This window comes from Lepidochelys kempii, chromosome 13, assembly GCF_965140285.1.
Source record: "Lepidochelys kempii isolate rLepKem1 chromosome 13, rLepKem1.hap1, whole genome shotgun sequence".
Lineage (NCBI taxonomy): Eukaryota > Metazoa > Chordata > Testudines > Cheloniidae > Lepidochelys > Lepidochelys kempii.
The window spans coordinates 2,555,110-2,658,897 of record NC_136392.1 but is presented as its reverse complement, the minus strand read 5'-3'; the positions used below and the strand labels follow the sequence as shown (position 1 = coordinate 2,658,897).

Here is a 103,788-nt window from a genome sequence, read left to right as displayed (position 1 = left end):
GCTGGGACCACGTGCCCAGCGCTGCCCTGAACCACGGAGCAGGTCGGGGCCCTGCCCCCAGCTGAGTTGGGTGTTGCTCCTGGGGGGAGCTTGCAGCAGTGGAGGGTGGAGCGGGAGACCTGCCGGCTGCCTGCCTAGAGTTAGGCCAGGAGGTGTTGTGGAGGGGAGGAGGGATGTCAGTGCTGGGGCCAGCCCCTCCCAGACGTGGGCCAGGCCTCGGAGCTTAGGCACCGTTAGCTGGAACGGCAAGCACCTGGTGCTGTGAGGGGCAAGTCCAGTTGGCAGGAAACCCAGCCGGGCCCAGCTTGCCCCGGATGTGAACACCCGCCCCCACGCGAAGGCAAAGCCAGGCAGAGCGGGATTTACACTCCCTTCCCGATTCTGGGCTGCTGCAGGGACCATCTGGTAAGTTAGAGCATCCCCAGGGTTGCGAGCTGCTGCTCGGTGTTTGTGTTGGGGGAAGGGGAAAATGAAGGGCAAGCCCCTAATTCCCCTGTGTGAACATGCTTAATTGAAAAACCAGAATGTGCCTCGGAAGGGACAGAAAGCCAGGGGTCAGCCCTTGATCCCATGTCCATGCTGGAGCCCTGGTAGGTGTGTGCACGTCTCTCCAGCCAGGACTGGGATCCCTATGGCAGAGCCCCACAGAACCTCAGCACCCAAACTGCAGGAGGGCACTTCAGTTCCCGACAGTCTGGAGACCCCGAGCCCCAGAATCCCAGTGGTGGGTGAAATTCTGGCCTCACTGAAGTCAATGATTTCAATAGGGCCAGGGTCTCCCTCTCTGCCTCCCTCCCCTGTGCAGCAGAGGGGGAGATCCTGGGCTGCCCCCCTCCCCTCCTCTACCTGAGTTGTTGATGTCTGCAGTGGGGACGTGATTGGAGTTGGGATCACCCAGCTGTGGGCTCTGCAGAAAGCGAGCATGTGTTGGGCTCCAGCCACAGAAAACCCCTTTCACCTGATACCCTAGGAACAAAACAGAAACCGAGCTTGCCAAGTTATCCACTCTCAGAGACGGGCCTGGGGCAGTCAGTCCAATGCCCTCTCTTTGCCTCCAGAGAGCAGGGGAGTTTCTCATGAGCACAGCACTTGTTATTGGGTGCCCCGGCTTTTCCCAAGGGTGGGGGCAGAGAGCCTGAGAACTGGTGAGCTCCTCTCTGGCAGTCTCTATGCCCGGCAGGAAAAGCCATCTGGGGAGCAGCGGAGCAGTGCTCAGAATGGCCCATGTTTCCATAGATTTGTGTCAAATCTCTTCTCTCTCCCACCCGTGCAGCCCCACAGAACAGAGTAAGTGTCTGGCTGGGAGAGGGAGAGCAGGATTTAGATGTTCGGTCTGTTAGGCAACTGGGCAACAAACGCCCACGCCTGTAACTCCCTCCCTGTTCTTCCTCTCCCACCCCTGCTGTACTTTCCTCAGCCATGTATGTTCCCGAGATCTACGGAGCATGGGGCTGCTCTGTCTGCATGCACCCGGCATTTCTGACAGCAGCCAGCAGGTTGATTATATGGCTCCCACAGGCAGCTGAAGGAGACTAACAACAGAAAATATTGTGCCCTTCATCCACGGAGCTCAAAGCACTTGCCAAACAGGGCTGGATCAGGGCCCTGAGCGCCCTGTCACGAAGTCCAGTTGCACTCGTTATATGGAGGAGTGGAATGAGGCACCAAGAGGTGACTAAGTAACTTGGCCAAAGTCAAAGAGTGAGTTAGTGGCCAAGCTGGGAACAGAACCCAGGAGTCCTGCCTGTGTTCTTGAGCTCCACTCATTAGACACACTCCCACAGAGGCTCTGAATCGGGAGCTGGAAACCCAGCCAGGCTGACAGCCCTTTGCTCGCTGCTCAGGAAACTCTTAAAAGCCCCTTGAAGTAAACTGATCAAAAGCAGGTTTCCAGGTTCTGGCCAACAAACTACCCAGTTCCTTGTAACTCCGCTGCTCTTCACTGCAGAGCAGCTGTGTCCGAGGCAGTGCATGTCAGCGAGCGATGCCTGCATATGCTGCCGAAATTGTGCACCACAGCAAGTGTTACCCAGCATGTGCTGTAACGCAGTGGCTCTCAACCAGGGGTCGGAAGTACAGGGCCAGCATTAGGAGGTAGCAAGCAGGGCAATTGCCTGGGGCCTCATAGCACTGGGGGGCCTGTGAAGCTAAGTTACATGCTTCAGCCCCAGGTAGTGGGTCTTGGGCTTCAGACAAGGCTCACAAGTGAAAAACTCAAGGCTCAAGTATCACTGAATAAGTGAAATGTACGTATGGTATTTATATTCCCATTGATTTATTTTATAATTCTATGGCAACAAAGAGAAAGTCAGCACTTTTTCAGTACTAGTGTGACCCTTTTGTATTTTATGTCTGATTTTGTAAGAAAGTAGATTTAAGCGAGGTGAAACTTGGGGCTGTGCAAGACAAATCAGCCTCCTGAAAGGGGTACAGGAGTCTAGAAAGGCTGAGAACCACGGCTATAACTAATAACCCAAGTCAGTGCAGGGACTGGCCGAGGGTATGTTTCTTTCCCAGACTGCTGACAAGAAGCACTGAGTAAAGTGAACCAATTTAGCTCTGAGTTGAGGCATCATCTGTTAGTGTAGCTAGCATCCTGGCTGGAATATAGTTACAGAGATGGGCAGAGCTACCATGGTTTCAGATCCGGACCCAAAGTGCAGGGGTACTTGGATCGCAGGTTCTGGTCTGTGCCCATGTCTCATAGTGACAGAACTCACTCAATTAAAGGGAACTCTGAAAAAGAGTAGGGGATTCCTGTAATCACTGGGGAACTAGAGGGTATCAGAAGCCACCCCAAGCCCTGGAGGAGTTTGGGCCCAGACTTTAAGGCTCAGGACCATCCCTGGTCAGAAGCAGTGAGGGGAGTGAATAAGAAATGAGTGAAACTAATCTTTAAAAAATCAAAAATAACATCTTTAGCAACTGCTCTCATGGGTACTGGTAAAGAGATGAGAGGCTGGGAATGGACAAGTCCCCTTCCTTACCCCAGTCTGCCGGATGGCTTGGTAAGTGGGAGACCAGCGGGACTGGAGAAGTCTGGCAGGTCTCCATCAGATCCTTCTTCCCATCCTCTTCCAAACCCGAGGACATGCTAGTCTGGGAGGAAGAGAACAGAACCCATGAGAACAGGACGAAGGGAGGAGTCAAGCAAAGACCTGGGAACCAGGTGACCTGAGTTCCATTCCAGGTTCTCTGGACAAATCACTTCCCTGCTGTCCATGCCTCAGTTTCCCATGTGTAAAATGATGACAGTCCTTGCCTACCTCAAAGCAGTGCTGCAAGGCTCTCAGCTAGATGTTTGTAAAGCTCTTTGAGATCCTTGGATAAAGGGAACTAGACAGGTACAAAGTATCATGAAATGAAAGTAGCCAGAGACCTGCGTGGGGACACCCATAAAATACCAAGACTTGTTATCAAACCTGGAACCCATGTTCTCTGTGGGGCAGACGAAAGGAGGAAAGAGGACTGGACAAGAGAAAGGTCAGTGCAGATGATAACCTCAACCCACTCGCACCTTGTCTGGCCCGCAGTTAACTCCCATCTCCGGGTCCCCTGGGGCTGGGGGCTGGCTTGCCTGCTGTTCTTCTGGGGGAGGGGACTCCAGGCTGCCTTCCTTCTCTGCAGAGAGAACATGAAATCTGTTACTCGCCTGAGAGCAACAGAGCTGCTGCGAGAATACTTGCCCTCCCTGGGATCACTGCCCAGAAGAACACGACTTTATGCCCTTCCTTTCACTGCAAATTGTGGCTCCAGGAATTGCCTGGAGGAAATCAAACCCAGCACTTCCCCAGCTCCAAGCGACCTCGAATGAGCCCCGAAAAGCTGCGGGACGAAGTTTCCTGCAATGTGAACGTATTCTGTCTGCTAAGTGCTTGGCATTGCTGAGCTACGGGCATGCTCCTCGTAACCTGGACACGCTCCGTCTTCCCACAGCCGGCTCCAGGGGATGCTGAGCGATCGGAAGAGCCGTGCTGTAGAATCAGGACACATTCCCTCTGCCAAAGCCCACCCCAGTGGTAGGGAGGGTTTGCTGCTGGAGGTTATTTCCTTCCGAACACGGCCATGCACCAGCATGGGTACTGCCCTGCCTACCTCCCGTGTGGTGCTGGGGATAAGAATGTCCCATTTGGCGTTTAACAGTTCCCATCCCTCAGGCCCAGACCTGGGTGCTATCTGGAAACAAACTAATTTCCCCAGGGCAGACTGGATCCTGGCAGAGGAGGGTTATTGGGAAGGGACCAGCGTAGGGAAGAGTGACTCTGGGTTTGTGGAACAGGAGGGGTGGGAAATGCTTCCCGAAAAGGAACAAGACTGTGGCTCCATCTCAAGTTGGAAGAGGCAACCTCCCTACCGAGGTCCCAGGGACGCCATACCGGGGTCTCTGGCTCCATCCGATAGGATCTGGTACACTTTGTACGGCTCTGAGATGTCCAGCTGGCTTCTTTCGGGGACCTCCTGAAAATCGGTGCTTTTGTTCAGGGCGCACCGGAGGCGGGTTTTCCAGGTGGAGGGGTCTGCCTTTGTTCCTTCCTGGTACTTCCCCTTGTAGACAGCCCAGGCCTGCAATGCAAGGAAACGGGCAAAAGCTGCCCCGCGCTTCACCCTGCAACCACGGGAGGTGCCCCCCCCCCGCGAGACTCTTCTGGGCAGGCCCATGACCAGGCAGGTCACAGCTTAGCAGGTGCCTAGCACGGCGCAGGTGCATGCTGCCAGGCCTCCAGGAACAGCCTTTGAGAGAGGGGCACCAGCGCCCAGTCCGAGGGGCTGCGGTGGTGCCGGCCAGGGTGTGGATGGCAGGAGGGCTGGGGCGGTGGCAGAGAGCCGGGGCTGGGAGAGGCAGAGAAGGGGGGCGCTGGAGCTGATGGAGGGAAGGGAGGAGGGGAGCAGCCGCGATTCACCCCACGCCCCAGAGCCTGGCTGCAGGCTCCGATCTCTTTCCCCGGGGGACCTGCAGCGCGGCCCCCCGCCGGCCCCGGGGCTCCTGCCCGCCGCCCCAGGTGCCCGCCCGCTACCTTGAAGAGCGCCGCGTCCTGCTGCTGGCGATAGTCCTGCTTGGCGGCGTGTTTCCAGGGGATGCGGAAGATGGTTTTCTCGCGGTTCTCCCAGCGCAGCCCCGGGTACCTGCCGCTGTCGATCTGGGCGATAAGCCATTCCTTGAGCCGCATGTGGCTCCCTGTCTCCGCCATGTGGGCGGCCCTCGCCAGCCGGACCCTGCCTAGCGCCGGGGCCCTGCGCCTCTGCCCGCCAGGGCGCTGCGCCCGGGGCTCTCCGCGGGACCCCAAAGCGCCCGGCCTGGACACCGGCTCCGGGCCCCGCTCTCTGCTCGCGCGGCTCCGCCCGCGACCACCCGGCTTCAGCCGGCGGCCCGAGGGCTGCTCGGCTGCCCCAGGCCCTGCCCTGCGCGCTGGCCGATGCCCGCGGGAGCTGCGGAGCCAGGCGGGCGCGGGGTGAAGCGCCCACGGGGTGCAGACACGAGCTGTGTCCCCGGAGCAGGCAGGACGAAAGCGAAAGAGCTGCGCCGGAGCGATTTCACTTTCTCTTTCCTGCGGGGGCTGCTTTCGGTTTTGTGTAAGGACTAAGGGGCTGGAGCCCCACGGCCCAGGGGATAAGGGGCTGGACCCCCCATCCCCAAGTAACATGGGTCAAGGAGCACCCCGCTTTCCCGGGACCGTGGAACAGGGGCCTCCAACCTCCAGGGGACTGGGATGGGGATTGTTCTCCCTCAGGTGGCATGGGGCTGGCCAGGGCTGGATTACCCAATAGGCAGACTAAGCACCTACTTAGGGCACCAGCAAAGCAGGGGGCAGGAAAAAAAGTGAGACTTTTTTTGAAAAAAATTGATATTTGATATTTCAAAACAAGCATCGAAGTAATCATCATGGAAAAATCAGAACTTTGTTAGACTTCCTTACACTGCACTACACACTCCTCCCCCGTTTTTCTGTTCTCTTTTACCACACAAGTCAAGCTCTCCAAGAAAAAGAATTGGATCTGAAAAGGTGTGCAGACCTCTGTCAATCATTAGGAGACCCCTTACACACTTTGAGGAATTCAGAGGAGCAGCCGTGTCAGTCTGTGTTCGCAAAAAGAACAGGAGGACTTGTGGCATCTCAGAGACTAACCAATTTATTTGAGCATAAGCTACAGCTCACTGCATCAAATGCATTTGAGGAATGATTTTGAAAGATTTGAAGACCTATCAAAAGATGTCTTGCCTGATACTAACTACAAAGAAGCCCAGTCCCGCAAGCGAATCAGGAAAAAAACAAGCAAATGATAGCAGTGCAACAGAAACAGCACTGAATCCTAGAGACAAATTTTGCATATCTACTTAGTACACAACAATTGATACGCTTGAAGCTCATATGAAGAGGAGAGGTGAAGTGTACAAAGAAGTATCAAGTAGATTTTCTTTTCTAAACAATATGGACTTATCTGACGAACAATATTCACAAGGTTCCCAAAAGCTCGTTGACTCAGACTCTGCTGACTTGAACATGAATCTCTGTGGAGAAGTGCGGCAGTTCCACTGTCATGTGCGTGCAAAGTTTAATGAAACAGGAAAAATGAAATTCAGTCACACTGATCTTCATGGCACAATATTGAAAGGCGGAATACAATGTGTATTTCCAAATGTAGAGATTGCATGACGTATTTTTCTAACATTGATGATTACTAAGCTCTCTGCAGAATGCTCTTTTTCTCAGCTGAAAAGAACAAAAAACGCTCAGAGAACAACAATGTGTCAGGGCAGACTTGATTCACTTTCCCTATTGTGTATGGAAGCGGACATGCTTCGTCGAATCAGTTTCGATGAACTTATCCAGAATTTTGCAATCAGAAAATCTAGAAAGAAGCTGTTTAATTTCAGCATACTTGTAAGTTTTGTGCCATTTCGAAAAATAAAATTTTATTTTACGGTATAGCATTGTTTTTATTTTGAATTATATATGAGGGGGGCACCATAATCTTTTCAGTGCTTAGGGCCTCTAAAGGTCTTAATCTGGCCCTGGGGCTGTCACTAGCCAGACAGCGACCCCTGGGTCAGGGCCTAGGTTCTAGCACCCACGATGTTAGCTCGGTCCATTAGCTTGTTAGCTTGTTGCCTGGGTCCAGGTTTCCCTGTATTTCCTGCAGCTCCTTGCTGAGGCTGAAAGCCAGAGGTGCTGGGTTATTATTGGTCTTCTCCTGTGAACAATCAGCTTTTTCATTTTTTTCATTTTCTATGCAGTAAGGAAAATGCAGCTGGTTTGGCCCTGTGTCAGTCACCAGCCGCTCATTGTAAAGCTACCGTTCATCCCTGTCACCTTCGGAGTTGTCTTGCTCCCCCGCCCCCTAGCCTGAGGCTGTAACTGCGGTTTCAAAATGGGAAACAATGGAGCAAAATCTATAAATAAAAAGGTGACCTTGTCACTGTCAAGCAAGTTACCAAGAGATGGGTGCATTTGGGGCTATAGCTGGTAATTCGCTGACGTGAATCATTGAGCCATTTCCAGCTAGTAACTGGATAATAACGGAAGGAGCCTCCCGCTGAGCCATGGGCATGGACAAGCTCTGAAGGTCAGGCCTGTTTGCCCGTTACTAATGTGTTGGTAATGGAAATACGTTCAGGAGCTGGAAGATGACCAGTGCTGGGCCGGGCCAGCGTATGGCATTGGCTGTGTCTTCATGGCCAGAAGCAGAACATTGCACAGTGAGAGAGCCCTGTAGTTTTTAGCTCGATGTAGCTAGTGTGACACAGCCATGCCCAGGTGGGTATATTGCTCCATGTCCAGCCATCTTCTAAATATTCCACCCAAGGGAGGACATGTGGGGTCTCTGCCTAAAGCTAAGTCCTGGGCATTGCAAGAGGTTTGCTAGAGGGAAACAGTTTGAGAGCCACATAACACGTATCAGAGTAGCAGCCGTGTTAGTCTGTATTCGGAAAAAGAACAGGAAAAAGTGGAAAATTTTCCACTGAATGCACCCGATGAAGTGAGCTGTAGCTCACGAAAGCTTATGCTCAAATAAATTGGTTAGTCTCTAAGGTGCCACTAGTCCTCCTTTTCTTTTTACATAACACTAGAATATTATGTTCCAAATCCACTGGGAATGCAACCTGCCACCTGACGAGAGGGAGGCTGAGAGCTGACCCAATCAACATGGGAACAGTGAGCACCCGATGAGACAGCCTGTATTTACTGTCTCAGCAAGATGCAGGCTGGAGGGTTTACAAAGACAAATGAACCCTACGAGAGTTCTAGCTGGAGGGGGCTACCTGGGCTAAGAGACAATAGTTGTGATTGTGTAAGAGCACCGGAAATGGCCCAGGTGGTTTCAGTTACAGAGGAGTGACTTGACCAGCCGGCGCTGTCTCATGAAAGTTGAGTCCTAGCTTCTGGAACTAGAACAGTGCTGCGAGAAATGACCCGTGGGTGAGAAATACCTCGTCAGACAGGAAGGTAATTTGTTATGAAGTACTGGCTACAGCTTGCAGTTTACGTTGTTCTTGCCCCGTACCCTCATGTTTCCAAGTCCTTCTCCTTGCTTTCAGCTGAATCTCTATTTCCAGCTCTGTTAAATGGTCCAAGGATGTCTGTCTGCCCTGGCACTTCACAGCCCTCATCATTTTCGGTAAGACTCGCTGGCCCATTCAGTCCTTGAGCAACACCATCACCACTTAGTGCTGGTTCTGATGCTGGTTTGTGTGAGGTGGACACTTTGGCCCATAGAAATTTGTCAGAGCCCCACCAGACTCATTTGGCACAGCCCCGTGACAGGGTGCGCTGACCCCTGCTGGAGCAGGGAAACAAGGGGTTAATTCCCAGCAGGGCCTGGCCTGGAACCTGTTACTTGCCATTTGGTGTGAGAAAGCTTTCAGCTGGTGGGCATTTAACCAGGAACAGGATGGAAGCGAGGGAAGAGCTTGCTCAGAGGGGAAGGGGACTGGACAGGAACAAAGCCAGAAGACCTGGCATGTCCCAGGACTGGACTCTCCCTGGAGAGGCTGCAGGTGAGAGGCTCAATCGCGGGTTCTGTTTGTTGGAAAGGCTGGAAGGAGCCTGCCAGGGCGGTTGCTGGCCTTTGGGGGCTGGGGCTGTAGTTTTCCTTGGGGTGTTTGTTCTGTCCTTACTGGGGAGCCAGATGCTGCCATTCCAGGGAGCCCTGCTCCAGCCCTCAGAGTGGCACATTTTAGTCATCACCAGCAACCGAGAGGCCAAAGGCTCGTGTCCCGCTGGTGCCTAGCAGGGAAGTGCCATTTCACGTCTCTGCCTGACACGGGCCTGGCTAGATGCTTTTCAGTTCTGAGTAAGAGAAAGTAGCCTGAGGTCTGAGGGGGCAGGTGTGGGGCTCCTGAAACCCAACCAGCTCATTTCAATGGAAATCATTGAAATGAATAAGCCATGGCACGCCCAGGCTGACTGACACCCTTGTGTTCCCCCATCTGTCCCCATGTGCCATAGACTCCAGGGCTCTGTTGATCTGGCTTTGGGGGTGCTATAGAGACCACTGGGCTCTGGAGACACTGAGACCTGCCCAGCCTGCTCTCCGGGGCCCCTGTGCATAGCTATGGGTGCTAATTGTGCTTGGGTTAGCAATGGGCCTCCCCATGCTGTTTAACTGGGCCTGACCCTGTGCAGTGTGGAGAAGGGGCAATGAGCCTCTCTGCAATGGACCGTGCGGATGGACCAACAAGAGACACCCCCACCCCCGGACTTCAGTAGGCTTCAGTGCTTCTTTGAAACATCTTTAAGTGCCAGGGGACCTGTTCAATCAGCCCTGTCTGTGCCATCATTAGCTGCCTCCCCTAAGGGAGTGAGACTCCTCCTGGGTCAGGTGGCAGCAGGATGAACTCCTGGGCCTCACAGAAGGGCCGAGAACTCAGTGTGGGGCAGGAACCCCAGAGAGCAAGTTTAGCCTGGGAGTCAGCGTTCTGTCCCAGAACAGAGAGACTTCACGGGAGCCCAGGAGGCTGGGTAGTAGGGGGAAGAACTTTGTGTTGGTCTGGGCTCTCGTTACGTGAAAGGAGTTAAGTTTTAGTGATTTGGCTGAAGGGCTGAGCCATGGCACCAAATCAAGCCTGCGTGGGGAAGGCTGAAGGGCCCCGCCTGGGAGGAGAAAGCTGAGGCAGGGAGTGCCTGAAGCGGCCCTACAAGGCAGGTGGACCCTAGGACTAGGGTGACCAGATGTCCCAATTTTATAGGAACGGTCCCGATTTTTGGGTCTTTTTCTTATATAGGCTCCTATGACTCCCCGCCCCATCCCTGTCCCAACTTTTCATACTTGCTGTCTGGTCACCCTACCTAGGATGGATGCCCAGGCAGACGGGATATGTTTCTGGAGCCCTTGCCACCTCTCTGGCAAGCTGGAGTGTTTCTGATCTGTTCAGCAGGATGGGTATTGTACATGGGACACTGCTGAGCCAGAGTGATCACTCTCCTTATGGAGTGGGCCTGATCTGGCACCTCCACCCAATCCCACTGAGAGTCAGCTGTACCCCTGCCTGCCCCCCAGGGCCTGCTCCAGCTCCTCTATTTAGCAAAGGCCAGGGGAGCTTTCTATTGATGTCAATGGGACTGGGCTCTACATTGCCAGTGGGTTTGGATGGGTGTACCTGTGGGCAGAGCTAAGACCAAAGGATTTCCTGAAGGATTTGCCTGGCAATGAGGCAACTGCCCTGCAAGTGTCACAGGCCAGAATGCTTCAAATCCCCTATGAGTCACAAAAATGGGGCACTAGGAAAAGCAAATAGTAATAATGTGACAGGTTTCAGAGTAGCAGCCGTGTTAGTCTGTTTTCGCAAAAAGGAAAGGAGTACTTGTGGCACCTTAGAGACTAACCAGTTTATTTGAGCATGAGCTTTTGCACTGAATGCATCCGATGAAGTGGGCTGTAGCGCACGAAAGCTTATGCTCAAATAAATTTGTTAGTCTCTAAGGTGCCACAAGTCCTCCTGTTCTTTTTAGTAATAATGTGGAATCCCTCCCACCTTGGTCTGGCATCTCGGTGCATTGTGTATCTCGATTGCAAGCTGCCTGGGGCAGGGGTCTTGGCTTTATGCTGTGATGTACCTAGCACATCCTAGCCACTGTACAGACACTGAATAAAGGCACCACTTTGGAGCCTGAATGTTTTGCCCTGCAGAATCTGCTGCTGCCATGGTGCTGCCCCCTAGGGACGTGGCAGATGTGCATTTCAGGGGGCTTGAGGGTGAAACTTCAGGTTAGGATCAATCCACTGTCACAGAGGATAAATGTTTGCAGGCAAAGCTTGCGCTAGTGATGGAAGACAGGAGCCTCCTCACTGTTAATTTCTGCGTGCACGCTCACTCTGTGTCACACGGCGCATGGGGAAGCTTTCGCTTGCATGAATTGGTTTTGAGGCTGTTGGGTGGGGGAACTCGAGCAGCACAGGAAATCACTCTTCTTACCGCACTCACTACGGAGGGGAATTCCACCAGGCTGGTCTCTCTGACGCAGAGAAATCTCAGTTTGACTCAGGCTAGGAGCCAGTGTCCCGGCCAATTTCCAAGAAAGGAAGAACAGGCTAAGAGGGAAGTGACAGTGATGTGTATGGGTGGTGGGCAAGCATGGCTTTTGACTCCAGCATGGTAACACTTTACCCAGGTAGCTGGCATGAAACACTGCTCTCTCCTCGACAAGGGCAATTCAGACCACTTCATTCCATCGAAAGGGAGTCAGTGAATTCATCATGTCTATTTCACTGAAGAAGCACTTATGTCTCTCCACCTCTCCTGTGAAATGTACCGTGAAGACCCCAAAGCATTAAACACCCCATTCCAATAGCCTCCATAGATCAAATCCAGAGGCCAGGGGATAATCTGAGCCCATTAACTTGTCCTCCAGCCACATATAAATTGCGGAGCGTTTCATACTGTACATGTTCTTATCAGCCAGGGATTTCATGTGTTCTCCTAATAGCTGAGGCTGTGACATACTGAACAGGAGAGATCTAATTATCCCTGGTCTGGATTCCTAGGCAGCATTGCTCTATTCATTGCAGGAGGAAAGTGGGGCTGCGTAATAACCCTTATACTTTGTATGCTAATGAACTAGTGTTGCAAAAACGGAGTTAAATATTAACCCACAATTAATCCTGCCCTCAGCTGCACTTCAAATACACAAAATCACATCTACAAATATAAACACATTTCTGCTTTACCAGCGAGGGCTGGATTTTAATAGTTTAGGTGAATACTGTGTGCACAAAATATGCCTAATTGGTAACTGTGTTTGACACTTTTGCATGCAAACTAGGAAAGTGCATACGCAAATACATCTGCTTAGTTATATGTGTGCAGCTACCTGATCCAGGTGTGCAGCTGCATTATGCATAAGTTAGGTATGCAATTGCATATATACCTCTGTGTCTTCACTGGCTGAAAATTGGGGCCTGAAACTCTATAACTGGCCAAGTAAAGCAAGTTCTACGCTCATCTCGGTGGCATTTCTGCATCTGTAACATGAGAACTCCTGACAACTGCATCTGATCAATTCCAAAATTCCAGGGAAAGTTCTAGGCATCCATGGACAGAACCCTATTGATTTTAGTCACAGTCGGAAAACCAGGGGAAATGGTGAACACGCTGCACCCTTTGCATCAGGTTAGCACACTCATCAGCTTCAAATAGGTCTGTTAATCGACTATAAAGCAAAGTACTAGGTGATGGTAGCCATTCACACCTTCTAGCATGATGGGCCCCCCCCCTCCCCCCAGTTATACTCTAGTTCAAACCGAAATTAATTCAGGGAAGTCCAGTGTTGCCAGCTCTCATGTTTTAGTCATGAGTCTCATGATAATTATTGTTTTCCTTAAAGCCCCAGCACCTAGAGTCAAGTGGTTCTGGGATGACCTCAGCCTTCATTCTTAAAGAAAAAGTAAGTTTCTAGCCCTTGTGGCTGTGGAGAAAGCTCCAAAATGTGACCCCAGGGCACCCTACAGGCTCAAAAAGCAGAAGGCAAATAATAAGAACCCCACATCTAGTATGTTTACATAATCTCAGGATTTTTGGTGAGCCTGAATCATGATTTTTGAACATGTGGGGCTGGCAATCCTGGAAGTCCTGTATAACACAGGCCATAGAAGGTTAGACTAGATGATCAGAGTGATCCCCTTGGACCTTATAATTTATGCATTTCAGCTCAGCCCATCATCCCAATGGGGTTTAACATGTTGACACCCTGAATGACTCCTCTCCCTACCCGAAAGAAACTAAATAATAATGGGGATCATGCAATGGCTCGCCTGGGAGGAGAGAGTGTGGGACCCTGGCATGAGGAACATACCACCGCAGGCATGGGGGAATCTCTCTATGTACAAGTTATGAATTCTGGTTGATGCTTTGAAATTGCTGTAACATTGGATGCCTCCGTGCAAGTGGAATCCTCCATGTGCTGACAGGGCTGTGCCACAATATCTCCCAGTCCAGGGACAATGGAGGCTCGTTACGCCTGGATCGCTCCCATTCCAGTGGGAGCACCTCAGAACAATGGGATGGCTGAAATCAGAGAAACCAGCCGGCCACATTTGTCTGTGGAGCTGGAGTTTGAGGCCAAGGAATTTTCCCAGAAAGGGAAACCAAGAAACCAGGGAACCAAGAAACCACAACCATTAAAACCTCCAAAGGCTGAGGAATTGAAGAGGGGAACTCAGAGGAACGCGCAGAGACACAGGAAGTTTGGGTCAGTGGCTAGGAAGGAAGCACAGAGGGGCATGTTGAAGCAGAGAGGTCCCACGCAGTTGCATGACCTGCTATGGAAGAAGGAAACTCTCTGCACACGGGGGGACAGCGAGTGACTCGGAGGAGATGCGGTGTGCAGGAGGGACGAGTGAACTGTCTGCTTTGGGAACTGTCTGCTTTCACTAGAGCAAAAAGAAAAGGAGTACGTGTGGCCCCTTAGAGACTAACCAATTTATTTGAGCATAAGCTTTTGTGAGCTACAGCTCACTTCATCGGATCCGATGTAGCTCACGAAAGCTTATGCTCAAATAAATTGGTTAGTCTCTAAGGTGCCACAAGTACTCCTTTTCTTTTTACAAATACAGACTAACACGGCTGTTACTCTGAAACCTTTCACTAGAGCATGTCCCGAAAGAGGTGAACGGTAAACCCCGAGTGCCTACATGGCTGGAGCCTTGGGAGAGGGTGGGCTTAAACTGGGCAGTCAGCACAGGGCCTGGGGCAGCTGGGCTGCGGGTCCCATTTCTGTGAGGGGGGAACAGATGGAGGTTGCAGCCTATTCAGACCAAGGGACACGTAAGAGCAGACGCCAGGCCCAGTGCGGTGGGACCTGAACACTGTAGCCTGGGGACTGTCCAGCAAAGGGAGGGCTGGGTGCCAGGGGTGTGTCTGGTTTTCAGAATGTAACACTGCCTCCGGCGGGCTCTGAGCTGTTATCCAGCCTCTGCCTAGCATAAGAACAGGGCTGCTGAACAAGGGTGCGGTGTGGGCAACACGGAGCCTTTGCCTAGCACGGGCGCTCAGACCATGGCTATGTCTACAGTACGAGCATGGGGCGTGATTTGCCCCGCTCAGATACAGACTCACACCTGGAGCTAGTGTGAGTACCAACAGCAGCGTAGACACAGTCGCATAGGGGCAGCAGCAAGCGCATATCCACTGGTCTCAGGAGGGTTTGCACTTGGCACTGCTCAGCCATGCCTCTGCTGTCACTCCCTGTGCTATCCTGGCTACAATGCCCAGCACTGGCGTGTGTGCACAAGCAGGGGAATCACGCTCGTAACTCACAGTGTGGGCATAGCCAAGGGCAACACCCATAGGAAAATGCTTGGCACTGAAGCATAGAAACCCAGCAGGCTTATGGGGCACGTCAAGATGACTGGTATTCCATTCGTCTGCTGTAACGCCAAGGGAGGGTTAAGGCACCAGAGTCCTCGGTGCTGCACAGACATATAGGAAGAGAGAGCCCATGTCCTGAGGAGCCTGAGGCTACGAATCCCACCAGCTTCATGTGTCCCGCCAAAGAGCTCCTTGCACAGGAATCTCCCGGGTGTCAGGCAGCAGCTGCCGTTCTGATGATGTTCTGTCATCTGATTTTATTGGGTAACGTAGAGGCAGGACTATGGGGCCCAAAGGTGCAGGTTTGTTGGGTATTTAACTTCAGTGTGGCAGGGATAAAGTCAAAGTCCTTTTGCTAGCTGGGCGCCTGGGGCGCTTGCCGGGTATGTCCAATTGCTTTGGCAGTCTGTACTCGGGGACACGGCTGTGTGAGTTCTTTATTCCACTCTTTTTTAGAATTGCACTTTCACACATGGGCCTCCGAGCTCTCGTCACCCAGGACTGAGATGGTGGGACACTGCTGCCATGGGAGGTGCAGTATTAGAGTCAGGACAGAGGGTGAAGGGGGACACCCCTAAATAGAGTTGTTTTTACACTAGTTTATTAACTTTAATGTCCAAAACAGCTGGAATGATGTCTGGCTCTGATCCCGAGCTCTGTGCAGACAGAGCCCCATGCCTGCATAGTCTCCTCTGATGTCCATGGAGCTCTCTGCAGATGCAGAGGTTCTCGTGGGTGAAGCTCCCTGCGGGACTGGGGCCATGGGCTGTGTAAGCTCTTCAAGGCAGAGAGTTTGTCTCTTTATTTGCTCTGCAAAGAACCTGGTGCACATTAGGCACTGTGTAAATACATTAGCAGTAAGCATGAATAATTAATGTCCTAGTCCACTCTGCTGCAGCCGCACGGGAGCGTTGGTGGCAGGGATGTCACATACTCCCAAAGGCTCTTTCTGGCTCCAGAGAGCCTTGCTCACTCCCAGTCTTCCCCAATCATCACACCCCCTTTTTCCGATTGAACTCTGCTCTGTGCTGAAATGTACATAAAACTCTGCACTGAGAAGAAGTTTATTAGGAAATACGTATGTAAAAAGTCTTCAAACAAAATGGCTTCATATTCAGCTCTAGCAATAGCTGGCCCTGTGTTAAATATTATTTGCCCCCTGTGGGAGACCACACCAGGATCAGAGGAAATGGAGTGCAACCCTGTTAACACACAATTCACTCTTGATTTCTACTTAGCCTGTTGCCTACATTTGGACCTTTGCCTGCATGAGAGCTGTCTCCTGGCTGGTGTACTGGGTCTAATGGAAAACACACACACACTTCTTATCAATCCCCCTGGACAGTGGAAACCACTTGCTGATGGAAAAAGTTTCATCTATAAAGAGACACCCCCCCACACTTCATTTTATTTTTATGGGTTCAGTGCAGCATTTATTGAAGTATTAAAATCTGCTGCCAAAGTCCATCCCTGGCTGCTACTTTCCAATACAGTCTCTTAGCGGCAGGAAAATCCCCTCCTGCACAGCTGTTCTGATCTGACTCAGTAAGCTGGGGCTCAATGCTGTGTGCTCAAGGCCGATCTGTTCACTGATGATGATAGTCAGCACATCTAACCCTCCCAGTGCCCTTTGTATATTTACTAACCAACCTTCACAGCAGCCTGGGAAATAGAAACATAAGAATTAACCCCCCACACGTTAGATGGGGAAACTGAGGCAGATGTTTGGTGACTTGCCCAAAGCCACAGAGGAAGACAACAGAGCTTGGATGGGAACCCAGGAGTTCCTGGCTCCCAGGCCTGTGCTTGCTCCACTGGACCGTACCTCTCCCCTGACATACAATAGCAGGGGTGTCCCTTTCCAGGCCTTGGTGTTTGTCAGTCTGATATGTTAGGCTATGCACTTTCCCAGAATGCCTTGCTTCCCTCCTCTCTGTGCCTCAGCTGGACTCACTTCAAACAGGTGGGGATGCAGGAGAATGTCTGCTTCACCCGCAGCAGAAAGGGGACTGTGTTCTTGATGTCTTTGCTCCTTGGCATCAGTCCCTGCAGGGGTCCATCTGTCCTGGATGTGCCTTCTCTGTCTGCTGGAAGCAGGAGCCTTATCTCCTCCTCGTCATTGAAAGTGTTGGCTCCATATCTCTGCTCCAGGTGTCTGTGAATCTGCAGGGTGCAAGGAGAACATCAGAACGGTCAGGTTGGGTCAGACCAAGGATCCATCTAGCCCAGTATCCTGTCTCCTGACAGTGGCCAATGCCAGGTGCTTCAGAGGTTTGTGATGGCCCAGTTCAGCTGGGTCACAAAGTGCGGACTTTCTGAGGCTGAACATGTGCTGTAATATACTGTGGCCTATTCTCCTCTCACAGCGCTCCTAGACCCCTCTCCTGTCTCTCTCTTGCACTGAGCTACGTGTTATGGGCCAGATCCTCATCGGGTATAAATCTGGGTAGCTCAGTGGAAACGAATCGCGATACTGATTTGCACCACTGAGGAACTGGCCCCAGTAAAGGGAAATGTATTGGCTCAGTATTTAGATGGGTGACCTCCAGGATATATTGAGGTGTAACAGGTGTTGATGGCTCTGTAGGTGGTGCTTTTCCTTTGCCATAAGGAGCAAACCAATAACCCAGCTTGGGCTGCTGCAGGTGCCATATTTCAAATGGACAGAAATCCAAGGTCCTGGGAATTGGTGATCCTGCCACGTTTGATACAAGGGAGGCCAGGAGGCGATATGCACGGTACTGGAGGAGCGGGAGAGTGTACCGCTCCACAGAATTGATTAGGATTTGGTCTCTCCTGCTTTGCTTTCTCTTTTCCTACTGACCCTCTCCAAGATGCTGGTGATGTGGGAGCTCCATGTGTTCCTGCTGGCCCCACCTCTGCTTCAGTCAGTCCACGTATTGGGCCTCCTTGGTCTTCCTGCCTCCCTCAGAGAGCAGGGAGCTAAGTGCCACTCGGGGGAGTGCCCAGATGTTGATAGGTTCACAGATTGCAAGGCCAGAAGGGACCACTGTGATCACCTAGTCTGACCTTCTACATGAAACATCCCCCAAATCATTTCCAGAGCAGATCTTTTAGAAAAACAGCCAATCATGCTTTTAAAATGGTCAGAGATGGAAAATCCACCATGAGCCTTGGTAAATTGTTCCAATGGTTAACTACCCTCACTGTCAAAAATCTACACCTTCTTTCCAGTCTGAATCTGTCTAGCTTCCACTTCCAGCCACTGGATCATGTTAGAGCTTTCTCTGCTGGACTGAAGAGAGCATTATTAAACATTTGTTCCCCATGTAGGTACTTGTAGACTGTAGTCAAGCCACCCCTTAACCTTCCCTTTCTTAAGCTAAGTAGACTGAGCTCCTTCAATCTATCACTCTAAGGTGTGTTTTCTAATCCTTGAAACATTTTCATGGCTCTTCTCTGAACCGCCTCTAATTTATCAACAGCCTTCTTGAATCGTGGGCACCAGAACTGGACACAGGATTCCAGCAGCAAACACAGAGAGGTAGAACAACCCCTCTGCTCCTGCTCAAGATTCCCTGGTTTATGCATCCCAGATTCACTCTTTTGGCCACAACGGCACTCTGGGAGCTCATGTTCAGCTGATTATCCACCATCAGAGTCACTACTTCCAAGGATAGAGTCCTTGGCCAGTGTTCTTTGTTCCTAGATGAACACATATCCATTTAGCCATATTAAAATGCGTATTGTTTGCTTGCATCCAGTTTACCAAGTGATCCAGATTGCTCTGAATCAGTGACTTGTTCTTCTCCGTTATTTATCACTCCCCCAATTTTTGTGTCATCTGCAAACTTTATCAGTGATGATTTTATGTTTTCTTCCAGGTCACTGATAAAAATGTTAAATAGCATAGGGCCAAGAACCGATCCCTGTGGGACCCCACTGTAAACATACCAACTGGATGACTATTCATTACATTTTGAGACCGATCACTTAGCCAGTTTTTAATCCACTTAATGTGTGCCATGTTAATTTTATATCGTGATAGGTTTTTTTTTATCAAAACATCATTTGATACCAAGTCAAATGCCTTATAGAAGCATATCTATTAGTTTGACAGAATCTATTTTCTATAAACCCATGCTGCCTGCATTAATTACAATACCCTCCTTTAATTCTTTATTAATCGAGTCCTGTAACAGCCGCTCCATTACCTTGCCTGGGATCGACGTCAGGCTAGCAGGCCTGTAATTACCTAGGTTGCCCAGTTAAATGGGGCAAGGAAGATGCCCTTGGTTTGTGCTTGTGGCCATGTGAGTGACCAATAGGAATGCAGTGGCAGGGCAGTGCAGCACGTCAAGCAGGCGGTGAGTGCTACCGTGACCTGCTGGGGGCCTGGTCCAAGCTGCAGGCTGCACTACTGCAGGCAGGAGTCGGGGTCCTATCGGCCTGGGGGGGTGCTAGCCCTGGTGGCCTGGCCATATGCTGTGTTTGGAAGGAGGGGGGATTGTGTGGCTCTCTCATTGGGAATCTCTCTCAGGACAGCCTATCTCTTTCTGTGGGGGATTATAGATCTCTCTGATGCCTTTCCCCACCGTTGGATCCCACGTCTTGATCCGTCTCTTTCTAATGACCACCTTTTCTCTCTCTTCTTCTGAGCTCTCCCTTGCTCTTTGGGGATTCAGGTCCCGCTCTGGATTCTGAGTCCTTCTCTCCCTGGGCTTGCGCAATGCCTGGGAAGCGCTATATAAGGACTGACCACAGTCACCATGGCTATACGCAGCCTTCTGCTCTCACCTTCCGTGCAGGGCCGTGGCCGAACACCTCCAGCTGCTGCCTGAAGCCAGGGTTGGGATTGGCAATCGGTCGCACTGCTCTTACCGCCTGCAATACCTCTTGCCAGCTTAGCTCTGTCACTGCCATGATATAGGCAACAACAATGGTGGTGCTCCGGGAGATCCCCGCAAGGCTGGAGTCAGAAGGGGGGAAAATCAGGGCCTTGATTTTGCTGTTTCTTCCTCATCCCCACCCCCACTCACAGCCATCCTCCTTCGAGCCCATCCCCACCCCCACCACCATGCCCTCCTTCTTTCTTCATGGCTACTTCAGTTCCTTCTTGGAGGGGGGAGGGATAGCTCAGTGGTTTGAGCATTGGCCTGCTAAACCCAGGGTTGTGAGTTCAATCCTTGAGGGGGCCATTTGGGATCTGGGACAAAAATTGGGGATTGGTCCTGCTTTGAGCAGGGGGTTGGACTAGATGACCTCCTGAGGTCCCTTCCAACCCTGATCTTCTATGATTCTCCTGGAGACGGGACACTTTCACCATGACCTCAATTAGATCTATACACACATTACAGCTCCTAGAAGAAGTGAAAACATGAGCCACTTCCTGGAGTCCTGCCCCCAAATCGGTTCCTCTTCCTCTCCATTACAACTGAAACTAATGCTGCCCTATCTGCTTGGTAAACAGTCCTCTAACCCAACGGCATCCTTAAATCAAGCGGGGCTGGGGAGACACTCGCATGATCTCTGTCTCCAGGCAACACCCCAGTCTCAAGCGAGGTTCACCCACAAGCAGAGCCCGTCAGCACACGCTTGCTGTGTTTAGTAAGCTGAGCCCAGCATGTGCAATCTGTTTCCTACAAAGCCTGGGCCTTCTGGGGACTCTGCTGCCCAGTCCAGCTTCCACTGCACTGTACTTGGGAGAATGCTGCATGAGGGTCATTGGAAGGGAGAATTACCAGTGAACAAGGCAGTTCCCTCCATGCAGGCGACAGTAGTGGATAAAATTGATACATTCTTTAAAGTGCTTCTTGCTAGCAGGAAAAATAAAATAGAATGAAGACTCCAGGCTAGGGTGACCAGATGTCCCAATTTTATAGGGAAAGTTCTGATTTTTGGGTCTTTTTCTTATATAGTCTCCTATTACTCCCCACCCCGTCCCGATTTTTCACATTTGCTGTAAGGTCACCCTACTCCAGGCTCTGAAATAGGATTTTACCAGGAGCCGCAGGTGCCCCATGGCGCGCAGGGCAAGGCGAGCAAACTAAAATAAAAGGAGTACTTGTGGCACCTTAGAGACTAACCAATTTATTTGAGCATGAGCTTTCGTGAGCTACAGCTCACTTCCTCAGATGCATATCGTGGAAACTGCAGCAGGCTTTATATATACACAGAGAATATGAAACAATACCTCCTCCCACCCCACTGTCCTGCTGGTAATAGCTTATCTAAAGTGATCATCAGGTGGGCCATTTCCAGCACAAATCCAGGTTTTCTCACCCTCCACCCCCCCACACAAATTCACTCTCCTGCTGGTGATAGCCCATCCAAAGTGACAACTCTTTACACAATGTGCATGACAATCAAGTTGGGCTATTTCCTGCACAAATCCAGGTTTTCTCACATCCCCCCCACCCCCATACACACACAAACTCACTCTCCTGCTGGTAATAGCTCATCCAAACTGACCACTCTTCAAGTTTAAATCCAAGTTAAACCAGAACATCTGGGGGGGGGGGTAGGAAAAAACAAGAGGAAACAGGCTACCTTGCATAATGACTTAGCCACTCCCAGTCTCTATTTAAGCCTAAATTAATAGTATCCAATTTGCAAATGAATTCCAATTCAGCAGTTTCTCGCTGGAGTCTGGATTTGAAGTTTTTTTGTTTTAAGATAGCGACCTTCATGTCTGTGATTGCGTGACCAGAGAGATTGAAGTGTTCTCCGACTGGTTTATGAATGTTATAATTCTTGACATCTGATTTGTGTCCATTTATTCTTTTACGTAGAGACTGTCCAGTTTGACCAATGTATATGGCAGAGGGGCATTGCTGGCACATGATGGCATATATCACATTGGTGGATGTGCAGGTGAACGAGCCTCTGATAGTGTGGCTGATGTTATTAGGCCCTGTGATGGTGTCCCCTGAATAGATATGTGGGCACAATTGGCAACGGGCTTTGTTGCAAGGATAAGTTCCTGGGTTAGTGGTTCTGTTGTGTGGTATGTGGTTGTTGGTGAGTATTTGCTTCAGGTTGCGGGGCTGTCTGTAGGCAAGGACTGGCCTGTCTTCCAAGATTTGTGAGAGTGTTGGGTCATCCTTTAGGATAGGTTGTAGATCCTTAATAATGCGTTGGAGGGGTTTTAGTTGGGGGCTGAAGGTGACGGCTAGTGGCGTTCTGTTATTTTCTTTGTTAGGCCTGTCCTGTAGTAGGTAACTTCTGGGAACTCTTCTGGCTCTATCAATCTGTTTCTTCACTTCAGCAGGTGGGTATTGTAGTTGTAAGAAAGCTTGACAGAGATCTTGTAGGTGTTTGTCTCTGTCTGAGGGGTTGGAGCAAATGCGGTTGTATCGCAGAGCTTGGCTGTAGACGATGGATCGTGTGGTGTGGTCAGGGTGAAAGCTGGAGGCATGCAGGTAGGAATAGCGGTCAGTAGGTTTCCGGTATAGGGTGGTGTTTATGTGACCATTGTTTATTAGCACTGTAGTGTCCAGGAAGTGGATCTCTTGTGTGGACTGGACCAGGCTGAGGTTGGTGGTGGGATGGAAATTGTTGAAATCATGGTGGAATTCCTCAAGGGCTTCTTTTCCATGGGTCCAGATGATGAAGATGTCATCAATATAGCACAAGTAGAGTAGGGGCTTTAGGGGACGAGAGGTGAGGAAGCGTTGTTCTAAATCAGCCATAAAAATGTTGGCATACTGTGGGGCCATGCGGGTACCCATAGCAGTGCCGCTGATCTGAAGGTATACATTGTCCCCAAATGTGAAATAGTTATGGGTAAGGACAAAGTCACAAAGTTCAGCCACCAGGTTAGCTGTGACATTATCGGGGATAGTGTTCTTGACGGCTTGTAGTCCATCTTTGTGTGGAATGTTGGTGTAGAGGGCTTCTACATCCATAGTGGCCAGGATGGTGTTATCAGGAAGATCACCGATGGATTGAAGTTTCCTCAGGAAGTCAGTGGTGTCTCGAAGGTAGCTGGGAGTGCTGGTAGCGTAGGGCCTGAGGAGGGAGTCTACATAGCCAGACAATCCTGCTGTCAGGGTGCCAATGCCTGAGATGATGGGGCGCCCAGGATTTCCAGGTTTATGGATCTTGGGTAGTAGATAGAATATCCCAGGTCGGGGTTCCAGAGGTGTGTCTGTGCGGATTTGATCTTGTGCTTTTTCAGGAAGTTGCTTGAGCAAATGCTGTAGTTGCTTTTGGTAACTCTCAGTGGGATCAGAGGGTAATGGCTTGTAGAAACTCGTGTTGGAGAGCTGCCGAGCAGCCTCTTGTTCATATTCCGACCTATTCATGATGACAACAGCACCTCCTTTGTCAGCCTTTTTTATTATGATGTCAGAGTTGTTTCTGAGGCTGTGGATGGCATTGCGTTCCGCATGGCTCTACTACCCAAGATCCATAAACCTGGAAATCCTGGGCGCCCCATTATCTCAGGCATTGGCACCCTGACAACAGGATTGTCTGGCTATGTAGACTCCCTCCTCAGGCCCTACGCTACCAGCACTCCCAGCTACCTTCGAGACACCACTGACTTCCTGAGGAAACTTCAATCCATCGGTGATCTTCCTGATAACACCATCCTGGCCACTATGGATGTAGAAGCCCTCTACACCAACATTCCACACAAAGATGGACTACAAGCCGTCAAGAACACTATCCCCGATAATGTCACGGCTAACCTGGTGGCTGAACTTTGTGACTTTGTCCTTACCCATAACTATTTCACATTTGGGGACAATGTATACCTTCAGATCAGCGGCACTGCTATGGGTACCCGCATGGCCCCACAGTATGCCAACATTTTTATGGCTGATTTAGAACAACGCTTCCTCACCTCTCGTCCCCTAAAGCCCCTACTCTACTTGCGCTATATTGATGACATCTTCATCATCTGGACCCATGGAAAAGAAGCCCTTGAGGAATTCCACCATGATTTCAACAATTTCCATCCCACCACCAACCTCAGCCTGGTCCAGTCCACACAAGAGATCCACTTCCTGGACACTACAGTGCTAATAAACAATGGTCACATAAACACCACCCTATACCGGAAACCTACTGACCGCTATTCCTACCTGCATGCCTCCAGCTTTCACCCTGACCACACCACACGATCCATCGTCTACAGCCAAGCTCTGCGATACAACCGCATTTGCTCCAACCCCTCAGACAGAGACAAACACCTACAAGATCTCTGTCAAGCTTTCTTACAACTACAATACCCACCTGCAGAAGTAAAGAAACAGATTGATAGAGCCAGAAGAGTTCCCAGAAGTTACCTACTACAGGACAGGCCTAACAAAGAAAATAACAGAACGCCACTAGCCGTCACCTTCAGCCCCCAACTAAAACCCCTCCAACGCATTATTAAGGATCTACAACCTATCCTAAAGGATGACCCAACACTCTCACAAATCTTGGGAGACAGGCCAGTCCTTGCCTACAGACAGCCCCGCAACCTGAAGCAAATACTCACCAACAACCACATACCACACAACAGAACCACTAACCCAGGAACTTATCCTTGCAACAAAGCCCGTTGCCAATTGTGCCCACATATCTATTCAGGGGACACCATCACAGGGCCTAATAACATCAGCCACACTATCAGAGGCTCGTTCACCTGCACATCCACCAATGTGATATATGCCATCATGTGCCAGCAATGCCCCTCTGCCATATACATTGGTCAAACTGGACAGTCTCTACGTAAAAGAATAAATGGACACAAATCAGATGTCAAGAATTATAACATTCATAAACCAGTCGGAGAACACTTCAATCTCTCTGGTCACGCAATCACAGACATGAAGGTCGCTATCTTAAAACAAAAAAACTTCAAATCCAGACTCCAGCGAGAAACTGCTGAATTGGAATTCATTTGCAAATTGGATACTATTAATTTAGGCTTAAATAGAGACTGGGAGTGGCTAAGTCATTATGCAAGGTAGCCTGTTTCCTCTTGTTTTTTCCTACCCCCCCCCCCAGATGTTCTGGTTTAACTTGGATTTAAACTTGAAGAGTGGTCAGTTTGGATGAGCTATTACCAGCAGGAGAGTGAGTTTGTGTGTGTATGGGGGTGGGGGGGATGTGAGAGAACCTGGATTTGTGCAGGAAATAGCCCAACTTGATTGTCATGCACATTGTGTAAAGAGTTGTCACTTTGGATGGGCTATCACCAGCAGGAGAGTGAATTTGTGTGGGGGGGTGGAGGGTGAGAAAACCTGGATTTGTGCTGGAAATGGCCCACCTGATGATCACTTTAGATAAGCTATTACCAGCAGGACAGTGGGGTGGGAGGAGGTATTGTTTCATATTCTCTGTGTATATATAAAGCCTGCTGCAGTTTCCACGATATGCATCTGAGGAAGTGAGCTGTAGCTCACGAAAGCTTATGCTCTAATAAATTGGTTAGTCTCTAAGGTGCCACAAGTACTCCTTTTTCTTTTTGCAAATACAGACTAACACGGCTGTTACTCTCAAACTAAAATAGTGATCACTGCTTCTTTCCTAGGCACCATTCACAGCTGCTGATTTAACAGTGTGGTGCATCAGTGCTTCCAGAAGAAGTAGCCGTGCCAGGGGGCTGATGCTCCAGGCTATTCAACGCACCCTGCAGCAGAGGGCTCCAAAGCAGCAGCTGCCAGGCTTCCGGAGGGCACCCGTGCTCTACGCACCAGTCCAGGCACAGCCGAAGACTGAGGGGCACTTTCCAGGAGTTAATGAAAATGAGCCAAACTCTAGCCTCAGGCAGCTTGTCTGTTTGAGCCCTCGGTTAGTGCTTGCATACCTCAGTGCTGAGTGCATCGCACACAACCCCAAAGCCCTGCTCTGTTATTCATACCTCCGAAGTAGGACCCTTTTCCCCTCCTCCACCACCCCCGCTCTTATTCAGCTAAGCATGCTACCCCTCCCTCGCAGTGGTCTGTGGCCACTGGATTCTCGAGTGGTGTCTGCCATCCTGAGTTTAGGGAGCCTGTAACTAGCTTGTGACACCTCTCAAACTAAGCTCAGGCAGGGTGTTGCATTGTGACTGTGACACCGTCCCAGCGGTATGGTATGATTGTTTCATCCTACAGGACTCTCTGACAAGGTGCCATCCTGAGTGTCCACTGGAGACAGCTGGTTTGAGGCCTCAGCAGTGCAGTTAGTGCCTATCCCCCAGTTTGTCCTGCAAGCTCCAAGGTTCCCCGTGACTCTGATTCTGGAGCAGCCTTGGCTTGGAACTTACATGTTGGCCTCGGGTGTATCTGGCAGAGGAATGCGAAGATAAGTCATTTCCTGAAATGCACAAAATGCACAGGTCAAGGTTAGGACCCCCGAGAGATCTGAAGGTCTTATTTTCCCAAAGGGCTGCCCCCAGAGCTGCTCACTCTACGAAGACACCTCCCCTTTAGCCCTTTAGTTACTACTTCCCTACCCCAACCCCAGCTTTCCCATGACAGTAAAGCAAGTACCACCTCCCTCTGCTCCTGAAAATACCTCCAGAGTCCAAGGAGCAATGTCCACTATCCATCTGGGAATGCAGACCACGGAATGAGTGATCAGGGAAGGAAATCAGTGACTTTGGATAGCGACGGGATAAACAGAGATGAGGACACAGTGATCTCTAACTAAGGCCAAAGAGCAGACAGTCCCTGATCATTTTGCTTTCTGAGCGTATCTTTGGGACTATTAGATTTGGGGATTATAGTCACAGGAAGGCTGAAGGAGCAACCCAGTTCCTTTGAGACTGTTGAAGGGTGGGTAGCTATCACTGTGGCTTTTCTTCTTGAGGGAGAAGGAGGATGTTAGGGGCAAGTGGATGAGTAGAAGGCAGAGGGGTGATGTTAGGGACTTAGATACCTACCTGCAGTAGTGGCTGGGGAGATTCATGGATTGAAATAATGTGGGTGATCTTATTCCTGCTCAGTTGCTCCAAATCTTTGGCATCTGAAAGAAGGAAAAACACAATGAGATTGCAGTATGTACTTAGTTATTACACGTCCCACGAGCATGCCTGCCGCACCCCTGCAGACAAATAAGCATGCACACACCTTGCTGCATAGAAACACATAGCTGCATTACACACACACACACACACACAGGTGCCAATACACACTGCAGGTGAGCAAATGCTGCCAGAGCGGAAAACAACCTATAAATCGCTATGTGCATGCACACACATTACACCAACAGACACCTCCCTAAATGAACACGCACCCTGCCTGCTCACACCTGAATGAATTCAAACGCACCCCAACATGCCACAGTATAATGAACACATGCTTGGAAAAATGTGTGCAAACACACATGCAAACACATTCGCATACCTGCTTGCAGCATGCACACATCCAAATGCTCCCACGTGAAGGAACACACTCTTACCCAACATGCAAACGTAGCATAAATACTAGCAGCTTGTATTGCTGCATGTACAATTTACCCCATCCATTAACAGCAGCAAAGGAGCTGCACCCACTTACAACATGTCTGAGAGCGGCCCCGTCGGCCTGAACTCTTTAATGTTTGAACTTATCTCAACGGATGATTGTTCCCCAATTCTCCTGACATACGCTCAACTAGCTTTGTTGCATTTGTCATCTTTCGAATTGTACCTACCTGAATGAGGATTCCTAGATGTCCTCCCCGTTCCTACAGAACAGTGACCTAGCTTCTCTAACAGGTCTCAGTATTTTGTGGTTCTGGTCATTCGTTCAGGACCTAGGGTCAATCTTCTGGAAGGTGAGCATGCTGTTCTGGCCAACTAAGCATCTTTGCAGCAGGTTTTTCTCTTATGATTTTAGCAACTGTTAGTTTGCAAGCTGCTAGTTAGGCACTGCTTTTTCCCATCTCAAAGCTTTGGGATTCTAAATGTTCAAGTGGTATCAAGCATTGGCTTGTAGTTCTAAAGCACCGTGTGCTAATGACACTATATAAATATTTAATACAATAGAGAATCTAAGAGAGTCGTTCCATGTCAGAATTCAAGGGGGGTGGAGGGGAGAGCAAGAACTACCCATCCCTTTATCTGTTTGTATTACCTTAGTATGGGGGTCTGACATGATGGTACTTAGACTGACATGATTTTAATGTCCAGTGTTTTGTGACCTACCAGGACAGAGGATGCTTTCCGTTGGAAAACATGTCTCTAGCTCTGGCAGTTCACAAGATATTGAACTTTAAATCTATACCATGACTCCCAATTTCTTGGTTGAGCAGTGCTCTTGTGGCACCAGTCCAAGATTGAATGTAGCAGGCCTTGGACTTGCTTTAACCCTTCTGGTTAAACTGGAGTCTGAGTATTCTGGATGCTGTCTACTGTAGATATTGGGCTCAGTACAGGATAAATGCGTGAAATACTCTAGTCTGTGATATACAGGGGGTCTCACTGCCTTTCGGAGTCTTCGTCCAAACTACTTTCGAATCCGCTGTGCGTTGGACAAAGGCTTCTGAGAAGGCTTTTCAGTCAATGAACTGCCTGTCTTAATGCACAGAAACAAAGTCAATGGCCTTCTTGAGACAACTGAGTGTCCTATCAGATGTATCTTCTTTTGAGGGGACTGTATCATAGAAGATTAGGGTTGGAAGAGACCTCAGGAGGTCATCTAGTCCAACCCCCTGCTCAAAGCAGGACCAACCCCAGCTAAATCATCCCAGCCAGGGCTTTGTCCAGCCAGGGCTTAAAAACCTCTACGGATGGAGATTCCACTGTATCCTCTCCTAGCAAGGGCATGGCCTCACTCATTGACTAGGCCTCTTCCACCTGTAAATCCTGAGATCCTATGAGTTACTGAGGCCCCTAAGGGGGAATAAGAGGAAGAATTGTCTTGTTTTCCCTTCCCAGATCTCCCGCTCTGAGCCTGTGGAAATAAATGGTTACACTCTGCTGCTCATGTGCCATTGTCATCGTAGAGAATCACAACGCCTGCAAACACCACACAGTGAGATTTTGCAGCAGGCGACCAGCTGGGTTTCTGACACCCTTCGCCAGAGGGGAAACAGGTGACCACTGGTACACTGCATGAGCTAACAGGTTTCCCTGTCTACTGCTAGTTGTCTATAGGGCAGAAGAATTGCCACCCCCAGTGCTGTGATATTTATAGCTGGTATCAAGATGTTGTGTCAGAGTGGGAGAGGCAGAGTCATGGTGTTGGAACACAAGACACTCGGAGTCACACATGGGTGGTACTACTTCATGATGCCCGGAGTCAGTATGGCGCTCTTTAACCCTTTGGGTGCTTGTCCTGACTGTCACCTTGCTCCCCAACATCCTCACAGCTGTGGTTCACGTCCCTGAATTGAACAAGAGCCCCTCCTACCTGTCTAGCTTTTTACGCCTCTCTCTGGGCACCACAGTTTCATGTCCCACCCCTGCACCAGGCTGAGAACACTGATCACACTGGGGAATAAAGCAGGTGAGAGGAGAGAGCCTTGAGTGGACAAGGGGGAGAGCGCCTCTCCCAAGCACCAGGGGAAGAGTGACAGATGGAGAAGAGGGGAGAGGAGAGCAGAGGTAGGTAGGAGAGTAGGCAGGGCCTTGCAGGTGAGGATGTGGCACTTGAGTTAAATGCAAGAATCAGGAAGTGAGAGGAAGGGATTCTTGCAGGGGTGCTGACACCTCTCTGCCTGCCATGATGGAGACAATGCCTATGACAGAGTGACCCAAGAGCACAGGAAGCTTAATGAGATATGATGGGTTTCAGAGTAACAGCCGTGTTAGTCTGTATTCACAAAAAGAAAAGGAGTACTTGTGGCACCTTAGAGACTAACCAATTTATTTGAGCATGAGCTTTCGTGAGCTACAGCTCACTTCATCGGATGCATACCGTGGAAACTGCAGCAGACTTTATATATACACAGAGAATATGAACCAATACCTCCTCCCACCCCACTGTCCTGCTGGTAATAGCTTATCTAAAGTGATCATCAGGTGGGCCATTTCCAGCACAAATCCAGGTTTTCTCACCCTCCACCCCCCCACACACAAATTCACTCTCCTGCTGGTGATAGCCCATCCAAAGTGACAACTCTTTACACAATGTGCATGATAATCAAGTCTGGCTATTTCCTGCACAAATCCAGGTTTTCTCACATCCCCCCCACCCCCATACACACACAAACTCACTCTTCTGCTGGTAATAGCTCATCCAAACTGACCACTCTCCAAGTTTAAATCCAAGTTAAACCAGAACATCTGGGGGGGGGGGGGTTGGAAAAAACAAGAGGAAACAGGCTACCTTGCATAATGACTTAGCCACTCCCAGTCTCTATTTAAGCCTAAATTAATAGTATCCAATTTGCAAATGAATTCCAATTCAGCAGTTTCTCGCTGGAGTCTGGATTTGAAGTTTTTTTGTTTTAAGATAGCGACCTTCATGTCTGTGATTGCGTGACCAGAGAGATTGAAGTGTTCTCCGACTGGTTTATGAATGTTATAATTCTTGACATCTGATTTGTGTCCATTTATTCTTTTACGTAGAGACTGTCCAGTTTGACCAATGTACATGGCAGAGGGGCATTGCTGGCACATGATGGCATATATCACATTGGTGGATGTGCAGGTGAACGAGCCTCTGATAGTGTGGCTGATGTTATTAGGCCCTGTGATGGTGTCCCCTGAATAGATATGTGGGCACAATTGGCAACGGGCTTTGTTGCAAGGATAAGTTCCTGGGTTAGTGGTTCTGTTGTGTGGTATGTGGTTGTTGGTGAGTATTTGCTTCAGGTTGCGGGGCTGTCTGTAGGCAAGGACTGGCCTGTCTCCCAAGATTTGTGAGAGTGTTGGGTCATCCTTTAGGATAGGTTGTAGATCCTTAATAATGCGTTGGAGGGGTTTTAGTTGGGGGCTGAAGGTGACGGCTAGTGGCGTTCTGTTATTTTCTTTGTTAGGCCTGTTCTGTAGTAGGTAACTTCTGGGAACTCTTCTGGCTCTATCAATCTGTTTCTTTACTTCTGCAGGTGGGTATTGTAGTTGTAAGAAAGCTTGACAGAGATCTTGTAGGTGTTTGTCTCTGTCTGAGGGGTTGGAGCAAATGCGGTTGTATCGCAGAGCTTGGCTGTAGACGATGGATCGTGTGGTGTGGTCAGGGTGAAAGCTGGAGGCATGCAGGTAGGAATAGCGGTCAGTAGGTTTCCGGTATAAGGTGGTGTTTATGTGACCATTGTTTATTAGCACTGTAGTGTCCAGGAAGTGGATCTCTTGTGTGGACTGGACCAGGCTGAGGTTGGTGGTGGGATGGAAATTGTTGAAATCATGGTGGAATTCCTCAAGGGCTTCTTTTCCATGGGTCCAGATGATGAAGATGTCATCAATATAGCACAAGTAGAGTAGGGGCTTTAGGGGACGAGAGGTGAGGAAGCGTTGTTCTAAATCAGCCATAAAAATGTTGGCATACTGTGGGGCCATGCGGGTACCCATAGCAGTGCCGCTGATCTGAAGGTATACATTGTCCCCAAATGTGAAATAGTTATGGGTAAGGACAAAGTCACAAAGTTCAGCCACCAGGTTAGCCGTGACATTATCGGGGATAGTGTTCTTGACGGCTTGTCGTCCATCTTTGTGTGGAATGTTGGTGTAGAGGGCTTCTACATCCATAGTGGCCAGGATGGTGTTATCAGGAAGATCACCAATGGATTGAAGTTTCCTCAGGAAGTCAGTGGTGTCTCGAAGGTAGCTGGGAGTGCTGGTAGCGTAGGGCCTGAGGAGGGAGTCTACATAGCCAGACAATCCTGCTGTCAGGGTGCCAATGCCTGAGATGATGGGGCGCCCAGGATTTCCAGGTTTATGGATCTTGGGTAGTAGATAGAATACCCCAGGTCGGGGTTCCAGGGGTGTGTCTGTGCGGATTTGATCTTGTGCTTTTTCAGGAAGTTTCTTGAGCAAATGCTGTAGTTGCTTTTGGTAACTCTCAGTGGGATCATAGGGTAATGGCTTGTAGAAACTTGTGTTGGAGAGCTGCCGAGCAGCCTCTTGTTCATATTCCGACCTATTCATGATGACAACAGCACCTCCTTTGTCAGCCTTTTTGATTATGATGTCAGAGTTGTTTCTGAGGCTGTGGATGGCATTGCGTTCCGCATGGCTGAGGTTATGAGGCAAGTGATGCTGCTTTTCCACAATTTCAGCCCGTGCACGTCGGTGGAAGCACTCTATGTAGAAGTCCAGTCTGCTGTTTCGACCTTCAGGAGGAGTCCACCTAGAATCCCTCTTTTTGTAGTGTTGGTAGGGAGACCTCTGTGGATTAGTATGCTGTTCAGAGGTATTTTGGAAATATTCCTTGAGTCGGAGACGTCGAAAATAGGATTCTAGGTCACCACAGAACTGTATCATGTTGGATGCAAATTGGATACTATTAATTTAGGCTTAAATAGAGACTGGGAGTGGCTAAGTCATTATGCAAGGTAGCCTGTTTCCTCTTGTTTTTTCCTACCCCCCCCCCCAGATGTTCTGGTTTAACTTGGATTTAAACTTGGAGAGTGGTCAGTTTGGATGAGCTATTACCAGCAGAAGAGTGAGTTTGTGTGTGTATGGGGGTGGGGGGGATGTGAGAAAACCTGGATTTGTGCAGGAAATAGCCAGACTTGATTATCATGCACATTGTGTAAAGAGTTGTCACTTTGGATGGGCTATCACCAGCAGGAGAGTGAATTTGTGTGTGGGGGGGTGGAGGGTGAGAAAACCTGGATTTGTGCTGGAAATGGCCCACCTGATGATCACTTTAGATAAGCTATTACCAGCAGGACAGTGGGGTGGGAGGAGGTATTGTTTTATGATCTCTGTGTGTATATAAAGTCTGCTGCAGTTTCCACGGTATGCATCCGATGAAGTGAGCTGTAGCTCACGAAAGCTCATGCTCAAATAAATTGGTTAGTCTCTAAGGTGCCACAGGTACTCCTTTTCTTTTTGAGATATGATGGTGCTTCTTAATCACGACCAAGCCAGGTAGAAATCTCTCTCCCACATCCATGCAGTACAGAACAATCCCTGTCTTCTGTAGGACAAGTTGTGTGGTTGAGCATCTCTAGCTCCTCTGGATGTCACCTCTCAGGATATTAATCACTTTGATACCAGTGCTTCTGGTCTAAATAAGCACACACAGTGTTGTCAGGGCCTGGAGAGAACAAGGCTCCCTTGTAATGGGGGACAGTGGGGCAGAGGACTACATACATGTCATGCAACACAGACTATCGGTAACTTTCCAGCTCAGACAGTTCTCTGGGTGCTCTCAGCAGTGCTGCTCACCTATGAAGTTCCCAAGGTAAAGTCCAGGGAGAACCTGCAGGACACAAAAGAGAAGATTCAGCCTGAAAGAGGGTGACTCCTGGTGTGTTGCATCCCTTCCCCACCCTCCCATCCAGCATTCAGACAGAGAGGAAGCATGTAGCATGCTTGCCTCTCAGAACAAGCCAAGAAGAACCAAAACAAACAAAGGAAACCACCACTCTGCACCACCAACCCTCCCGCTTCCTGGACCCCTGCCAGTGAAGTCACTAACAAGCTGCATGGATACTTTTCAAAGACACCATAATAGAAGCTCAACTTAAATGTATACCCCAAATTAAAAAAACACAGTTAAAGAACTAAAAAAGAGCCACTGTGGCTTAACAACCATGTAAAAGAAGCAATGAGAGATAAAAAGCCATCTTTTAAAAAGTGGAAGTCAAATCCTAGTGAGGTAAATAGAAAAGAGCATAAACACTGCCAAATTAAGTGTAAAAATGTAAAAAGAAAAGCCAAAAAGAAGTTTGAAGAACAGCTAGCCAAAAACTCAAAAGGTAATAACAAAATGTTTTTTAAGTACATCAGAAGCAGGAAGCCTGCTAAACAACCAGTGGGGCCCCTGGACGATCGAGATACAAAAGGAGCACTTAAAGATGATAAAGTCATTGTGGAGAAACTAAATGAATTCTTTGCTTCAGTTTTCACAGCTGAGGATGTTAGGGAGATTCCCAAACCTGAGCCGTCTTTTGTAGGTGACAAATCTGAGGAATTGTCACAGATTGAAGTGTCACTAGAGGAGGTTTTGGAATTAATTGAGAAACTTAACAGTAACAAGTCACCGGGACCAGATGGCATTCACTCAAGAGTTCTGAAAGAACTCAAATGTGAAATTGCGGAACTGTTAACTATGGTTTGTAACCTGTCCTTTAAATCAGCTTCTGTACCCAATGACTGGAAGATAGCTAATGTAATGCCAAAATTTAAAAAGGGCTCTAGAGGTGATCCCAGCAATTACAGGCAAGTAAGTCTAACGTCAGTACAGGGCAAATTAGTTGAAACAATAGGAAAGAATAAAATTGTCAGACACATAGAAGAACATAAATTGTTGGGCAAAAGTCAACATGGGTTCTGTAAAGGGAGATTGTGTCTTACTGATCTATTAGAGTTCTTTGAGGGGGTCAACAAACATGTGGACAAGGGGGATCCAGTGGACATAGTGTACTTAGATTTCCAGAAAGCCTTTGAGAAGGTCGCTCACCAAAGGCTCTTACGTAAATTAAGTAGTCATGGGATAAGTGGGAAGATCCTTTCATGGATTGAGAACTGGTTAAAAGACAGGGAACAAAGGATAGGAATAAATGGTAAATTTTCAGAATGGAGAGGGGTAACTAGTGTTGTTCCCCAAGGGTCAGTCCTAGGACCAATCCTATTCAACCTATTCATAAATGATCTGGAGAAAGGGGTAAACAGGGAGGTGGCAGTTTGCAGATGATACTAAACTGCTCAAGATAGTTAAGACCAAATAAGACTGTGAAGAACTTCAAAAAGATCTCACAAAACTAAGTGACAGGGTAACAAAATGGCAAATGAAATTTAATGCGGATAAATGTAAAGTAATGCACATTGGAAAAAATAACCCCAACTATCCATACAATATGATGGGGGCTAATTTAGCTACAACTAATCAGGAGAGAGATCTTGGAGTCATAGTGGATAGTTCTCTGATGACATCCACGCAGTGTGCAGCGGCAGTCAAAAAAGCAAACAGGATGTTAGCAATCACTAAAAAAGGGATAGAGAATAAGAAGGAGAATATCTTATTGCCCTTATATAAATCCATGGTACGCCCACATCTTGAATACTGCATACAGATGTGGTCCTTCATCTCAAAAAAGATATACTGGCATTAGAAAAGGTTCAGAAAATGGCAACTAAAATGATTAGGGGTTTGGAACGGGTCCCATATGAGAAGAGATTAAAGAGGCTAGGACTTTTCAGCTTGGAAAAGAGGAGACTAAGAGGGGATATGATAGAGGTCTATAAAATCATGAGTGGTGTGGAAAAAGTGAATAAGGAAAAGTTATTTACTTGTTCTCATAATATAAGAACTAGGGGCCACCAAATGAAATTAATGGGCAGCAGGTTTAAAACAAATAAAAGGAAATTCTTCTTTACACAGGACACAGTCAATCTGTGGAACTCCTTGCCTGAGGAGGTTGTGAAGGCTAGGACTATAATAGGGTTTAAAAGAGAACTGGATAAATTCATGGAGGTTAAGTCCATTAATGGCTATTAGCCAGGATGGGTAAGGAATGGTGTCCCTAGCCTCTGTTTGTCAGAGGGTGGAGATGGATGGCAGGAAAGAGATCACTTGATGATTACCTGTTCTGTACACTCCCTCTGGGGTACCTGGCATTGAAGTGAGCTGTAGCTCACGAAAGCTCATGCTCAAATAAATTGGTCTCTAAGGTCTCTAAGGTGCCACAAGTACTCCTTTTCTTTTTGTCAGTAGACAGGCTACTGGGCTGGATGGACCTTTGGTCTGACCCAGTATGGCCGTTCTTATGTTCTTAAGGATGTGACTCTGGGAAACTGCTGTTGCTTTTTAAAATAATCATTAATAATTAACAACAATTTGTATGTTGCTAGTGCTTTTCATCCGAGAACCTCAAAAGTCATTTATCAATTAAGTCTCAGACCCTGGGGAATTAGTACATAGTTTCCCCATCTCTAAAACAGGGATATAATAAGGTACAGAAGTTACAGGACTTGCCCGAGGCCAACTATGAAGTCAGTGGCACAATCAGGTACAGAACTCAGCAGTCCCCTGCTCGGACCACTAGATCACACTCCCTCCTCCATTTAGCCAAATAGTGCCAGTCCTATAAGAAGTCCTTCCTTTTCTTTCTTTTTCTTCTGAAAAAAACTTGTTCCCAACACAAGAATAGCAGGCCAGTTTGTCACAGAATTTAGGAACACAACTGCATGTCTGATCTGTGCATGCAATCATGGTAATTGTGCATTCAAATGAGGTGCACATTTTGCACATGTCATTGTGCCCCTAAACTGTCTGAAAATCTAAAGTTTTAAATACTTTAATTCCCACAATTACTCAATTCCAGTAATCTACCTACTGTATTTCCCATAGTGAGAAGACATCTGTTGCAGACTTAATTTTGTTAGGGACAGAATGAACTTCCAAACCGTAGGTTGGAAACAAACATTTCTTTACCTCCCTTACTAATAGCACCTTAGGCTATTAGAAGTGAGACGTTTAAAAATTCAGTGTACTCATAACTTCTTTGTTTACATTTTTACATTTCTCTCAGCCTGGACAATGAAAACTAAAGGAGTCGTTTTCACTTTTCATAGAAATGTAAGGTTGGATAAGACCTTGAAGTCATTGAGTCCAGCCCCCTGTGCTGTGGAAGGACCAAATAAAGCTAGACCATCCCTGACAGGTGTTTGTCCAACTTGTTTTTAAAAGCTTCCAATGATCTTCCATGACATCCCTTAGAAGCCTGTTCCAGAGCTTAACTACCCTTACAGTTAGAAAGTTTTTCCTAATGTCTAACCTAAAATGTCCCTTTCTGCAGATTAAGCCCATTACTTCTTGTCCTACCTTCAGTGGACATGGAGAACAAATCCCCATCCTGATCCCCATCCTCTTTAAAATGCCTCTTAACATATGGAAGACTGTGATCAGATTTCAGAGTAATAGCCGTGTTAGTCTGTATTCGCAAAAAGAAAATGAATGAATGAATTCGGATGAAGTGAGCTGTAGCTCACGAAAGCTTATGCTCAAATAAATTGGTTAGTCTCTAAGGTGCCACAAGTACTCCTTTTCTTTTTGTGATCAGATTGTCCTTCAGTTGTCTTTTCTCAAGACTAAAGATTCCCAGGTTTTTTAACCTTTTCTCATAGGTCAGGTTTTCTAAACCTTTGATCCTTTTTCATGCTCTCCTCTGGACTCTTTCCAATTTGTCCACATCCTTCCTAAATTGTGGTGCCCCAGAATTGGACACAGTACTCCAGCTGGGGCCTCACCAGTGCCGAGTACAGTGAGACCATTACCTCCTATGTCTTGCATACAATGCTCCCGTTAACACACCCCAGAATCATATTAGCCTTTTTTTGCAGCTGCATCACATTGACAACATCCAATGAAGTGAGCTGTAGTTCACGAAAGCTTATGCTCAAAAAAATTGGTGAGTCTCTAAGGTGGTGAGTCCTCCTTTTCATTTTGCGAATACAGACTAACACGGCTGCTACTCTGAAACTCCTATTCAGTTTGTGGTCCGCTGTAACCTCCAGATCCTTTTCAGCAGTATGACCACCTAGCCAGTTATTCCCCATTTCGTAGTTGAGCATTTGACTTTTTTTTATCGTCAGTTTAAAGTTCTTGATGCTTCAGTGGTTGGTTTGCAAACACTGCAGGGGAAAGCTTAAAACTACAGTTTCACTTTTTAAAAAAAAAGTAAATTTGGAAATGTTTCTATTGACCTCATTGTTCAGAAGAGTTTTTTTTTTTAATATTTAAAATTTGGATCAAATTTATATAGACAATATGCCTTTTACAAACTAACTTTCAGCTATCATAGAAATTAGATGCTAAGAGATTGCTGTAGTGAAAGGACACGTCTAAAGGGGAAACTGCAGTAGCTATGTATCCAAGAATGTCCTTATTACACAATAACGTGTCTCATTCAGTCCTACTCCTCCGTGAAATGCAATAGTTTGATATATTGCACCCTTCATCCAAATTATCACAAAACTCTTCGCTGTGCAGTGATAGTGCAGAGAGGGAGACTGCTTTAAAAAAAGGGTTAAGAATGGAGGTTCTTATACAGGCAAATAAAGTCACTTCCTTGCAACTTGGGAAAACTTCACTGAAGGGGAAGCAGTGGCTGCCCTCTCCGATAAGCTATGCCCTGGATATTGTATACAGCAAAGCCCGTGGTGTTAGAGCAGCTGCTACTGGGAATGCTGAGAAGCCGAGTGGTGCAGTACAAAGGTCACACCTTACAGATCTCTTGTCATGTGCTTATCTCATCTAGTTCTCTAAGGTGGTGTAGAACTTTTCTTTCACCTTCACAGGGTAATGTCCTGGGCCATGCACTGACCTCCTGGCCTCTCTGGTGGCACTGCTGTAATCTCCTGGGGAGGAATCCCAGGATCACCATTGATCAGCTCTGATGTCTGTCTACTTATTGCTGTCTTCCTAGGGTAATAGCACAGTTGCTTAGAAACCTTACTGACACGCCAGACCTGTACTAAGGACCTTGCCTACTGACTTACATGACTGCTAAAGAATCCCCATGTGGTTTCTTGTCCACCTTTGCTCAACATGTAGTTAAGACCCACTTCTACTAGAGAAGCTGGATTTTGCTGGTCCCTTAAAGTAGATTTCACTGTAAAATTAAGCATACATGAGGGTGCCCTGAAATCTAACATGAAGTGGCGCCTGGCTCTTGCTTTCCAAGAAACGGAGTCCAATAACGAGACCTCGCACCCTAAAAGCTCTGAAAAGCCTGTCTCAGAGGGAAAAGAGAGCCACAAAACTAGTGTCTCAGAGTGTTTATCTTTACCTTGTTCATGCCATTTCCCATGGTGCAAAGCAATTAATGTGGACGGCAAGGGGGGCGCAGGTGTTGTCTCTTGATGCGGTGGCACCGGCGTTTCCCCAGTTGAAATCTTAGCTGCCTCTGAAATGTTCAATGACAGAAGCGCTTCTCCGTGGATCTGCCTCCCTCCCAGATGGTGAAGCTACTCTTAAAGTGCCTTGTACCAGTTGTTCTCTTGCCCAGGGCAGAGACAATAGAGGAGAAACCCCACCCTTCAGCACTCATGTGGGAGTGCTAAGGCCATGCTGTCTGCTGACTTAGTGCTGCTGCTTTCCAAGCAAATCTGAACAAAGCCTCAGTGTCGGAGAAATAACAAAACCCTTTGTCCCCCTTGCTCTCCAGAAGGAAGGTCTGTTAAGCCATGCAGCTGAATGCTCAAAGGGATGCCCACTCCTGCCTGTACCCCCCGGGGCAATCAGTACTATGAGACCAGAACCGTACCTCTCAAGAGAAACTTGCAGCTTGGCAGCAATTCCAGCTCTTGCTGCTCACTCACACACAGGCAAAACTTCCCTTCCTCTCGGGTAACCTCTTGCTTTGTACTGCCAGGCGTGATAATGCAGCCGGCGTAGAGTGGAATGCAAGGTCAAGGGATCACAGAGAGAAAGTGGCAATCAGGTACTGTCCATCAATGTCAGGGTGTCTGGGAACATACCATATACTGCATTCATGAGTACACTCCTTATTTACAGACATACCTCCATCAACCCACTCCCCAAGGCATGCCAGCTGACAGCAGTAACCACCTGCCCTGTTTGCTACATGCTCATGCCCAGCAGCGAGAGGCATTCAGGCAAAACTCCTGATCCAAACATTTCTGAACTTTGGAGGACTTTGGATCTGGTTGGGTGCTAGCCTGGGACTGAGACAATTGCGGTTTGATTTTCGCCACAGGTACTCCCTGTGTGACCTTGGGCAAAACCCTTAGTCTCCCTGTGCCTCCGTTCCCCATCTGGGGGGGGGCAAATCCCTTAGTCTCCCTGTGCCTCCGTTCCCCATCTGGGGGGGGGGGCAAATCCCTTAGTCTCCCTGTGCCTCCGTTCCCCATCTGGGGCGGGGGGGAATCCCCTAGTCTCCCTGTGCCTCCGTTCCCCATCGGGGGGGGGGGAATCCCTTAGTCTCCCTGTGCCTCCGTTCCCCATCTGGGGGGGGGGGCAAATCCCTTAGTCTCCCTGTGCCTCCGTTCCCCATCTGGGGGGGGGGCAAATCCCTTAGTCTCCCTGTGCCTCCGTTCCCCATGGGGGGGGGGATCCCTTAGTCTCCCTGTGCCTCCGTTCCCCATCTGGGGGGGGGGCAAATCCCTTAGTCTCCCTGTGCCTCCGTTCCCCATCTGGGGCGGGGGGGAATCCCCTAGTCTCCCTGTGCCTCCGTTCCCCATGGGGGGGGGGAATCCCCTAGTCTCCCTGTGCCTCCGTTCCCCATCTGGGGCGGGGGGGAATCCCCTAGTCTCCCTGTGCCTCCGTTCCCCATGGGGGGGGGGATCCCTTAGTCTCCCTGTGCCTCCGTTCCCCATCTGGGCAACAGAGATAATGGCGGTAAGTCACGCTGTGAAGCTGGATCCGTCACATATTGTGAGGTGCTCGGTAGGATGGTAAGGGGGGGGGCAGGCTTCGGTCCTTGTGACTTTATACCCTGCTGTACCCACTGTGCCTTTCGGGCGTTCAGCTCTTTGGGGCAGGGATCCCGTTCGCACGCTGCCTGCTGTACAGCTTCGAGCACCCGGCCCCAGGCCAGGGTGGAAGGGCGTGGACGGGGGTGAGCCTGCGTTTGAAAACAGGCTGCAGGCAGGTTGAAATAACGTCGGGTCTCTCTCGCACCCAGCAGCTGAGGCTTTCAAAGCCAGGTCCTGACACCACTGTGCCGGGGGGCGACGGGGGGGGGGGACGACACACGTGATCTGCCTTTGTGAGGTGGGGAAACTGAGGCCGAAAGAGCCCTTGACTGGACAAAGGTCTGACCCTCCACGGCAGAGGCAGGAACAGAACCCGTGACCCTGCAGTTCTTCCTCAGGCAAGGCGCCCAGAGGAGTCAATGGGGATTTGTCCGGACTCAAGGGCAGACAGAGGTTGTGGCGCCCCCCCCCGCAGCCCCCGGCCGCCCGGGCACGAGCCGCGGCACCTGGCCCCGCCCCCAGCGCGGTGGGCGGGGGAAGAGGTTGGTTGCTATGGGGACGAGACGCGCAAGATGGCGGCGGCTCGGGGGTGACCCCAACCGCGGGGAGGCGGCGCCATGGCGAAGAATAAGGTGAGGGCCGCGCGGCCCCACCTTCCCCTCGGGGTCACGCGGCCTGGGGGGGCCCGGCCCCCCCTTCCCCTCGGGGTCACGCGGACGGAGCGGCCCGGCCCCCCCTCCCCTCGGGGTCACGCGGCCCGGGGGGGCCCGGCCCCCCTGCAGCTGGGCAGGCCGCCCCACGGGCTGGGTACACGCACTGTGCCCCCCCGGAAGCGGCCCCTGGACACCCTAATAGCAGCCAGGCCTGTACAAATCTAGGGTCCCCCCCCGCCCCCCCCCCTTGCGACAGTGTTACTGGCAAAAAGAACAGGAGGACTTGTGGCACCTTAGAGACTAACCCATTTATTTGAGCATGAGCTTTCGTGAGCTCCAGCTCACTTCATTGTCACTGGGGCCCTGCGCGGACGCAGAATGTGTGTCCGCATCCAACCCGCCATCCTCAAACATGGTCCGCGGGTATAAAGCAGATCTCCACCGATTTGCAGGGCTCTGCTTGTAATAGTTGGTGTGTGCCTTAAAGCCCCATCTCCTGGAGGCAAGTGATTACAGGAAAATCACAGCTTTCCTTTTTATTCTAAGGTAAGTCTCTAGCCCTTGTGGTTGCAGGGAAAGCCTGAGAATGGGAACCCTAATAGGCTGACATCCAGAGGGCAAATCAAAAGAACACCAAATGCATTTTTAAAATATCTCATGAAGTGTTGGCATGGTTGTTATTTAAATGCCAACAGTGTGCTTGAAAACAGTCCCTGCTCTAAAAAGTTTGGGTCAGGTTCAGCCCTGATTGGCAAGTGCTGTATATGCCAGCATCCTAGTGAAAACTGTAAAGATACTGGTGAAATTTCACAGGACAAAGTGCCCTCCAAGGGGCTGTCCACAACTTATTCTGCACCAGCCTTATTCTCCCCATTTAATTGTTATAAGTTATTTTCTACTTGTCTTGTTGCAGAATGCAGGCCACAAAGGGTCTTATGGCTACCAGAAGCTGAAAGAACGGTGAGTGATTCTTTTTCTGAAGCGTAGATTGAATGACATGTTTGCATGTGGACATGAAGAGGGTGGGTATATGCTATGTATTACTTCACATTTGTTTCTCATTCCGAGAACTGGTCAGTGGCCTTTGTGCAATCATTGTTCCCTCCACAACTATTCTGATAAACAGGGTTTTGCCTGCCTTTGATGGTCATGCTTCTTTTCAAATAGGAATTGGTATTGTCACTTCAGTCATAGATCCTTGGGCTTGTATATTCCTTACTAATATATCTTTGTGATAATGATTCGAGTTGGTTGGAAAAATTCTGACAAAACATTTTTTGTCATAACTTAAATATTTTGTGGAGTCAGTGCAATTTTGGCAAAGTTCCTCCAGCAACTAGACATGTCTCAAAATATTTCCATCAGAAACTTGCCTGTTTTTTTGCCAGCTTGCCTGCCCAGCTCCTTGGCAGGCTGCTGGGAAGGATGGGTTTCCAGTGTCCATGGCTCTGGGGTAGCCCTCTAGGGGGATTATCTCAGAGTCTAGGACTTCAGGGCTCCAGGGTCTGCAGTTCCAAGCAGACTACCCCAGAGCCAGGGCTCCAGAATTTCAAAATGTTGGGGTTTTGTTCCAAATGGGAACAAAACCAAAATTTCAGAATCCCCCTGAAATGAGATCTATTTCTCTGCCCAGAACTAATCATGATCTTGCATCATCCCAAAGCATCCCAAATGTAATAAACTGATGTTCAGACTGTGTAGGGAATCATTTCATGCACAACTAAAATGCAGCTACATCTGGGGTGAAGTACGGCAAATAGTTAACAGTGCTTGGTAACAGTGCATAACAATTTAGCACAAGAAATAGACAGTATCAGTTGAATGAGCAGGGGGAATTCTAGATATGCAAAATAATTACTTGAGATGGAACTTGACCAGGACACTGAAATTAACCCAAAGTTTCTTGGTGTTTTTAATGACTACAGGTGGTCAGTACCTTGTTTTTGTATCATATTTGAAAAATAGTACCTCCAGCACCATAGCACTTCATAACACAATTAGGGGCATTGATTATTTACAGACTTAGAGGAAAGAATCAGTAGGACCATTTCTTGCAGGACACAGGTGTTCCTTGGTAGCCTACATCCAGTAGTGCATCACTGACCAACCTTTTACTTAATCTGCAGGGTTGGATGGGATCATAATACAAGGTGGTATGGCTAAAATGTAATTTTATCTAATATGTAGGCTATCTTATTGATTAGAGAAGCAGTTCTCAACCAGGGGTCTGAGGCCTTCTGGGGGGTCCATGAGTCATTTCAGGGGGTCCCCAAGCCACGGTGGGCAGAAGATCCCAGCCCCAGCGCCCTGTGGGGATAAAGCCAGGAGCCCCGAACCCTGGAGTCCTGTGGGGATAAAGCCCCAATCCCCCCCTTTCCACTCCGCAGGGCTAAAGCTGGGCGCCCCGGTGGGCAGAAGCCCTGAGCCCCCAGCCCCACAGGGCTAAAGTCCAGCATCCTATGGGGCAGAAGCCCTGAGCCCCCCATCTTCTCCCCCCCATACCCCTGCAGCTGAAGCCTGGAGCCCCACGCCCTTTCTGGAGTCTGCTGGGCCCTGGAAATTTTAGAGCATGTTGGGGGAAGCCTCAGGGTATGTCTACACTACGGAATAAGGTCGAATTTATAGAAGTCGGTTTTTAGAAATCGGTTTTATATATTCGAGTGTGTGTGTCCCCACAGAAAATGCTCTAAGTGCATTAAGTGCATTAACTCAGCGGAGCGCTTCCACAGTACCGAGGCTAGAGTCGACTTCCGGAGCGTTGCACTGTGGGTAGCTATCCCACAGTTCCCGCAGTCTCCGCTGCCCATTGGAATTCTGGGTTGAGATCCCAATGCCTGATGGGGCTAAAACATTGTCGCGGGTGGTTCTGGGTACATATCGTCAGGCCCCCGTTCCCTCCCTCCCTCCGTGAAAGCAAGGGCAGACAATCATTTCGCGCCTTTTTTCCTGAGTTACCTGTGCAGACGCCATACCACGGCAAGCATGGAGCCCGCTCAGGTAACCGTCACCCTATGTCTCCTGGGTGCTGGCAGACGCGGTACGGCTTTGCTGCACAGTAGCAGCAACCCCTTGCCTTGTGGCAGCAGACGGTGCAATACGACTGGTAGTCGTCCTCGTCGTGTCCGAGGTGCTCCTGGCCACGTCGGCTGGGAGCGCCTGGGCAGACATGGGCGCAGGGACTAAATTTGGAGTGACTTGACCAGATCATTCTCTTTAGTCCTGCAGTCAGTCCTATTGAACCGTCTTATGGTGAGCGGGCAGGCGATACGGATTGCTAGCAGTCGTACTGTACCATCTTCTGCCAGGCAGGCAAGAGATGAGGATTGCTAGTAGTCGTATTGTACCATCTTCTGCCGAGCAGCCATGAGATGTGGATGACATGCAGTCCTTCTGCACCGTCTGCTGCCAGCCAAAGATGTAAAAGATAGATGGAGTGGGTCAAAACAAGAAATAGACCAGATTTGTTTTGTACTCATTTGCCTCCTCCCCTGTCTAGGGGACTCATTCCTCTAGGTCACACTGCAGTCACTCACAGAGAAGGTGCAGCGAGGTAAATCTAGCCATGTATCAATCAGAGGCCAGGCTAACCTCCTTGTTCCAATAAGAACGATAACTTAGGTGCACCATTTCTTATTGGAACCCTCCTTGAAGTCCTGCCTGAAATACTCCTTGATGTAAAGACACCCGCTTTGTTGATTTTAGCTCCCTGAAGCCAACCCTGTAAGCCGTGTCGTCAGTCGCCCCTCCCACCGTCAGAGCAACGGCAGACAATCGTTCCGCGCCTTTTTTCTGTGCGGACGCCATACCAAGGCAAGCATGGAGGCCGCTCAGCTCACTTTGGCAATTAGGAGCACATTAAACACCACACGCATTATCCAGCAGTATATGCAGCACCAGAACCTGGCAAAGCGATACCGGGTGAGGAGGCGACGTCAGCGCGGTCACGTGAGTGATCAGGACATGGACACAGATTTCTCTGAAAGCATGGGCCCTGCCAATGCATGCATCATGGTGCTAATGGGGCAGGTTCATGCTGTGGAACGCCGATTCTGGGTTCGGGAAACAAGCACAGACTGGTGGGACCACATAGTGTTGCAGGTCTGGGACGATTCCCAGTGGCTGCGAAACTTTCGCATGCGTAAGGGCACTTTCATGGAACTTTGTGACTTGCTTTCCCCTGCCCTGAGGCGCATGAATACCAAGATGAGAGCAGCCCTCACAGTTGAGAAGCGAGTGGCGATAGCCCTGTGGAAGCTTGCAACGCCAGACAGCTACTGGTCAGTTGGGAATCAATTTGGAGTGGGCAAATCTACTGTGGGGGCTGCTGTGATGCAAGTAGCCCACGCAATCAAAGATCTGCTGATATCAAGGGTAGTGACCCTGGGAAATGTGCAGGTCATAGTGGATGGCTTTGCTGCAATGGGATTCCCTAACTGTGGTGGGGCCATAGACGGAACCCATATCCCTGTCTTGGCACCGGAGCACCAAGCCGCCGAGTACATAAACCGCAAGGGGTACTTTTCGATAATGCTGCAAGCTCTGGTGGATCACAAGGGACGTTTCACCAACATCAACGTGGGATGGCCGGGAAAGGTGCATGATGCTCGCATCTTCAGGAACTCTGGTCTGTTTCAAAAGCTGCAGGAAGGGACTTTATTCCCAGACCAGAAAATAACCGTTGGGGATGTTGAAATGCCTATATGTATCCTTGGGGACCCAGCCTACCCCTTAATGCCATGGCTCATGAAGCCGTACACAGGCAGCCTGGACAGTAGTCAGGAGCTGTTCAACTACAGGCTGAGCAAGTGCAGAATGGTGGTAGAATGTGCATTTGGACGTTTAAAGGCGCGCTGGCGCAGTTTACTGACTCACTTAGACCTCAGCGAAACCAATATTCCCACTGTTATTACTGCTTGCTGTGTGCTCCACAATATCTGTGAGAGTAAGGGGGAGATGTTTATGGCGGGGTGGGAGGTTGAGGCAAATCGCCTGGCTGCTGGTTATGTGCAGCCAGACACCAGGGCGGTTAGAAGAGCACAGGAGGGCGCGGTACGCATCAGAGAAGCTTTGAAAACCAGTTTCATGACTGGCCAGGCTACGGTGTGAAAGTTCTGTTTGTTTCTCCTTGATGAAACCCCCCGCCCCTTGGTTCACTCTACTTCCCTGTAAGCTAACCACCCGCCCCATCTCCCTTCAATCACCGCTTGCAGAGGCAATAAAGTCATTGTTGCTTCACATTCATGCATTATTTATTCATTCATCACACAAATAGGGGGATGACTACCAAGGTATCCCAGGAGGGGTGGTGGAGGAGGGAAGGAAAATGCCACACAGCACTTTAAGCACAGCACTTTAAAAGTTTACAACTTTAAAATTTATTGAATGACAGCCTTCTTTTTTTTGGGCAATCCTCTGTGGTGGAGTGGCTGGTTGGCCGGAGGCCCCCCCACCACGTTCTTGGGCGTCTGGGTGTGGAGGCTATGGAACTTGGGGAGGAGGGCGGTTGGTTACAGAGGGGCTGCAGTGGCAGTCTGTGCTCCAGCTGCCTTTGCTGCAGCTCAACCATACACTGGAGCATACTGGTTTGGTCCTGCAGCAGCCTCAGCATTGAATCCTGCCTCCTCTCATCACGCTGCCGCCACATTTGAGCTTCAGCCCTGTCTTCAGCCCGCCACTTACTCTCTTCAGCCCGCCACTTACTCTCTTCAGCCCGCCACCTCTCCTCCCGGTCATTTTGTGCTTTCCTGCACTCTGACATTATTTGCCTCCACGCATTCGTCTGTGCTCTGTCAGTGTGGGAGGACAGCATGAGCTCGGAGAACATTTCATTGCGAGTGCGTTTTTTTTTCTTTCTAAGCTTCACTAGCCTCTGGGAAGGAGAAGATCCTGTGATCATTGAAATACATGCAGCTGGTGGAGAAAAAAAAAGGGACAGCAGTATTTAAAAAGACACATTTTATAAAACAGTGGCTACACTCTTTCAGGGTAAACCTTGCTGTTAACATTACATACATAGCACATGTGCTTTCGTTACAAGGTCGCATTTTGCCTCCTCCCACCGCGTGACTACCCCCTCAACCTTCCCCCCTCCCTGTGGCTAACAGCGGCGAACATTTCTGTTCAGCCACAGGCAAACAGCCCAGCAGGAATGGGCTCCTCTGAGTGTCCCCTGAAGAAAAGCACTCTATTTCAACCAGGTGACCATGAATTATATCTCACTCTCCTGAGGATAACACAGAGAGATAAAGAACGGATGTTGTTTGAATACCAGCAAACATACACTGCAATGCTTTGTTCTACAATGATTCCCGAGTACGTGTTACTGGCCTGGAGTGGTAAAGTGTCCTACCATGAAGGACGCAATAAGGCTGCCCTCCCCAGAAACCTTTTGCAAAGGCTTTAGGACTACATCTAGGAGAACCGCATATGCCAGGGCAAAGTAATCCTTTCACATGCTTGCTTTTAAACCATGTATAGTATTTTAAAAGGTACACTCACCAGAGGTCCCTTCTCCGCCTGCTGGGTCCAGGAGGCAGCCTTGGGTGGGTTCGGGGGGTACTGGCTCCAGGTCTAGGGTGAGAAACAGTTCCTGGCTGTCGGGAAAACCGGTTTCTCCGCTTGCTTGCTGTGAGCTATCTACAACCTCCTCCTCATCATCATCTTCTTCGTCCCCAAAACCTACTTCCGTATTGCCTCCATCTCCATTGAAGGAGTCAAACAACACGGCTGGGGTAGTGGTGGCTGAACCCCCTAAAATGGCATGCAGCTCATCATAGAAGCGGCATGTTTGGGGCTCTGACCCAGAGCAGCTGTTCGCCTCTCTGGTTTTCTGGTAGGCTTGCCTCAGCTCCTTCAGTTTCACGCGGCACTGCTTGGGGTCCCTGTTATGGCCTCTGTCCTTCATGCCCTGGGAGATTTTGACAAAGGTTTTGGCATTTTGAAAACTGGAACGGAGTTCTGATAGCACGGATTCCTCTCCCCAAACAGCGATCAGATCCCGTACCTCCTGTTCGGTCCATGCTGGAGCTCTTTTGCGATTCTGGGACTCCATCATGGTCACCTGTGCTGATGAGCTCTGCATGGTCACCTGCAGCTTGCCACGCTGGCCAAACAGGAAATGAGATTCAAAAATTCGTGGTTCTTTTCCTGTCTACCTGGCCAGTGCATCTGAGTTGAGACTGCTGTCCAGAGCGGTCAGAATGGAGCACTCTGGGATAGCTCCCGGAGGCCAATACCATCGAATTGTGTCCACAGTACCCCAAATTCGAGCCAGGAACGTCGATTTAAGCGCTAATCCACTTGTCAGGGGTGGAGTAAGGAAATCGATTTTAAGAGCCCTTTAAGTCGAAATAAAGGGCTTCATTGTGTGGACGGGTGCAGGTTTACATCGATTTAACGCTGCTAAATTCGACCTAAAGTCCTAGTGTAGACCAGGGCTCTGAAAGAAGAAGGTTGAGAACCCCTGGATTAGAGGATAACTAGAAGGTCTGAACTATCAAAGTAAAAAGGGGAGTGAGATGCTCTGCACTTCAGGAGATTACATTATATTTACATATACTGGTTAAGGCATACATGAAAATGATTTTGGTTGTCTCAACATAGTTCATTTTAAAATTAATTTTCTTTATAGGCTTCCCGATGATGCTCGACACTATAGTATATAAACGCCTTGCCTATATTAATGAATTTATCTTCACAACACTTCTGTGAGATAGGAAAGTATTATTATCATTATTGTACAGATGGGGAGCCTGAGGCACAAGAGATTAAGTGAGTTTCCTAAAGTCCTACAAGGAGCCTGTGGCAGAACAAGACACAGAATCCAGATCTCCATTTGTGGCAGGCTTGCTCTTGGACTTCATAGAGAGTATGGTGTCTTTTTTTCCCTCCCCACAGAGAACCAAGAGCTTGCATCCGATTCAAATGTGCGCTCACAAACACCATCTTAGATATCCTGCGCCAGAGACCAGGATGGATTGAAGTAAAAGAGTAAGCTCCAAATTCTTTCCCTTTGCAACTGGTTAGCCTTCCCTATTCTTTTGTCATATTCAACTCTGGCTCCACTAGAATTTTCAACCAAGTTTGCAAATGTGTGTCTAACATAACTCCTTGTCAGTTCATGCTGAACTTTGTTGTATTGCTGCTGTGGACCAGGTCATATGAGTTCAGCATCCTTTCAACAAAGTGTGGTCAACCCTTTTTAGAATGAAGGCTGGTTGATTGGTTTGTTGAAGCTGAGTGACACTGTGCACATCAGCAGAACATTTGATCTCAATGCTGCTTCAATGAGGGAAGACAAAGCTGTGTTTGACCACTGTTGTTAAATGTGGTTGAAAATTACAGTGCAATACAGTCTCTTTTCTCTGCCAGTCTCTCTCATTCCTGCTTAATTTAGTATTGCGATCATTTATCCTGTCTCTAGCTTTTTCTTTCTTTCACTGATTTGTTGTGTTTGAAGACTAGGAACTGCTGACTATAGTTTTTCAGTTTTAGTTCTGTTGCTATTGATCTGTCATCCCTTAAATAGGATCTTATAAATACAATTAAATAATGTAGTACTGACTCAGGGGGAAGACTGCCGCACATTGAATTTGTGGGAACTGACTTCAGTGGAGTTGCCTGGTTGTAGATGACTCTATTCTAAGTCCTGCTTCTGCTTTTCTAACTAATTGGATGATTTCAGTTGAACTCCTGGTAGTCAAGAATCAATATGATAACTGTTTTTTTTATACCTAATACGTTGGTATGTTCAGACCAAACCAGGCTTGGTTATAATGGGAACTATTAAAATTCAGAGCCTAAACTTTTAAAGAACAAAATAAACAAAAAAATTGATTAATCATGTGTACCAAGGCTTTTTATTAGCCTGAAAAACTGCAAGGAGAGAAGGAAGCTGTGGTGGTGATGACAGGTGGTGGCTGTCAAGAAGGGTGGGTGTGGTGATGACCTAGAACTTAGTGCTTGCCTTACCGGCTGTGTCTCTGCCTCTTTCTATAGGGAGGGTGAGTGGGATTTTTACTGGTGTGATGTCAGCTGGCTTCGGGAGAATTTTGACCATACCTACATGGATGAACATGTTCGTATCTGCCACTTTCGGAACCACTACGAGGTAAGAAACCACTATGAGTGAAATATATGGGTCAGGATGGTTTTGGGGAAATAGTTTTGGAGAAATAGTCGTAAACTTCCATGGGAAAAGCTTGTTGATGGAAACTACCTTGGAATATTCCCTGCCATGAAACCTAATACCTCCTGACTGCTGTGCTAACTCCTCCTCAGAATTTATCAACCTCTGTCACTCCAGGAAACAGAAGAGTGGCTCTGCCCAGGAACATTACACTAGATTTATTGTATTCCACATCTGATAAATCTCATGAAGGCTGCGCTGGACCATCTCAGGAATCCAGGACCAACTCTACACTACAAGGACAACTGTGTTGTAGCACAGTTCTTCCTTGGGACAGTTCTAGCATAGTTCCAGAATGTAGCATGTTCAGGGCTTTAGCAGAAGCAGAAACGCACGTAAAGTCCCATGTGCACTACAAAATGGAACTGTGTTTTAAATATATCTGAGAACAATTGTATTGCAACCAGGTCATCTGAGATGGTTGTATTTTCAGTATAGACAGGCCCTAAAACTTGGTGTTTACCTTGGAAATCAGCATACCTAAAGGCTTTAGACCAGAAATAATGCACTGGGGATTGCTACAGCTTCCCCTTGCTCCTCCTGAGAACTAAAGAACAACAACAAAAAACCCAAACCAAAGCCCATGCACACACCAACCATGCAGGCTCCTCCACAAAGAAGGAAAGAATCCCTAACTTTACTCATTGGTTTTCTCAGTTAGTTAACCTCCTATGGCATCGCTGCTGAGATCTATTACCAGATATCACCAGAAACATCTCATCTCCTGGGCAATTCAAGTGAAAGAAGAGTGATGATTAATTTGTGTTAACATTTGCAGAGTCTGCTCTTGTATTTCTCTTTCCACTCAGCTGACTCGTAAGAATTACATAGTGAAAAACCTGAAGAGGTTTCGGAAGCAGATAGAAAGAGAGGCAGGAAAACTGGAGGCAAGAAAATGTGACTTTTTCCCCAAGACCTTTGAGATGCCATCAGAGTACCACTTGTTTGTGGAAGAATTTCGCAAGAATCCTGGCATCACCTGGATTATGAAACCAGTAAGTATGGTCCTGTCCCAGGGGACAATTCAGAGGAGATATTGCTCACTTGGGTGTTCTGTGGGGAGAGAAGAGTATGCACACAAATCCATAGCAGGCATTGCTTAGCCAGGTGGTCATAGGCGCCGACTTTTATTTTTCCTGGTGGGTGTTCCACCCCAACTCTGCCCCCAAGGCCCCGCCCTACTCCACCCCATCCCTCGAGGCCCCACCCTCACTCCGCCTCTTCCTGTCCCCTCTCCCCCGAGGCCCCATGCCACCTGTAGAACAGCTGAACAGCTGTGGCTGGTGGGTGTTGACCACCCCAACTATTTTTTTCCAGGGGTGCTTGAGCCCCGGAGCACCCTGGAGTTTGCCTGATTCTCTCCTCACTTGCAACAGTGTAAATCAGGAGCAACCCCAGTGAAATCCGTGGACTTACACTGGTATAAAATTAATGAGCCACAGGTGGTTCACCAGCCCAGGAAGTAGTCTGAGTGGCGCTGTGATTCAGCAGCAGATATAAACCCAATCTGACAAGCCAGAGAAGGCACGTCAGACTGGCAGTGCCAGCAGGAATCTGAAATGCACTCCTTGAATTGAAGAGGGTACTGCGAAGGGGTAAGTCTAGCTGGCATAGCTGTACTGGCAAAGGCGCTATAAACAAGACCTGTATTAACCATGTTCTGGGGCAGTTAATTTCCCTTGTTTCTTGAGGAAGAGGAGTTAGTGAGGGGGCATGATTGGAGGGCACCTGTGGGAGGGGAATGATCTACCAGTTTAGCTACCAGCTCTGCCCTCCTCCTGGCCCCACCATGTCCCCGGTAGGGCTGAAAGGGCCATGGGAAGAAAGGGGGATGGTAACTGATGGGCTGAGAAGCATATCCACCAGCTGGAGGCAGCAAGAGGAATAGCAGGGAGCCCCAAACTTTGTATCTACTTCAGGGAGCTAGTGCAACGGAACAGGCTCTGCAGTACAGGAGTACTGTTGATGTGTGGAATGGCCCATTCACCTCAGTAGGGTGTGCTCAGATGAATTAGGATGCTCCAAAGAGATGAATAATCTGACACAATAACAACAAGGAGTCTGGTGGCACCTTAAAGGCTAACAAATTTATCTGGGCATAAGCTTTCGTGGTACAAAACCCACTTCTTCAGATGCATGGAGTGAAAATTCCAGATGCAGGCATTATTGAAGAGAAGGGAGTTACCTGACAAGTGGAGAACCAGTGTTGACAGGGCCAATTCAATCAGGTTGAATGTGGTCCACTCCCAATAATTGATGAGGAGGTGTCAAGACCAAGAGAGGGAAAGTTGCTTTTGTAGTGAGCCAGCTACTCCCAGTCCCTATTCAAGTCCAAATTAATGGTGTTAATACCATTGGAGCACCCACGGAGTCCACGTCTATGGGCATTGGTCAGAAGTGCTGTTTCTCCTATCTTCTGGTTGATGTTCCTTCTTTTGTAATAACTTATTTCAAAAATTGAAAAATAACCCCATTTATTTGCAGAGCCAAAGTAACCTAACTGTGAAAACAATGTGTGAATATTGGTGGGGAGAGCCTGTGAATGTAAGAAGTTGCTACATTAAGATACAGATTGTGCTGATTTGCTGAAGCAACAGGGAAGTCCCCAGGGGCTCTCACTGCCAAATTCATCCCTAGCAGAACTCTTCTGAAGTCAGTCAGTTAAACCCTGTGTGTGCACAGATGTGAGTGTGCACAAAGTATAACTCCGCTTAACTGGACCTTTGTGTTAACCAAGTCTATTGTGACCCCTGAAGTAACACTGGAGAAGAAAGCCAGTTGCTTTAAAGGAGACACACTGCACCTAACATAACCCTGTTACATCCAGCCAGTTTAAAAAGCTGATTTGCATTCTGTTCACTGCATTCTGGGATGAGGGAACCGTTGCGTGTAACCTTAGCAAAGCCAGCTAGTCTGCATCTGGCTGGCATTTCTTCCTCATTGTGCTTTAGGGTTGAGGAACAAGAACCTTTTCTGAATCCAGTGGCTGGCTCCTCCTGCCTTCTGAAACCCCATTTCTCCCCTGAGACCCAAACGGAGTTGTGCTGTCTGCAGTAACTTCCACTTGGATGTGTATCCTTGGGACCAAGAAAACGTGCTTCCTTTAGAAATCGCCAGTGTAGTGAATGGAGCCTAGAAATGCCATCCTGCTGCCAGATGACTCAAACCATTTAACATCATGAACATTGTACCATAGTGCATAATTAAATGTACACCCAACTGTGAGTCTTACAACATGGGTATTGATAAAATAGGCATCACAGAAACTTGGTGGAACGATGATAATCAATGGGACATGGTAATACCAGGGTGCAAAAATATATAAGAATGACATGGTAGGTCATGCTGGTGGGGGAGTGGCATTATATGCAAAAGAAAGCATAAAGGCAAATATAGTAAAAAATTTAAATGAATCAAACAGTATAATAGAAACTCTACAGTAGAGATTCCATGCTTGACTAGTAGGAGTACAGGAGAAGAATATACTACTGACCTCCTAACTCGATGACGACGGTGACTGTAACATGCTCAGGGAGAATAGAGAGGCTACAAAAATAGAAAAACCAATAATAATGGGAGATTTCAAGTATCCCCATGTTGACTGGGAACATATCACTCAGGATGGGATGCAAAAATAAAACTGCTCAACACCATTCATTGCTGCTTCTTGGAGCCGCTAGTCTTGGAACCCACAAGGGGGGAGACAATTCTTGATTTAGTCCTAATTGGTGCACAGAATCTAGTCTAAGAGGTGCATATAGCTGAATCGCTTGGTAATAGCAACCATAATGTAATTAAATATAACATCCTTGTAGGGAGGAAAATACCAAAAAAACCCACCACAGTAGCATTTAACTTCAAAAAGAGGAACGACACAAAAACGAGGAGGCTAGTTAAACGGAAGTTAAAAGGAACTGTCACAAGAGTGAAATGCCTGTGTGCTGCATGAAAACTTTTTAATGACACCATAATAGAGGCTCAAAGTACATGTATACCTCCAAATAAAAAAGAAACAGTAAGAGGACCAAAAATGCCACTGGGGCTAAACAACAGTAAAACAGGTGGTTAGAGACAAAAAGACATCTTTTAAAAACTGGAAGTCAAATCCTTCTGCGGAAAACAAAGGAACATAAACTTGGGCAGTCAAGTATAAAAGTATAATTAGGCAGTCCAAAAAAGAATTTGAAGACCAACTAGAAAAGACACAAACTAACAGGTTTCAGAGTAGCAGCCGTGTTAGTCTGTATCCTCAAAAAGAAAAGGAGGACTTGTGGCACCTTAGAGACTAACAAATTTATTTGAGCATAAGCTTTCGTGAGCTACAGCTCACTTCATCGGATGCATGTAGTGAAAAATACACAAAGAACATGAAACAATGGGTATTGCCATACACACTGTAACAAGAGTGATCAGGTAAGGTGAGCTATTACCAGCGGGGGGGCGGGAATGGGGGGGACGGACCATTTGTAGTGAGAATCAAGGTGGGCCATTTCCAGCAGTTGGGGGGAGGGAATAAACATGGGGAAATAGTTTTACTTTGTGTAATGACCCATCCACTCGCAGTCTTTATTCAAGCCTAAGTTAATTGTATCCAGTTTGCAAATTACTTCCAATTCAGCAGTCTCTCATTGGAGTCTGTTTTTGAAGTTTTTTTCTTGAAGAATTGCCACTTTTCGGTCTGTAATCGAGTGACCAGAGAGATTGAAGTGTTCTCCGACTGGTTTTTGAATGTTATAATTCTTGACATCTGATTTGTGTCCATTTATTCTTTTACATAGAGACTGTCCAGTTTGGCCAATGTACATGTACAAACTAACAGCAAAATTTTTTTTAAGTACCTCAGAAGCAGGAAGCCTGCCAAAATATCAGTGGAGCCACCAGACAATCGATGTGCTAAAGGAGCATTCAAGGAAGCCAAGGCCTTTGCAGAGAAGCTAAATGAATCCTTTACATCAGTCTTCACTGCAGCAGATGTGAGGGAGATTCCCACACCCGAGTCATTCTTTGTAGGTGACAGATCTGAGGAACTGTCCTAGGTGGATGTGTCAATAGAGGAGGTTTTGGAACAAACTGATAAATTAAACAGTAATAAGTCACCAGGCCCAGATGGTATTCACCTAAGAGTTCTGAGGGAACTACTAATTGTGTTACTTAACCTATTGCTTAAATCATCCTCTATACCAGATGACTGGTGGATAGGTAACGTAATGCCAATTTTTAAAATAGGCTCCAGCAGCAATCCTGACAATTACAGGCCAGTAAGCCTTAAGTACCAGGCAACCTGGTTAAAACTGTAGTAAAGAACAGAATTATCAGACACATAGATGAGCACGATATATTGGGGAAGAGTCAATATGGCTTTTGTTAAGGGAAATCTTGCTTCATCAGTCTATTAAAATTTTTTGAGGATGTCAATAAACATGGATGAGTAATCCCGTAGACAGAGTATACTTGGACTTTCAGAAAGCCTTTGGCAAGGTCCCTCACCAAAGGCTCTTAAGGAAAGTAGGTAGTCATGGGATCAGAGGGAAGGTCCTCTCATGGCTTAGAAACTGGTTAAAAGATAGGGAAAAAAGGGTAGGAATAAATGGTCAGTTTTCACAGTGGAGAGAGGTAAATGGAAGGATCCCCCAAGGTTCTGTACTGGGACCAGTGCTGTTCAATGTATTCATAAATGATCTGGAAAAAGGAGTAAACATTGAGGTAGCAAATTTTGCAGACAATACAAAATTACTCAAGATCGTTAATTCCAAAGCTGACTGTGAAGAGTTACAAAGGGATCTCACTAAACTAGACGACGAGAACTGAGGAGGACGGACGAGGTACCTGAGGACTGCAAAGGGGCAAATATAGTACATAGCTTTAAAACAGGGAATAAGGACAACCAAGGGAATTATAGATGAATCATCTTAACTTCAGCAACTGGAAAGATAATGGAGCAAACAGTCAAACAATTTGTAAGCATCTAGAAGAAAATAAGGTGATAAGTAACATTCAGCATGGATTTGTCAAGAACAAATTGTGTCAAACTAACTTAATATGCTTCTTTGACAGGGTAACAAGCTTATGAATAGGAGGAAAGAAGTAGATGTGATATATTTTGACTTTAATAAGGCTTTTGATACTGTCTCACATGACTGTCTCATAAACAAACCAGAGAAATATAGCCTAGATGAACCTAAAGGTGGGTGCACAACTGGTTGGAAAACCATACTCAGAGAATAGGTTTTAGGGTATGTCTACACTACGAAATTAGGTCGAATTTATAGAAGTCGGTTTTTTTGAAATCGGTTTTATATATTCGAGTGTGTGTGTCCCCACAGAAAATGCTTTAAGTGCATTAACTCGGCGGAGGGCTTCCACAGTACCGAGGCAAGCGTCGACTTCCGGAGCGTTGCACTGTGGGTAGCTATCCCACAGTTCCCGCAGTCTCCGCTGCCCATTGGAATTCTGGGTTGATATCCCAATGCCTGATGGGGCTAAAACATTGTTGCGGGTGGTTCTGGGTACATATCGTCAGGCCCCCGTTCCCACCCTCCCTCCCCCCTTGAAAGCAAGGGCAGACAATCATTTCGCGCCTTTTTTCCTGAGTTACCTGTGCAGACGCCATACCACGGCAAGCATGGAGCCCGCTCAGGTAACCGTCACCCTATGTCTCCTGGATGCTGGCAGACGCGGTACAGCATTGCTACACAGTAGCAGCAACCCCTTGCCTTGTGGCAGCAGACGGTACAGTACGACTGGTAGCCGTCATCGTCATGTCTGAGGTGCTCCTGGTCGCCTCTGTGAGGTCGATCAGGAGCGCCTGGGCAGACATGGGCGCAGGGACTAAATTTGGAGTGACTTGACCAGGTCATTCTCTTTAGTCCTGCAGTCCTATTGAACCGTCTTATGGTGAGCGGGCAGGCGATACGGACTGCTAGCAGTCGTACTGTACCATCTTCTGCCAGGCAGGCAAGAGATGAGGATTGCTAGCAGTCGTATTGTACCATCTTATGCCAGGCAGGCAAGAGATGAAGATGGCTAGCAGTCGTACTGTACCATCTTCTGCCAAGCAGCCATGAGATGTGGATGGCATGCAGTCCTTCTGCACCGTCTGCTGCCAGCCAAAGATGTAAAGGATAGATGGAGTGGGTCAGAACAAGAAATAGACCAGATTTGTTTTGTACTCATTTTCCTCCTCCCCTGTCTAGATCACACTGCAGTCACTCACAGAGAAGGCGCAGTGAGGTTAATCTAGCCATGTATCAATCAGAGGCCAGGCTAACCTCCTTGTTCCAATAACAACGATAACTTTGGTGCACCATTTCTTATTGGAACCCTCCGTGCAGTCCTGCCTGAAATACTCCTTGATGTACAGGCACACCCTTTGTTGATTTTAGCTCCCTGAAGCCAACCCTGTAAGCCGTGTCGTCAGTCGCCCCTCCCTCCGTCAGAGCAACGGCAGACAATCGTTCCGCGCCTTTTTTCTGTGCGGACGCCATACCAAGGCAAGCATGGAGGCCGCTGAGCTCATTTTGGCAATTAGGAGCACATCAACCACCACACGCATTATCCAGCAGTATATGCAGCACCAGAACATGGCAACGCGATACCGGGCGAGGAGGCGACGTCAGCGCGGTCCCGTGAGTGATCAGGACATGGACACAGATTTCTCTGAAAGCATGGGCCCTGCCAATGCATGCATCATGGTGCTAATGGGGCAGGTTCATGCTGTGGAACGCCGATTCTGGGCTCGGGAAACAAGCACAGACTGGTGGGACCGCATAGTGTTGCAGGTCTGGGACGATTCCCAGTGGCTGCGAAACTTTCGCATGCGTAAGGGCACTTTCATGGAACTTTGTGACTTGCTTTCCCCTGCCCTGAAGCGCATGAATACCAGGATGAGAGCAGCCCTCACAGTTGAGAAGCGAGTGGCGATAGCCCTGTGGAAGCTTGCAACGCCAGACAGCTACCGGTCAGTTGGGAATCAATTTGGAGTGGGCAAATCTACTGTGGGGGCTGCTGTTATGCAAGTAGCTCACGCAATCAAAGATCTGCTGATATCAAGGGTAGTGACCCTGGGAAATGTGCAGGTCATAGTGGATGGCTTTGCTGCAATGGGATTCCCTAACTGTGGTGGGGCTATAGACGGAACCCATATCCCTATCTTGGCACCGGAGCACCAAGCCGGCGAGTACATAAACCGCAAGGGGTACTTTTCGATAGTGCTGCAAGCTCTGGTGGATCACACGGGACGTTTCACCAACATCAACGTGGGATGGCCGGGAAAGGTGCATGACGCTCGCATCTTCAGGAACTCTGGTCTGTTTCAAAAGCTGCAGGAAGGGACTTTATTCCCAGACCAGAAAATAACTTGGGGATGTTGAAATGCCTATATGTATCCTTGGAGACCCAGCCTACCCCTTAATGCCATGGCTCATGAAGCCGTACACAGGCAGCCTGGACAGTAGTCAGGAGCTGTTCAACTACAGGCTGAGCAAGTGCAGAATGGTGGTAGAATGTGCATTTGGACGTTTAAAGGCGCGCTGGCGCAGTTTACTGACTCGCTTAGACCTCAGCGAAACCAATATTCCCACTGTTATTACTGCTTGCTGTGTGCTCCACAATATCTGTGAGAGTAAGGGGGAGACGTTTATGGCGGGGTGGGAGGCTGAGGCAAATCGCCTAGCTGCTGGTTACGCGCAGCCAGACACCAGGGCGGTTAGAAGTGCACAGGAGGGCGCGGTACGCATCAGAGAAGCTTTGAAAACCAGTTTCATGACTGGCCAGGCTACGCTGTGAAAGTTCTGTTTGTTTCTCCTTGATGAAACGTCCCGCCCCTTGGTTCACTCTACTTCCCTGTAAGCTAACCACCCTCCCCTCCTCCCTTTAATCACCGCTTGCAGAGGCAATAAAGTCATTGCTGCTTCACAGTCATGCATTCGTTATTCATTCATCACACAAATAGGGAGATGACTACCAAGGTATCCCAGGAGGGGTGGTGGAGGAGGGAAGGAAAATGCCACACAGCACTTTAAGCACAGCACTTTAAAAGTTTACAACTTTAAAATTTATTGAATGACAGCCTTCTTTTTTTTGGGCAATCCTCTGTGGTGGAGTGGCTGGTTGGCCGGAGGCCCCCCCACCGCGTTCTTGGGCGTCTGGGTGTGGAGGCTATGGAACTTGGGGAGGAGGGCGGTTGGTTACAGAGGGGCAGCAGTGGCAGTCTGTGCTCCAGCTGCCTTTGCTGCAGCTCAACCATACACTGGAGCATTCTGGTTTGGTCCTGCAGCAGCCTCAGCATTGAATCCTGCCTCCTCTCATCACGCTGCCGCCACATTTGAGCTTCAGCCCTGTCTTCAGCCCGCCACTTACTCTCTTCAGCCCTCCACCTCTCCTCCCGGTCATTTTGTCCTTTCCTGCACTCTGGCATTATTTGCCTCCACGCATTCGTCTGTGCTCTGTCAGTGTGGGAGGACAGCATGAGCTCGGAGAACATTTCATCGCAAGTGCGTTTTTTTTTCTTTCTAAGCTTCACTAGCCTCTGGGAAGGAGAAGATCCTGTGATCATTGAAACACATGCAGCTGGTGGAGAAAAAAAAAAGGGACAGCGGTATTTAAAAAGACACATTTTATAAAACAGTGGCTACACTCTTTCAGGGTAAACCTTGCTGTTAACATTACATACATAGCACATGTGCTTTCGTTACAAGGTCGCATTTTGCCTCCTCCCACCGCGTGACTACCCCCCTCAACCTTCCCCCCTCCCTGTGGCTAACAGCGGCGAACATTTCTGTTCAGCCACAGGCAAACAGCCCAGCAGGAACGGGCACCTCTGAGTGTCCCTGAAGAAAAGCACCCTATTTCAACCAGGTGACCATGAATTATATCTCACTCTCCTGAGGATAACACAGAGAGATAAAGAACGGATTTTGTTTGAATGCCAGCAAACATACACTGCAATGCTTTGTTCTACAGTGATTCCCGAGTACGTGTTACTGGCCTGGAGTGGTAAAGTGTCCTACCATGAAGGACGAAATAAGGCTGCCCTCCCCAGAAACCTTTTGCAAAGGCTTTAGGACTACATCTAGGAGAACCGCAAATGCCAGGGCAAAGTAATCCGTTCACATGCTTGCTTTTAAACCATGTATAGCATTTTAAAAGGTACACTCACCAGAGGTCCCTTCTCCGCCTGCTGGGTCCAGGAGGCAGCCTTGGGTGGGTTCGGGGGGTACTGGCTCCAGGTCTAGGGTGAGAAACAGTTCCTGGCTGTCGGGAAAACCGGTTTCTCTGCTTGCTTGCTGTGAGCTATCTACAACCTCCTCCTCCTCATCATCTTCTTCGTCCCCAAAACCTGCTTCCGTATTGCCTCCATCTCCATTGAAGGAGTCAAACAACACGGCTGGGGTAGTGGTGGCTGAACCCCCCTAAAATGGCATGCAGCTCATCATAGAATGTTTGGGGCTCTGACCCAGAGCGGCTGTTCGCCTCTCTGGTTTTCTGGTAGGCTTGCCTCAGCTCCTTCAGTTTCACGCGGCACTGCTTGGGGTCCCTGTTATGGCCTCTGTCCTTCATGCCCTGGGAGATTTTGACAAAGGTTTTGGCATTTCGAAAACTGGAACGGAGTTCTGATAGCACGGATTCCTCTCCCCAAACAGCGATCAGATCCCGTACCTCCCGTTCGGTCCATGCTGGAGCTCTTTTGCGATTCTGGGACTCCATCATGGTCACCTGTGCTGATGAGCTCTGCATGGTCACCTGCAGCTTGCCACGCTGGCCAAACAGGAAATGAGATTCAAAAGTTCGTGGTTCTTTTCCTGTCTACCTGGCCAGTGCATCTGAGTTGAGACTGCTGTCCAGAGCGGTCAGAATGGAGCACTCTGGGATAGCTCCCGGAGGCCAATACCATCGAATTGTGTCCACAGTACCCCAAATTCGAGCCGGGAACGTCGATTTAAGCGCTAATCCACTTGTCAGGGGTGGAGTAAGGAAATCGATTTTAAGAGCCCTTTAAGTCGAAATAAAGGGCTTCACTGTGTGGACGGGTGCAGGTTTAAATCGATTTAACGTTGCTAAATTCGACCTAAAGTCCTAGTGTAGACCAGGGCTTAGAGTGGTAGCCATGTTAGTCTGTATCAGCAAAAATAATGAGGAGTCCTTGTGGCACCTGAGAGACTAACAAATTTATTTGGGCACAAGCTTTCGTGGGTTAGAACCCACTTCATCAAATGCATGGAGTGAAAATACAGGAGCAGGTATAAATACATGAAAGGATGGGGGTTGCTTTACCAAGTGTGAGGTCAGTCTAATGAGATAAATCAATTAACAACAGGATACCAAGGGAGGAAAAATAACTTTTGAAGTGGTAAGAGAGTAGCCCATTACACACAGTTGACAAGAAGGTATGAGTAACAGTAGGGAGAAATTAGTATAGGGGAAATTAAGTTTAGGTTTTGTAATGACCCAACCGCTCCCAGTCTCTATTCAGGCCTAATCTGATGGTATCCAGTTTGCAAATTAATTTCAGTTCTGCAGCTTCACATTGGAGTCTGTTTTTGAAGTTTTTTTGTTGAAGAATTGCCACTTTTAGGTCTGTTATTGAGTGACGGGCGAGATTGAAGTGTTCTCCTACTGGTTTTTGAATGTTATGATTCCTGATGTCAGATTTGTGTCCATTTATTCTTTTGCTTAGAGACTGTCCGGTTTGGCCAATGTACATGGCAGAGGGGCATTGCTGGCACATATCACATTGGTAGATGTGCAGGTGAATGAGCCCTTGATGGTGTGGCTGATGTGGTTAGGTCCTATGATGGTGTCCCTTGAATAGATATGTGGACAGAGTTGGCACCAGGGTTTGTAGCAGGGTTTGGTTCCTGGGTTGGTGTTATTGTTGTGTGGTGTGTAGTTGCTGGTGAGTATTTGCTTCAGGTTGGAGGGCTGTCTGTAAGCAAGGACTGGCCTGTCTCCCAAGGTCTGCGAGAGTGAGGGATCGTCCTTCAGGATAGGTTGTAGATCCTTGATGATGCGCTGGAGAGGTTTTAGTTGGGGGCTGTAGGTAACAGCTAGTGGTGTTCTGTTACTTTCTTTGTTGGGCCTGTTTTGTAGTAGGTGACTTCTTGGTACCCTTCTGGCTATGTCAGTCTGTTTCTTCACTTCACCAGGTGGGTATTGCAGTTTTCAGAATGCTTGATAGAGATCTTGTAGGTGTTTGTCTCTGTCTGAGGGTTTGGAGCAAATGCGGTTGTATCTTAGAGTTTGGCTGTAGTCAGTGGATCGTGTGATGTGGTCTGGATGAAAGCTGGAGGCATGTAGGTAAGTATAGTGGTCAGTAGGTTTCCAGTATAGGATGGTGTTTATGTGACCATCGCTTATTAGCACTGTAGTGTCTAGGAAGTGGACCTCTTGTGTAGACTGGTCCAGCCTGAGGTTGATGGTAGGGTGGAAATCGTTGACATTTTGGTGGAATTCCTCAAGGGCCTCCTTCCCATGGGTCCAGATGATGATGTCATCAATGTAGCGCAAGAGTAGGGGCGTAAGGGGACGAGAGCTGAGGAAGCGTTGTTCTAAGTCAGCCATAAAAATGTTGGCATACTGAGGGACCATGCGGGTACCCATAGCAGTCCCGTTGACTTGAAGATATAAATTGTCCCCAAATGTGAAATAGTTGTGGGTGAGGACAAAGTCACAAAGTTCAGCCACCAGGTTTGCCTTGATGGTATTGGGGATGCTATTCTCAGAGAATAGTTATCAATAGTTCTCAGTCAAGCTTGAAGGGCATATCGAGTGGGGTCCTGCAGGGATCTGTCCTGAGTCTGGTTCTGTTCAATGTCCTCATAAGTGTACTCTCTATGCCATTATCCAAATCATTCATGAAGTTTGCATATGATACCAAGCTGGGAGGGGTTACAAGTGCTTTGGAGGATAGGATTAGAATTCAAAATGATTTTGACAAACTGGAGAAATTATCTGAATTAAATAGGATGAAATTCAATAAGGACAAATAAAGTACTATGTTTATGAAGGAATAATCAGTTGCACAAATTCTGGGAAATGACTGCCTAGGAAGGAGTACTGCAGAAAAGAATGCACTAGTTATAGTGGATCACAAACTAAATGAGTTGTGAATGTCATTCTGGGATGTATTAACAGATGTGTTGTAAGCAAGACATAAGTAGTAATTCTTCCTCTCTACTCAGCACTGATAAGGCCTCAACTAGAGTATTTTGTCCAGTTCTGGGCACCACACTTTGGGAAAGATGTAGACAAATTAGAGAAAGTCCAGAGGAGAGCAACAAAAACGATTAAAGGTAGAAAACATGACCGATGAGGAAAGGTTGAAAAAATTGGCTTTGTTTAGTCTGGAGAGAGAAGACTGAGGGAGCACATGAGAACAGCTTTCAAATACATAAAAGGTTGTTACAAGGAGGAGGGTGATAAACTGTTCTCCTTAACCACTGAGGACAGGACAAGAAATAATGGGCTTGAATTACAGCAAGAGAGATTTAGGTTCGCATTAGACGTTAGGAAAAACTTCCTAACTGTAAGGATAGTTAAGCACTGGAACAAATGACCTAGAGAGGTTGTGGAATCTCAATCACTGGAGCTTTTAAGAGCAGGTCAGACAAACACCTGTCAGGGATGGTCTAGATAATACTTAGTCCTGCATCAGTGCAGAGGACTAAATTAGATGACTTATCGAGGTCCCTTCCAATCCTACATTTCTATGATTCTATGATTGAGCAACAAATTGGCAGATGAAATTCAATGTTGATAAATGCAAAGTACTGCACATTGGAAAACATAATCCCAACTATACATACAAAATGATGGCATCTAAATTAGCTGTTACCACTCACAACAGAGATGTTGGCGTCACTGTGGAAAGTTCTCTGGAAACATCTGCTCAATGTGCAGTGGCCATCAAAAGAGCTAATAGAATGTTAGGAACCATTAGGAAAGGGATAGATAAGAAGACAGAAAATGTCATAATGCCACAATATAAATCTATGGTACACCTACACCTTGAATACTGTGTGTAGATCTGGTCACCCCATCTCAAAAAAGGTGTATTAGAATTGGAAAAAATACAGAGAGGGACAACAAAAAATATTAGGGGTATGGAACAGCTTCCATGTGAACAGAGATTAAAAAGACTGGGACTGGTCATCTTAGAAAAGAGACAGCTAAGGGGGGGATATGAGAGAGGTCTATAAAATCATGAATGGTGTGGAGAGAGTGAATAAGGACGTGTTAGTTACCCCTTTACGTAACACAAGAACCAGGGGTTACCCAGTGAAATTAATAGGCAGCAGGTTTAAAACAAACATAAAGTAGGACTTCTTCACATAACATACATTCAACCTGTGCAACTTGTTGCCAGGGGATGTTGTGAAGGCCAAAAGAATAACTGGGCTAAAAAGAATTAAGTACGTTCATGGAGGTTAAGGAAGCTGGGACTTGATGACAAGGGATGGGGTCACTAGATAAATTGCCCTGTTCTGATCATTCTCTGAAACATCTGGTACTGGCCACTGTTGGAAGACGGGACACTGGGCTAGGTCTGATGCAGTATGGCCAGTCTTAGGTTCTTAACAGGAGAGTCACTTTGCTCTGCACAGCAGGTCTGGTAGGAGGGGACAAGATAGTTTGTCTCACTCTGCAGATCTGGCCTATCAATAAGAGAGGGCTTATGATTAGTGAATGGGAGGCAATTATGCAAACTAACAGTTTAATTACAGCCATAAGGATAACAGCTAGTGATTATCCAAGTCTACAAATGTTAATTTGGGTTAATCAGCAACAAGAAACCTTATATTAAGCTTGTATTTTGTGCCCACAAACTCAATTATCATTGGAAATAACCTGAATACAATAAATGAGACTATATTAAAAGATTGTGGTCACAAAAATTATACCAACAACTGGAATGAAGTAGTTTGTGGCTGACCTCAAAACACACAAGTAAAGATACACTTCGTGTTACTCCTCATGTCACTCTGTGCTCTTGAAAGGACCTAGACCTTGCAGTCTCAGACAGACCCTGCGTGTGTTGCAGTTGTGTTTAGAGGGGGTGTGTGCAATTCTGGTCCCAGGCCACTTTACTTCTTTTCCCACAAATGTGCAGCAGGGAAAATGGGAACTTAAACGTGGAGAGATGATATACACTGTCTTGGCTCAGTGGCAGTTTGAAGCTAGAAACACTGGTTTTATCACATTGGAGAACTGAGATTCCAGAATTTCCAATGGTGTAAAGCAGCTTGTTTCTATCCTTGGCCTATCTTCTTAAGGTCTTGAAGGATTGGATCTTAAAATCATGTCACCCTGGATTTATAGAAAATAGCTTCATTTTTAGAGGTTTTTAAAATTTAACTTTACTGTCACTCCAAGGCCTGTAGCTAGTAACTAAGGCAACCTGGCTTTACACACAGACAGATGTGAAAAATAGTCCCAATAAAAACTTTTAAAACTACTTACAAAATCTAAGGTAACTGTTGTCTAAAATGTGGGATAACCAAAACCCATGATGGCATGTGGTGATGTAAAGGTTTTATTGCCTCTCCTTTGGAATGGCTTGTATAACTCATGGCATTCCCACTCATGAATACTGTCACCATCCCATTAAAACCCTTATATCACCACACACCATAAAATATTTGCTTTTTATAGCTTTACATAAAATAGCATCTTCAGCCTTTTTAAACTCAATATGGAAAAGCACTGACTTATTCTTCTGAACTGAAATTGTGTGGGTTTTTGGCTGACTTTTTATATAATTAATATTAATATTATAGCTCCTTTCATCCAAGGAGCTCAAAGTGCTTTACAAAACTTTAAGCCTCACAATATGCCTGCATAAATATATGGACCAGTTCACCCCACCACTCAAATAGCAGCATTTAAGGTCATGATTCTAAGATCCTTGATCTCTCAGGATTAGGTCCAAGCAGCACAACACAACAGTTCAGGTCAGGAAGTGAAATAGGATACAATTACCTATGTGAAACTGCAGGAAGAACTTAGTTACCTGAGTAGGAATTTGGCCAAGACTGGGGTTGACACTCTTATTCTTACAGATGTTAAATGGCCAGAACCCTGGTTTTGTCTTTTACCCAAAAGACAGCCCTTCAAATAGATCCATGACTAGGGCTCTTAGGTGTTAAGGTAACACAAATTAATAATAATAAATGCTGTACCAGTGCCACAGTATGGTGTTACTGACCAATGCCTCCCGCTGAGTCTCCTGTTTTTAGCTTTTTGTACAGCACCCACCATGCCAAATGGGTGCTTAATAAATAAATGATGAATCAGGGTGTGCAACAGATGCTTCCATAATCACCTTTTAGAGAATAGCAGCTGTTCCGAAAGGGAATGCTAACTGCTGTGTGTGAGAGTTGCCAACAACTATAAAAAGGGCAGCAACCTGGATCTTCTGTTAGCTGCCATGGTGCTATAGAAATAAGATTTCTTTCAGTAACCACTTGTTCCCAGCTGGAGGCGAGTGAGAAAACTTAAGAATAAAGCAACTAACACTTCCCTTCTCCTTTATGCTGCAGGTTGCCAGGTCACAAGGGAGAGGCATTTTTCTGTTCCGAAAACTCAAGGATGTCATTGACTGGAGGAAGGTGAAACGTGTACTTTCTCTTCTCACACCACCAAATTTTTTTTTTGGGAAGGTCCACCTAGAGCAGAGGCCACCAAAGTGTGGGGTGTGCCCCTGGAGGACCATCCAGAGGAGCGTGGTGGGGCCCGGGCCAGTCCCCATGGGGGCAGGGAGGGAGTGCAACCAGTCCCTCCCCACCCCCAGCTGTGCTACAGTCCAGCCCCCAGCCGCATCCCCGGCTCCTGGCCCCATGTGTGTGTGGCCCCAGCCTTGGCCACGGCTCTGTTCCTGGCCCAGGGCCAAGGCCAGGAGCAGAGCACCTGGTCGTGGGTCCAGCTGCTGGCCCCCACCGCAGCCCGGCTGTGGCTCCACTCCTGCCCCAGACCCACCCACAGCTGCGGCCCCAGCCTCAGCCCCCTTACCCTTGTCTGCATACCCCAGCCATGGTCCCGCTCCCGGCCCCAGCTCAGAGGGACACAGACAGGGGTAAGGGGGGCATGACCCTCAAAAGTTTGGGGACCGCTGACCTAGAGCTTTGGTCTTCCAACTGTAATTTTATCTAAATACCTTTACTCTAGTCACTTACTGTCCCCATCTACAGCTTTCACATGTAACACTTATCACCATCCACCAGGATTACAACAGATTTTCTCACTGTGCAACAAAACAAAAGGTGGGATGTTTGTCGTTGATCTGAAATCTAAAACTGGGACGGATTGACTGGAGAATCCTGTGAGTGCTTGTGATTTGATTTTTCTCCTCATTCAGTCTTGTCCATGGAGAAGAAATAACTTGTTTTATTTTGCAGGATGGGGTCCGTACAGATGATCAGAAAGATGAAACTCAAGTAGAGAATTATGTAGCTCAGTGCTATATTGAAAACCCATATTTAATAGGAGGTAAGATGCTTGTTTCAGTCTGTATCTGCCTGACATGTGGAGAGAGACACTTCCCCTATGATGTTCCTGTCACAGAGGGAGGGAGATCCCCAGATCACCTGTCTGATGAAGGTTAAGACTTTATATGGTCAGTTCTTGCCTGAAATTAGCTACTTATGGATTTAAATGTGAATCTTACAATGCTGCACAGTCAGTGCTGCTGGTGTGGTAATTTAGTGGTCCTGCCCCAAAAGATTTTGAGAATACAGAGGTGATCCGATGAACAAAAATTAGACCTAATACAAGCCACACATATTAAAGATAAGCCAAGCCCCATATGGTAGCAGGTTCCTCTCTAAGAGCTTCTCTTCATACAACCAGGACCAAAAGGTTTTAGCGCAAATCTTGTTGTTTTGGTACAAGTCTGTATGTGGCCACTTATTTGGATTAAGAGCATCCTACTGATTTAAATTGTCTTAATCCGAAATTCGTGTCCACACACAGATTTGTACCAAAATAACAAAAGGTGTGACTTAAGACCCATCTAGTTATTTTGGTGCATGGCTGTGTGTAGATAAGTTCTAATCTGGGTTTTTGTAACATTAGGTATGACTAGCACTAACTTCACTATGTTATATTGCTATATATTTCTCTTTGATTCACAGGTCGAAAGTTTGACTTGAGAGTTTATGTTCTAGTGATGTCTGTAAGTGCAGAAGTCCATTTTATTTTTATTGCAGTGACTGGATTGGATTTTCTTGCTATTCACCCTCAGTTTCTCGCTCCCCTTTCTCTCAGTACATTCCACTGAAGGCCTGGTTATACCGGGACGGCTTTGCTCGCTTCTCCAACACACGCTTCACTCTGAGTAGCATAGATGATCATTGTATCCTGACTTATCCTTGTGGGATACAGGGCAGTTGCTAAGGAATGGAATCTACCATTTTAGTATTTTGGGAGGTGGGGAGTGAAGAAGGGATCCAGAAGAACACGTACCCTTATATCTTGTCTCCTGACTTCTGGATACTTACAGAATACTCATCCTTTGCGATTGTTTCTCACAGGCTGTTCCACTGTCATCTTGTTTCACTCTCGCCCTCTGTCATTGGAATACTGGTGTCAGTGGATCTCCAGAAACGTCAGTCAGCTAGGACCAAACATGGGAGATCAGTCCCACTTTAGCAGTACAGGTGCACTTATTGCAGCCTGCTTTTTTCATGGATTCATGGAGTTTAAGGCCAGAAGGGTCATCTAAACTGGCCTCCTATAAATCATAGCTAGGGCTCCATGTCTGTCACAAAGGTCATGGATTCTGTGACTTTCCGCAACCTCTGTGACTTCTGCAGCAGCCAGTGTGGCTGACTCCAGGGCCGACCAAGCAGCTGGCTCCGGGGCTAGCTGCTCTGGTGGCCCTGTGGAAAGCCACTCCAGCCGCTGCTGGAACGGCTCTGAAGCCAGCTATTCGGCCCAGGGGCCAGCCGCACCAGCTGCTGCTCGGGCAGCCCCAGGCAGCTGGCCCTGAGAACTGCCTGAGCAGCAGTCCTGGGGGCGGCCAGAGCAGCCGCTGCTTGGCAGTCCCAGGTGCAGCTGGTGCTGCTGCCCCACCCCCCCAGTAGCAGCTCCCCGGGGCGCCTGCCCCCAGTAGTGACCTCCACCCCCAAGATTTAGTCAGGGGTATTTTTAATAAAAGTCATGGACAGGTCATGGGCCGTGAATTTTTATTTATTGCCCATGACCTGTCCATGACTTTTATTAAAAATACCCGTGACTAAATCGTAGCCTTAATCACAGCCCATTAAATGTCCAGTTACCCCAGTACTAAGCCCAATAACTTGTGTTTAAGCATAATTTGTATTTGGCTAAAATTAAGCGTATTCTTCCAGAAAGGCATCCAGTCTTAACTTGAAGACATCAAGAGAGAGAATCCACCACTTTCCTTAGTAAAATATTTAGTGACTTGCTCATTCTTGCTCAGTATGATCAAAAGGTAGGTTGCTTTAATGAGGCAATCCAGAGTGGGTCTACATCCAAGGTTCTTGGGCACTGGTGCTCTGCATGACGGTTAGGTTGCGTTCCCAGGAGAAGAGCTTCCATGTAAGTCCATCACAAGACACAATGAGGGCTAAAACTTGCTCTGGGCTTTGTTACTAGTTGTTCCAGATTTCCATTTTTATCTGTATTTATTTTCTCTTAATTTTTCACTAAGATGTCTCCCTGCAGTGGTGGGTATAAGCTCCACAATTAGGGAAGGGAGGAGAGATTCATTGGCATAAGGAGCACAGGAGGCTGGTTTAGGACCCAAATTCAATTTCTAATTATTTAGAGTGTCATTTTCTGTCTCCATGATCCTTACCTCCTCCTCATGCCAGATGTGCATCTCACCAATGTAGCAGTGCAGAAGACTGCACCTGACTACGATCCAGAGAAGGTAAGTGAAAACTTACTGGCTACTTCAGCTGACCCAGCCTGTGTCCAAGCGCGCACACACTATGCTGGGTAGTTCAGGGAACGCAAGCAAGTAGCTGTTCTGACTTCGTTGTTCCAGCTACTGTGCAGTATATATGGCAGGTTGGTAGTCCCTGAGGAAGTGCTGTATGGATGCTCTGCCTTGGCTGTCCTCTGATACCCCATGAATGTGTTCATTGATGGATGGTTCAGGAGATCCAGGGAGTGAGAGCTCTGCTCTAACTGTTCCATTACAACTGTGCACTACTTTGTGGTGTTGAGCATTCTGACTCCACAAGTAATTCATTTTTGGATAATGCTTGTCAGAGACCCAGACTTGTAGTTGTTAAGGAAAAGTTAGCACATGTGACTCCATTTTGGTTTGGGGCCCACCATTGTCTAAAAGCAAGCACATCATGCACCAGGAGGAGTGTTCCTTAGATACTGCATTCCTGTGAAAATCCTCCTCCTTGTCTCCAGCCTGCTTTGACTCCCGGTATCTGTTCTTTGTCAGTCCCTAAACTCCCTATCTCCTGTGCGTGACCTACCAGGCGTAATTCGTAGCATTTGTGTGCGTGTCCTACCAGGTGTAATTCGTAACATAGTGCTTAGCATTCATTGCTATTACCACAGCTATAAGATGAGCTTAGCATCTTCAGAGGTCATCTGTAATTGCTACCCCCCTTTTCTGAGGGACCTGCAGTTGGAACAAAGAAAAAATCTTAAACAAATGAGATCAGCTTTAAATATTCTTTGTGAATCTGAGATAGTTAAAAGTTCACAGAAACAAAGGTTTGCATTGAACTTTCCATTTTATTTGCTTTTCCTCTAAATCTCTAGCCTAATATTTCTTGGTCCTTTGGAAAGGGAAGTCCTAGATGTGTGTCTTGTGAAACTCTGATGGAAAGAGAAGGTGGGATGGTGATCACTATTAGGATACCACTCCCAGTTTTGAGATTAAGTATTGGTTTTACTCCACTTTCCAAGCAGAGACTGCTGTTTCTCTCTAGACTAAGGTTAAATTATTCCTTTCCGAGATGCACTGAGGGGAGGAACATCTGATTCTGGGTGTTTGGCTTCTTATTCAGAATTGTCCTTTGACTGTAGAGAATATTCAGTGATTATTTCAGGTAGGCAAGGAAATGCATGGTCACATATGTAGGAACAGCTTGTTATAGTTGTATTTGTATGTGTTAGGGCTGCAAGTGGATGATTCAGCGATTTCGACAGTACATGACTGCCAAGCATGGGGCAGAAGTGGTGGAGACTCTCTTTGCAGAAATGGACAACATTTTCATCAAGAGCCTACAGAGTGTTCAGAAAGTGATCATCAGCGACAAACATTGTTTTGAACTGTATGGATACGACATCCTGATAGACCAGGATCTCAAGCCGTAAGGATGTTAGTGAGCATACAGGTGGAATACAGTGAATGGAAGGCTGTCTAAACAGCTATTAGACTGAAAAGGCTAAATATTAAGTACACTTGCCATAACCTCAAAAGTAATTTATGTGAAGTGTTGGCTAAGAGGCAGCCTTCTTTACAGAGTTTTAGACTGTGGTGGGGTACTTCTCCTGTTGAAGACTATGGGAAACAAACTCCGCAGGAATCTAAGAGATTGTAACAAGAAATCATACATTCAAATTTGGTTCACCGTAGATTTTTATAAAAACAAACTTTCACACAATGTGACTACTAGAAACAATTCAATTGTTTTTTAAATACACATCAAATAAAATGTGCCTTTAAACATAAAAACCTTCTTCTGCAGTGTTTGCAACCAAAATATTGCAACATTGGAAACCTGAAAATAGAACAGACTTTCACTGCAAAAGTAAACAAAGAGCAGCAAAAGCAATAAAATTAGATTTTTAAGATTTTCAGTTTTAATCATATAAAGAGCTATTAGTAACATTGATACGGAAATTTGTATAACATATGATTTAAGTTGACAGTGCCACTTTAAGCATCCTCTCATTTCTTCCTCTTCCTCCCTCTAACAATGTGTGGTAGCCGGTTTTCCAGTTACAACCCTCAATGGCTTGTCAGCATCAGTCTGATGTCTCTGCAGTGCCACTGGGGACAGCTTTATTTGAAGTGAGCTAATAAGCGCTGCTCAACTGTGGTCTTGGGTAACAACCCAAATTTGTACAAGCTAGTCTGCTGTAGTCATAGCTTCAAACCAAACTGCTGCTTCTGCAGTGACAATCTGCACAGAAAGAGCTTGTGTAACTTCTGATCAAGAAACAAATCAAGTTGAGGTGAACTGGACTGAATCACCATGATGTAACTATAATACTATAGTTTGCTGCTGTCATCTGAGCAATGTATTGGGTACTTCCGGATCCACGTAGTCATATTGAGCGGTTTGTTAGGAAACTACTTCCAAGATACATTCACATCCCTGCACTGAGGAAAGGGTTAAAACTTACCCTGTGATGTAATGGGGTGTGGGGGAAGGTGTTTCATCTAGCCTTTAGTTCTACTTGTATACTTTTTAGGGTGCTGGAGGGGCTCTCTCTTTATTACAGTTGAGCTCAGAATATTCTTTGTGTACAGGAATGATGTCTGGGGTTCGATTCCCTGTCACTTCACTCCCTCCTACCTGCTCTGCAGCAGTGCAATGAGGGTTCCCTAGACAGGCATTTCTGTTAGGTGGACAGATTGCTTAGCTGTCTGCTTCCCTCTAATTCACTGCTGTTCTCTCTACAGCTGGCTTCTTGAGGTTAATGCTTCTCCCTCACTCACTGCCAGTAGTCAGGAGGACTATGAGCTCAAATGTTGCCTTCTCAAGGACACATTGCATATTGTGGACATGGAGGGCAGGTGGGTGAAAAAACTAGTTTACTGCTCTCCATGAGTCTTACCAAAGCGTGTGAAATGTATCTGAGCTAGTCCTCCAGCTTCTGTAGACAAAAGATCGGACTCAAGGCTGCAGGTTTGTCATGCTGGCATTTGCTTCTCTCACTTGGTGCCACTGCCCTGTGACATATCTAGAACCTTCCAGTGATCCACTGGTGGGTCAGGATCCACCGTTTGGAAAACAGGTTATATAAATTTCTATTTTACACATCAGGAAACTTAAACACTGAGAACACTGTCCCAGTGGCCTTTTCTCAGGGCCACAGATGAAGGTGGTGTGAGAACTGGGTCTTGAACTGGAATTCCTGGCTTCCAGTCTAATGCTCAGACCACATGTCTCTCCTTTCATGCCTCATGTATCCAGCCTCCTGTCCCAGGAAGCTTGCCTTGCATCATTTTATGATTGACGGTGCAATTGTGCTAACCCAAGATATTAATAGTAAATAGCTGCCCATTGCAGCTCTCAGCTGTTTGGTTTTCTCCCTGATCTGCACAGGTTTCCAGCCAATGTGCAGACAGTGAATCAGATAGCTACACAGCCATTGCACATGTACTTTAACACCTTGTATTTGATATTGCAGGCTGACGGGGAAGGAGAAGCGTATTGGGGGCTTTGACCTGATGTGGAATGATGGTCCAGTCAGTAGAGCAGAAGGGAACGTGGATACACCAGTAAATGGAAGCTTCATGGCAAACACACATTTAGGTACTTCACTCATACGCAGATGGCAGGGCATCCCACTCATGGTCCTTAACTGTTTAGACATCACCAAAAGTGCAAAACATACTTTTCCCTCACGAGTAAAAGGACCAGGTGTGAATTATCACATCGTGCTAGCAGAGTGTAGTACCCCTGTGAGGCTAAGTGTGAGGGGGTGAACGTTTTCCAATAGTGGGTGTAAATGATCAAACTATAGGAGCATTAAAAGCTGATGTGGTGGCAGTAGTAAGATTTTTGGAACTCCTTACCGCATGAGCGAGCACAGGTATTCTTCACCTGCCAGTTCCTTTTAAAAACTGATTCCCAAATGTTCACAATAAAATTGTGACAGCTGTTTATTGTGCACATTTCTAATGTTGGTTGCATATTCTTGTTTTAGGAGCCCACAATAATGCCCAATTCAATCAGGCAGAAAGTGCCTATTGCAGGTTTTCACATAGCACTAAGTAGTTGAATATGCCTTCAGTATTTTCTCTGGTTGTAGCTTCATGCTAACTGATTGGAGCACAGCTTTGTCTGAAAGCAGGTGATTATCTCTACTCTTCACTCTTTGTAAGTCATATGTCACTTTGTTAATGCTTTCATTTCAGGCTACAATAATGACAGGAAAAAACAACTGAAACAGCTCTTCAAACCTCTTCATACCCAGCAGAAAGTTTAATGCTGATCCAGAGCATCAGGAAAGAGAAGTCACTGAGGACTGAGCTCTTTCACTCCCTCTTCCTCCTATCGTGGACCTGCAGTTCTCATTTGTCTCTGGACAGTTTTGCTGCCTCAGCATAGGATTGCTGGCTATTTCTTGGTTCCTTAAGATTTTCCCTGCATGGGAACCTTAGTTAACAAATGAATCCTGTTCATAAGCCAGAGCAACAATAGATGTGGGTTGGCTTTTAACTTGGACATGATGCAATCAGGTATTTTGGTTATGTTCCGTTGTGATTGACCAGTTCTTCAGTAAAGAATTAATCTGTTTTGTTCCACAGCATAGGCTGTAGCAAGGCTGTCAGCTGGCTACTACATATGACTATAGATCAGCGGTACACTCCACATTGCAGACAAAAAGCACTCCTATCCATCACTTTGACTCTGTCTATGTTGCAATGGGTATGAATAAAATATTTAATGCCTCAGTGCTGTTAGAAATCCACAAGAAGTGCTGCTTCACTGGTCCTCAATTTGAGGTTGTTGACTTCAGTAGTTTTCCTTTGAAGTGTAAGCTATAACAGGGGCTATACAGAATTTGCTCAGTAAAATGGAAGCTTTTAAGAAAAGTGGGTATTTGAGCCTCATGCTGCTGCTACTATAGAAACGTGTCAGATCGTAAGACCTGTTGCCATGATACAGTAACAATAACCTTACCGGTAGATTTTATGAAGGCCCTGAGAGTGGCTCCACGACGCTGGTTACATGAAGAGGGCTGTTATAATGAAGGGGTTTAGTACCTTTGAGATAGGAAAAGCAACTTTACCACCCTCTTACAGAAGAGATGTAATTTTCTGGGAAGCTACAGGTGAGGCTATTGGCTAATGGGAATTATTTTTAACTTTGAAATGTGGAATTTAAGCCTTAAGCCTAGAGTGCATAGATTTGCGTTTAGCAGTTAGAAGCTTGTGGCTGTAGCTCTAAACCCTGCACACTCGCTAGTTAAATACAGGCAACTTCTTAAAAGTGCAATCAAGCAAAGCTGACAGATTTATCAAAACAGCCCCTGTCTTAAGGAGAGTGGAACAAGCCTATTCTGGTGCAAACCCACTCCTGAGCTCCATTTAAATGTTATACTTGTGCAAAACTGAACAGGGCAGTGGATAGTAGTGTGTATGTGTCTGCCCAGCTGGCTGGGAGACTGGCTGAGGAGCTAACAATTACAGTTGTTCTGTTTAAAGTGTAAACACCTGGTGCTCAAAGCTGTTCACCCTATACGGCAGGAGGCTGAGTGCTAGAAAAAGATGAAGGGTCAGTTACAGTTCTCTGGGCTGAGTGTACAAAATTTCCCCAAACAGATGCAGTTGTTTCACTGGCTTGCTTGCTGTGCCTACTCCCCAGCCCTAAAATGTAAACCAGTGTTTTAAACTAAAATTCCACACCCAAAAGCACTTTCACTAATTTAGGGCACACTTTCAAGCAATGCAAACATTAACAGTGGAAAAAAGAGTGAAAGTGATTCTGCTAGGCCCCAAACTCCCTTTGCTGTATTCAGAGTGAACCAAGTTTCAACCTTATCTCTGACTTTTTCAAAATTAAATAGCAATAACAAGACATAACACACCTACCACTGTCTGCACTATTGAAGCGATGGAATATGAAGGAGAGCTGCTCACGGTAGAATCACCTTAATTCTTTTCCTTTAGTTTTTGCATTAACTGAAAAGTTATGTGTTTTGTAGAGGATATTAATATATGATTAATATTTACTAAAGTTTACCTGAGCTAGTGTGGGGAAGAAAACCTTCATTTCTAGAGAGACGACAGCAGGCTTTTCTTGTCCCTGTATGTTCCTCTTCCCCAGGCCCGTGCACAAACATAAGCAGTCATATTTACCATTTCATTAGAGCAATTAGGAACAAAGGAATTACTAGACATGGGATTTATCTAGTCCACTATCCTGTTGCCAGTAGCAGCTGCTTCCAACCGCTTCACAGAAAGGTTCAAGAAAACCTGCTGTAGGCAGTTATGGGATAATCTACCCCCAGGGAAGTTTCCTCCTAATTCCCCATCGTACACACACTCCTCCATCTCCACTCCAAATAGTTAGAATTTGTCTAAAACCCTGAAACACGAGGGTGTAATTTTTTAAACACTACTATGGCTCTGGCGAGTCTTGTTATCCACCAGTGTTTAATCCTTTTTTGAATCCTGCAGTTAGCCTCAATGATATATTGTAGCAATGGATTCCATGTGCTAATTGTGTGAAGAAAGTATTTCCTCCTTTTTATCAGTTCTGAATTAATCATTTATCAACATCATTGAATAGCCCTTTATTCTTGTATCAAGACAGGATGAGTAGAGACACCTCTTCTCTCCTCCAGACCATTCACTGGTTTGGATACTTATGTCCCCTTCCCTAATGTAAACAATCCTACTTCTTCCAGATCTCTTCTTACAAGTTTAGACACAGGAGCCTAGCTCAGAAGTAGACCCTTCAGATTAACAGGCACTCAAGTATCTATTAAAAAGAACAGGAGTACTTGTGGCACTTTAGAGACTAACAGATTTATTAGAGCATAAGCTTTCGTGGGCTACAGCCCACTTCAAAGCTTATGCTCTAATAAATTTGTTAGTCTCTAAAGTGCTACAAGTACTCCTGTTCTTTTTGCAGATACAGACTAACACGGCTGCTACTCTGAAACCTGTCAAGTATCTATTGTACACTTAAAAAAAATCCAGGAATTTTCTTAAGTGTACACTTTAATTGATTCACAATTCTCCTACCACCACAAGCTTACATAACTCAAAGTTTCTTTATTTATTCTTTGAAGACACTATGGATTCACAGTTCTTTCCCTCCTACTCCCTTTCCTGCCAATAGAATGCACTAGCTGTGGAGCTAAGTTACAGAAGTTCATACATAAAAGAGATGCAGTTAGGAATGTCCTGCTCTGATTCTAATAATCCCACTCCCACCCCAGTGATGGCAGGCTGTCAAATAACTAAAAGGGCCAGTGTTCTAGCAAGTCTCTGCAAACTGCAGTATTTAATCCATGATCAACACTGGACCCGAATGATTCCTACCGTGAAAAGATTTCAAAAGCCAAATACTTCTTAGGAAATGTACCACTCAAGAGAGATACCAGGAGTAAATATGTCTTCACAAGAAATCTGGAGATTGTCCACAGATTTTGTACTGTGAGTGACGGTCTGAATGCACCTTATCAGCAACGTTGAAGTCTCCGTGATGAAGGTCTAGTTTCGTCCTTCCAGTATCTGATTGATTGCTCTCATTTCCTCATGGGTCATGGAGTTCAAGTTAAATCCTTTCAACTCAGGTTTACCTGAGGAAGAACAACAAGCGGGAAATAAAGATATTGTTAAAAAGCATGCTCACTGGCGCCTGGTGAAAGAGTTCTCTAAACAACTGCCAGAACAAGTAGTCTGGAGAAGACACTGCTGTATTTGGCTGCAGAATTGTTCCCATAGTCATCACTGACTGAACTACCAGCAATTAGAAACAACTGATAACATGTTAGTGGTGCACAGTGGGGTCTGCAACAGAACAGTCCCAGGCACATGCCCACAAAACTCGGCAAATATGGGGCTTTTGCTGTAAAGAGAATGGAGGGGAGTTATTCTCGGAATATAATTCATGGATTTTTGGACCTCTTCCCTCCACCCCTCACCTGATTTGTGCTCACAACCAAATGTTTCCTGACCCTTTTCAAATACCTTGAGCTTCAAAGAGACGGTTGACCTTCACTCTCAGCTCTTTCCGAAGTTGGTTTATTTCCTCGTCTAAGTGCTTCTGATCTGAGAAGATAGTGATGATGGTGATAATGAAGCATCCTGGAGTACAGTGAGTTAAGGCAACATCAACTCTGAGTGAGGGGGAACTCTTCTCTGCTGCCTATTCCTTGGATTCTCACTCTCATTAAAACTTGCTGCATTTGTTTTGTCATATAGAAAAAACTAGGTATACAGTTTTCTTTCTACAGAATATACTCATGCCAGATAATCCCTTCCAGTTAAGTATAAGTGAATTGAATGGTAAGAGAAACAAGGTTCTGGAGCCCAAACAGGCTCATCTGTAACTGCATTACAACCTGTCAGAAAAGATATGCCATGAGAGTACTGGGAGCCAAACCGATGGTTTCTTAAAAGTAACCGTAAGCTATCTGGGACAGGTACTGTCTTTTGTTTGGGTGGGGGGGTGTGGGGGAATGTACAGTAACTAATTATCAGGGCCTCTGGGTACTACCACAATACAAACAGTTAATATTTCTAAACCCACCCACTTTCATAGATTTTAAGGACAGAAGGGCCCATTATGATTTTCCAGATTGACCTCCTGCATAGTATACTCCTGGGGGGATTCTGTGCCAAAAAAATTAAAATTCTGCAAAATTATGCATATTTTGTCAAAATAATGCAATATAATCACACCAGTTTCAATTGTTTTCTTAATGTATTTAAACTAAAATACAGAAAAAAAGTCTCAGTAACTATTCAGCGTTTCCTAAACAAATGAAAGTTAAGTTACAAACACTTGGTAACTAATCCCCTGCATTCCAGTTATAATCCTGGAATTTCATTTGAATTACAGAACACCACACAAAAACAAAAAAAAGTAAATATCATTTTAAATTGCTCAGACTTTCACACATGAAAGTCATACAGTTTTGCTAATCATTGTCCTGGACCTGGCTAGGTACTTTGGAAAGTGCTTGGTTCTTATGGTCCTGACATTTTTACTAACTGCTTGGTAAATGTTTTATTTGCCCTCAAAGTCTTTTTTCTTCACGAGGTAAGTAAAATAAATCCTGAGCTGTAATCTAACCCCATTGTGCCACTTTGACACAGGAAAAAAGTGAGAAAGCACATACAGCTTCCTAGCTGAGGATTCCCTTCCTGTCATTTATAAGACTCCTTTACATCACTCTGGCAGTGTAGGGGCCTTGAAACTTTCACAGATTTTCATGCTCCTGGGGGAACTGACTGAGAATCATAGAATATCAGGATTGGAAGGGACCCCAGAAGGTCATCTAGTCCAACCCCCTGCTCGAAGCAGGACCAATTCCCAGTTAAATCATCCCAGCCAGGGCTTTGTCAAGCCTGACCTTAAAAACCTCTAAGGAAGGAGATTCTACCACCTCCCTAGGTAACGCATTCCAATGTTTCACCACCCTCTTAGTGAAAAAGTTTTTCCTAATATCCAATCTAAACCTCCCCCACTGCAACTTGAGACCATTACTCCTCGTTCTGTCATCTGCTACCACTGAGAACAGTCTAGAGCCATCCTCTTTGGAACCCCCTTTCAGGTAGTTGAAAGCAGCTATCAAATCCCCCCTCATTCTTCTCTTCTGCAGGCTAAACAATCCCAGCTCCCTCAGCCTCTCCTCATAAATCACGTGTTCCAGTCCCCTAATCATTTTTGTTGCCCTCTGCTGGACGCTTTCCAATTTTTTCACATCCTTCTTGTAGTGTGGGGCCCAAAACTGGACACAGTACTCCAGATGAGGCCTCACCAATGTCGAATAGAGGGGAACGATCACGTCTCTCGATCTGCTCACTATGCCCCTACTTATACATCCCAAAATGCCATTGGCCTTCTTGGCAACAAGGGCACACTGCTGACTCATATCCAGCTTCTCGTCCACTGTCACCCCTAGGTCCTTTTCCGCAGAACTGCTGCCTAGCCATTCGGTCCCTAGTCTGTAGCTGTGCATTGGGTTCTTCCGTCCTAAGTGCAGGACGCTGCACTTATCCTTATTGAACCTCATCAGATTTCTTTTGGCCCAATCCTCCAATTTGTCTAGGTCCTTCTGTATCCTATCCCTCCCCTCCAGCGTATCTACCCCTCCTCCCAGTTTAGTGTCATCCGCAAATTTGCTGAGAGTGCAATCCACACCATCCTCCAGATCATTTATGAAGATATTGAACAAAACCAGCCCCAGGACCGACCCTTGGGGCACTCCACTTGATACCGGCAGCCAACTAGACATGGAGCCATTGATCACTACCCGTTGAGCCCGACAATCTAGCCAGCTTTCTACCCACCTTATAGTGCATTCATCCAGCCCATACTTCCTTAACTTGCTGACAAGAATACTGTGGGAGACCGTGTCAAAAGCTTTGCTAAAGTCAAGAAACAATACATCCACTGCTTTCCCTTCATCCACAGAACCGATTAGATTAGTCAGGCATGACCTTCCCTTGGTGAATCCATGCTGGCTGTTCCTGATCACTTTCCTCTCATGCAAGTGCTTCAGGATTGATTCTTTGAGGACCTGCTCCATGATTTTTCCAGGGACTGAGGTGAGGCTGACTGGCCTGTAGTTCCCAGGATCCTCCTTCTTCCCTTTTTTAAAGATTGGCACTACATTAGCCTTTTTCCAGTCATCCGGGACTTCCCCGGTTCGCCACGAGTTTTCAAAGATAATGGCCAATGGCTCTGCAATCACAGCCGCCAATTCCTTCAGCACTCTCGGATGCAACTCGTCCGGCCCCATGGACTTGTGCACGTCCAGCTTTTCTAAATAGTCCCTAACCACCTCTATCTCCACAGAGGGCTGGCCATCTCTTCCCCATTTTGTGATGCCCAGCGCAGCAGTCTGGGAGCTGACCTTGTTAGTGAAAACAGAGGCAAAAAAAGCATTGAGTACATTAGCTTTTTCCACATCCTCTGTCACTAGGTTGCCTCCCTCATTCAGTAAGGGGCCCACACTTTCCTTGGCTTTCTTCTTGTTGCCAACATACCTGAAGAAACCCTTCTTGTTACTCTTAACATCTCTGGCTAGCTGCAGCTCCAGGTGCGATTTGGCCCTCCTGATATCATTCCTACATGCCCGAGCAATATTTTTATACTCTTCCCTGGTCATATGTCCAACCTTCCACTTCTTGTAAGCTTCTTTTTTATGTTTAAGATCCACTAGGATTTCACCATTAAGCCAAGCTGGTCGCCTGCTATATTTACTATTCTTTCGAATGGGAACAGTTAACTAATAATAGGAACAATAGGCATGCTGCTACATTTCTGCCCCAGAGAATGAGATCAATTAACTCAGGCAGGCTGCTTCATTTGTGCCTCTAGCCTGCCTCACCCATAATAAAAAGCCCTACCCTTACACACCAGGGAACTGCAGTCACGAGGGACAAAGTCTCTCTCTCTCTCGTTGGCACACAGGTACGCCCAGCCCTGCACCCCTCCTCCTGACGGTGATCACCAGGCACGCACCCCAGCCCCCCCACAATCTCTGAGGCTGCTTCAGGCACGCTGGAACAGATGCGCTGCCTGGGAAGAGACACGTGTCCCCCGGCAGATTTTTTTGTGTTTTTCTGCACAGGGGGGCACAGAAAAATGCAGACCATATGAATTTTGTGCCGCCGCATGCCGCAGAATCCCCCCCAGGAGTACAGGCCAGACCATTTTACCCAGTTACCCCTGTACTGAGTCCAGTTTTAAAATGTGCCACCTTTCAATTTCATTGAATGCCCCTTTGTTCCTCATATGATAGAGGCAAGTTGAATACAAGTTCCCGATCTACCTTTCTCACCCTTCCTTTTTTTGTATACTTTTATCACATCCCCTCTCTACCAAGGTGGAGAACTAACTCATCTTCCTTTCATAGCAGAGATTTTCTTGTCACTCATCTCTGAAGCCCCTCTAATTCTGCTGCATCCCCTTTGATATGGGGTGGCCCATACCGCACACAGTATCAAAGGGAAGGTGCCCCATTGATTTATAGAATGGTATTCAGATATTTTCCATATTATTCTCCAGCCCGTTCCTTATGCATCCTAAAATTGTTTGTCTTCCTCACAGTTGCTGCCCAGGACTTATAGAACAATACACAGTGATGCCCAGGTTTTTTTCCTAAGCAGTGACAATTAACGTACATCCCAGGGAAATGTATGAGGGGTTCAAATTATCCCCTCTAATGTGTATTTGTCACCACTGAATTCCACCTGCCATTTTGCTGCCCATTTACCTAGCTTGGAAGTTCCTCATCAGCACTACTCCCTCATTTCTTTGACCTAATTTGTTCCTGTACAATTTATACCCAAGTATTAAAATATTAATTTAGCTTTTTACATTTAATCTCCTAATTCCTTAGTAAAAAGTGTAAAGGCTGCACTGTTAAACACTCAGCACAAGCTGGACAGAGGCCACCTCACTTCACAGCCAAGTTAAGGGCCTCTTCCTCTGAATTGCACTCAAGGAAAGTTGTGGGGCACTTTGGAAAGGATATGCAGGGTACATGGCTCACAAAGCAGGTTGACGAGGCAAAGCACTGAACTGGGTGTCAGGAAACTCCAGTTCTACTCCTTGCTCTGCCACTGACAAGCTACTCCCCTTCTCAGTGCCTCAATTTCCCCATGTGTAAAACACAGGTACTGGTACTTAACCTTCTCTGGAAAGCACTCTGAGGCCTAGGGATGAGAAGTGCTATCTAGGAGCTAAGCTTCCAGGCAGTGGTGAGAATAAAAGTTCTGGATATAAAAGCTCTAAGTCAATAAAGACAGACTGGCTCAGCAACCAAATTAGCGCAAGTACCATACTTGTGACACAAGACACCTGTGTATATGTCCAAGGGTATGAAAAAAAAACTTGTTCAATCCTGGCTGAAGCTTGAGAGTTTACAAGCAGGTTTTAGAAATCTGGCATCTGTCTTACCTTTCTGAATCATTTCCTTCGTTTTTGAATTTGGAAGCTGAATAAACATGTTTCCAAAGCAAACCATTGCTTTATCTGAAACAGAAAGACAGCCTGTTTAGATATTTTCATAATGAAACATGCTCCTCTGCATCCTGCTGGGTACAAAATAAATGCAAAATCCAACCAGCAGGCTAGTTTTTGTAGACCCTTCTGTGCTCCATAACAGTCTGCAGAATTGTTTAGGTGTGTGTCTAAGAGCAATTAAGCAAGATTCAGTCTCATGGAACCTGCGTAAGAGTGAGTTAGTCACAACAAACACTGTAATTGACCTTTCCCCAAATCTACCTCCACTCTGAGGCACAAACTCACACAATTACATCCGCAGCTGCAACTGTGTGTTTAATCTGCATGTGCCATTTTGGAAATGTGGCCCTCCATCACTTTGCAGGCAGGGTGTGTCAATTACAAAGATAACACAGCAACTTTGTGTCAGGCATGTCAGAGAGCTGAAAATTTCACAGATGTGAACAGCAGCGCTAACACTGGATCCCTCACCAGAAGGGTCTGGGTCCTTCTGCAGAGCCCTGAGAGCTTCTCGGTTCTGATTCCGCTTTAGATCCAGGTCCACAATCTGGAAAAGAAACACGAACATTCAGATTTCTCCGGCCTAAGGTGAAATCATAACTGTTAGGAGCTGGGTGAAGCCTTGTTTTGGGTTGAGTTAAAATCCCACTGAGAGCCCTAGGTCTGGACTTACCCTGCAATTAACATAACTGCAAGGGCAAGCCCCTGCCCAGGACAAAAGGTGAGTGTGAGGCCCCTGGGACGTTCTGGCCGAGCATCGTTTCGGGGAGGAGTGTGGGATGAGCACAAACACCTGTCAGGGATGGTCTAGAGAATTCTCAGTCCTGCCATGAGTGCAGGGGACCGGACTAGGGGACCGCTCCAGCTCCCTTCCAGTCCTACGAGGGAACACGGGGAAAGGGGGAACGGCCCAGGGCAGAGAAGGAGGCAGAAACAAGCTAGAAAGCCGAGCGGCGCCCGGCGGAGCCCTGGGAGAGCCGGAGAGCCAGCCAGCCAGCGAGCTTTGGGCTCTGGCGGCTAAAGCGGCCGGGGGCTGCGGCTCGGTTCCCGGTTCCCCCCGCGCTGGGGCGAGCAGGGGCTTCCTACCGGCCTGTAAATCGCCCCCCCGCCCCCGTCAGTCCCCCCCCTCCAGCCGGGGCCCGCCACGGGGCAGCCCCAGGGCCGCTCGGCCTGGCTGGCCGGGGGGTCCCGAGGGGCGCCGCGATGGACCGGGGGAGAGGCCGCCCGCCCGCGGTACCTGCCGCCGCCCCGCCAGCACCTCCTCCGCCAGCTCCTCCACCTCGGCCACGTAGCGCAGCACGAACTCGGCCTCCCGCGCCATGGCGCCCGGCCGGTCCGCCCGCAAACCCGCCCGGCCGGGAACCGCGGCCCGCGGGCGCCAGGGGGCCGGGCGGGCCAGAGCCGCCCCTCGGCCCGGGGCCTGGGCCGGGCCCGCCCGCTCCTGCGGCCCCTTGGGCCCCCGGCCGGAGCCCGGCGCCCCTTCGGCCCCGCCGCGGCGAGCGGGCCTGCCGGGCCCTTCCCCGGCTCCCCGCCCGGGGGCTGCCGCCGGGGCCGCTGTTGCCGAGGGCGCCTCCCTGGGGCACGCCCGCTCTGCGGGGCTCGCCGGCCGGTGGGGGTCTCTTGTGGAGGGCGCCCCTGTGCTCGGTCCCAGGCGGTGCCGTCGCCTCGCCTAGGGTGACCGGACCGCCAGTGTGAAAACCGGGAGAGGCGATGCGGGGTCACAGGCCCCTGGATTTCCCAAAAGAAAGTCCTGAATAGCGGGACTCTCCCTGTCAAACCCGTACACCTGGTCACCCCAGGTCACTTGCGCCGACCCCTCAGCCCCAGCCATATTGCCAGGCGCCTCCCGCTCCCGGGGGGACCATGGCACCCGCCGCTGCCATGCACCTGCCTCTGGGGTGGGAGGTAGCCCTTGCTTAAGGGCAGGCCCTGGCGCAGAATCCTGTCGCGGGTTGGAAGGTCCCGGGGGTAGAGAACCCTTACCCGAATTATAATTGGCCTTGGGGCGAAGGGCACAACGCTGAAAAGTGCCGTGGAATGGCTCATGAGCACCAAGTCAGCGTGGGTTCCTGGCTTCCTGCTCCCTAAGCCCCCCTCTGAGACCACAGAGGTGCACCTGGTTACACCAGATACCAGGGGTCTGTGGGTTTCAGAGCAGCAGCCCTGTCACTCTGTATCCGCAAAAAGAAGAGGAGGACTTGTGCCACCTTAGAGAGACTAACCCATTTATTTGAGCATAAGCTTTCCTGAGCTACAGCTCACTGCATCGGATGTCTGTAGATGATTGATACCCCTAGATGCTGTGCAGCTGCATAATTCTTCCTTCTAATTCTGAATACGGCAGCATTCGGGATAACTTCAGCTTTCAGCCTAGATATGTGAACTGACTTCTTTACCTTTGGTCCTTGTTACAAGAACTGAGTGTTTCTCTGTGGAGAATGGAGACGTGCTGAATGGAATGCAGGCATCCTGAGTACATTTGCAGGGGGCGTTAGTGCATGTCTGTGCGAGAGAGAGAGAAGCAAAAAATCTTCGGTCAAGATGAAGTCGTGTTTATATGGCAAAAATCACTTGAAATTAAACAAATATGTTTTAGAGACTTTCCAGTCAAAAAGAGGACAGCTTAAGTAAATAGCCTCTGAGTTTGAAATAATTGAGAAAGGACAAAGGTATTGTTTGCGGTATAAGAGCAAAAAGGGATGTCAAATACTTGGTGAGGGGTAGGGACTTGGTAGCATCCCCCTCCATGCCTCTTCTGCTGGGTCATTGCCTGAACACTCTTTGTTGCCAAAATACTCTATAAGGGTCTTCTTTACTGGAGAAATGACAGCTGAATATTTAGCAACTCAGGACAGGGAGAGGTTTCTGTGGAAGTGAGTCAGCACCACTCTTGATGAAGCAGCAACTCTGCTGCGTGAAAGAGTAAATTACATTAATGTAATTAAACAGGGGCACTCAATTCATGAAGAGCATCTGTTTAATGCACAAAAGCAATAAAAGTGAGGGATCAGGGCTTCTCCAAGACTGGTCCCTGCCAAGTCACTGAGCAGTTGTCATTAAGGTATTGAAGGCTCTTCCTGGTGTTAAGAACCACTTCAGCTGCAGCTGAAGTCCTTGGAATAATGCAACTTCATGTAACTTTGGAGTCCAGTTATGGATTGCATAAGTGAAAAGATTTTGCCAAAGAAATATGTAGGGAAACCTCCCAGAATCTGGATGTAAACTAATATTAATGATTGATTTGCATTAAAGGTTTTTTTGGGTTTTTTTTGCTGTGCTTGGAAATTGCTTACAATATTAAGTGTCTGCAAGGGTGGGAAATATGTCTGGCTGGGAGGGTGGGAAATGTGTCTGCAAGCTGCATGGAAACTTTTTAAAGGCACCATAATAGAGGTTCAACTTAAATGTACACCCCAAATTAAAAAAAACATAGAAAGAGAACCAAAAAAAAAGAGCCACCGTGACTAAACTACAAAGTAAAAGAAGCAGTGAGAGGCAAAAAGGCCTCCTTTAAAAAGTGGAAGTTAAATCCTAGTGAGAAAAATAGAAAGGAGCATAAACTCTGGCAAATTAAGTGTAAAAATACAATTAGGAAAGGCAAAAAAGAATTTGAGGAACAGCTAGCCAAAGACTCAAAAAGTTATAGCAATTTTTCTTTTAAGTACATCAGAAGCGGGAAGCTGCTAAACAATCAGTGGGGCCATTGGACAATCGAGCTGCTAAAGGAGCCCTCAAAGACAACAAAGCCATTGCGGAGAAACTAAATTAATTCTTTGCATTGGTTTTCACGGCTGAGGATGTGAGGGAGATTCCCAAACCTGAGCCATTCTTTTTAGGTGACACATCTGAGGAACTGTCCCAGATTGAGATATCATTAGAGGAGGTTTTGGAATAAATTGATAAATTAAACAGCAATAAGTCACCAGGACCAGATGGTATTCACCCAAGAGTTCTGAAGGAACTCAAACGTGAAATTGCAGAACTACTAACTGTCGTCTGTAACCTATCATTTAAATCAGCTTATGTACCAAATGACTGGAGGATAGCTAATGTGATGCCAGTTTTTAAAAAGGGTTCCAGAGGTGATCCCGGCAATTACAGCCTGTAGGCCTGACTTCAGTACCGGGCAAACTGGTTGTAACTATAATGAAGAACAATATGTTCATCTATATGTCTGACAATAATTTGTTGAGGGAGAGTCAACATGGTTTTAGTAAAGGGAAATCATGCCTCACCAATCTACTAGAATTCTTTGAGGGGGTCAGCAAGTATGTGGACCCAGGGGGATCCAGTGGATATAGTGTATTTAGATTTTCAGAAAGCCTTTGACAGTGTCCCTCACCAAAGGCTCTTACGCAAAGTAAACTGTCACGGGATAAGAGGGAAGGTGCTCTCATGAATTGGTAGCTGGTTGAAAGATAGGAAACAAAGGGTAGGTATAAATGGTCAGTTTTCAGAATGGAGAGAGGTAAATAGTGGTGTCCCCCAGGGGTCTGTACTGGGACCAGTCCTATTCAACATATTCATAAATTATCTGGAAAAAGGGGTAAACAGTGAGGTGGCAAAATTTGCAGATGATACAAAATTACTCAAGATAGTTAAGACCCAGGCAGACTGCAAAAGGATTGCTCAAAACTGAGTGACTGGGCAAAAAATGGCAGATGAAATTTCATGTTGATAAATGCAAAGTAATGCACATTGGAAAGCATAATCCCAACTATACATATAAAATGATGGGGTCTAAATTAGCTGTTACTACTCAAGAAAGAGATCTTGGAGTCATTGTGGATAGTTCTCTGAAAACATCCATTCAATGTGCAGCAGCAGTCAAAAAAGCGAACAGAATGTTGGGAATAATTAAGAAAGGGATAGATGATAGGACAGAAAATATCATGTCTTTATATAAATCTATGGTACGCTCACATCTTGAATACTGTGTGCAGATGTGGTTGCCCCATCTCAGAAAAGATTTATATTGGAATTGGAAAAGGTTCAGAAAAGGGCAACAAAAATTATTAGGGGGATGGAACAGCTTCCGTATCAGGGGAGATTGATAAGACTGACTTTTCAGCTTGGAAAAGAGATGGCTAAGGGGAGATCTGATGGAGGTCTATAAAATCATGACTGGTATAGAGAAAGTAAATAAGGAAGTGTTGTTTACTCCTTCTCATAACACAGGAACTAGGGGTCACCAAATGAAATTAATAGGCAGCAGGTTTAAAACAAATAAAAGGAAGTATGTCTTCATACAACACACAGTCAACCTGTGGAACTCCTTGCCAGAGGATGTTGTGAAGGCCAAGACCATAACAGGATTCAAAAAATAACTAGATAAATTCATGGAGGATAGGTCCATCAATGGCTATTAGCCAGGATGGACAGGGATGGTGTCCCAACCTCTGTTTGCCAGAAGCTGGGAATGAGTGACAGGGGATGGATCACTTGATGACTCCCTGTTCTGTTCCTTCCCTCTGGGGCACCTGGCATTGGCCACTGTCGGAAGACAGGATACTGGGCTAGATGGACCTCTGGTCTGACCCAGTATGGCTGTTCTTATTAAATAAACTGAGGTGAAAGCTCACAAAGCAGACAAACAGTGGTACCCCTGTGTCCACAAGCCCTCTAGAACACCAAGGAGTTAGTAGGGTAATTAAAGTAGATGAAGCAGTTGGAGAGAAGGTAAATGAATTCCTTGCAGCAGCCTTCCTAAAGCAGATGATGAGGAAATTCCTGCCTCAAGGGCATTCTTTACAGGAAATCATAGTATGGCATGAACAGAGCAAGAAGTCTCTGAAGAAGAGATTATGGAACAGCTCAAGTAACTTGAGTGCAGGGAGTCCCTAGAACCAGATGGCATTCCCACAAGAGTTCTTAAGGAACTAAAACTTGAGGCTGCCCTAAGGTTCTGTAACAGATCCCTAACCATGCTCCTGAACCTGAAGAATGGAAATTCACCACTGTGATTATCTTCTTCTAAAGAGGAGCCAGGGTGACCATGAGAATTACAGATTAACAAGCCTCCTGTCAGTGCGGGGAAAACTGACTGAGTGTAATTTCCAAATAATACACCAAATAATAGAAAAATGTTAAATGAATACAGGCAAACCAGCACAGGTGCTTGAAGGGTAAATATTGCTACTCTGACCTGCTAGAAATTTTTGGCAGAGCTATTAAAATAATGGAGGAAGGGGGAATCGGGCAGATATAGTTTACTTGGATTTTCCAAAGCATTTGCCAAGGTCGTTCCAAGATGCTGTTAAAGAAAATAAATAGCCATGGAGTAAAGGGGCAAAATCCTGTAGGGATTTGAAAAGTAGCTAAATGATAGGAAATAGTGTCATAATTAACAGCTGCTTTTCATAGAGATAAAATGTTTAATAGTGGGAAACCATGGTGATCAGTGTTGGAATCAGTCTTAAATGTGTATGAAAGAGTTGGTGGAAAGTGGGAAATGTGGAGTGATATTTTCTGATGACTGAAACCTATGTAGATCATTAACAATTATCAAGGATTGTGAGACTCTTCAGAAGGAGTAACATTGGGGTTTGGGCATCACACTGGCAATGACATTTACTCATCTCCCCTCTCTTTAATTCAGATAAAGGGAGGACTTTTTAATTGAGGTGTATGAAATACCAAAGGGTCTACTGAAATCCTTCTGGTTTCAGACACTCATTTTCACGCTGAACACTGGATGTGAGAACACAATGGCACTCAGAGCTGAAAGGCAGTACATCTAAAATAATGGGAGTTTTCTTCTTAACTCATTGTGCAATCAACCTACAGAACTCCTTGCAGCAAGAAGTGACAGTTGGTTACACCTAGTGACAGTTGTGGAAAGAATAGACTAATTTCCTTGGAGGATTTCAACAAATCCATCACAAACTGAGTCTGACTAAACAGAATGAATGAATGAATGAATGAATGGAGTTTCATATCTGGGAGCATCTTGCAAGAGAATGGCTTCCATGCAAATTTTTGGAGAGGAGGGAACTCTCTAGGAAGCAATTTTTGACTGGGCTTTCAGTAACAGAGCTGAAATGAGTGGACATGTACAGGTGTAGTAGCAATGATGGGCCAGATTCTGCTGTTGGTCATGCTGGAGTAAATGTAGAGTAATTCCACAGAAATCAATGGATTTAGGCCACATCAACACCATTGTAACACAGCGTAATCTGCCCCAGGAAGACAAGAATCTAGACAGACTGGTAGTGAGGTCTGAAATGAGTGCCAAAGACAGGAGAATAACTGTTTAATTTCAGTAGGATACATTCTGAGAGACTCCATTAAGATGTGGGCAAAATTGAGAAGAAAAAGCAATGGAGGAAAAGGACACAAAGAGGAAATGGAAAGAATTGAAGATAAATTACTGTATCCCCAAGTGTTCTCCATGCACCATACAGCTCAATAACTACCCTAGGAGCAGAAAAAGGCAATGAGAATGAACAAGGAAGTACAGAAAGTAGAGAGAGAAGTGCCCTCAAGGTCTAAAACATCAGGTTTTGGAGGAGGATGGGAGGGGTGTCAGCAAAGGTAAGAGTAAATCCATGGTAGGAAAAGAGAGGATGACGGATGAAGGGAAAGCTGCAGTGTTTTAGTGTAAAAGGTAAAGGTGACTATAACAAGGAAATGAATTCTTGGTTATAGATTGCACAAAGCAGAGTGAAGAGGGAGCATTTCTGGCTTGTTCACGTTCCCATCCGGAACGCAGGGTGCAGCTGGGTTGATGCTGAAATTACATGGGAATCAGATTTCAGAGTAGCAGCGGTGTTAGTCTGTATCCGCAAAAGGAGGACTTGTGGCACCTTAGAAACTAACAAATTTATTTGAGCATAAGCTTTCGTGAGCTACAGCTCACGTCATGCTCACTTCATTGGATGCATCTGATGAAGTGAGCTGTAGCTCACAAAAAATTATGCTCAAATAAATTTGTTAGTCTCTAAGGTGCCACAAGTCCTTTTTTTTTTTAAGGGAATCAGAGACATTGAGGGGGGAATGAGCAGCTTGTATAGGAGCCCAGTCCTGCAAGCAACTACTCAAGTAAGTAATCCTATTGAAGGCAATGCCACTGCTCACGTCGGTAAGGTCTGCTCCTGTGAAAGTGGATTTGCAGATTGAGATGCTTATCTTGTAGCACAGCTATTTGGCCCTTTGGTGTTGCTTTAGGCTTTCCAAAACCAGAGCTGGGTAAGTGAATTTAATACAACCAGAGTCAATAGGCTTGTGCTTGTTCACATCAAAGCTGAATTTTGTTCTTTATTTTTAGGAATAAGATCCCCCACCCCCATGGAGGCTATAGATCTGAAATAATTAGACAAGAGGGATGAGCTATGTGAGTAAGAGGGAGGAAGCCGGGGGCAGGTGAATGTAATATAGGAAGGGATAGACCAGTGAGGTTAAACTGAACTTCTGTGACTAGTCATTGTGTGGAAATGTTTACCAGGAAGAAACACTTGTGTATTTAGAACAAAAAGAAATTGTAGGGTACAGCTTGCTTCTGTGAGACAAGAGCACACCCGAAGATGGACTTTCTAGCATCTTATGGAAACATAGCGTTGTGTGGCCGAACAATCATCTCACTGAAATCCTCTGTAGTATAGGCAAAAACCTGCCCTCATGTATAACCATGCACCCCCATTTAGGTCATGGGTGCATGTAAATTTGATCCATGATTTTGAACACCGTGAAGACCCCACTAGGATCTTAGAAGGAAGACCCTGCTCCCACGGCATTCAGATTCACTGTGCAAACATGCACAGCCAAGACTCGGCGCTTACCTTTAAAGGACCCTCTTTCAGTTGGGCAGAGGGACAAGAATACTCTGTCCAGAGCTGGGCCAATCTGTTGCACCATCACCTCTGCCACAGAGCTGTTACCAGTGGCTACACACACCCGTCACTGGTCATTTGCAGCTGATCTGTGAGGACATGAAGAGGAGGGACTGATCCGTGCTCATGATTTGCCCCTGCTTCCCCTCCCACATCAGGCCTTAGTTTGTGCTTGTGCACACACACACACACAGAGTAACTTTTTAGATGAAAGCCAATTGCTTTTCCACATGTCTCTGCAGCTGTAAATAATTTATGCTTTGTCATAAATAATCCCCCTTTCTCCCCACCCCCAAGCAGTGCTCACTGGGCTTTGCTTATTCTTGCTGCTTTCTAACAATACATCCATGTCAGGCAGATGGGCTCATTAATAGCAGAGGGTTGGCTGTTGTGATTTTTTTTTTAACAATACGTAATAAAGCGAGCATTAGAAGACACAGTCGATGAGATCAAATTTCATTCACTGCAGCTAGGCTGCTCTTTCAGAGCTCAGTCGGTTATCTGCTCCTGACAGTTCCCTGGGGAAGGGGATCTATCTGTGAAACAGGGCAGCGCCTACCAATAATACAGAACCCACATTAATGAAAGATGCAGTGATCTGCACTAGGAACTAGGCTTCATTCACTGTAAAACCTGCCTGATTACAGACATTTAGTGAGTCAGTGGCAACAAATCTAGCAATGAGCAGAGAAGTCCGAGGTGGGTGCCCAACCATTGCACCTATGGACCACACTGGTAGCTTGCCAGGACCTTGAGAACATTATATAGGACATGTATTTAAATCTTCAGACATTTTAAAATGAGAACTACGTTCACATGCTCGTACTGGTGTTTGAAACATCACTAGCAATTGCTGCTTGTTTGAGTTCACTGAGATTAAAATTCCACTGATGATCAATTTTGTGTTCTTCCTTCTCTTACAAGCGGAGCGCGACTAGGGGATAGATTCAGGATGCTACAGCCCTTCAAGCTGCTCTTTCTGTGCCGTCGTTCTAAGGCATCCCATTTGTGGGAATTGGAGGGATTTCAGAAATCAGAAGCGTTTTGGTTCCCATTTTTCCTAGTCCACCTGATGTATGACAACCTGGTTATCTCCACTCTGCTGGGCTCCTATGATTGTAATTAGTTGTGCACGTACTGCACTTAGAACTGTACAGAATGTGCAGCATGCAGGGCCTCTGCCACGCAGATCTCTGTAGGCTAATGAATGAAAAGCAGTAAATCCATCGCACAGCATTTCTTCTGTATATGACTGAGAACTATCCATGCTAGGTGTTTGGATAGTGTGATGATGGGCATGGGGTAAATATGACAGATTAGAGGGATGGGTTACCCCAGGTAGGTGGCATGGTAGAAATTTATTTTGAAGGAGAGATTTGGGGCATCATGTAAGAATGCACAAAGAAGAGAAGAATACAGAGGGAGGGAGGTGTTGGTGGAAGAGGGGGAGTGGTATGACAGGAAACCAGAGATGATGGCCAGAATAGAGCCACTTTCATAGAAACATTAAAAATAGAGAGAAATTCCCATAAACATGCATCCCACTTCAGACAGTGCAGGATTGATGTTAAATGCCACAAATGATGGTGCTTTTTCTTTTGGAAGACTATTCCACCACTTAATAGTTTGCAAAGTTAACAAATTGTCCTCAATGTTCATCCCAAATATCTTTCTTGTTTTCATACCAATTACTATTTATTGATAACAAAACTTAACATTTAAATAGGGTTTTTCAAGCATGAACTCATTGATCTTTAACCAGTTTAGTGCTTGAACCATCCTTCAGAGTGCCTTTCTCCCTAACCCTGATCTGTTCTCCAGATTAGGATTCATCTTAATCCCTAATAGTTATGGGTTCTTTTAACCCCTGAAGAATTTCCTCCAAGTTTTCTTAGCATTAACTATAATTGTGAATATTCTTGTTATCCATTTCAGTGTCCACGCTTTAATTCCTTTTCCTTTCGGTAGAATACTGTTCAGTCTTGGCTTCTTAGGTACAGTCTAATTTCTGTTCATTTTAATTTCATTTTTATTCCTTGCAGTGAGTTTGATGCTGGTGCCACATTGACAGCTGTGGAGACTGTGGCCCTCTCTTCAGAGACTAGGGGAGGGAGTAGCAAGACCAGTGCAAGCTTCCCCACACTACCCAGTCAATGACTTGGAAGACAACTCCAGGGATGAGGGGGAAGGTCACCCTCCATGGCCCATTCAGTCCTTGGCCCTTCTGCTGAAACTGCCAGTAAGGAGGCCAATTAATGCCAGTTGTAATGGTAGTTTTAATTATGTAGGTATCTGTCCCGGACTCAGGACAAGCAACTCCATTCACATACATCATCAGCTAAGTGTCAAGAAATACCAAGTGTAGACTGGACCATTTCTAGCGATGACAGGCTCCATCCCCAGTGAGCCACCCAGTCCCCCTTCTATTTGTTTTTAGGAGCCGCTGGCTGCTCTGCAATTCAGCAAGCACATTTTAAAATTCAAAAAGCGCCTTGTGAGTCTTTAAACATTAAAATGCTCCAGAGTGGTCATTATACCCTCCCCTTGCAATTCCGGCTCAGTGTCTCATGATTACAGTCATCCCATTCTGTCACCCACAGATTGCTGAGGGTCAGGGGGAGAGAGTGGGGAGAAGCCAGGAGGATAAACAGGTGCATTCCAAGAATACTCTCTCCAATCATCAGTCCTCTTTGGTATGATAAGTACAGGAAATGGGAAACAAAACAAGGCACGTCCCAGCTGCTGGTGATCTGTGAGGTTTGTTTGGCAGAAAACATTTGAATCCTAAACTCTCAGAAATGGGATCCTTTCCAGAGAGCGTTAGCATTCTATGTCAGGAAAGGAAACAGCTCCTGTGGTCTTGGAGCAAAAAACCTCTCTCTTCCTCCATGGAGCTAGCAAGCTGTCTGACCTTGAACGTGTCCTAAATGGAGTCAAGAAGGTCCGTTATTTGCATTCTGTCAGTAGAAGCTGCCAGTGTTGTTGCCCTTTGAAGAGCTGACATCTGAGATGCTGTAGGGAGGCCTAAGAAAAATGGGAGTGATTGTGAATGTGCAAAATTAGCACTTTATATTGGGGGGGAACCTGAGACTCCAGCAGCAGGGATCACACCAAGCCAGAGTTGTCCTCAGGGCCTTGAGGAACGGTTCCAGAAGGGTGTGATAGCTAGTCAAAAAGGGATGGGCCATATTCACACCTGAATTAATTCCAGGGGTTACAGTGGGGTTAAATGTGTAGGGAACTGTTAGAGAGCTTATTCCTTCACTCTCCCACTTCCCTGGTCCTTCTTGCATGAACAGAGAACATGAACAATACCTGAAGTCCAAAGGTGCAAACAATTCAATGTTTATTGGGGTGAACTTCCAGCAAGCTTAAAGCCAAGTTCCTTTTTCCTTATTTTTGAATCCCAACTTACTTCCTGTTTGCCACTAATTTATATAGTAATATTCTTAGCTATACCTTAACCAATCATTCTACTGAAATTTAACTAACCAATCCTAACATATTGTAACATGATTAGCTAACCAATTATATCCCACCACCTTAATTAGTTTACACCCAGCAAAATTAATTATACAGCAGACAGAAACAATCACAGAACCAGACAGAGACCATGCCAATAAAAATAGCAAAGTGGGAACTATAGTGACAAAACAATACAGAAGTGGGGATTTCACAAGGACATCTATAAAGACATAAGGGTTTCCCAGCTGTGAATATTGATAAGTGAGTTCTTACCAGACAGAAAACTATCAACCTAAATTTCCTTTTACATCTTCTAGGCTCTTCCCTTTCTCTGGAGGTGGTAGATCGGATCCCCTTCCTAACGGCCCCAGATTGACTAGTTTGGGATGTGAGGATGTGACCGTTAGCTTCCCAGCTTATGGCTGCCTCTGCTGCTTAGCCAAAGGCCTTGGCCTAAGAACAGGTCCCCAGACTGTCACGGTGAGAAAAGGCCCTTACACAGATTCTTTCTTGTATACCTCTATTACTAGCTAAATGATAAACATAGACCTACATTCTTAGAGTCTAGGCCTTTACAGACAGGCCTAAATATCTATATCCTAACACTCCACCCCTTTTTTTTCTTTTGGGATCCTCCTGCCCAGGTATCCCTGGAAAAGCAGAGGACATATGGCGACACACTTTCTGATAGGGCCAGGCATCAAGGTGGAAGGTGTCGATGCTCCATCTGTCCCACTGCCCCTTGTGTAGTACCATGCCCTGCACCTTCTCTCGTACGGGCATACCACACCTATTCCAATTAGTGTTCCAGACTTCCCAGTGTAGTGGGCCCGAGAAGGTTGGGTCCGGGTTGTCTAGTACACTTGGGGGGGGCTTACTACATTACTTATAGGTTATAATTAGTGGCTGTTCTCTAGGGGGTTGTGCCCCCCTTGATCGTTTCCATATGCAATGTAACACACATATAGTTAATACACCAGCTGCCATGATAATCCACAGCAACACCGAGAGTCCTGACCACTGCAGTATGGTCCGACATCCTGGCCACCACCAAAAACACTGCTTCTCCTCCTCTGATAAGGTTAACATTTTGTCAGCGCCATCCTGTAGTGTGTACTGTAAGTGTGTCCAACTGTTGGCGCTTGCAGCAAGTTGCTCTTGTAATCTTTGTGTACTTTTGTCCATATTGTGTGTCCATTGAATATCCACAGTGAACTTTGGTATTGTCCAAACCAATTCAACTACTTGGTACGGTATGGAGTAGTAGGTGCCGGTTCGATTGTTTAACGATTAAGTCCACTGATCCATTGGTGCACCATAGTCCAGGTGGCAGTGTATAGAAGTTCATAATTTGGTCATACACTGGAAGGATTTTGCCTCCTAGTGTTATATTGCAGGATTGCATACATTCCCAACAGAATACACCGTACCCCATATGCATTACCCCTAAATGCCCCCCCTTTGCAATAAGCCGTTGATCCTGCTCCTCCATAGTCATAGGAGAGGGGCACATCCATATTTCTCCTCTGGATATACAACTGCTTAATGTGATGACAGTCCAATTTACCCCATTCCACGCCCCCCCCAACTATTTCCTAGTGGCTCCCAACGCACTCCCCCTTCCCTACTTACTCCCATAGGGTTCAAGGGAACCACCTTATTTGCATTTCCTTCCCATGGTATCATAGTAACAATTACACAAGAACTGTCCCCAAAGGTCGGGGATGTTATTTTCCAGGTAGATGGGTATGTTTTTGCAATTGTGGATAAATATGGGTTAGCCTCCCGATTTAATACTGAAGGCCATTGTTCTGACCAAGCATCTCTCATAATATCCATTAACATTATTAACTGAGCATTTTGAATACCTGCGCACACTTCTCCCCATGTTAGTCTTCTGAAGCCACCCCCCACCCGTGTCACCAGGTCCCCTGCCCAGTGAGTTAACTGCAAGTTTACCTCCACTGCGTCCTCCACCCTGTGGCAACTGCCGATACTTGCTGTGCCATTAATTCATTAATTTGTTGTTGAAATTTCACATTTTGGCTCACTAATTGTTTGGTTACCCCCTCGTCCCCCAGATTCCATGTATCCAGCATAGTGTTCCCTGCTGCCCACAATCCCCTTTTCCGACGACAATTCCAGGTGTGTCCCCTCACCCACCCATTGAATTGTTGTTTCAGTCCTTTTATGTACATACTACAATTAGGATGGATTTGGTCCACCCACCATGCCTTGGGGCGTCCCATCCCTGGAATAGAGTGAAAGGACACGTCAAAAACTGCTGGCTGCACCTGCTCCCACAATGGCTCCCAGACATTTGCTCGTCGGGGAATATTCTCGGCTCCAGGCTGTGACCAGAGTTTTTAAGTTTGGATTCTTCCAACTTGGCACGCATATCACCTGTAGGGTTACATTCTGTAAAATGGTTAACTCATCGTACACCCAGCGTCCCAAAGGGGATTTTACACCTTATGTAATATGTACATAACAATCACACCTTCGGGGATTATCTTCCATGGAAGTACCATTGTGGTTACATCACACCCTAAATGTGGGGCCCTATTTTCCCAAGAGGGTTCATTTGCTCCAGGAGACCAGAGGGTTATATTCTTTGGACCCTCTGTAACAAACCACATAGCTGGGTAACTGTGTTTTCCACTATCGTTAATCATGGCAGCACCCAGGGAGTACCATGCGATATTTCCTGATAAATTTGATATTCTCCACCTGGTTGGGATTCCCCCATCTAATCCATAAACCATATACCGACACTGCCAAATTCCTGTTGGAGTATTAGTGGTACATCTTTCTATGGGGAGATTCTCATAGTCTTCATTAGCTTTATTACCACAGGTTGCATGTGTAGCCATCCATGTGTTTCCTCCTTTTCACGCTTCACATCGTGGGATCTGAATAGAATTTGTAAATGTGACAATTGTGATTAGCACTAGTAATTGTTCCATCCAGGACCAGGGAATTTTTATCCTTTTCTCCTTTTTGAATTAACCTGTAATACACACATAACAAAATTTACATGTCCCCTTTCCCAATCCCCTGTTTGTACCTTTTTTATTTACGTGCAGTGAATCCACTCCCGTCCTCCATTCTCTGTACCCAGTAATAGCAGACTGGGCCCTAATTGGTCAAGGACAAGATAGGGGCCCTTCCATTGAGGAGCTGGGAATGGATGGTGTTGACCTGGAATCTTGTACACCACTAGATCTCCCACCATGGGTAGATTACTGTGACCAGTTTTTTCCTCCCATTTCCATTCCCTTTCTTAGCTCACTTTTTATGGTGCGGTTCATGCGTTCCCCCTGCCCCGCAGCCTGGGGGTGATAAGCAATATGGAACAACTGTGTGATTCCAGTGCGGGCCGAGAGCTCCCCTAACAGATCTGAACTAAAAGCAACTCCTTGGTCTGAGTCAATCACCTTTGGGACCCCCCAGCGAGTGAATACCTCATTTACCAGTATTGCAGCAGTTACCCGAGCAGTTTGATACTTTGTGGGGAAAGCTTCCACCCACCTGCTGAAAAGCATCCACCACCACCAACATGAATCGGTTTCTCCTGTGATCTGGTGGTGGGGGTCCTGTGTAGTCAATCTGTATTCTTTCCCATGGTCCCCTGTCTCATTAATTCTCCCCTTAGCACCTTGTGAGGTGGGCTGTGCCTGGCACAGTCCAAACAACGTTCCAAATGTGATTTAAAATCAGCTGCCATTCCTGGCCCCCAGCACAACCTTTTTAAAGTTCCCAGTGCCTCCTCAAACCCGGGGTGTCCCCCTGCCAAGCTCCCATGCACCCAGCTTAAGAAAGCCGTCCGACTTCCCTGGGGGCACAGCATGACTGGTCCCTCAGTTGTTAAGACACACCAAATCACTTCCATTAGTTCCACCTTGGGCACATGCCTGGCCCCAAGTTTCATGATGCCTTCCAGTCCTGGGTCAGATTCCTGCAACTCTCGAATTCGCCCTCCCCGATCTGTATCCACCCCGCTTCTTGTTAACACTGTGACAGGCACACTCTCGTCTGGCTCCCAGGGCCACGGGGGTGCCTCTGTTGCAGCCCGCTTGGCCTCTACATCGGCCAGATTATTTCCTTTGCTTGGGGTCCTGTTTTCTTGGGTGCCTTTACCTTTACCACATTGATCCGTGTAAAACAGTGACTCAGCTCCTCCACTCGCTTCCACTAGGTAGCATGCTTGATTGTGGAGCCGTCTGTTGCCCTGACATGATTATCTGCCCACCATCTCAGCATTAATGTGGCCCTACGAAATACATCATCTGAATCTACCACCACCCAACATTCTGGCTCAAATTTGGGATCCACTTCATTTAAAGCTGTTAGCAAGGCTGCCAGTTCTGCCTCCTGAGCTGACCTTGCTTCTAGTGAGAAACCAACGGTGCTGACTGTCTCATTGCCTCGGATTCCCACAACAGCTAAGCCTGCAGTTTTCCGTCCCCCTTGATACCTACAACTTCCATCCAAAAACCATACCAGTGTCCCCTCCTTTACCTGATTGGGGTTAGCCACCCAAAACACCTGACGTTGGGTTTTACCCGGGCTGGCTTCACATTGGTGTGGGGTGCCAGCCAGATGTAATCCAGCTACCCAGACTATGGGTTCCTTTAACACCTCTGCTTTAATGTTTTCTGCCTGTAGAGCCAGCAACCATTTGGCAATACGCTGCCCACTCGCTTGTCCCTGTAAGACAGTGTGCATGTTTAACTGTCGCAGGGGGTCAGGACGAGATCGGACTATGACTTTCTGCATTCCCGGGAGGCATTTGAATTTCCCTACCCCCCAGTAGGAGCACAACCGCACCTTTTCACACCCTCCCTACTTCAGTTCCACAGTGCTCAAAAGTCGAGAGGCAAAGGCCACAGGTCGGTCCTTTGCTCCATACTCCCGTGTTAATGCACAACCAATGGCAGTGTCCGAGACCAAAGGATACAGATAAAAGAATTTCTCCCCATCCGGGGAAGCCAGCACTGGAGCACTGGCCAGGTTTTCCTTCAGCATTCTCACTGCCTCAGGACACTCTTCTGACCACTCCCAAGTTGAGGCTGGGGTTAGGTCAAATAGAGGCTGGGCTATTTCTGCATAATTGGCCACAAAATCCCTGCAAAATCCAGTTAGACCCAGAAAACTTCACAAGCTTTTAACATCCGTAGGGAGTGGCAGGGACTGGATCAGTGGCACCCGTCCCTTATCGATTTCCCTTCCCATCTGAGACACTTCCACTCCTAAGTAGGTCACTCTTGTTTGTCCCATCTGAGCCTTTTTCCCATTGACCTTCAATCCTGCTCTTGCCAAAGCTTGCAGGACCTGCTCGGTTAGTTCCCTGTCTTCTTCCTCTGTCCCTGACATTAGCAACAGGTCGTCTACATATTGTATGCACCTTGCTGAATCCACCCCCTCCAGAACCTATCTCATGTACCTGTGAAAAATTGCAGGGAAGTCCCTATATCCCTGGGGTAGGACTGTCCAGCAGAATTGTCTGCCCTCCCATGTGAATGCAGTTTTATACTGACACGAGATAGCTAGTGGCAGAGACCAAAACCCATTCGCTATGTCCAAAACAGTGAAAATTCGGAATTGGGGTCCAATACGGGCCAAATTTCAGGGTACGCTGCCACCACTGAGGCTGGCGAATTGGCCAGAGTATTTAGCGCCCTGTAATCCACAGTGAGGCGCCAGGTACCGTTTGGCTTCCTCACGGGCCACACAGCAGCATTACAAGGGGATGCAACTGCCCAAATCAGCCCCCTCTGTTCCAATTCCCCAGTCGTTGCCCCCACCTCTGCCAACGCCTCCCGAGGAATAGGGTACTGTTTCTGTGGGGGAGGGTCCCCTTCCTCCATCAGTACCTCCATGCAGCCCCTCCCGCAATCCAGGTTATCCTTCGCCCACACAGGGATGTGTTCCCACCCAGCCGGGGGTGGTGGGAGGGCATGTGCCACTTTAATGGTCATAGTGGCTATCCCCATGGGAATGGTAAAGCCCTGACCGTCCTGCGTTTGCCCCAGTAAACACACCCAATTGGCTAAATCCAGTAGAAGTCCCAGTTTGTGTAAATCTCCTGCCCCCAACAGATTAAGCATATCATTACAACCCCACATAATCACCCTTTGCCCCATGATTCCTTTGATCCATCCCTGCCTCAGGGTTAACTGTGTCTCCCCTCCCGTTGCCCCTACAATTGTCGCCCCTACAATTGTCACCGTCCCTTCTGAGGGTCTCCCCTGCCCCCGTGTGGTTAAACTGATGGCTGCTCCAGTGTCTATCAAAAAATCCCTCATGGGACTCCCTTCGATTGCCCCCTGGAGCGTGGGGCGGCCAGATGCGTCCCGTCCTAAACTGAGAACATGGACAGGACGCCTCCCAGGGCACCCCTAAGTTGCAGCACCCACCTCTGTCCCTCCCACTGGTTCACAGGGGGACCGGGGGTCCTGGCACCGAACACATTCCTGTCTCCACGCAAAATTGTGTGTCTGGCATTTCAGGCAGTCCCAGTCCCCTGGCCTCCGGGGCCACTTTCCCCCTGATCTGGTAAGATCCTGGGTAGTCAGTTTAGCCTGCAGTCTCTGGATCTGTTTCTCTATAGCTGCCCACTTGTCCCTGACTGCCCCCCCAAAGCCACGAACTGTCCCTCTACCTCCTCCTCTCCAGGCTGACCCACCCCTTTTCACCTTGTATTGATCCCCTGCAGTAATAGCATGGAGAGGCTCTTCCCCCTGACGCATCTGCCTCCACACATCTGCCTGTTTCAGAAACTGGGGTAGCTGATTGGGAGCAAGTTCAGGGTGCTGCAACCTTAAATGCCCCACGAACTGCGGATTGCTCAGCTCCAACCATTTCTCCAGCAATTCCACACCCCTACCCTGGTCCACACCCCCACCAGGTCCCCGTGCCCCTTCCTGGGGCATCAGCCATGGACCATCCAGGGGATCCACCCAGCACCGTGCCCATGCCTGTATGTGATTAAGTGTATCCCGCCCTGTTTCCCCAGGGATTCGCTTCATCTTATTCATCCCCGCAGTACGAGAGTACACCCCATACAACTGTTTTGCCACCTGTCCGGGGATTAGAAATGGGTTTGCCACTCCTGCCACATCGATTCCCAAGGTACCTCGTCCCAAAAGACTACGCCATAAGATCACCTGGTCCTCCCGAGTTAGACCCTCCATCTCCCTGCCCACCTCCACTAGCCACAGCACAAACTGATCCCAATCATCCCGGGGTACCTTTCCCAAGCGGCCCAGTACTGCCTCCCGGTCCTTCAGGGACAAGGGGCAGATTTCTGCCTGTTCTACTACCTGTGGGGCATGGTCCCCGCACCCCGCAACCGGGGCCACTATTCCTGCCTCCTGCAGTTCCTCCGGGTAGCCTCTCTCTCAGGGGCTGTAACTGTGGATCGCCGGCTTACAACGTCCCCTGGCAGTGGTGGGTACAGTGTTTTTTCAGGGTAGGGTGGTGGAGGTGTCTCTTTCAGTGCCATTAGTGGGGCGGATGGTTTGGGGTCCCCAAGTCCATTGCCCCCATGTTCACAATGATACAATTCCTCCTCTAAGTCTCCTACTCTCCCCAGCAGTTCGTCCCTCTCTCTCCGGATTGCCTCACAAGACTCCTCTGTCCGTGCAGCATCCCGTGCCTTCAAATCCGCTACCTCTACTGCTAACACGGATTTTTCTGTTAAAATCCGTTGCTGATCCACAATCATCTCCAAATCCTTAATGTGTTGGAGGAGATCAGCTTCCCTTTTTACCCAGTATGCCATCCCAGCACACAAACCTTGTCATACCATTCCCTTTTTCCTACACTCCTTTCCCTTGGGGTCTCCCAAAACCTCTCCCATCTCCTTCTCAATCTCATCCCAGGTGAATCCTTGCACCTGGTATGGGCCCTGATTCTTCCTTATCCATTTGTTCAAAAAATCCGTTACCCCAGCTTGCCAGAACCCGCAACTACCATCATGAGAGTTCACCGTACCCGCTCCAAGCAGCTGTGCAGACTGTTGGGGAGGGCGACTTACAGGCTGCCACTCACCTATCCGATGCGATGTACCCAAGTCCCGGCACCAAGATGTTACAGAGCTTATTCCTTCACTCTCCCACTTCCCTGGTCCTTCTTGCATGAACAGAGAGCAACAATACCCAAAGTCTGAAGGTGCAAACAATTCGATGTTTATTGGGGTGAACTTCCAGCAAGCTTAAATCCAAGTTCCTTTTTCCATATTTTTGAATCCCAACTTACTTCCTGTTTGCCACTAATTTATATAGTAATATTCTTAGCTATACCTTAACCAATCATTCTACTGAAATTTAACTAACCAATCCTAACATATTGTAACATGTTTCAGAGTAACAGCCGTGTTAGTCTGTATTCGCAAAAAGAAAAGGAGTATTTGTGGCACCTTAGAGACTAACCAATTTATTTGAAAGCTCATGCTCAAATAAATTGGTTAGTCTCTAAGGTGCCACAAGTCCTCCTTTTCATATTGTAACATGATTAGCTAACCAATTATATCCCACCACCTTAATTAGTTTACAC

General features: G+C 47.2%; 5 protein-coding genes across 16 annotated transcripts in view; 1 reads left to right on the top strand and 4 right to left on the bottom strand.

The window, feature by feature from the left end:
* The window catches only part of LOC140896705 (uncharacterized), a 15,488-nt gene extending 9,971 nt beyond the window's left edge, over window positions 1-5,517 (bottom strand). The window contains exons 1-5 of the mRNA XM_073308709.2: window positions 5,016-5,517; window positions 4,377-4,563; window positions 3,518-3,621; window positions 2,988-3,099; window positions 847-966 (exon numbers count right to left, since the gene is read on the bottom strand). Coding sequence (XP_073164810.2) covers window positions 847-966; window positions 2,988-3,099; window positions 3,518-3,621; window positions 4,377-4,563; window positions 5,016-5,189 — 697 coding nt within the window. The 5' untranslated portion in view covers window positions 5,190-5,517. The remainder of the gene's footprint in view (window positions 1-846; window positions 967-2,987; window positions 3,100-3,517; window positions 3,622-4,376; window positions 4,564-5,015) is intronic.
* Window positions 5,518-15,885: 10,368 nt separating this feature from the next.
* DUSP15 (dual specificity phosphatase 15) lies at window positions 15,886-38,711 on the bottom strand. Of its 2 annotated transcripts, XM_073308736.2 has the most exons (7): window positions 38,570-38,711; window positions 33,003-33,036; window positions 26,628-26,710; window positions 26,010-26,059; window positions 20,506-20,580; window positions 19,562-19,733; window positions 15,886-16,966 (listed from the first exon to the last, which is right to left on the bottom strand). In XM_073308736.2, the coding sequence occupies exons 1-7, from the start codon at window positions 38,588-38,590 to the stop codon at window positions 16,754-16,756; spliced, it is 648 nt and encodes a 215-aa protein (XP_073164837.1). In that variant the 5' UTR covers window positions 38,591-38,711; the 3' UTR covers window positions 15,886-16,753. The 2 variants fall into 2 exon arrangements, with proteins under 2 accessions (XP_073164837.1, XP_073164838.1); XM_073308737.2 differs by lacking the exons at window positions 33,003-33,036; window positions 38,570-38,711 and adding an exon at window positions 32,928-32,955.
* On the top strand, window positions 25,350-74,699 carry TTLL9 (tubulin tyrosine ligase like 9). 8 transcript variants are annotated; one of them, XM_073308717.2, is made up of 14 exons: window positions 40,773-40,849; window positions 41,784-41,830; window positions 48,767-48,859; window positions 49,868-49,979; window positions 50,867-51,052; window positions 66,593-66,661; window positions 67,448-67,538; window positions 68,183-68,223; window positions 68,316-68,403; window positions 69,887-69,945; window positions 71,160-71,356; window positions 72,676-72,789; window positions 73,407-73,531; window positions 74,137-74,699. In XM_073308717.2, the coding sequence occupies exons 1-14, from the start codon at window positions 40,835-40,837 to the stop codon at window positions 74,205-74,207; spliced, it is 1,308 nt and encodes a 435-aa protein (XP_073164818.1). In that variant the 5' UTR covers window positions 40,773-40,834; the 3' UTR covers window positions 74,208-74,699. The 8 variants fall into 8 exon arrangements, with proteins under 8 accessions (XP_078704437.1, XP_073164825.1, XP_073164818.1 ...); XM_073308716.2 differs by lacking the exon at window positions 74,137-74,699 and having other exon boundaries at window positions 73,407-73,831; XM_073308728.2 differs by lacking the exon at window positions 74,137-74,699 and having other exon boundaries at window positions 72,676-73,494.
* Window positions 46,117-76,049, bottom strand: LOC140896711 (uncharacterized). 2 transcript variants are annotated; one of them, XM_073308734.2, is made up of 3 exons: window positions 75,968-76,049; window positions 47,369-48,308; window positions 46,120-46,780 (listed from the first exon to the last, which is right to left on the bottom strand). In XM_073308734.2, the coding sequence occupies exons 2-3, from the start codon at window positions 47,949-47,951 to the stop codon at window positions 46,239-46,241; spliced, it is 1,125 nt and encodes a 374-aa protein (XP_073164835.2). In that variant the 5' UTR covers window positions 47,952-48,308; window positions 75,968-76,049; the 3' UTR covers window positions 46,120-46,238. The 2 variants fall into 2 exon arrangements, with proteins under 2 accessions (XP_073164836.2, XP_073164835.2); XM_073308735.2 differs by lacking the exon at window positions 75,968-76,049 and having other exon boundaries at window positions 46,117-46,780; window positions 47,369-48,412.
* Window positions 76,050-76,505: 456 nt separating this feature from the next.
* On the bottom strand, window positions 76,506-85,093 carry PDRG1 (p53 and DNA damage regulated 1). 3 transcript variants are annotated; one of them, XM_073308740.2, is made up of 5 exons: window positions 84,920-85,093; window positions 83,408-83,483; window positions 82,871-82,945; window positions 77,926-78,042; window positions 76,506-77,534 (listed from the first exon to the last, which is right to left on the bottom strand). In XM_073308740.2, exons 1-5 carry the CDS (start codon window positions 84,980-84,982, stop codon window positions 77,446-77,448), a joined length of 420 nt encoding a protein of 139 aa, XP_073164841.1. In that variant the 5' UTR covers window positions 84,983-85,093; the 3' UTR covers window positions 76,506-77,445. The 3 variants fall into 3 exon arrangements, with proteins under 3 accessions (XP_073164841.1, XP_073164840.2, XP_073164842.2); XM_073308739.2 differs by lacking the exon at window positions 84,920-85,093 and adding an exon at window positions 84,174-84,467; XM_073308741.2 differs by lacking the exon at window positions 84,920-85,093 and adding an exon at window positions 84,174-84,447 and having other exon boundaries at window positions 77,926-78,006.
* Between the last annotated feature and the right edge of the window lie 18,695 nt (window positions 85,094-103,788).

Bases quoted from the DNA above. Each gene is read 5' to 3' on its own strand.
- TTLL9 (XM_073308714.2), top strand. The intron at 48,860-49,867 runs GTAAGCTCCAAA...CTCTTTCTATAG, and splicing joins GGATGGATTGAAGTAAAAGA to GGAGGGTGAGTGGGATTTTT. The intron at 49,980-50,866 runs GTAAGAAACCAC...CTTTCCACTCAG, and splicing joins ACTTTCGGAACCACTACGAG to CTGACTCGTAAGAATTACAT.
- DUSP15 (XM_073308736.2), bottom strand. From the start codon at position 38,590: ATGGGAAATGGCATGAACAAG. The intron at 26,711-33,002 runs GTGAGCAGCACT...TCCTTCTTTCAG, and splicing joins TTACCTTGGGAACTTCATAG to ATGCCAAAGATTTGGAGCAA. The intron at 16,967-19,561 runs GTGAGAGCAGAA...TGCACCCTGCAG, and splicing joins GCCACGGCCCTGCACGGAAG to ATTCACAGACACCTGGAGCA.
- PDRG1 (XM_073308739.2), bottom strand. From the start codon at position 84,257: ATGGCGCGGGAGGCCGAGTTCGTGCTGCGCTACGTGGCCGAGGTGGAG. The intron at 83,484-84,173 runs GTACCGCGGGCG...TTTCTTTTCCAG, and splicing joins TGCTGGCGGGGCGGCGGCAG to ATTGTGGACCTGGATCTAAA. The intron at 82,946-83,407 runs GTGAGGGATCCA...TTTCTGTTTCAG, and splicing joins GAAGGACCCAGACCCTTCTG to ATAAAGCAATGGTTTGCTTT.
- LOC140896711 (XM_073308734.2), bottom strand. From the start codon at position 47,951: ATGCAGAGCTCATCAGCACAGGTGACCATGATGGAGTCCCAGAATCGC. The intron at 46,781-47,368 runs GTGAGTGTACCT...TTTCTCCACCAG, and splicing joins AGGCGGAGAAGGGACCTCTG to CTGCATGTATTTCAATGATC.